Below are 100942 nucleotides of genomic sequence, written 5' to 3'. Positions count from 1 at the left end.
TTTTTGGAGTCTGCTGCTTTTGCTCAGCATACTGATTTTGAGGTTAGTAAACCATGTTGTTGCTGGATCCATTTTCTGCATTTTTCACTGCTCATTCACCCTCAATGCACTGCAACATGGTTTCTGCCTCTCTACTTGACCAAAACTGCCTCACAGGATTACAAATGACCTTGAGGCCACTAAACCCAGTGAATCCTATTCATTTCTTGTCTGTTTTCTAGGAAGCATTTGACATTGACCATTCCCTCCTTTTCCCTTGGCTTTGATGACACCACATTCTTCTGTTTTCTTCTCTCACTCTAGCCATTTGTTTTCAGTTTCCTGTTCTGTGTATCCCTTATATGTTGGTGTTCCTTTAGGGCTCAGACCTAGGTCTTTACCTCACACTCTACCTGCTTTCCCCTGGGTGATCTCCACTCCCAAGGCTTCAGTTATCCTCGATGTGCTTCTAACTCCAGTTCAGGCCCCCCGCCCAAGCTGAAGACCTGTATGTCCAACTGCCTGGCAGATGACACCACTTAGATGACTCAAGCATCCCAAATGGAACCGCACCATCTTCCCCTACAGTTGTCTTCTGGTATTCCCTATCAGTTCAATGACACTTTCACTTAGTCGTTAGAGCCAGAAATCTCAGTTATTCTTGACTGCTTTCTGTCCTTCATATCCTCAGTTAGACGATCACTAAATTAGATTCTACCTCCTAAGAATCTCTGTTGCTACTATCCTAGTCTAAACCTCTTACCTCTTGCATCTCTTCCCTTAACCACTGCCCTCCCTAATTGGTCTCTTTTAATTCCAGTCTTGCTCTCTTCAATCCATTTTCTACTATGCACACATCTGATCTAGTCACAGTCCTACTTACAACCCTTCAAAGTAAAAGAGCCTTCAGGATCTGGTCCTTGCCAAACCCTTTTAGCCTCATCTCTACTCTCTCCTTGTATGTGACAGTTCAGCCATACTGAAATTCAGTTCTTAGTTGTGGTCTTTATTTCAACATCTGGCTGTTCCTTATGCATGGAAAACTTTTCCTTCAATTACACTGCCCTTCCCTAGCTATTTCCTATTCATTCTTCAAGATTTCAGGGTAAATTTTACTGTCTTTTCTTCCTTCAATAAGCATTTATGAATGCCTACTATGTGTTTCACACTGCCTTAGGTAAACTTTTCACTCTTAAAAAAAGTTAAAGTGTTCTCTTTCAAGCAACATAGTTTGTATACGCTTTTTAATTCCCCTGTCTTTAATAGAGCAATTAACTAGCTCTTGAAGTTTAGGTTTGGCTCTTGCCATTTCTCCTCTCCACAAGCTTCAGATATTAATGCATTTCCACTTATTTTCACTAGAACTGAGGATGTTTCTGGCTATAAAATAGTTACTAGTATTTCGCTGTCCCTTGTCTCAGGGTAAGTGTTAGGGATACCAAAAAGAACATGTGATAAGAACAAGATGTTCACATACTAGGATTATGTAGAGGGAAAAGAAATTTATGTTGCTTTGAATGAAAGGCAGGCTGATCCAAGGCATATTCTGTTTATAAGGTAAGTTTTTAATTCATCTGACTAAAAGATACATAATTTTCACAGAATTTGAATTTTTAAATCTACCTTTAAATTAACAGGGACCATGTTTATAAAATTTGATTGTAGGTATACACTTATGCCCCAAGAATAACTGCAATATTAATTTTTATTATATAACCTTTAATTATTTACATTTAGTTTATAAATTGTAATAAATTAAACACTTGTCTGTTCTGGACAGCCAGCAAAACATATGTTACTTGTACCTATTCTAATTTTTAACTACCCAGTTTTTAATTTATGGATCAATCCTACTTTACATAATTTCCTGTTTCCCTCTGAGACCTTGTTCCTGAAGAGGAACAGTTATCATTGTTAAAATGTAGACAGACGTACAGTCTTTTTTTCAGATAAGATTAATTCATAACCACATTTAAAAAATGGAAAAAAATTTATAAACAGAACAAATTTCCAATTTATTAATGTCAGTCTAGGTGTTTGGAGTAAATCTTCCACTGAAGACAACTGAAAACGAGTGGATGAAATATTTTTGAAAATTCTTAAAATCATTAAAGAACTAATAGTAGTGGGGAAATACTGGGCCAAAACTTAGGAGAAGACAGACACCCAAGAAAAGTGTAGCACACAAAGGCACATTTTTGGCTTGAGGGTATTTGTCAATTTGGTAGGTGTATCTTCAGTATTGAAACTGAGCTGCCCTTTGGGTGAGCCTGTAGGGCAGGCAGACAAGCACTAGGCTCATCAAGGTAGGGACTCTAATGAACCACACCCACTTTAAGTTAGGACCCTGAAGTTCACCTTCACGTCTGAATTGGAAGTGGGGGAAAAAGAAAAAAAGAGGTCCTTGCCAGACTTTCAGCCCAGATTTTTATCATTTGGTGGTCAAGAGAAACTCAGTCTCTGACTAGTAATCAATTACTCAACAGAAAAAAAGTAAAAATCCTCTCTGGAGGAAGATAACATTATGTCTTATACTTAGGGCTTGCATTATTCCTATACACATTTTTTCAAAACATGTTCAGCACACAAAGATAACCAGACACCCAAAAAAACAAGAATTCATATACAAGAATCAGCAGAAATGACAGATGACACAAACAGACCATGAAAACCTTCAGGTACTAACTGGCAAACTCAGATTACACAAAATTGTTCCCTAAGGTCAAAGAAACAGCCAACCATAGAAATTTCATCAGGGAACCAGAAACTATAAAGTGATATGGTAGATTTGAAAAAGAACCCAGTAAAAATTCTAGAACTAAAAAATAAAGAATTCAACTGATGGATTTAATAGCACATTAGATGCAACTGAAGGAGGATCGGTGAACTATAAAATTTGTCAGGAAAAAAATATCAAGAAGGCAGCTTTGAAAGACAAGGTAGAAAGTGCAAAATCAAGAGTAAAGAGATAGAGAGGATACAGGGAAAACTATCTAATAGATATTTACCTAAAGGGTCAGAAGGTGTGAGAGACAATATCTGAGGAGATAACAGCTGAGAATATCCTGAATTGATGAAAGATGTTAGTTCATGGATTCTCAGTGAATGAATGAATGCTCATTGCTCAATGAGTTCCTAGCAGAATAAATAAGAATAAACCCACACCCAGATACATCATAGTAAAACTGCAGAAAACCAAAGGCAAAAAGAACACAACTTTAAAGTAGCCAGCTACCTTCAAAGGAGTGACAGACTGAGAACCAACTTCTCAGGAGCAGTGGAAGCTAAAGGACAGATAAAATCTATGTGCTGAAAGAAAATAACTTTCAACCTAGAATTCTATAAAAATATCCATCTAGAATTAAAGAAAAATAAAGTTATTTTCAGATAAACAAAGATGGGAAAGGTCCTCACTAGCAGGCCAAGACAAAAGCAAACTCTGAAGCAGAGCAGGCAAACTTCTATTAATATAAAGAGCCAGATAGTAAATATTTCTGTCCTGCAGGCCTAACAGTATGGTATCTGTCACAACCCCTCAACTCTGCTGTTCTAAAGGCAAAAGCAACCATAGGCAGTATGTAAATGAATGAGCCTAGCAGTGTTCCAGTGAAACTTTTTTTTGAGACTCACTCTGTTGCCCTGGGGGGAGGAGTGCAATGGTGTCATCATAGCTCACTGCAACCTCAAACTCCTGGGCTCAAGTGATCCTTCTGCCTCAGCCTCCCAAGTAGCTGAGACTACAGGTGCTCACCACCACACCCGGCTAAGTTTTTCTAATTTTGGTAGAGACAGGGTCTTACTCTTGCTCAGACTGGTCTTGAACTCCTGACCTCAAGCCATCCTCCTACCTCAGCCTCCCTGAGGGATAGGATTATAGGCATAAGCCACGTGCCCAGCCCTCCTGTGAAACTTTATTCACAAAAACAGGCAGTGGGTAGGATTTGGCCTGTGGACTGTAGTTTGCTGAGTCCTGTGTCCTGAAGGATAAACCTCAGAAAAAGGGAAATGATCCCAGATGGAAAGGGACAGATTTCAGAAAGACTGAAGAGCAAAGTGGTAAATAAGTGAACACTGATTATATAAAACTTGGTTTTAAGAAACATGTAGAACTAAAACATCTGGTAGCAATAGCATACAACTTGGGAAAAGGGGTACATGGAGTTAGTGTTCTAGGTTCCTTGTAAGGTATTGATTAAATTAGACTTTGATATCTTCAGGGATGTACGTTGTAACTTCTAGGGTAACCACTAAAGGAATAAAAGTAAGATAAAACTTCCAAACTACTAGAAGGGGGAAAAAATGGGATAATTAGAAATAAGGCAAGAAAGGAGAGAAAATTTAAACATGAAACAGGTGAGACCAATAGACAAAAATAAGCTTTAAATCCAAACAGTAATTACAAGAATATAAATGATTAAATGTTTCAATTAAAAGAGAGTGAATATCAGACTATTTTTAAAAACCCAATTATATGCTGTTTATTTGAGATACATCTAGAATGCAAGCAACTAGAAAGGCAGAAAGTAAAAGAAAGGTTAAGAACTAAAATCTCTTCACTAAAACATAATCATTCAACATTTTAGTGTATTTCCTTAAAGATACTGTTCTTCAGGATAAGATCATACTGAATATATAATGGACATATAATTTTGTAAATTTTCTATTATTGTAAATCAGTTTTCAAAAGATGATCTAGTATTTGGGGTTGTTTGGAATTTTTTTTTTTTTGAGACAGATTTTCGCTCTGTTGCCCAGGCTAGAGTGCCATGATGTCAGCCTAGCTCACAGCAACCTCAAACCCCTGGACTCAATCAATCCTCCTGCCTCCGCCTCCCAAGTAGCTGGGACTACAGGCGATTGCCACTACACCTGGCTAATTTTTTGTTTCTATTTTTGGTTGGCTGGCTAATTTTTTCTATTTTTAGTACAGACGGTGTGTGTGTGTGTGTGTGTGTGTCTGGTCTCGAAGTCCTGCCCTCAAGCGATCCTCCAGCCTTAGCCTCCCAGAGTGCTAGGATTACAGGCCTGAGCCACCGCACCGGGCCTTGTTTGGAATTGAGTTCTCTGAATAACTTCAGGGAAACTATTTTGTCAATTACTAAAGATAATGTGATTCTAAAATTTTTATTGGCCAATATGCATTTAAAGGAATCTTGGGGCTATGCTTGCTATTTCATGTTAATTTTTTGTTGATCCTGCTAATAAATTAGAAGTTCCAAGGGCATGCACATATAATTTTAGTGAAACAAAAATTTCTACCATTATTCCCTTTCAAAGTATCTTGCAAGTGCCTATGTCTCATCTTAAGGAATTAATATCTTACCAAAAAAGTTTTTAAAAACACCTGGGAAAGACTCTGGACTAGATATTTTCTGATAGCTAATTCTGTCCTCACAACTCTAAGGGATGCATGGTTATCTCCTTTAGTCATGCGCAATTAAGAAATAAATTGCTGAAGGTCCCACAGTTAGTAACTGGCCAACAAAGGTTTTGTTTTTTCTATTTATTTAATATTTTTTGAGACAGGGTCTAGCTCTGTCGCCCAGGCTGGAGTGCAGTGGCCCAATAATAGCTCACAGCAACCTCCTACTCTGGGGCTCACGGATCCTTCTGTCTCAGCCTCCTGAGTAGCTGGGACTACAGGCCGGGGCCACCACGCCCGGCTAATTTTTCTATTTTTAGTAGAGACAGGGTCTATACCATATTGCTCAGGCTGGTCTGGAACCCCGAGCCTCCCAAAGTGCTAGGATTACAGGGTGAGCCACTGTGCCCCGCTCTACCTAGGTTTTGAATCCAGGGCGATGGCAAGCTAAGGAAGCCCTGGGCTTTCCCGTGGTCAGAGCTGCTGATACACATCACTACAATTTCTGCTCAATTTTACAGTTTCAAATTTAGACTAACAGCTTCTCGCTATGGTAGTGATTAATCCGAATGGGTTGGAGCGCCTGTTTCCTAGTGTACTGACTTTAGGTCTTATTTCCTGAACTTGACATATCCCAGTTTGGGGGCCTTAAAGCCCTGGAAGTACAGATGAAGGAGCATGGCCCATACGTCAGCACTCCCGGGCTCCTCCTGCCAAGGGCAAGGCGGCAGCGAGAATAAGGTGGCGTTTCCACGATTCTGGGTGGGCCCCTGAAACCGCGATTATTGGTCGGTGAACATTCGTCAGGAATAGGCCCATATTAGCTACCAAGACTGCTAACCTCAGTCGAACTGACGACGGGCATGGTCTCTACTTACTTTCGGCTCGGGCTAATTCTCCGGCACATTTTGCTAATTGGGGTCTGGCTCGCCAGCACAGCGTGCCGCGCGGCCCTAACCGACCTACAGCCGGGACCCTGAGGTTTGGCGCCGCGGCCAAGTCCTGCTCCAGAGTCGGTTAAGGAACCAGAGTCTCGCGAGATCTGAGAGGAAAGGGGCGGGAGACGCCCGCGTGCACGCGCCCGAGAGCCGTTAGGGTGGAACTCCTCCCGGGTAGGGCGGGCGGAGCGAATACAGTTGGACGCCAGTTGGAGGAGCCCCCGCGGAAAACGACAGAGCGCGAGGAGCGTGCGCGCTCCCGTCGCGGCGACGGTGGCGGCGAGCGGCGTCAGAGCTTGGAGGGGGGGTTGACGGCTTCTGGCGGGTGGCGGTGTTGGAGGCGAGAGCTTGCTTAGCCCGTGTCGCTTCTGTCCCAGGAACTGGACGGAGAGTGAGGGCACGAGGGTAGCTTTCGGGGGCTGCTGCCTTCCACGTACACGTCGTCGTGAGGAGCGCAGCCCGGACTCTCCAGCAACCCCTCCGGCTCCCTTTTCGCACGTCTCGAGGCGGCGGCGGCCACCGAGACAGCATCGCACCTTCCCCCACCCTTTTCCCTCATCCCCCGCCCAGAAGGGCCCGGTCTGCGCCCCACCCCCGCCGTCCGCCCGCTACGCCGCCGCCATGTCGGCGCAGGCCCAGATGCGCGCGATGCTGGACCAGCTGATGGGCACCTCCCGGGACGGTAAGTCTCTGCCAGGGCCCTGGGGGTGGGGGAGGGGACGGCATTGAGAAGGGAAGGGGGTCCGAGGGCGCACCTGGGCGCGCGACTGTGGCTTGAGTAAGGGGCTCCCAGATTGGTAACACGAGGTCCCCGGCCCCCGTCCCATCCAATCAGGGCTTGGCAGGCGGGCTTGGGAGGCGGTGACAGTGCGGATTGGCGGGAACTGCTGCCAATGGGATGAGGCAGGGCCTGGAGGCAGAAAGGAGAGTTTGTGCTTTTAATGTTGACTTGGCTGGGACTGAAGAGTCTCTTGCGTAGTGTGGAGGCCCGTTTTGTTGCTGGTTAGGTACCTGTGGACCGCTAAAGCCTCCGCCCCCTGATCTAATTCCTTAACCCAGAGCTTTGGGATCATCTCTCGCCGCCGTCCTCTAGAGTATCCGGAGAGAAGCTCCCCCTTCCTCTTCTTGGGTCTGGAGGAAACCTTTACTCCTAACCTGGTCCCAGAGATGCACCATCGAGCCCCACAAAAACAGCCATTTTTATGGAAAATCTGACCCAAACCATGGTTTCTTGAAGTGGGTGTGTTTGGCCCCATTTTGTGAAAAGAAAAATGTTAATGGCCTGTTTTTCTGAGAGACCTCCATTTTGTTAATTTAATAGAGGCTTTGTTCAGTAAATATTGACAAATGTTGCATGTGCCCCAAATAGAGCCATTTTGAAAATTTGGTGCCCAGTGAAGTAGAATTGAGGGAAACAAAGATCTTTTTAGGCGCTTAGGTGAGAATCTGTATAGAAAGACACTAAGTGCTAGATTATCTTCTTGTTATGAAGAGAATTTCTAAATGATGAAATACTTTTTGGTTTTTTGGTGATGACAGTTAATGATGTACTCTTTCAAATTCAACTCAAATCCATGCAGATATGGAAGAAAGGTCTAGTTTAGTACTTTCTTAAAAACAATGCAAGAGTCCTTGCTAGTTTTTATATGTTGCTTGTTTAGGCATATAGTTTCTTAGCCACTTAAATGTGTTTTTTTTCCTGACAAGTTATTTAAATTGCTTGATTTAAGAGAAAAGACACATCTTAAATTTAGTTTGTAACAATTGCTCTTACAATTTACTTGAGTGCTTTGCAGCAAAATATGTGAGTAGATTAAAAAAACTATTGCATTCAAATCTTTTTTAGCAATGAATATTTAGAATGGCTTTTCAGTGTTCACAGTTGAATTTTAGTAAAAACCCACATTGGGAACTTTTCTTCATAGAACATATAGACAGATGATTGTAGATGGCAAATCTACTTGTGGTTGTGTAGAGAGGAGGGAAAGATTGGGAAGGAAATGAGTTTTATTTGCGTGTAAACCCTTGAAAGTTAACGTTAGCTTAAAATGCCACTAGAGAAATTTAATGGTTATCGTTTCTCATGTTTAGATAACAATGTTTACTTTATAACTGCAGCACGTCTTAACATTGCTCCTTTTCAAACATAAGAGAGGGCATTGGGAACATACTTTAACAGATTGTAGCTAACAGAATAATCTTTGTACTAAAATTATAGAAATCATTTAAGACTTACTTTACATGATCCTTTTAATCCCTGATGGATACCATTTTTGGTTATCTTCTGTGTGGATTGGATTTCCTCATTTTACTGGGAGGGTAGTTGGATCAATGTAACCATTACCTGATAAGTTTCTGAACTAAGCAGCCCGTCTGGTATTGCAAAGCTAACTTTAAAATATTTATATATATTTCTGTGTGTGTAGTCAGCAGAAATATGGATTTCTTAAAATCCGCTCTGCTTTGTATATTTTTTTAAATATATCTGTTACAGGATTTTTTTGCCTTCATACTTAGAGGATTTACGAATGAACTCATAATTAGGGATCTATGATATTATTTAGTTGAAATGACTGGATTTTCACTGCTGTATTGGGGTCAGAAGTAAGAAAGATACTACTTTCAAGGAAAAGAATTGAATGTTTTTTTAGATATCCAAATTTGTTCTTTTATATATGAAAGATAAGAATCAGAACATTCTTTTCCTTCTTACCAGATATTTAATGAGTTTACATATTTCATTTTATGATTCAGGACCTTTAAATAATTAGGATTGTTCTTTTTTAGCATACAGTCAACTTCAAGTTATCCAGGGATAGGGGAACATGGATACGTCCCCTGAATAACACCATGTAATTTGAAACCATATAATGGGAAGCCTTGTATTGGACACATGAACAGCTTACGGGAACGCTGTTGGGTGTCTTTGGCACTAAGAGGTGGAAATGGGGATCCAGGAGGTGGGAGAGAGGTGGAAAAGGTAGGTGGGAGGGTATTTAAGGCCGCTCTGTTCTTTTTTTAAATCCCAGAGACTAACTATAAAACAACCACTCTCTTTGGGTAGTGGATCTCACTGAAGGTGGCAATGACCCCCTTAATCCTTAGTGTCCTATCTGTAAAGGAATCTGAAGTGGCACAAGAGTCCTGGTGCTCTGGGAAAATACTGCTCTCCCCTTCCTCTTCCCAACAGAGTTTTTAATTAGTTCCTTTTAAAACTCCTTGGAGATTTAAGTCTGTTAGTTAAAGTACCTTATCTTAAATTACTTAAATCAGTTAATTATTTAGATTACCTAAATTTCACTGGAATCCTTAGGAATAGGAATTTTGGTAGTAGGGAAATGGAGAGGTAACTTTGGGTCACTGGGCACTTCAAGAGAGGACAGTCCTGGGTGAGTGGTGGAAGTGGGGGGCTTTGGACAACCAGGGGCAGCATGATGGTGCTGGGAGGCTGGGCAGGGGATGACCAGGAGGTGGGAGAGGAATGCATAAGGGAGGTGGGAGGGCCAAAGACAAACTTTGCCTTCTTTGCAATTTTGCCTAGGGCCCTGGTGGTGGCAACCGCCTGTGTGCCACTGAAAATCGTGCCGATGCCTGGCATACTGCATAAATGGAAGCAGGGTACCGCGTGAGTTGAAACATTGGTCACACTATATAAAGTTTGTATATGTGAATCAGTGTAACTCATACCCATATAACTGGGGGTCTGACTGTATTTGGATTTTTCTGATAAGGCATCATGGGCTAAGGAAAAGAGCACTGGGCTGAGACTCAGGAGACCTGGTTTCTAGCCCCAGCTGTACCTCTAATTGTAACCTTGGGTAAGTCACTTAAACTTTTTTGCCTCAAGTTAAGTCTATAATTTGTTATATGGGAAACCAAATAATTTCCTATGTTATACTAAAAAAATGTTGAAAAATAAATTTTAAGTTTTTCTTAGAAAGGAGGAACTATAAGTAGATATTAATTACTAGTATCTTACTTTATCTCAAGTTTATGCTTCATTAAATCTTATAAATACCTTTTTGTTTTAGTTGTTAGCATTAATAGAGGGGAGAGGGATAATTTGTTTTCCCTGAACATATTCCATTTGAAAGCAAGGAGAAGCTACACAGGAAAATTCAAGAAACAGTTTGAGAATTGTCTTATGTGACAGTTGGAGGAACCCAATGTCCACACACAGACTGTGGTCATTTTTGCTGTGCTGGATTAATTACAAGAGTGTCCCTTAGCTAAAGTCCTTTTGCCAACAAATACAGTTTTGTTATAAGAAGTCTCTGGTCCTGATCCCAGGAAGGCCTGGGAAGGTGTAAGAGATAGGAATTAAATAAAATTGAGGGTGTGGATTTAGATTACATCCTAAGCTTAGAAATTAGGGAAGTTACAGAAGGTAATTCTGAGGGTTCCATATATTTTAATTGCTTATGCCTTTAAATGGGAGCAGAGACCATCTCTGAAAGGTTAAAACAGGCCAGGAATGGCAGCCTGCCCTCAAACAACCAGTAGGCTAACAATGTAACATACAGAATAGAATTTTATAGCATCTTAGTTGTCCATTGTGGTTAAGAAATGTTTTGGGCAAGTTAAATCGTTCAGATAATTTTAGCTATTTTTGATAGTAATCTTTCTAATTGTATGATGTGCTTCCTCAATGAATAAGAGTATGTTAATCATATTTCTGCTGATCAGTTAAATTGTGCAGTAGTTATAGTTTATGGGATGTAAAATTGAAAGGGTATTCATTGTGGGAGATATCCAGGAAAATACAGTTCAGAAAGTCATTTACCTGTTTCTAATATAAGTTTAGTGATAGGACAGTATGACATTCCTGCCTTTCTGCAAAATTATTGAACTAAAGATGGAAGTAGTATTTTCTTTAGTGGATTTCTTCTTTATAAAATCATCTTTACTGTAATCTGTGTTCCTTGACTTGTCATCAACATTGAAAGCATTTTCTCTTAATTTTCTCTCATTAACATGATGAACCGTATTCATTTCTTGGTCAGTTGTGAGCCATTGTTTTATTCCACTTGGAGCATTCATTTTAATTGAAGGAGGCGGAGCCTTTAGTGTACAAGTTCATATTTTTGAAATGATATGGGATATATCTTAGTCTAGAGCTTGGAAATTTTTTAACATTAAGAGAAATTTTAGCAAATGTTAGGTTAAACAGTAGTTTCTCTCAGTTTTAGTAACTATTTGACTTTATCAGTGTTCCAGGCATGTCCAAAACACTGAAAGCTCTGTTAGCATCTACATAGTGAATCAGTTAAAAAAAAAAAAAAAAAAAGTTTTCCTCATTTTGTGGGTTTTTTTTTTTTAGAGAGAGATGGGGTCTAGCTTTGTTGCTCAGGTTGGTCTTGAACTCCTGGGCTCAAGCAGTCCTCCTTGCCTTGTCCTCCCAAAGTGCTGGGATTGCAGGTGTAAACCACCATGTTTGGCCCACGTTTTGCATTTTGAACTCTGAATAATATTTCTATCTACAGAGCAGCCTCGAAAACAATAAAAATATCACCTCATGTGACCCTGCATTATCCCTGGATTCTCTGCAGTTGTTTAGCTCTTGTCAAGTAAGCTGATGCTTTTGAGACATTCTTTTACTTCAGGTGAAAAAAAATAAATCGAAACCATAGAAAAATCATTTTGTCTATCTCTGCATCAGCTCTATAAGGGGAAAGTAGTAGCTTTTACTTTAGGTAGGGTGATGTCATATGAGGATAAATGGTGGTGAGCTTCATGTTCAAGATGGGTAATAGGGATTTAAAGGCAATTAGGTGTCATGGGTCAAGGTCAAGTTTAGTGAGTCAGACAGTGTTCAGTAGCAGATAGTTCATACAAGCATTAAAGCTTGAAGTTGCTGAGAGAGAGTTCAGGGAAGCAGTGGGATTGAGATAGGCAGATGGCTTAAAACTGAAGGTCAGTAAGTGTGGGTAAGACTAGATAAATGAGGCAGATTCCCCTCAAGAGTGGAATTACAGAAAGGTGCTTGAAATGGATTGAATCCTTAAAGCTCAGTGCTGTTAGTATATGTAGTTCTTGAGGAAACAAGCAATTCTACCCAACTTAATCAGTCTACTAAGAAATTGTAGACTAAGAAGATGAAGGAAGTTGGAACATCTTGCTGGAGAAGGAATGAGGGAGTGAAAGAGGGTAAGTTTCTGATGGGAATCTTGTGGCTTTAGTAACCTGAAGGAAAGCGATTTTTTTTTCTTTTCGGTTTAAATTCTCAAGCACTAGCAGCTGCTAGGGTAGATATTGGAAAACAAGGCTAAAATAGAACAATTAATTTTGTAATATTATTGAGGGTATAGAAAAAAGTAGTTTGTAAAAACTCTGAAATTGTCTGCAGCTTCATGTTTTTGTTTGAATTGTGTAACTTTTGACTTTAAGAAGTCAAAGCCATCAGAAAGTAACATGTAGTTCAGTCAACTGAATAAATGTCATGTTTTGCTATTTAACATGGGCCAGAGAAAAGAATCTTTAAAACTTTTCTCCAAAAACCACTCACTCAGTATTGACCCATATGTTCTAACTTAGTTGTGAACCACGTACTACAGATGTTTGACCTACTTGACTCAACATGAAAAGAATTTAACCAGCTGCCCTTGATGAATCTTTTGTCATGTCTCCTGAATATGGTAAATAGTTTTTTTTTCCTCTTCTTGAGACCTCAGATTTCTGCAGACCCCAGTTTTCTCTTTTAGAATTAAACTTTCCAAAGCTTTGCTTTTCAATTGAAGAGGTTGTGGATATTTACTGGATAATAGGTATAGAACACCTGGCTGTTCTGTTCTGTATTGTGCTCTACTATTAGTTTACACAATATATCCTTTTTATTTACTTGAGGGTATGTTTTAGATCAGGGTCTGGCACCATGGCTGCCTGCTTTTTGTAAATAAAGTTTTATTGGAACACAAACATGCCCACTTACTTGCATGCATATTGCCTGTGGCTGCTTTGCCTTAAAACAGCAGAGTTGAATAGTTACAACAGAGTCATATGTCCCACAAGCCAAAGATTTACTATCTGGCAGTTTAGGAAAAAGTGATCACTTCTTTTAGGTAAGTGATTCTCAAAGTGTGGTCCTCAGACCAGCAACCTCAGCATTACTTGGGAACTTGTCAGAAATGCAAATTCAGGGGATCAGGCCCCAACAATCTGTGTTTTAAGAAGCCTTCCAGGTGATTCTGATGAACATTAAAAGTTTGAGAAACCTTGTCCTAGATAAATGTTTCCCAAATGTTCATCGCATATATTGCCTTTATTTTTTTTTTACTGTTTTCTGTTTATTTAATATTTTTCTTTATGTCAACTAACTTTCTAAAAATTTAAGTTTTAAAAGTTTGTATCACCATGAAAATAAATACAAATAAAACAAAATATTGTATTATATAGATATAACTAGACCCTATTGTCACTTAGGGTTCCTTGTGCTAAAAAATATTGCCAAATGGGCACTTTTTTCCTGACTTAATCATGATAAATAATTTTCTTACTAAGTGACCGAGTGTTGTTAAAAATGTCATGTTGACCAGGTGTGGTGGTGTGCGCGTGTAGTCCCAGCTAATGGGAGGCTGGGGCAGGAGGATTGCTTGAGCCCTGGGGTTCAAGACTGCAGTGAGCTATGATCATGCCCCTGTACTTGAGCCTGGGTGACAGAGTGAGACCCTGCTTCTTAAAAAAAAAATTTTTGTGTGTGTGTGTGTGTGTGTGTGTGTGTTACATATATATATATGTAACCGTAAAATTTCATGTTAGTAAAATCGTAAAACACCTAGAATCATCTTTTGTGCAAATCTCATACTTTGGAAAATACTGTTCTAGGTAGTATTCATGTGAGAGGAAAGCTGATTGAACTGTATATACCCAAGCCGGTAAGCAGCAATGGCTGGCCAGAAATACAAGCCTGTGACACAGAGAGATGTAGGAGATCCTGAGAGAGGCCCCTCTAGACCTCCACGGTGAAATTACCTCATTTAGTTTCATTTCTCACCTCTGCTTTAGAGTTTTTGTCCATGGGATCAGCAGTTCTGCAGAATTTCACCAACTGATTTCACAAGAGGAATGCAAAAAGGTGCCTGTCTGTGGGAAAAGCTGGTTATCAAAGAGAAGCCTGGAATAGAAATTCCGGGGGAAGTGGCTATGATTCTGCATCATAGACAGAGGAACAGAGCAGGGCATGCTTGCTAGGAATAGCAGTTGATTCACCTCAGAGTCTAGAAGCTATGTATTAGTATTGAGAAATTCCTGTGTTACACAATTTACGATTTAATTTGCCTCCTGTTAGAGGGAATATTTCCCTACACATGGTATTCTGTTTATTTATTAGTTGATGTGCATTAGGGTATAGTCATTGTTGATAGCAGTTGAATCTTACTTTCCTTAGTATCCCAAGGTTGCTGAGTTGCTTTAGTTATTTCTTCCTTTCCTTTTCTTAGAGATTATAAACATACTTGCTTCTGTCATCTTTTGATTCTGTGCTAAAATAATCCTAGAGGGACCAAAAATCTAATGGGGAGTGAAGATTTACACGTGAATAATTATGTTTATTTTTAAGTGATATATTTTGTGATACTGATTTTAGGTATCTGATTTTGAAAAAGTGTTTTAAACAGTATAAAGGACAATCAAACACCTATGTGAATGAACAAATGTTATTTTGCACATTTCTGTCAGATTTTAAAAAGTGAATAATGCATTACAAATAAAGTCCCCTATATTCTTCATGGTCTCAGTCCTTTCCCCAGAGGACACCTTGCTGTGAATTTGGTGTGTATTCAGTGTGACAAAGTATTTTTGCTGTGTTGTTTCAGTAGTTTTAAGGCTCACGTCTCCTTCATGGTAATCTGTTTTTCATTTTAATTTCCTTCCTTTATCATTGGGTTGGTTGTCTGTCACCTCTGTCCTTTAATATTCTCATTTCTTTTCCTTTCTTTGTTGGTTTAAGATCTGGGGGGTGGCTCTAGTTGGCTCCTATAGCTTTTACCAGTGGATGAGAACTGTCTTTTTTGATAGATAAATCAGCCAATCACTTTTTCTTTGATTCTTTTCAGCTATTTCTTCATAGCCAAAGGTAGCTTTCATTACTTCTAATTTTGTGTATAGAAAGTTGTGGATAATAGAAGGTACCAGATATCCAGAGTGCAAGTGTTACTATATCAGAATTGCAGCTCTGCAAATAAATATCAAAATATATAATTTAGCAGACTGCAACTTTTTATGACATATATCTTTCATTTGTTTGTTTTGGGGGGACTCTCTATGTTGCTCAGGCTGATCTGAAACTCCTGGCCTCAAGCAATCCTCCTACCTTGGCCTCCCAGAGTGCTAGGATTACAGGTGTGAGCCATCATGCCCACCCTTTTATGACATATATCTTAAAACACATTCTATATAACCCACTTTAGAACTTTATTTTTTTTATTTAAAAATTTTTATTTATTTTTTTAGAAATAGGGTCCCACTCTGTTGCCTGGCCAGGGTGGAGGACGGTGGTGTGATTACAGCTCATTGCAACCTCCAAATCCTGGGCTCATAGAACTTAATTTTAAAGTAACTATTTATTCAGGTTTTCTAATGTCTTTCTTAAGTCCAAGAAGAGAAAACTACCTGTGACTCAGATATTCTCGAATGATATGTTAATAGATTTTCTAAAGTAGGTACCCCTAGAAATGTAATGTCATTCATCCGTGCTAGCTGTTAAGACTCTTTGTGTAAGGAGAGAAGATAGGGTTAGGGCAGGGAGTGGAATAGAGCCCTTGGAATGTAGCTACTCTAGTATTTCTGTTGTCACATTTCCATCATCACCATTCTCAGCTCTTAAAAGACCCTATAGGCTTTTTTCCTACTACCAAGGCTGATTCCCAGTCTCATTCTTTATAATTTTGTTACATGGATTTTCACAGACAAGTGGGCTAGATTTTCAGCATTTTAAAAACATTAATCTTTGATCATATCCAACAAGAATGAACTTTTTCTGGAAATTTCTTCTACAATGGGCATTGTGTTTTTTAAATTTTGGGCTTGTCATGGGGAGTATTGGTGGGAGTGATATTGGTACCTATTTGTAGTTATAAACTTACAGGGCCATGTGAACCAAAGGATCACAAGGGATGGCCTTTCTGAACTGTATAGTGCCGTATGTTTGCATTTTCTGGAGGAAGGGAAAACTGCTACCACCACTGAGTATGACTTTATAAGTTCTTTTAGAAAGAAATGACTTGATACATTTGAAAATCAGACTGCTGTAATTTTTCCCCCATTGCCATCTTTGGTGTAGTACTCTTTCTTTTCTTTCCTTATGTAATCAATGTATGCCCGAAAAGTTTAACATATATCAAGTCATATTAAATGTTTTCAAAGCATCTATATTCATATTATGTTAAAACATGGTGGTGAATCTTTTTATAAAATGAACCCTATACTTTGAACTGCTTAAATATATAGTGGGTTAAATGGAGTATATTTATTAACAAGGGAACATAGAGACGAGGAGTAATAAGGTTTTTTTTTTAAAGGTTAATTACTAAGGGGTTTGTATAGATGGATTTTAAGATGACTTCTGAAGGAACAACAAAGGTAGGTGGGAGAAGTTAGTAGAGTTGGTGGGAAAGTTTGAGGAGGGTGTAAAAATTATCAGATTGGTTCCTGAGTATAATAGTTACTGTGCAGCAGTAGTCACCTGCTTTTACCTTGGTTCCACATGAAGACACAGGTTTTACTTGTGCATTTCTTAAGGTCTCTTTCTGCCCTGGACTAGACTAGAGATTGGCCATGGGTCCTTATACAGTTCTGACATTATTATGTGGACTTGGTAGCTTATGTTGGAACAAATGGAGGGAGGAAATTAGAGGGAAAAAGAGGGAGGAACATTTTTCTGCCTTTGAGGATTCAAGGGATCAGGGAAACATGACATTTTAAGCTTTCAGTTCTATACCTCACTAAATCTAGCTTTCCTTTCACTGAAGCGTTATGGATCTTTCAGAGGAAAGGGGCCTGCCCTGTCTCAAGCCACCTGTGACACATGGCCCCTGACAACTGTACCTGTGGGGAGGGTTTTGATTGTCACACTGGAGAATATGGGAGAGCTTCCCCTCCCCTGCCCCCATTTGTAGACATGGGGATGCTTCCATTGCTTTGTGTGCTGTTGAATTTTCTCCTCCCTCTTTGTTTTCCCTAAGCTAAGCTCTAAGCTAATTCTGTACAAAAGAAATACTGATTGTTTTTGTAAATTGCTTGCCATTAATGCCTGAAAATATGCAGTAAAATAGGATTCTGCATACCATTAAATATGTCAAATATTACAAACTTGAAGGTTCTTTTGAAATTACAATACTAAACTCAGTTCACTTTTGCTTAGCCTTCACAGTTGTTGATCACATAGCATGGTCATCCACTCACAGCTTAAAAAAATACAGGGAGCATCGGAGAGAATGGGTAAAGTAAAATTTTGATGTTTTTAAAATAGCAACTAAATCTGTGAAAGTTGATTTGATTTCTTGTTTGTATGGGAGGGAGAGGGTGGGTAGCACTGGTGGGGGAGGGGTGGATATTGGGAAAATAGCATGCACCATATATATTAATAAAATTATGTCAGATACCACCTAGGCTAAGGTTTTAACTGTTACTACTGAAATTTAAGTTTAAATCACTTTCAGAAAAAGGCAGGACCATAAAATGGCAGTGTTGGAAATTGCAGTGGGCTTATTTTTCCTTCCTAACAGATTCAAGGGGTTTTTGAGAATAGCAGTATTTGAGTACAGTTTGGACAGGAGTCCTCTTTTTAAAATGACCTGTGCATATTCCCTGAGTGAAACTGACTACCTCAGTACCACCTTATGCTCTGTGTTACCAGTGGTGAAGGAACTTGAGAGGAATAGTATGCATCCTAGTTTTTGTTTATCTGTGACTCATATGTTCCCAAATAAATGTTATAATTCATGAAACTCATGAAAGTGTTGAACAAGCCAGGCATGGTGGCTCACGCCTGTAATCCTAGCACTCTGGGAGGCCGAGGCGGGTGGATTGCTCAAGGTCAGGAGTTCGAGACCAGCCTGAGCGAGACCCCGTCTCTACTACAAATAGAAAGAAATTATCTGGCCAACTAAAAATATATATAGAAAAAATTAGCCGCACATGGTGGCACATGCCTGTAGTCCCAGCTACTCGGGAGGCTGAGGCAGTAGGATCGCTTAAGCCCAGGAGTTTGAGGTTGCTGTGAGCTAGGCTGATGCCATGGCACTCACTCTGGCCCCGGCAACAGAGTGAGAGACTCTGTCTCAAAAAAAAAAAAAACAATGTTGAACAAAAGAGGGAGGTAAGAGAGTTGTTACCTTGAAGATAGTTGTTTGGTAGGAAATATTAAAGAAAATTTGATGCTTATGTTAAAATGAAAAACACTTCACCTGCCAAAGTTCTAAATCAAGTTTCTAATCCTAAAAACTTGACTATGTAGTTGTATGCAAAGCTTAATTAACTATTGTGGAGGTTATAAGGTAGAGAGACTTCCATGTTTTTACAGGTATGACATTTTTGTTGACTGAAATCACTTGATCTACTCTCTTCTTCATTATTTTAATTTTTTTTTACTTTGTCTATACACTAGAAATTTAGATTAAAAAAATGAAAAAAAAATAAGAAATCAAATTTTACCCAAAATACGTTATTCTGGCCCCAGCTTTGCTATTTCCTTCCATGAAGCCATTTGCCAAAGCCAAATATGGTTTACTTATTGTTCCCCAAACCTTCCTGCCTCTGTAAGCTTTATTCAGTTTGGAATGCTCTTTTTTCTACTTTTCCTTTGGTCTAAGTTCTATCTTTCCTTTAAATTTTGGCTTCTACTTATTATATGAAGCCTTTCCCAACCTCTCCAGTCTTGGTGGTCATTCTAGTCTTAGAATTCCTGAAGTACTACCCAATTGAAACACCCATTTGGCACTTGGATCATGTTATCTTGTATTATTACTTACTCATTTATATGACTTATTTCTTTAGAAAAATTGTGGCCTTTTTGAGGGTAGAGAGCTTGTCTTATATGCCTCTTTGCAACTCCATTGCCTAGTACAGAGGATATAGTCACTAATAGGTTTGATTCTGTGATTTGAATCCAGCGTTGTAACAGGACAAATTTTTTCCCCATAATTTAGGTTATTTTTATATGAGTGCCCACAAAACCCAAAGGTAAAGTACATTGAACTCATAAAATAATTATAAGGAGATTGGTTCATATTCTTTATTTGTGGTCCTTTTTTTTTTTTTTGGTAAATAGGACTGTTTTACCTAGTTTCTTTTGAAAAACATGGTTTGGGCCAGATACCTTAACAGAAACCAAAATTACCAGTATTTTTATTTTAAAATTCTTTGTTGCTTTAGCAAAATTGCACTTTCATGGCATAAGCCCAAATAAATTTATTAAATACTGCATGGTTACGTAGCCAAATTGTTTTAAAATGTCAACCTTAAAACATAAAGTCCCGTAAGTAGAAGTTTAAAAATATCAATAAACAGATACTTAGTTGTTATTCCCTCTCAGGGTATTTCTATATCTCAAATTATTAGGGCTTTTATTGTTTTAAAGATTGCTATAATGGATGATATTTGATAGCTGTATTTGTTGTGTTTGCTACAGTTATCAAATATTTATGGAGCACCCATTCATTTGTAGTGAAGAGTGATTTTTAAATGCTTTTTGGCATTTATAGAAACTGTTTTTTAAAAAACTCACCAGAGAAAATATGTACAACTATTATGTATCCATAAAAATTAAAAAAAGTCACCAGAAATACTTGCTGGCTTTCTATATTTATATTTAGAATTGTTCATATTTTACCTGATAGTCTTCAGGACACATGTGCCTTAATTTTAAATTTAATGTGGTATATTTAGCAACAACAGTCACTAAATTTGATGAAAGATTTGGTTAGTAAAAAAACTGCCATGAATATTGATTTTATTTGAAGGCCTGAGCGGTTAGTTTAACAAAGCACTGAAAATGATATGCTGTTGCATTATCATAAAGCTTAGATACTTGTAGCAGGGAGGCTACTATTAATGGATATGTAAAGGTTTTTCTTTTTTTTTTTTTTTTCAACTTTTAAAATTTTGTCATCTTTTAAATTCCTTACCATAATTAGGGTACAGATTTAAAACAAAAAAATTTTTTTTTTCTCGTATGCTAGGAAGCAAAAAAGCTTCTAATATGGCATTGCTATTATGGTGTGAGCTTATCATAGTACCATTGTAACATGAGCTGAAGGCACTCACCAGTCTTGAAATACACTTTTTTTAAGAGACATTTTTTTTTAAAACCCCAGTTGGCCCAAGGACTACTTTCCAGAGCTCCAGCCTTGGACTTTTACCTATGGTCAGTCATATTCTTATCTGGGGTTACACTTGTTAAGTCAGTGTTTTAAAAAATGAAACACCCTGATTTTGTTCACTTTTGTTTTCATATACAAGAATCTTTACAGTCAACATGTACTTCTAGATGCTGTATTGAAATTGCTGGCAGAGTCTATTCTATACAAACTGAACAATCTGGCCCCTTGTTTTATTTGTAAAGGTTCAATGTATCTATGCCTGCCTACTTCAATCTGCAAGGGAGTGTCAGAAAGGCCCCGCATTCGCCGAGCCGTGAGTTATCACTAACTTTTCAGATGTGTTAATGAATGTGGAACAAAAGCAGTTGTGTTTAAAAGGAAAAAAGGACCATCAAAATAACCTTTATTATAGTAGCAGGCGTGAACACTTAAATGGATTATTCCAAATTGTGTCAAAAATAACCTACTAGAGACTATCCTCTAGAAAACCTATTGTTGAACTGCTCTGAAGCTATCATTGTAGCTGTAAATTACTGTTCTTAAAACTTCATATACCCTGGTTACAAATTAGAATGTTCTTTAAATCTTTTTAACCATGTTAAAACAATTTGAACAAAATCTTACCCCATCTAAAAATGACAGTATTTAGTTGAATTCAAGTTAAGCTCTTCAATGTAAGACCACATGAAGGGGTAAAGTTTTAACCTTTTTTGTTATTCATATGTGGAAACACAGAAATTAATTTAAATGATTGAATCACTTCCTAGATGAAAGTTTTTGGAGTGCTGCAGGCATCATGTGAAGTACAGAGGTATTTACAGTATCTTTTGGTACCAATAGTTCTCGCTTCAGTAATTCACCAGTAGGTTTTCATTCATCATTGATAATATCAATTTAAGGCTAAAATAAAACACCCACATTTCTTAGGGCTTATTCTGTATAGAAAGAGGAAACGTCCTTTGAGTTTTTCTTTTGTTTCTCCAAAGAGATTCTAAGCAAAAAAATTGTAACTAACATCGGTATTTTGTTATTAGTTCTAGTTACTTTTCTTTTTCTTAGACTCTTTAAAGTTTTGAGTAGATAGCCATATTTGATAAGCAAGTTGGATGCTTCAGTTGCTTAGGAGGTGTATTGTGTTATATGAAGACAGAATGAATTTAAATGTACCCAGTTTGGCAGTATACAGCACAGACTACATAAAACTTGGAGATATGGAACCTTTGGAGGCATTAAAGTTAACGTTTCATTTAGGCAATGTGCCTTTGTTTGACTGGTGTGTAAGTCCTTCTTCCAGGTTTGTACGCTCTTAAATGCGTTATTCTACCCTCTCTAACTCCTCCCAGCAGCAAAAAGGGAGACACTTCAGCTGGAACAAAATAGTGGAAGAAATGGCGTCTGGGGTTCAGTGGGGATTCGCAGTGTGTATGCAATGTTTGCAAGATTACTTTTTATGTTTTTCAATTACTGTAAACAATTACAAAATATATCAATGCTTATCAAGAAGGGAACATTGTGTACCAGTAGAAACTCTCCTAGTGGGTCTGCTGCAACTCGCTTAACCTCTTGGGGCCTTAGTTTTCTCATCTGCAGTATGAAGGAGTTGGACTCAATAATCTTTAAGGTCCATTCCTGCTCTAAAACCCTATGCTTTTCTGAAGTACTGTACTTAACAGAATGCATTGCTTTCCCACTTTGACTATTTGAATTACATGTGCAGTATACTTACTGCAACTGCATGTTGTCTAAAATAGTTTTTCTATAGGATGTTATATAAAAAACTAATCCCTCTTGAGCTGATTTATAAATGCGTGTGTATATAGCCACACACAAAAAGCTAGTGGTGGTAGGGCTCTCAGAAAATAAATACTTCTAGTTGTCTAACCTTGAATGTTATTAACTTTTCTATATTACAGGAGATACTACTCGTCAGCGAATCAAATTCAGTGATGACAGAGTATGCAAGAGTCACCTTCTCAATTGTTGCCCCCATGATGTCCTTTCTGGAACTGTAGGTATTTTTTAAATTTATTGTTTGATTTCTGGTATGCTATAGTAATGAACTACTTGATGAAGTCTTAATTCTTTGTCAAATTATTAACTATTTTTTGACACTGTGTTGCCTCCCTTATTGTTTATTCATGCTGATGATTTAAATCTGCAGTAATAGGTTTCCTCAGAATAGTAGTTGATATGTTTTGTTTTATATGTATATTTTTTCCATTCTTCAGAGCAATTTTTAAAAAAGCATTTGGAATACAGAGGTAGTTTTTAATGATGTTATACAGCATTTGCACTTTTAGTTGAGAAATAATATAATTGATTTTTAAAGTAGTTGCCTTTGCTATTAAACAGAGTAGACTTTTGTACAGAACAGTATACATTTTTATTAAGATTTGTGCACATTTATATTGTGGAATCAGTGGGGGAAAACATTAATAAATAAATCCACACAGCTTAATTTGAAAGTAGTCTTATTACTTAAAATTTATCTATATTGCTGATTCCTAATAACATAAAACTCAATTGAGATTCTGTCTCTACAGAGATGGTGGTTGATCTTAGAATATTATCATCTTAATTTGGAAGATAAAACCACACGTGGTAATGGACCTATTTAAACAGAACAAAGGATTTGATTCCCTGAGTTTTGGGTCTGGGTGAAGTGATTACTATAGTTAGCTTCTCTTCACGTTGCATCCGATGGTAGTGGGGAGCTAACGGGCTAAACCTTGAGCTGGTTTTATTTCTCATTTGCCAAAACTGACTGAAATGAAGAAAAGATATGCGGCTTGCCTTTTCAGAAGCTATGAGTTCCTTAGAGATGTCTACATCCATGGTTTCTTCTTTGATAGGAAGAGTTAAATTAAGGACATACCCTAAAGAGAGATGTATCAAGGCATATGCAATAGGAAACATGTCTTTTTCCAGTAGGAAAAATAATTGAAACTGTATTATGTTAAAAGGGAAAAAAGGAGCCTTTTTTAAAAAAAGATAATACTACAAGGCAAGAAATCTAGTTTCTGAGCACTTGAATTAGGACTGTGATAGATAATATAACAGTTAATAAGCTCTCTTATATCTACTCTTTAAAGTTTATATAATTGAAGTATTTTATACTGTGCTATAATGCATTTGAAATCTATAAAATCTGTAATTGTAGTATACTTTGATTCTCCATATTTGCTAGTGTATAAAATGTAACAGTTAAAGTCATTTTATGTAATGGTTATTTCAGATAAATTTTGAGAATAAGATTAACAAAAGGGCAGAATTTATTTTTTATTTATTTTATTTTTTAATACTCTAAAACCAGCCATAGCAAGACTTTGACTTGTTATATTCTTCAGGTATGGCATTGATAATAAAAATATGAGTTCACAGTTGTGCTTCACATCTGATAATGTCTGTAACACATTTATGCTCACTTATTTCTTAAAATGATTGTGAGTTATTTTATCCAACAATTTACAGATTGGAATTTAGCTTTATTAAAGTGACTTATTCGAAATCACTGAGCTCTGTTGAAACTGAGACCAAATTCCAATTTTTAAAAAATATTTGCAATGTTTTTTATTGCAGAAAATTTCCAACATATATAAACAGAGATAGAATAGTAAAATGAACAGTCATAGACCTAATACTTATCACTCAGGTTTAACAAATTATTAACATTTTGCCATTCTTCAGACTCAAATTTTCTGATCTGATTGTCCAGCATGCTTTCTACTTTGCAAGGAATACTTGATCCTTTATGATCTTAAGTAAAAAGGATGAGTGACTCTGGGACTTTTCCTTCTTCTAAAATTCTTATAGATGAAGTTTAAGATACACATTTTTTTTTTTTCAAATTTTGACAACTCTGAAATGTACATCTTAAAATCTATGGTAGAAAAACACTGTCTTAATTGGTAGCATTTTTTTAATGGTACAGAACATAATGATGAAGTTTAAAATTGATGGGATTGTGGATTACATAAAAAACAGTTAAGACAAGCTCTTCCAAAGGCATCTTCAGAAAAGACTCTGGAGGAGAAATCTCTACCTTTTGCCAGCCCAATAGACAACAGATTGTCATATGTAAAGATAAGATTAAGTAGTTGTGAACCTCTTGCAGAATTTAAGCAGTTTTGAAGACTAGCTAAAGGACTTTGTGAGGCTCCAGAGTTGTCACAGAGTGGTATCCTTAAGAACTTGAAAACCATCCATTGTGTGATTTCCTTATGACCCCTATTATTACTAAAAAGTGCTGTTTATAACAGTTCACCCTGTGTACAAATGGTTTGTAATTACAAAGCTTTGACTTCTTTGGCAACCAATTCCTACAGAACAAATGCTTTTCTGGGACAGAGTCTAATAGTTGATAACTCTTTATGTTGAAGATGTCTATTTCTTTGTACATATTAAATGAAGAATGAAAATAACTAAATTATAACTACTGTTTTATAATGCTTTTTCTTTGTTGTACAACTGAAGGTTGCCCTTTAGTTTCCTTGACCTTGTTCGTGTGATGTGTCACTTTCAGCAGAATAGACTTACCAATACTTTATATTATTTAGCAAAAGAGTAACACAGAAGCCTGGTGTGATAGCTTGTGCCTCTAGTCCCAGCTACTCAGGAGACTGAGTTGAGAGATTTGCTTGAGCCCAGGAGTTTGAGTCCAGCTTGGGCGACATACTGAGACCCCATCTCTTAAAAAAATAAATATAAAAGAATATACAGAAATGTATTCCCCGGCTTTTTTCATAATAAAGAGGTTGGACTTTATATCAAACACATGGAGATGTAGAGTGTGAGTTCTAAAACTTGTATTCATAATTGATATTTAGTATGGCCTTTCTTTCATACTGAATGAAATTCAGTTTCACAAAAATGCTCCTGTAACATTTTACCTTTGTTAGTCTGGTGTAACTAATTCTTAAGCTAATAAATTAATCAGAGTAGGTAAGATGAACAGAATCAAAATAATTAGATTTTTGGCTAATTATTTTTATAAGAAATATGAATATTTCTTATTGCTTAGGCGGTTACTGTACATCAAAGACTTGGATTATTTTTCTATTCATATAGAATATTTTCTTACTGTAGTCCCACTCTTTTCCTCCTTTTGACAGACTTGATTTCTCCCTGTTCTATTCACTGTGCAGAAAGTAAGCAGCATCCCCTTTCAGATTTAGCAAAACAAAAAAAATCTAAGCTGACTTGTCATTTTTCCCCCCAATACGTTGTTTCTGGTGCGTATCTTCCCTGAGGAAAGATGAAGATATTGAAGTGCTTTTAAAAATCTTTCCTAGTAGTTGCAATTTGGGAAAACGGAATATGATAGCATTAATATATAGAAGGCATTAAATCTAAAGCCAAAGATGTAATGAGCTTTAAATTAAGATCTACAGACATGGAAATGTATACTGTCATAATATGCCTGTCCAAAGTACAGAAATGACTACCACTAATTTTATTATAGCTGCCATCATAATACAATTTTAGCATTGATAGGCCCTTAACGTCTTCTAATGTAAAGTCATCATTTTATAGATGGGAAAAATTAAGGCTTAGAGAAATTGTGCTCGTCCAATATCTCACAATCAAAAAAAAAATCACAGTGTTCTATACCATGTAGGAATCTTAGATTTGCTTAAATCTAAATACTTAAAAAAATTTTTGTTGTTGTTAGTTGTTTATAACACAGTTACCTGGGGCAGTGACTTTGAGATGTTTCTGAAACATCCTTGGAGGTATCTCATGCACTAAGGACTTGGGAGTAGGCCAGCCTCTCCTATTTCAACTAGAATTATATATATTTTAACACACTAACTGCCATGTGAGTTGTATTGAACTCACTAGTTTTGAGCCCAGGGCCTCGTGAAGCAAAACCCTGCATTTGGTCCATGAAAAATCTTGTTGATGTTATTGTTACAATTAATATTGGCAAGTTAATTCTTTTTTTTTTTTTTTTTTGGCAATATGGATGAACCCTGAGACAAGTCAATTCTAAAAATGATTAAATGAATAGGAGTCAGTAAATTTTGTTTTTCATTAAATTAGAAAGGATTGTTTTGTTTTAGAAATTTTTATTCTGTTTTCATAATGAAACACTGTGGCCCCAAGGAAAAAATTTTTTTCTTCTAGTGTGCAATGTGTTAAATATAGGGATTTTCCATGAAATTTCGTTTAAAAGGACTTTCTGCTGATTAAAAATGAGGGCATTTTCAAAGAACTGATCTTGAAAAATACTTAGGAACAGGATTAGGGACTTTGTCAAAGTCATTATCAAAGTAAAAGTTTATTTGCCTTTTTGAAGTGATTGGATGGGAGTATTGGTTGTCAAAAATTCTGAGTTTTGTGGTGCCCTAGTAGGTTCTGGGTTTTATCCAAAGTGTGATTTTTACTAATTGAAAGTCCTTTATTGCTTCCCTGATTGTTCTTTTAAGGCCTGGTCTAAAATCAGTTACTTAGATACATACAAACCTGAACTTTAAGACTGCTGGAGTCTCTTTGATAGTACATAAGTAAAAGAGCCATGAAAATATGGAGAAGCAGAATAAGTGTTAAGAAGTAGATCTGTACCAAATTTTCTCAACTAGCCACTAGAATGTAAGTTTCATAAAGGCAGGGACGTTGTATTGTTCAGTGCTATATCCCCAGCATCTAGAACAGAGTCCATTCACTGTATTGTATTCAACCTACCCAAAAGTAGAGTGCTAATTAAATTGTTTCAAAAACCAACTTTGAGTTTTAGAAATTAACAATTGTTAATGGCAAAAGTTACTTTTTAACAGATACGGAGAGTATCTTGGTTTTGGTAAATTGCTTGTCAAAATATGATAGTGATTATACGTGTAAATGTGAAAAGTTCAACTGTAGATTCTTTAAATTTAAATAACCTCTTCCCCAGAAATGGTTTATTTTGGGCTACCTTAGTATTATTTAACAGGTGTTTTTGGCATTAGCCCAGATTACTGACTTGATTTTTTTTTCCCCTTTAATTTAACAGCCAATTTCTAGAGCTTCACAGTTAGCAGAATAACCCAGCTTTTACCAGATTTGGCTTTGAAGTATATGGTCCTTTTTTTTTTCAGCAGATATGTTGTGTTTTATTTTTCTCAGTCTGTTATAAAAACGTATGCATTCCTTTAACCAACATTTCTAGAGACTGTAGAAACCAAAAATGCATTTGGTGCCTAGGAAGTTAGAGGCACATTTAAAGCTTCCCAGTGAATAATCAAAATTTTACTATCAAACCTTAAAAACCAAATCTTGAATTGTTAGCAAATAGGCATGTGAATACTCTGAACTATTCAACTTGGGGTGCTTACTCCCTTTGGAAGTAGATAACCCTTTTCTATCATTCTGAATAATATTTTTTTTTTTTTTTATGAATCAGGATCTTGCTATAATGTCTAGGCTAGCCCCGAATTCCTGGGCTCAAGCAATCCTCCCACCCCAGCCTCTCAAGTAGCTGGGACTACAGGTGTGTGCCACCATGCCCGGCTCTATTCTGAATAATATTATCATCTTCATTTTATATACTACTTAAAATAATATCCTTCAGGCTTATGGAGGTGACTTTTTTTTTTTAAGGCGATCCACAGACCATATGTTTTAGAATCTTGTTCTGGTTTTTAGTTCTTGTCTCTAGTTGAGGTTTGTCAGCACTTTTGTCTATTGGATTAATGGTTAAGTACAAATACACATCAGTATAGGTATGATGGACTACAGTGTTGATGTCCAGTTTTATAAAGCAAATGCAAATTAATTATACCTTTTATTGTTGAATCAGTCTGAGGGAGGAATCTTTTTAACTTCTGCAATGAAAAATTTCAAACATAAAAAAAGTAGAGAGTTATAAAGTGAACTTCCATGTACCTATCAACCAGCTTTAGTAAATAGTTTATTTATGCCTACCTTGTTTTGTTTATAGTCACTTATGTTCTCTCCCCCATGTTTTGTTTTTGTCTTGAGACAGAGTCTCATTCTTTTGCGTGGGCTAGAGTGCCGTGGCATCAGCCTAGCTCACAACAACCTCCAACTCCTGGGGCTCAAGCAATGCTTCTACCTCAACCTCCCGAGTAGCTGGGAGTACAGGCATGCACCACAACACACGGCTAATATTTCTATTTTTAGTAGAGACGAGGTCTCACTCTTGCTCAGGCTGGTATTAAACTCCTGACCTCAGGCGATCCTCCCACCTCAGCCTCCCAGATTGCTCGGATTATAGGCATGAACCACTGTGCCTAGCCTCCCCCACGTTTTTGTAAAAGCAAATCTTAAATCTTGGATCTGACTCTTGAGACAGTATAAAGAGAAAGTAGCAAAGAGACCAGTTATTCCTAAACAAAATAGGGAGGTCTGTAAGTCATTGTTGAAGCAGATCGTTTTCCATAGTCCTACTGTGTGTTTAACACATTGACTGCCACACTAGAAAAAAAAATTTTTCCTTGGGGCCACAGTGTTTTATTAAGAAAATAGAATAAAACTTAGAAAACAAAATGATCCTTTCTAATTTAATGAAAAATTTGCTATTTTTTTATTGTTTTCTGTGCGTGACTTATATGCAACTTGAAAAATAGTTCTCACGGCTCCCAAGGTGAAGAGACTTGTGAATGACATATACTTCATGAGGCCCCAGGCTCAAAACTAGCATGAGTTAAATACAACTCACATGGCAGTTAATGTGTTAATATATTTCAGTGTCACATTTGGTTTTTTATATGGTGAGTCTCAAATGCTTATTAGTAAGGTAAGAACCAGGAATCATTCTTTTAGTATTTTTCCTGAGCTCTCCAGATGTTTTTTAGAAATATATATGGTTTCATAAAATGTATTTTAACGAGTCTTAGGAAAGTAGTGTGTTCTCTAAGGCTATTCATTGAAAAAGGTAGTATGGCATTGTAAATACATCATTTGGAGGATGTAGCTCATTAAACAGAACAAACATGTAATAAATGAAAACTTGAAACAAAAGTATTTTTATTATATAAGTGATTACAAACATCAAGCAAAGTTACAGATAATTATAGATAGGATATTTCTATCACTGGAAATATTTTTTAAAATGTGATGAATTCTATTATACCTTGATGTGCCAGTGGCAAAATGAAATGACTTAGTAAAATCATCTCTAGTTTGATGATTCTTACTCGTTAAGGGCACTTTTATAAGCATATAGTGTTTTGAGTGTGACCTATATAGAATTGAACATTTTGAATATATATTATCCCATAAGATTTTTTGGTCTACAGGATCAAAAATATAGCTGTATGTATTGATTTAGGCAGATGATGTAATTTGTAAAATTTCCGAGTTTAGATAGGTTTTTGTTTTTTCTCTATTGTAATAGTGTTTAGAGTAATTAAATTTAAGTAACAGTAGGATTAAGCAGAGGATGAAATAGAAAAGAATGAGCAAAGAAGGATCAGATTAATGAGGACTGAATAGAGAAAGTAAAGAGAATTCACAGTGCTTGTTTTTAGAACTGTTATTTCTGAAATCATACCATCTGCAAATAAAAACCAATGTGACTGTTTAACTTTTTTGAAAAACTAATTTTAAATGTAAAAGTTAACAAAAAGGAGTCACACTTCAAGGAGTAATTTAATTTTTCATCTCTCTGAAAGTGTTGCTGATGGCTGAGATTACTATTGATTCACTCACTTAACAAATACTTGAGTACCTACTATGTGCTGTATGTTATACTAGGTGGTGGGGATACAGAAGTGGACATGGGTTTGTGCTTTAGTGGTGAGAGCTGACATTGTAATGCAGGAAGCACACAACCAAGTATGAAAAGAAATAATATGATTTCAGGTAGTGATAAGTGCTATGACAAAAAAGCATGGTTAGGTATTTCAGTGTGTTTGGGATGGGGTAGGGGAGGGGGCCAAGGCAAAGGGCTACTCTGACAGGGTGGTTAGAGAAAACCTTTTTGAAGAAGTAACATTTGAAGAGATCTGAATGTTGAGAAGAAGCTAGTCATTCCTGAGTGGGAATCAACTTGACATATTGTTCCTACACAGAAACTTATGGTAGTTCCCAATTGTTTATACCTGTAGTAAAAAATGTAAAATCCACAGCCCAGTCTATCTCTCTGTTGATTGAATAAATCAGCATGGTCTTCTCTTGACCAAACTGGTTTATTCATTGTTGTCTCATTACTTTCCTTCCCTAGCATGCTTCTTATGCTTACCCTTTTTTCTCTGCATGCAATATCTTTTTTCCTCTCTACAGGTTTAAATCCTGCCTGGTTTACTATATAGGATTGCTTTAGCCTGTAGCAGTTTAGCCTCTGAAACCTAGTATAGCACCTGCTGTCTATGCTGCTGAAAGGGCACTTGTTATTTATCTTGTGTGTATGTTCTCTGTGGGGCAAGACCTCTTGTTTTAATTTTTTCTAGTTATTTTTGCTTATCTAGGATCAGAAATAGATACAAAAGTATTTCCTGTCATGCCCTTCAAAAAAATATTAAGGTAGAAGAAGAGCATTATTTTTCTTTATCTACTTGGGGAAAAATGGACTTGAAGTTGGAACATACAAGTGGGACGGGGCAGTTAAGAAATTGGGAAGTGGGCTGGGTACGGTGGCTGATGCCTGTACTCCCAGCACTTTGGGAGGCCAGGGCGGGAGATCATTTGAGTCTAGGATTTTGAGTCCACCCCAGGCAACATAGTGAGACCCCATCTCTACAAAAAATTAAAAAAAGAAATTGGGAAGTGGTAGAAAAGCAGGAACTGCTTTCTGTGTGCAGTATGCCCCATTTCTCTACACCCTATACTCTATGTTTGTGGCTTGTTGACATGGAGGTGAGACTCTGTTCTTATATGATTTGTTAAAAAGGGTCTCCTATAAAAAGTCCTTGCAGTAAGTCTAAGGAAGAATATGTAAAACTTTCTGGTTGGAGAACTTAGTTGAATAAAGAATGCCCTTGGTAAATATAGTCTTAGATCTGTACTAGACACTGCTACTTAGATTTCCTACTGTTACGTCAAAATCAGCATATCCCAAACAGGACATTTTCCTTCACAAATGAATTCTCCCATTTGATTTAGTCAGTTCTCTTGGTGGCATTATTGTTTTTTGTTTGTTTGTTTGTTTGTTTGTTTGTTTTTTTGAGACAGAGTCTCGCTCTGTTGCCCGGGCTAGAGTGCCGTGGCGTCAGCCTAGCTCACAGCAACCTCAAACTCCTGGGCTCAGATGATCCTTCTGCCTCAGCCTCCCGAGTAGCTGGGACTACAGGCATGCACCACCATGCCCGGCTAATTTTTTTGTATATACTTTTTAGTTGTTTGGCTAATTTCTTTCTATTGTTAGTAGAGATGGGGTCTTGCTCTTGCTCAGGCTGGTCTCGAACTCCTGAGCTCAAACGATCCGCCCGCCTGGGCCTCCCAGAATGCTAGGATTACAGGCGTGAGCCACCACGTCTGGCCTGTTTTCTTTTGCTTGAAATACTTGAAGGCTTAAAAAGACTCCTGACTTTTTCCTTTCCATACTTCATTTCCATTTAGTTAAAAGCTATTGATTGAGAGGCATTGTGAGCTGTATTAAAGATCTGTTCAGATTTTTACTTTGCTGCTACCAGCTTATGCTCTTAGGCAAATCATTTGGCTTCTCTGAGTCTTGATTTCCTTATCTGTAGGAGGATGTGATGGAATTGATGATTTCAGAGATCGTTCTTATCTTTAAAATGATTTTTTTCTTTTTTGGCATTCTAATTACCTCCATCACTACCTTTCTTCTTTCCTCTTCTAATTTGACCCTAGTGTCTTTATTCCTGGGTTGTTGTAATAGCTTTTCTTGCCCTTGGTGTCTTTCTTGTCAATCCATCTTGTCAATCTGTCCAGTGGTGTTGATGCTTCCAAAACATAGATTTTATCATGTAATTTCTGTTCAAATAGTCAAGCATTTTTCTTTGCCTATAGAGTGAATTCTGCATTTTTGGACTAATTTTCAGACTCTTTCACAATTTAGTAGTTACAGGCTGTAAATTGGTGGCCTCTGGGGCCAAAGTAATCCTGTATCCTTTTTTTTCAACATTATTTTCCCCTATCCTCTAATAGAAACCATCTGGTTCCAGTTAAGCTCTCACACTTTCCGTTTTCCAGATAGGAAATATTTATTTGTCTCTTGAAGCATTTGCTCTCGCTATTTCCCGCTGTTCTTTGTCTTTTCCTATGTAAATCATCTTCACTTTTCCTGGAAACATCCCTATACACACTGAAACTATAGCAACAGCTCTGTTTCATGAATTCCTTTGAAAATGGATGAATTAGAAATATGTCAAGTTATGAGCCAACAAAATATGCCCTTTAATTAACACCTATTGCCCTTCAATTAAACCTACTATAATACTGTATCATACAACAAAATATTGAGCACCTTTTATGTGGTGGACACTGTTATAGATATTGGGGCTGTAATAGTGACCAAGAAAGAAAATGTCCTTCCCTCACTGAGCTTATATCCCAGTGCAGTCTGTATGCAAAAATAAGTAGGTCAGTAGCCTGTCCTCAAAGTGCTTTCATAAACATCTTATTTGATCTATACAGCAATCCTGAAGTACTTCAGAAAAGAGAAGTTCAGAGAGAGTAATTGAATTTCTCAGAGTCAATTAGGTAATAAGAGAAAGGGAGGTCCTATGACTTGGTCCAGTACCTGGTCTGTCTTAATTTGTTTATCACTTAGACAATGTAGTCTTCAAGTACAAAAGCATATAGCATAAAACGTGAATATTTCCCTTTTTTCTTTTATCTTTAAAATTTTTAAATTTTAAGAGAAAAGGGCATTGTTCTGTTGCCTAGGCTCTAGTGCAGTGGCACAATCATAGCTCACTGTAATCTCGAACTCCTGGGCTTAAGCGATCCTCCTGCCTTAGCCTCTCGGGTAGCTAGGATTACAAATGTGTGTTACCACACCTGGCTAATTTTTCTGTTTGTTCTTTTTTTTGGTAGAGATGGGATCTCACCATGTTGCCTAGGCTAGTTTTGAACTCCTGGCCTCAAGCAATCCTCCCGCCTTGGCCTCCCAAAGTACTGGGATTATGGGCATGAGCCACTACGCCCAGCCAAATGTTTCCCATTGTGCATCATCCCCCTTCTCAGACCCAAACCTTGTCAACACCAAAATGTACATCTTTCACTATCCTTTCTTTGCATTTACACAAGCATGTGTGTTAACAAATGGCATTATAGGCCGGGTGCAGTGGCTCACGCCTGTAATCCTAGCACTCTGGGAGGCTGAGGTGGGAGGATCGTTTGACCTCAGGAGTTCGAGACCAGCCTGAGCAAGAGTGAGACCCCGTCTCTACTAAACATAGAAAGAAATTAGCTGGACAACTAAAAATATATAGAAAAAATTAGCTGGGCATGGTGGCGCATGCCTGTAGTCCCATCTAATTTTTTCTATATATTTTTAGTTGTCCAGCTAATTTCTTTCTATGTTTAGTAGAGGCTGAGGCAGAAGGATCGCTTGAGCCCAGGAGTTTGAGGTTGCTGTGAGCTAGGCTGACACCATGGCACTCTAGCCTGGGCAATAGAGTGAGACTCTGTCTCAAAAACAAAAAACAAAAAAAAACCAAATGGCATTATATTTTTTGAATGTTTTTTCACTTGTCTTGAAGAGGTTTCCATTATCAGTCATGTACATTAAAAAAAAAATGTAATATTTTGTAGGATAGCTGTTCTTTGTTTTCCTTATCCAGTGAGTTTTAATATATTAATAGTCTTTGTTTCTATTTTTGGTGTATGATGTGGCACTGAAATCCTTGTATGTACATCTTTGTATACATTTGTAACTTTAATGTCTTGTTTTTTTCATTGTGAATATAAATTCCTTGATAGCAGGAATTATATTCTCACATAGTTTTGTAATTTGGTTCAAGATCTGTCTCATAGGATTGAGCAAATATACTAGCATATACTAAAGCTAGTATATTTAGTTATTTGAAGGTGTTGCTATGCCAATTTCTATTACTAATATATTCATTAACATAATATTGTCATTAATGTACACTTGACAGTACACTCAAATGTATTAATTAACCCTTTGATTTACTCTACTGTGATATCATTTTTTATGGCTGGGCGTGGTGGCTCACACCTCTAATCTCAGCACTTCGAGAGGCTGAGGTAGAAGGATTGCTTGAGGTTAGGAATTCAGACCAGCCTGAGCAAGAGAGACAGCCTGTCTCTACAGAAAATGGAAAAAACTAGCAGGGCATGGTGGTGCACGCCTGTAGTCCCAGCTACTCGGGAGGCTGAGGCAGCAGGATCACTTGGGCCTGGGAGTTTGAGGCTGCATGAGCTATGATGAAGCCACTGCACTCTAACTGTGGTAACAGAGTGAGACCCTGTCTCAAAAATATCCCAAGAAATAAAAAAACTATTTGATGGTTGAATTCTTTCCTCAGTCTCCTAGAAAAATAGTTATTAGAACTGTATTTGAACTACCCAGTTATCTGGGAGCTCACCAACCCCAAGGAAGCTTGTTCCACCTTTTGAAAGCTGTGATTATTAGTAAATATTTTCTTATGTTGAGAGGAGTTAAAATCTGACTCACTGGAGTCCCTTGGGACCATAATAAATCTATTTCTGCTTCTTAATGAAATGTTCCTTAGTTGATTGATGACTAGATTCACATCTTAGTTGATTTTTCTCTTCTCCATCTACTTCTCTTCCCTGATTTTTTTTATATAGCTTGGTTTGGAGACACTTGTCTGATTTATTCATACCCGTTTTTTTGAAATGTCTTAGCACATAGACAGTGTTTTGGAGGGCAGCGGTTTGCTTTGAAACCAGCCTTCAGTAGAGATTTCTCATATTGCTCATACTGTGTCCTCTTTAAGTTAGTTTTATACAATATAGCTTTATCTCAGTCATGCTATACTGTAATCCTTACTCTTGAGTAGTTGTGTTTTTTAATTTGTCTGATTATCTGGTCATACTTTGTTGTTTTTTTTTTTTTGTTTTTGGAGACAGAGTCTCACTCCTGCCCAGGATAGGGTGCAGGGGCATCATCACAGCTCACTGCAACCTCAAACTTCTGGGCTCAGGCGATCCAGCTTCCCAAGTAGTTGGGATTACAGGTGTGTGCCACCATGCCTGACTAATTTTTCTATTTTTTGTAGGGACAGGGTCTTGCTCTTGCTCAGGCTGGTCTTGAATTCCTGGCCTCAAGTGATCCTTCTGCTTCTCCTTCCAATTGATTCTTTTATTTTCCAATCAGCCAACAGTCCCTACTTAGGGTTTTTCTTTTGCAATTGATTCTTTTCTGCTCTCCTTCTAAAATGCTAGGATTATAGGCATGAGCCACTGTGCCTGGCTTGGTCATACTTATTTGTAAATTTGTTTCCTTGAATATATAACTAACTGTAGGACTTCATATTTATTTCTTTAAATTTTATTAATCCTTTTGAATCTTGATCCAATGACTTTGCTATCCTTTTTAATTTGGGATATTGTACATAATTGACCATATTCTTTGTTTTATACATATCCTATTCAGGTTGTTGGCAAGAAAGTTAAATAGGCAGAGTCAGTTTTACTTTTCTTTTTTTTTTTAATTTTAATTTTTTGAGACAGGGCCTTGCTCTGTTGCGCAGGCTAGAGTGACATCATCATAGCTCACTGCGACCTCAGACTCTTGGGCTCAAGTGATCCTCCTGCCTCAGTCTCCTGAGTAGCTGGGACTATGGGTGTGTGCTATCACCATTGGCTAATTTTCTATTTTTTTGTGGAGACAGGGTCTTACTATGTTGCGCAGGCTGGTCTAGAAATCCTTACCTCAAGCAACCTCCCACCTTAGCCTCCCAAAGCGCTAGGATTACAGATCTGAGCCACCGCACCCAGCCTCATTTTTAGATACTGTATACAAAGTTAAGTCCCAGACCTATGTGCTATAGATACTGTAGACCTGTTTCTTTTTACCAGAAACTTGTCTGTGATTAACACTGGCATAGTTTTGTTTTTTTTTTAAAGATCTGCATTCTTAATCTTTTATAAAAACTGAAACACTCTTTTCTTGGCTTTTCCTAAGGTTCGTTTTCTTCTCACTCTCTAGATCCAGTAAATGCATCATTTTCAGAAAGGTCTTCTCTGACTACCTCTTCCCAAGTGGCCTCCATGATTATGAGGAGCATTACTATTTTATTAGGTCACCTAACTTTGTTCATAGATGTTCTGTTTATCATTTGTTACCTCTCTTCTAGAACGTAAGTTCCGTGAAATCAGACTATGTCTGTGTAAAGCATAGTGCTTGATACAAGTGGGTATTTAGTTATTAATTGAAGGAATGATTTCACTGCTGTCCGTGTTTTGTTGTACTTTGTGTATAGTTTTTGTAACAAAACCAAAAGGAGTATTTACTATACTTTTTTGAATTATTACTGTTATTTTTTTAAATTTAGAGACGAGGTCTTATTATTTTGCTCAGGCTGGTCTTGAGTTTCTGGCCTCAAGTGATCCTCCCGCCTCAGCCTTCCAAAGTGCTGGGATTACAGCCATGAGCTGCTGTACCCGGTCACTTTTTTGAATTATTGTACTCCCTTTTCACCAACCCTTCAGAGATTTTGAGACATTCTGGTCACATATCTCCAATTGGAAAACCTCTGCTTTGATCACCCATTAATGACATCTATAGTTACCTTTGTATCTTGCTCAATTTTCCCCCAGAAGAGTTTCATGGAAGATCTTATCAGTTGCCCAGATACATGTAACAATGGGTGGATTTTTAGGGATTTTGTCTCAGATATGAGAAAAGCCTCTAGTTTGGTAAATAATGTCTAATTGGAAATTCCAAGCAGAAAGTTTCTAGTGTTCAGTAAGAGTATTTATTTTATTTTCCTGACATATGCTCATCATAGGTAGGATTAGGTACTTGTTGTTTATGAATTTGTATGGGGTCTTATTAAGTTATCTCTTTACTAGTTTACTTGGAGTGTTGTCTGACATAAGGGTCACCAGGCTGTTTTTTGAGGATTCCACCTTTATTTGAAAAACAATGCTCTTCAAAGAACATTGACCACAGTTCAGCAATTTGATTTATACGGTCTTTTAGTTTGGTTTTAAATTAATGTTATCTGTCCTGTGTTATGAGGCTAAGTGAAGTATGTTGTGATATAGAAGCTAGAAGATTTTTTAGGATTCCCAAAAGCTTGTCATATCCATTTGTTCTTAAGTACAAAAGTGATCACTGTTCCCATCTGTTGTAGACAGAATGGTGCTGTTACTTTTCTGACACCAAGTTTTATACTTGTCCTTGAAATTTTGTGATTTGAAAATCCATAAATAAAGCAGCATCTGTATGACTTAATATGTATTCTGAAGAGAACTATGGTTGTTAATGTATTTTTGAAAATTTTTCTGTTTTAATATTTTTAATTTTAATATTTAATGTTTTCTGTTTTAATATTATGTATCTTTTTCCCCCTCCAGAGAATGGATCTTGGAGAATGTCTAAAAGTCCATGACCTGGCTTTAAGAGCAGATTATGAAATTGCATCCAAAGAACAAGACTTTTTCTTTGAACTTGATGTATGTGATTTTGCTTTAATGGGTTATATTACCTTTTTGCAGTAAAACATTTTCAATATGGATTAATATCTCAATAGGAAAAACTCTTAGCAAATTATCTTTATTGTGGTTATTTAAGTATAATATATACTTAAGTAAGATCATGTACTTTCTTGTTAACACTTTTTAAAATATGAAGTGAGACTGAGTATTTTAAGAAAATGTGTAAAAGTCAAAAAGTCACACAATTTACATATTCCTTTGAAAATTAAGCATATTCTTCCCAATAAAATGTAATGATTAAGGAAATATCACTTTAAACAAATGTAATCAGCTAATTTCTAGTGTTTATAACGGTCTTTCTCTAGTTATTCTGAATTTTTTACATTCATATTTATTTTCACGTCTATATACGTATGTACAGTTGGCCTCCCGTATTCATCATTTCTGCATCTATGGATTCAAAATATTCTTGTATTAAGAACCAAAAACCTTGGATTGAAAATATTCAGGGAAAAAAGATGGATTGTTGTGTCTATACTGAACATGTATGAATGTAGACGTTTTTCCTCGTCTTTATTCCCTAAACATTACAGTATAACATTTACAGAGCATTTACATTGTATTAGGTATTATAGGCAAACTAGAAATAATTTAAAGTATATGGGAGGATGTGTGTAAATTACATGCAAATACTACACCATTTTATAGAAGGGACTTGAGCATACTGGAATCAGTCCCCCATGGATACCGAGGGATGGCTGTATATACATATGGGAGTGGGTATTATTAAGGATGATGTTTTTAATGTAAAACTAATAGAAGAAATAAGATACCATTTAGATATCTAAAAGGACCCAAAATGCGACCATATTGTTGCTTTCACGTGAAAGTTGCTTGTATAAAAGTAGGGAACCTTTTTTCACATTTATAGAAAGGATTTATATAAAGCATCTGTATAAAGAAAGCATTAGCATTACATAAAACATACTAATATGCATAAATCTCATGATACTTTTTATTAATGAGATACTACGTGTTTTTATTTGGTTTGGGATGTCAAGCAATAAATAGGCTTCCCTGTCTTTACTTCTCTGAACTTCCAAGAATTTGTGCTAATGGAATGAAAATTACTGTTGTAAATATGATTTAATATGTGGCTGGAACAATTGAGTGAAACACCTTAAAGTAATTGGATTATGATTTAATATACTCTGGGCTTAAATCACAGCAGGGCTCATCATCAGGCTGTTTTCAGTCTTTTTCTATTATAATATGATGATACATTATTTTCACACACTGAGTATTTATAGGATAAATATGTAGAAATAGAATAAATATTGCTAAGTTGCTGTTTATGAGAATTATTGATTTACACTCCCACCAGTAATTTGTGAAATTATCTGTTTCCCCTCTGGCCACATAGTGTGTTGTCCAGATTTCTTTAGGCAACTTTGATAGATGAAATGTGAAATATAAGTATAGTTTTAATCTGCATTTGTCTTATGAGTGAGTTTGAACATACTGCATGTATTTAAGATCTGTTTATATTTCCTTTTTGGTGAACTGTCATTGTGCAACTATTTGGGAATTATTGGCTAATCTTGGATATTAGCATTTTTCTAATTGATTTGTACTAATGTACTCTTTATATATTATGAAAATTAGTTATTTCCTTAGATATATACATTGCAAATATTTTTTCTTTTTCTTTTTCTTTTGTTTTTTTTGAGACAGAGTCTTACTCTGTCACTTGTGTAGAGGGCACTGGTATCATCATAGCTCACTGCCCAGCCTCAAACTTCTGGTCTCAAGCAATCCTCCTGCCTCAGCTTCCCAAGTAGCTGGGACTTCAGGCCCAACCCCTGATACCTGGCTAATTTTTCTATTTTTAGTAGAGATATGGGGTCTTACTCTTCCTCAGGCTGGTCTTGAACTCCTGAGATCAAGCAATCTTCCCACCTTGACCCCCCAGAATGCTGGGATTATAGGCGTGAGCCACTTCCCCCGGCTGGTTTTTTTTTTTGCCTTGCAGAATTTCATTTTTTCATTTTTTTTTTTTTATTTTGAGGTGATAAGAGTTCTCTCCAGTGTTTTTTTTCTGGCATTTTTTGGCTTAATTTTATATACGTAAATCTTTGATCCATCTTGAATTTATTCTGGTCTAAGGAATTGAGGTATGGATCTTCTCCTTCTCCCAAATAGTTACTGAGTTACCCAACACTGTTGATTAGTGCATCGTTTCTGATACTGCTTTGAGATGCCACCTTTATCTTCACATAAGGAAATTTGATTAGATTTCTGTTGTGATTTAAAAGATAATGTGCAAATTTAAAAAATTAAATAGTTATTTTTATGTCATAACAGTTAAAAGTTTTTAAATGATCCTTACTGCTTTTCACTTTGAGGAAATTCTTGGATTATCCAACCATTTTTGGAATTGAGTATGTGTTGGATAAATTTATTTTTTTATATATATATATGTGTGTGTATATATATATATTTTTTTTTTTTGGGGGGGGGGGACAGAGTGTCACTTTGTTGCCCTGGCTAGAGTGAGTGCCATGGCGTCAGTCTAGCTCACAGCAACCTCAAACTCCTGGGCTTAAGCCATCCTACTGCCTCAACCTCCCGAGTAGCTGGGACTACAGGCATGTGCCACCATGCCTGGCTAATTTTTTCTATATATATTTTAGTTGGCCAGATTATTTCTTTCTATTTTTAGTAGAGACGGGGTCTCACTCTTGCTCAGGCTGGTCTCCAACTTCTGACCTCGAGCGATCCACCCGCCTCAGCCTCCCAGAGTGCTAGGATTACAGGCATGAGCCACCACACCCGGCCAAATTTATATTTTTGATTAAACATTTGTATTTTGAATTAGCTATATTTCTGTACAGTGAGATTTGGAAGTCTAAAATGGCTAAATTTTAGAATAAATTTTTTAAGTTTACTTTTAAATGAACTATTATAGACATTAATATGTGCCTCACAAATCTTTTGAATAAATATTGAACTGGATTTTTATAGTGTAGGCACTGCTAAAATTCTCAATGGTCTATTTGAAAAAAAGCAGGGTTTCCTAATCGTGTAACATTTTTATGTGGAAAATTTTTAAAAACACAGGAAAATAAATTATTAAAAATTATTCAGATATTCAGAAATAATTAATGTTAACATTTTATGTATGGTCTTTCATTTTTTATGCTTCATTTTACAAAATTGGAATCTTATTGCATATAGTATTTGTAACTTGTATTTTATTTATAAATGAATCCTAAACATTTCCCCACGTCCTCAAGTTTTCTGTTAAAAACTTTTTAATGACTAAAGATCAAAATTTGATAGTGTTGGCTGGATATTTAGTGTATTTACAACTTTTCACTATTATAACACTGAAGAACATCTCACTGCGAAGAACATCTTTGAATATTAATCACTCCATATATCTCTGATTACTTAAGATAAATTTCTGGAAGTAAAATTAGTGAGTCAAAGAACATTTTTAAGGCTTTTGATGAGAAAAACCATATTGCCTTTTCATAAAGGTTGCAGTGGTTTGTGTTCCCTTCAGTGGGGTATGAAAATGGCAGTTTCCTTATAGCCTTACCTTTTGGAATTACTTATGTTTACTCTTTGCCAATTTGGTAGCTGACAAATAGTATTTTGGATTCATAATTGAACCTGCTTTTGTTATTGCTTACATTTTGCTTTTCAAAATGCTACCATGAAAATTAATTTTTGTGTAAACATATTTCTCAGTAAGTTGGCTTTCTGGTAGTAATTGTCTTCTAATTAAACTTTGTAGGCCATGGATCATCTGCAGTCATTCATTGCAGATTGTGATAGAAGAACAGAAGTGGCTAAGAAAAGGTTAGCAGAAACTCAAGAAGAGATTAGTGCTGAAGTGGCAGCAAAGGTAAGAATTTCAGTCATTTTTATTACTACAAAGTATCGTTTCAATTTGCTATTTTTGTTCTATTTTAACTTTATTTTGAAATAATTAGATTTTCAGGAGATTGCAAAGACATACACAAGGAATTCTGTGTACTTTCTCTTTCCTATACTAATGTTAACATCTTTCACAACTATCACGACATCAGAGAAATTGACATTAGCCATACCTTTATATTTTATTCAGATTTCGCCGGTTATGCATGCATTTATTTGTGTATGCATGTGTGTATATATAGCTCTATGCAGTTTTAGCACATCTGTAATTACTACCATAGTTAAGATACTTAACTTATAGCATCACCAGAAGATGTCCTCATGTTACCTCCTTTATAGCCACACGCACCCTCTCACCCACCATCCCTAGTCCCTGGCAGCCACTAATCTGTTCTCCATCTTTATGTTATTTCACGGAGTGTTACATAAATGGAATCCTGCAGTATGTATCTTTTTGAGATTGTCTTTTTTCTCTCAGCGCAACTTCCTTGAGATTCTTCTAAGTTGTTTGTATCAGTAGTTCATTCCTTTTTATTTCTGAGTAGTACTCCACTCAGAGTACTGGATAGTTTATTCACACACTAAAGAACATCTGGGTTGTTTCCAGTTATTGGCTAATACCAAAAAAACTGCAGTAAACATTTGTGTGCATATTTTTATGTCGACACATGATTTCATTTCTCTTGGGGAAATGCCCAAGAATGTAGTTGCTGGGTCATAAGGAGAATCTGTTTCTAGTTTTGAAAGCAACTGCCAAACTGTTTCCTAGAGTGACTATACCATTTTACGTTCTTACCAGCTATGTGTAAGTGATCCAGTTTCTCCAGATCTGTGACAGCATTTGGTTGCCTCACTATATTTCATTGTATCCATTCTAATTTATGTGTAGTAATATCTTATTGTGGTTTCGGTTTATATTTCTCTAATGACTAATGATGTTCAACATTATTTTACATGTGTTTGTTATCTGTATATCCTTGTCAGCGAAATATTTTTATATATCTTTTGCCAGTTCTCTAATTGGATTGCTGGTTTTTTAAATGTTGAGTTTTGAGTATTCATGTTTTATTCAAGTCATTACTTTTAAAAAATGTTTTGTTGTGAAGTTACACAGAAAATGTAGAGAGAAAAGTACAATGAATCCCAGTGGATCTGTCACTGAGTTTCAAAGCTAACAGTTTTTTGTTTTTGTTTTACTTGCTTTTAAAAGCAAATTTTAAATGTCATATTTTACCTGTAAAATATAACCATAATATCACAGTAAAGTTAATAATTATTTAATGTTATCTAATATTTAGTATATGTTCATTGTTCTCAGTTAATTTGTTATAATCAGAATTCAGACAAGGTCCTATATATTGCATTTCGTTGATTTGAAGACTTACTACTTTTAACGTTATTCTGTCAATTCAATATACTAGTTCATTTTATGAAAATGCAGAATGGTAGAAAAAGATTTACCCAGGTAGAGTTCAGATGATAGCATTAAAATAATGTTCAGATATATGTGTACAAAGGAAAATTGATTCCCTTGTTTGAGAAAAGGGTTACTTTTAGCCAGTTTTTTCTGAAGATGGAAACTTTAAGATGGGCATCCTAAAGCACAAGAGATGTGGCTAGTATCTCATGGTTGAGAGACCCATAACGAATGCTTGGTGTAGAGGCCAAGCTGTATTGCATATCTGTCACTACAAAAGTGCTGTGTAACAGACCACCTCAATACTCAGTGACTTAAACGGTAAATATTTAGTCCATGACTTTACAGTCGATGATTTAGGCTGAACTTGACTGAGCACCTATTTCTGTCTAAGCTGGGCTCATTCACATATCTACAGTTAGCTGGAGGCTGCTGAGCCATGCCCAGAAGACTAGCCTGGCCATGTTCTCATGGTGGTAGCAGAGGTGCAAAAGCATCGAGCTCAGTTGCACAAGTGCTTTTCAAGCCTTTCTTGGGTTATGTTTGCTACCATCCCAGTAGCCAAAACAAGTTTATGGCCAAATTCAGAGTCAGAGTATGGTGGCACACAGTTTCATGGTTAAGGGCAAGGAAACAGGGAAGGGTGAAGAGTTTTGGGCATCAGTGCAGTCACTGAATGACATATTTAAAGGAGATACCACTTTGGCAGAGAGGGTAGCTAGTGATAATAGAGATGGGAATCTTGTTGAGTGAAGGAATATCTTGGATTGAAGGAAATTTGAAAAGTAAAGATTGTTGACAGACTAGTTTGTTGGGACTGGATGTTCATACCAAATTAAGACCTTTGCTAATGTAAATGGCTACATAGCAAACTAAATACTAATTCTGGGGCCAAAATAAAGACTATGTATATGTATCATATGCAATTAAAACAGTAGGAATGAACTATGTTCCTATGATGCTGCTGCCGAGGAGGAGCATATCAAATCCCAAGAAGAATTAATCCCAGTGGAAAGGCAAGGACGAAGGGAGCGGGGGCACCACGCCAGTATACTGTAGATCAGCACGGTGCTGCGCATCTGTGTGCAAGGCACATTTTCTCATTTCTCACAACTTTGTGGGATAGGTACTATTCCTAATTTATTAGATGAGGAAATGCATTCAGGTTTAAGTAATTTGGCCAAAATTACACAACTAGTAATTGGTTTAGCAATAAGCCAGATCTGTTGCACTTCTGAGCTGTATCTGCCAGTTGCTTTACAACATAGCCACCAATTCATTTCTTAATCTCATATTTGAACCTATGCTATTTGTTGGGCATTGGAGATATAAACATGGGACATACAGATAGCTATCCTTAAATAGTATGATATTTATGAGAGTAATTGTCAAAAAAGATACAAAAATGTGGTACAGAAGAAGGGTATATATGTGTATAAGTGAGGATGAGATGTGGGTTCGCGAGTGCTTCACTGAAAAGACACTTGATGTGGGTCTTGTTGGATGAATGGACATTCACTAGGCAGGCAAGGGGTCTGAGAGGTAAGGAGTGGTGTCCCAGGAAGAGGGAACAGTATATGTAGTCACAGAGGCAGAAAGCAACAAGGTATGTTTGGGAAACTAAAAATAAGTATAGATTATATTGTGAGGTGAGGGAACAGTGAGAGATGATTTAGGAAGATATAGAGGGCTAGATCATGGAATGAAAGGTATTTTACACCTGGAGCACACTGCCCAAGCAGAGGCTGGGAAGTTAGATTGGGATCCGTAATATCCCTGACCTCACCAAGGTAAAGGCAGGCAGGCTCAAAACATCCTGATGTCTCATCAGCTCATTTGGGATATGCTCAGAAATCATTGTTTATACTCATACTTGCTTAGGTGTAACAAGTCTTTTCTGAGCATTTCTGAAGTACTTCGAGGTTTAATATTCATTTTGTTGTTTATGTATGATCTTCTGTTTCTTTTTAGGCAGAACGTGTTCATGAGTTAAATGAAGAAATTGGTAAATTGTTAGCCAAGGTGGAACAACTAGGAGCAGAAGGAAATGTGGAAGAATCCCAGAAAGTAATGGATGAAGTAGAGAAAGCACGGGCAAAGAAGAGAGAGGCAGAGGTACATTCTTCATAGTAGTAGATAAAGCTTTAATATCTGTACTTCTTGAAGAACATATGTTTGACTGGAAATTATTGAAAAGTTATTAAAGGGAATTTAAAGCAATTTAAAAATATTGGAGTGGTTCATATTATAGTAATAGATTTTGTTTCAAAATTAGTGGTTTTTTGGAATTTGAAGCCATTGATCTGTTGGAATTTATAACTGGTAAATAAAATTAAATTAGTAGCCAGTCATACATGCTGAACAGTTACACACATGTAACACATACATGCACACTCTGTGTATACTTGGTCACTGTGATACCCTGTCCCTCGCTCAGCCCCTTGCAACTGTAGCATTCTTGTTTCTCCTCCTACCCCAATACAGTCTGCTGCTAGCCTCTTGAGAGCCTTCTCTCATTCTTCCTTCACTGCACAGGTCAAAACTGATATCCTGCAGACACAGTTCTGTTTTAATTGGCGCACCTGATTTTTTTTAGAAAATTAAGTGTCTTTGTTAGGGATTGTACTTTATCTTTTTGCCATAGTCTCCACTGCTCCTAACTGTATCACACCTGGCCTACTTTATAGTAACCTGCACAGCCTCCGTAGATACCTGAGCTTGGGATCCCTCCTTTGCAGTGTCTCATCTCAATCCTGGGCAATCCTCTTTTTTTTTTTTTTTTTTTCCCTTTTAAACCTCTTGCCAATTTTTTTTTGTTGTTGTTTTCTTTTTTTGTTAAGATAGCGGGGTCTATTATGGCAAGGTCAAAAAAAGGAAGGAAGCTGGGTGCGGTGGTACACACCTGTAGTCCCAGCTACTTGGGAAGCTAAGGCAGGTACTAGGTTCAATAGAGTATTCGCTTCTTTTGAAAGAAGAGGAGGACCTAATACATATTAGATGTTTTTCACAGAAAAGAGAGAGTTGAAAGAAAACTTATTAATCAGAGTATCTTATTCCCCAGCCATTCTTAATAACTTATGCACATAATGACTTTGTTCTTGGTTTGGTATCAGGATAATGCCAACTCATAAGTTACCTTTTCGGAAAGTATTTTTTATAGGATTGGTATTATTTCTTCCTTTAAATGTTTGGTAGAATTCACCAGTGAAACCATCTAGGGCTGGAGTTTTCTCTATGGGAAATTTTTTTACTTAAGAGTTAAATTCTTTAATAGTTATAAGGATATTCAATTTTTTCTTGTTTTTTAATCACTTTTTGAAGTTTGTCTTTCACAAAAATCTCTAAGTTGTTGCATTTATTGGCATAAAGCTGTTCATAGTGTTTCCCCCTCTTTTTTTGTTCTTGGTTTGTGGTTTTTTTTTTGTTTGTTTTTTTGTTTTTTTTTTTTTTTTTGAGATGGGGTCTTGCTCTGTTGCTGAGGCTGGAGTGCAATGTTGCAGTCGTAGCTCACTGCAGCCTCGAACTCCTGGGCTCAAGAGATCCTCCCCAGCTCAGTCTCCCAAAGTACTGGGATTAACAGGTATAAGTCACTGCGCCCAGCCTACATTTCATTTTTAGCAAAAGTTACAGGAAACAGCATTGTAGAATATTGAGAAAACCTCTTAGAAAGTTGTGTTCTGTACCATGGTACAATTGTTACGGTAGTTTCTTGGCAGAAGTTATTTGGAGCTGTGTGACCTTTGACCTCCATTGGAGAGATTCAAGGGCAGAAGATGGGGTAAAGGGACACACATAATTTTCATGACAAAATAGCCATGTTTTTGTGTATTCATTAGAAAACATTTTTGGTATAAGCATAGTATATTTTATTTAATTGTATGCCTTTTAATGAAGTTTATATGATCATTGTTTTTATCACTTTTGTTCAGGAAGTTTATCGGAATTCTATGCCGGCTTCCAGTTTCCAACAGCAGAAGCTTCGAGTCTGTGAAGTCTGCTCTGCCTATTTAGGTCTTCATGATAATGATAGACGACTGGCTGATCATTTTGGGGGTAAACTGCACCTGGGATTTATTGAAATAAGAGAGAAACTTGAAGAATTAAAGGTACATTGGTACATTAGTATCCCTCACCATATAATATTTAGCCACTTGTTTTTTTTATCTATATTAGTTGTCTTTTTATACAATATTGTTGACTATGGTTCAGTTAGGTTTAGTATCAGTTAACAAATCAAACTGAATGGTATAGGATTATAAATGGAGATCTAAGCTAGTTTAGTAGGTGATGTCTGAAAAGTAGACTTTTAAATATTATCCTGTTATTTTGGGAGGTAGCATTTTATGTTGATATGATGATTTAGGAAGTTCTCAAACCAGTTTCAACACTAATTAATTTATACAAATCCCCTGAAATTTACCTTGTTATCTTTCTTTTCAATAAAGTCAATGTAATATTAATATAGTAATATTTATTTATAGGAAGATTGAAAAAATGAGCCCAATATTTATGTGAACTATTTTGTAGTTCTTCACTAAAACAAGCTTGTAGAACCTCTAAGAGTTATTTTATGCTTTTGTCCCCATTTCAGAAAGGGTTTAGGATGAAACCTACTTTATAAAAAGAATAATCAGGCCAGGTATGGTGGCTCACGCCTGTAATCTTAGCACTTTGGTGGGAGAATTGCTTGAGGCCAGGAGTTCAAGACCAGCCTGAGCCAAGAACAAAACCCTGTCTCTACAAAAAATAGAAAAATTGATTGGGTGTGGTGGCACCTGTAGACCCAGCTACTCAGGAGGCTGAGGTGGGTAGATCGCTTGAGCCCAGGAGTTTGAGATTGCAGGGAGCTAGGCTGATGCCACGGCTTTGTAGCCAGGGAGACAGCAAGATCCTGTGTCCCAAACAAAAAAAAAAAAAAATAATGCCAATATGTTGTCTGATAGGGCTAGCTTTGTAAGAATTGTGGCACTGTAGCGTTTTTTCATGAATTGAGAACTGACTCCAGATGGGAAACATTGGGTAGTCACTTTCTATGTAATTATTAGCTCTAGAATTAACACAAGAGCTATAGCTTTACTTTTAAAATAATGTGGAATTAGAAAATGCCCAAGGATGTCTACATATTTGCATTTAACAGTGGGCTCTTAGTATTCTGAGTAGCTGGAATGATCTCAAGAAATTTTTTTAAAAGTCAAAATGAGTTTTACTATAGCAAATGGTTGTTGGGCTCTAAGTTAAAACTCAGAGGTGGTACCCACTTGGAAGTCTTTGCAGATAAAGCCCTAGCAATAGAACTCTAGCATTTTACTTATGTCTTTAAAAAGCAACAACAGGATGGTAGTTAGAAGTGGGCGAAGACATTTCCATATTAGAAATCACAGGGCAGCCGGGCACAGTGGCTCATGCCTGTAATCCTAGCACTCTGGGAGGCTGAGGCGGGAGGATCACTCAAGGTCAGGAGTTAGAGACCAACCTGAGCAGGAGCGAGACCCCGTCTCTACTAAAAATAGAAAGAAATTAGCTGGACAACTAAAAATATATAGAAAATATTAGCCGGGCATGGTGGCGCATGCCTGTAGTCCCAGCTACTCGGGAGACTGAGCCAGTTGGATTGCTTGAGCCCAGGAGTTTGAGGTTGCTGTGAGCTAGGCTGACGCCATGGCACTCTAGCCTGGGCAACAGAGTGAGATTCTGTCTCAATTTAAAAAAAAAAAATAAGACATCAGAGGGCATGGGAATTTATTGTGATTTGTAATAGTTGATGTTCTTTTAAAAGTACAAAATAGTGCTGGAAAACATTCAGAGGAGAAAAATTTTGCAGCAGTGATTTTTGAAATGTCATTACGAAATCATGGAGGCTGGGCGCAGTGGCTCATGCCTGTAATCCTAGCACTCTGGGAGGCCAACGTGGGAGGATCACTTGAGGTCAGGAGTTCGAGGCCAGCCTGAGCAACAGCAAGACCCTGCCTCTACTAAAAATAGAAAAATTAGCTGGCCATGGTGGCATGCACCTGTAGTCCCAACTACTTGGGAGGCTGAGGAAAGAGGATCTCTTGAGCCTAGAGGTTTGAGGTTACTGTGAACTAGGCCGATGCCATGGCACTCTAGCCTGGGTGACAGGGAGACGCTGTCTCAAAAAAAAAAAAAAAAAATCATGGAAAAATATGAAATTTTCCACAAAAGGGGGAAAGATTCTGGAGAGCAGAGGTGTAAGCCTAATATTAATAATTATACCTCACAAAACTTTGAATTGAATTGCTCTTGTACATATTTTTTATTTTGTTTTTTATTTCAAAATAAAGGGAGTATAAATGTTTTTATTACATGGATATCTTGTATAATGCTTAAGTCAGGGCTTTTGGTGTGCCCATTGCCAGAATAGTGTTCATTGTACCCAATAGGTAAGTTTTTATCCCACACCCACACTTAAACAGATTTTGAGGGTATTTATATTGGAAACCAGATATAGTAAAGTTCAGGGTAAAGCTAATTACGATTGGACCCAGTAAATATCCCTCTCATTTACTATTATCATTTTTAAGAGAGTTGTAGCTGAGAAGCAGGAGAAAAGAAACCAAGAACGCCTGAAACGAAGAGAAGAAAGGGAGAGAGAAGAAAGGGAGAAGCTGAGGAGGTATGGAGTAATGGCTTAAGTGTTTGAAATTAAATCTCCTTGTTTCTAAAAGGAGAGATGAATGATGTAAGATATTAGTTGTTGTAAATCTGTTATGAGACACAGGAAATTTCTGCTTACTTTTAAAAAATATTACCATGTGAATTATACAAGTATATAATTATACAAATATATTAATTCATGACCATTTGATTTCTTCAGAGTTCTTTCAAAATGTGTGGAAGAGTGAATAAAGAATGCTTCATATCTTTGTCTTGTACGATTTATAAAAAACCTTTTTCTAGCCCTCTTAATTTGTCATATTGGGCTAGGTTTGTACCACATTGGCATAGAACTATTTTTGTTTTTATGATATATACGTGTTGATATAAGATTTGGGTTTTCTGTTTCATTTTTTTTTTTACATTGAACTTTGGCCCTTTATTTCTTCAATTCCAAGAGCCATAAACCATTAAAAATCCATTAATTTAGTAATAGCTAAATGTACACATTCTGCTTTTATTAGTATTCATTAATAAAATCATAATTCTTCATAGTATGTGAATAGGTTGAGCTTTGAGCATATTATATTCAATATCTCAAGAAGTTTAAACGGACTTTATTTATGTTACGTATGTTGTGATGGGTAAGCTTTTGTCATTGTAAAGACAAAATTAAAGCTACATTTGGATATCTTCCCTTTTTAGGGGAAGTGATATCAGTCTTCTTTTGAGGGAGAGTTTGTGTGTGTGTGTGTGTGTGTGTGTGTGTGTGTATTTTCATTTATTGTAAATTTTACCTCAGAGCTTTATCTTGTTTTCTTGTGTACACTAACACTGTATGGGAATATTGCCCACTATTCTAATATTTAAGACAATATAAATGGAATTTTTTTAAATAATAGAAAACCTGCACTTGAAATAAATGACATTTTAAGTAACATTGGAAATTTCAGTTTAAGATTCAGCTGAGTTGATGGTCAAATGAGAACAAAAATTCTTTGAAGGACTGTGCTTTCATATTGTAGATGATAAGAAATTACATTACATCTTATTCCTTTGCCTGCCAGCTGCTGGCAAGTTTCTTTTGACATTGATTATAAAATGTAACCTTATTTCAAAAATGTTTAGAAAATTTTAAAAATCTGTGAATTTGAAGAAATGAAACTAAGTATGGAAGATGAGGAAATTAGTAGATGGGATTCCCACTATGGTTTTGAAAAGGATAAATAGGGGGAAAAATCACAGTCATTTACTGAGCACTTATTGTATGTCAGCTACTATAAATAAGGAATTTAGCTATATTCTTCTGATCCTTACAAACCCCCACCTGCAGTGTAATTTATGTTACTATCCCTCTTTTGCTAATGACAGACTAAGCTGAGGGAGGATACATAACTTACCCAGGTCACACAGATGGTGAATGGTAGAACCAGAGTTAAAACTCACATCTGGCTGAGCCCAAAGCCATACTTCTAACCATGTTATATGTTATCCACAAAAATCCTTGTGGTGTCCTAATAACCAAAATATTAACTATTACTGTTTATTGAGCATTAACTGTGTGCTAGGAAATGTGAAGAGTGCATTATGTAAAGCGTATCTCGGCTGGGCATGGTGGCTCACACCTGTCTAGCACTTTGGGGGAGGCCAAGGCAGGAAGATCAGTTGAGGCCAGGAGTTTGAGACCAGCCTGCGCAAGATAGTGAGACTCCTGTCTCTACAGAAAATAGAAAAATTAGTGAGGCATTGTGGCAAGTGCCTGTAGTCCCAGCTACTCAGGAGGATGAGGCAGGAGGATCACATGAGCCCAGGAGTTCAAGGCTGCAGTGAGCTATGATCATGCCACTGCACTCTAGCCAGGGCAACAAAGCAAGACTTTGTCTCAAAAAAACCAAAGAAAACCAAAAAAACAACAAAAACAGAGAGTATCTCATTTTATATGAAGAAACAGATGTTGTAAGATTGAGCTGGCTGTTCTAGGGATTATATTACTAGGTCATAGCTCCAAAGTGTATGCATCTCAGATCATAGAAATTTCACTGTTTTCAGAAGGGAAAAAAAAGAAATGACAGATATAAAAAGATTTTTTCCAGGCTGGGAAGAATTGGTTTCTGGATAATTAGGTAGTTGTGATATACAGGTTGAGCATCCCAAATCCAAAATCTACAATGCTCCAAAATCTGAAACTTTCTGAGCACCAACGTGATGCTCAAAGGAAATGCTTGTTGGAGTACTATAATTATAGCAAATATTTCAAAATGGGAAAAAATCTGAAATTCAAAACAATTCTGGTCCCAGGCATTTTTGGATAAGGGATATACTCCACCTCTACTGTGTTTTAGTCTTCCAGAAGCATATTCTTTAAGAGCCAGTGTGCCGAGTTAAGGGAGCTCTGGCAACATGGAGACATCTGTAGAGTTTGTGGTGCATTTTGGAAAACTTAGTGGGTATTAGCCCATGCTTTATATTTATAAAATTAAGATAATTAGAAATCAAGAATAATTAACAGCACATTGCATTTTTTTTATTTGTTATAGCCACTTTTCTAAAAATAGATATTTTTTTTTTTTTTAGGTCCCGATCACATAGCAAGAATCCCAAAAGGTATGTATTACACAAGATAGGTAGGTATAAGTAGTAAAGCTGTGTTTTTCAAAGGTAGTTTTTATAGATTAAATATCTTGTAAAAATTAATGAGACAATAAATTAGTACTCTATTTCTTTTGTAGCTCAATTTTCAGCATTGTTATTTGAGAAGAAACTCAAAAAAGAAGATACTCATGAGCTACAATTTAGTTTGATCAGAGTAAAATTGTATACAGTTCTCTGGAGTTATAGGAGAAAGCTAAAAATATTTCAGAGTATTTCTTTGAAATCATTTTTATGGGCTCAGAGTAAATATATAATAGGATTTATTTTTAAAAAATTAGGTGGTTCATTTAAGAAACACATTGTTAGGTCGGGCGCGGTGGCTCACGCCTGTAATCCTAGCACTCTGGGAGGCCGAGGCGGGCGGATTGTTTGAGCTCAGGAGTTCGAGACCAGCCTGAGCAAGGGCGAGACCCCCGTCTCTACTAAAAATAGAAAAGAAATTATACGGACAGCTAAAAACATATATATATATATATATATATATATATATATATATATATATATATATATATATATATATATATATATATAAAAATTAGCCGGCCATGGTGGCACATGCCTGTAGTCCCAGCTACTCGGGAGGCTGAGGCAGGAGGATTGCTCGAGCCCAGGAGTTTGAGGTTGCTGTGAGCTAGGCTGATGCCATGGCACTCACTCTAGCCCGGGCAACAGAGTGAGACTCTGTCTCAAAAAAAAAAAAAAAAAGAAACACATTGTTGGAGGTTATACTTATTGAAAACGCAGGAAGATAAATTTTTGAGTGAGAGATCCACTGTGGGTTGAGGGAAGCTAAAATGTTTAGTATGTGCTACAGTCTTTATATGACTTTATTACTCAGCCCTTTGTACAGTGATCACAAAAACTTTGATTTTTGAAAGGGGCACTTATAGCTTTAAAGAGGAAGAGAAAAAGATAATACTTTCTTTTGATATTCAGTGTTAATATCTGGGGGCTTTTTGGGGTATTCATAGTTTTTACTGGTTGCTGATAAATTTTTTTCTGTCTGACAAAGGTGGGGAAACATGTTCTACTTCATTATTTATTCTTCACAATTCTTCATTTGCTATTCTCATTCCTGTTATTGAGCCTTTCTTCATGAATCCATTCCCATTCATAATGCCGCCTCATTCTTTTCCAGATCCTACCATTCTTCTTGTTTAGATCACATCTTCTTTTTGAAACCTTCTGAGTACTGTAAACTCTAGAGAGTAACTCTTACCCAAGAACCTTTCCCTAAAAAGTAGAGCATTTGTTGTTACGAAAAAACAAACAAAAAAACTGTTTATATTAGCTATACCCCTTAGTACTTTGTAGAATCTTCCAATGGTATTTTTGCTTAAAACACTAAAAAAACTAAAGGACATTAATAAATGGGACCAGTTTTGACGGCTGATTTATATTATTGCTTCTCAGATCCAGGGTGAGAAGTAGAAACATTAAATTGTGATACTGCTCGTTTAGTGGTAGATTAATACAAGCCGGTCCCTTTGTGGAAGAGATAAAGTATTTGTACAAAGAACATCTTTAGATATTTGCACCAGAAATTTAGTTCTACCATTCTAGTCCTGTTACTTTGATATTACAATAGCCTCTTAACTTGGCTCCTTATTTCTGTGCTTGCCCCTTCCCCTTCCCCTTCTCATTCTGATTTTTACATGTTGGCCAGAATGAGCCCTTTAAAAAAAAAAAAGCACCACCACCACCACCACATCATGTCAGCCCCCTGGCTCAAACCCTTCAGAGGTTTTCCATCTCATTCGTAGCTGACATACCTTTATTTACAGCCTCCATATCTGTAGAGACTCCTTTCTAGAGTATAAGCTCATAAGAGATCAGGGACTTTATTTTATTTGCTGTTCAGTCTCCCTGGTACTAGAGAGTTGCACTGAGTGCAAAAAGTACCCAGTAAATATGTTTTGAATGGATGAATAAGTATCTGGAATTTTTTAAAAGATGAATAAAATCATGCATTGGAAGAAAGATTCATAATAGCTAGTTCAAAATTAGTGGTTAAACAAAATGCCGTTTGATGAAACTCGTATTGAGAGAGTTTTATATTATTTTCTCCCTGCTCCTTTTTGGAAATTTTCAACTGTAGTTGATGCTAAGTCCATGACATGTACCTTTCTTTGACTATGTTGACATAAGCTGAATGCTTTTAAACTTCATTTATAATAAAATAAGCATTTGAAAATAAACTCAGTTTGAAACTATATCACTTGTATAATGTGCTTTTGAACTTACTATTAATATATCAAATTATGAGAAAACATCACATTCTTAAAGTGACTTTAAAAAGTTTAACATCTTTATTGAGGTATAATTTACATACTATACCATCTGACTCATTTTAAATGTACAAGTCAATGATTTTTAGTAAATTGAAAGTTGTGCAACTATCACCACAATTCAGTTGAGAACTGTCTCCATCACTGTTAAAGTGACTCTTTTAACAGAGTTGCTTGTGTTTTTTTCCCCCCTTGTTTTCTGTCAGATATTTATGTCCTCTACATGCCCTTCTTATCCTCACCAAACTCAACCCACACACCCACAAGTTAGTTTGTGACCCGGTCGAGGCTACAAAAGTGTCTTTCCTTCTGCATCTTCAAAATGTTTTTCCTTTTCTACTCTGTATACTCATTAGAAATATATATATATTTGGGGGGGGGCGGCAATTTCAGTTGTCTAAAATGATTTTTGCAAGTTTTTTTCCTCCCAAATAATGTGCTACCTGAACCGAGAACTGTCTTACTACATTTTGATTACACTGCAACTGGGTATATTGTGGGCTTGATTCAAAACTTACTTCTATGGTTACATAACTTTTCTAATTTAGATAGGTAGTAATTTACCCTAAACAGTATTCTTTTTCCTGCTTCTCCATTCTGTCCCTATCAAGTACATACTTAATTTCTAAAGAATGCTAAAAATCTTAAAAGTTTAAATGGGGCTGGGCGCGGTGGCTCACGCCTGTGATCCTAGCACTCTGGGAGGCCCAGGTGGGTGGATTGTTTGAGCTTAGCAGTTCGAGACCAGCCTGAGCAAGAGCGAGACCCCATCTCTACTGAAAAAAAAAAAAATAGAAATTATATGGACAGCTAAAAATATATATAGAAAAAATTAGCTGGGCATGGTGGTGCGTGCCTGTAGTCCCAGCTACTCAGGAGGCTGAGACAGTAGGATTGTTTGAGCCCAGGACTTTGAGGTTGCTGTGAGCTAGGCTGACGCCATGGCACTCTAGCCTGGGCAACAGAGACTCTGCCTCAAAAAAAAAAAAAAGAAAAAAAAAAAGTTTAAATGAAATTAAATTCATAAGGCATCTAGATAATGCAATGCCTGGTATATATAGTAATGGTTTCAGTTTTTTTTTTTTTTATTTCTGATGTAAATTTATAGAATACTGAATGACCTCTGAGAATTAGTGTTTTGATTTTGAAATTTCAGTATGCAGTTATTAACATACCAGCAGTTTATTTTAGGGTAGATTTAGCTGACTTGGAATATAGAATTGGCATTAAGGCTACTGAAAAATAATTTTTTTTAAAGAAAAAGCTTTATAGTAAATGAGAAATGTAGTACTGGTGAAGCTAAAAACGAAATCAAATCTTGTCGTCTTATAGATCCAGGTCCAGAGAGCATCGCAGACATCGGTCTCGCTCCATGTCACGGGAGCGCAAGAGGAGAACTCGATCCAAATCTCGGGAGAAGCGCCATCGCCACAGGTCCCGCTCCAGCAGCCGCAGTCGCAGCCGTAGCCACCAGAGAAGTCGGCACAGTTCTAGAGATAGGAGCAGAGAACGATCCAAGAGGAGGTATTGATGTGTCGATCAGAGGATGTGGAGCTACCTTTATGTTTTAGAGTTGTTTGTTTACTTATGTTACTTAGGTTTAGAGCTTAGATTATTGGTTTAAAACTTGCATCTGGTAATGTGTACACATTTGTGTGTGTGCGCGAAAACACTTTTTTCCATGATTATATGGGTTGTTCTGAAAAAATATACTTGTGAGCCAAAGCAAAAAATTGGAACTGATACGTGCAGAGGTTATTGCTTGTCTTGGAAAAAAGTTCTTTACAGGCAAATAATTTTAGGTACCAATACTCTTACAGTTTTTGCAATATGCAGTAGCAAATTAGGGGCACTGAGAAGTCCTTTCATCAAAAGAGTTGTTTAGGTTTGATTTATTGTTTTCCAGACTTATTTGAACTGGTATACTTTTTCAGAGTAGACACATGCTAGTATATTCCTATTTAATCTGCACTCTAGATATGCATTGTTATATACCTTTAGCTTGGCAGGGCAGATTCAGAATCTTATGGAAGCTACAAGACTTCCTTGGTATAATGAGAAAACTAAAAAGGGGCAGACACAGAGTAAGGTATATTTAAGGACCTGAATATCTATTGAGAATGGAGAAAGGATTAGAATTTGGTAGAGGAGTTTAGCACTCATTGTCTATATAGACCAAGTTCCCAAAATTTCTCAGGTCACATAATGGCCCTTAAACCGGGTAATTTCTATGTAACATAAACCGTGCTTAAAATGGCTTTTTTCTCGACAACTAAAGCAGCTAAAGCATATATGATAAACATTTTTTGAGTATCTAGTAAATAGTAGTCTTACATTTTCTGTAGATTATTATACATAAATAGAATCCACAGAAAGCTGTTAAAAATCTTTATTTATTTTTTTTGACTCTCAACTAGCCATTCCCTGAAGTCATTTACAAGCTGAGTTTGTTAATAGGATCTCGATATTTTATTTCTTACATTCTGGCCTCGTTCTGAGCAATCCTTAAGATGTCTTTAATCAGTTAGAATTGTATACTTTCTACTGATGTACTAACAGTAATAACATAGTTGAACAACTTTATTCAAGTTGCTCTTTGACAATAACTAGACTAGTATAAAACAACATATAAAGTGCTAAACTGTATATTGTAGTATAAATGTTCTAAGAGTTTAGATGAGGGAAATACCAGAGTAATCAAAAATGGCGTCAGGTAGTTGATGAAACTTGAATAAAGTCAGTATAATTTGAACAGGTAGAATCAGGTAGGAAAAAGATACCATGTAGAGTGACTATCATAGGCAAATGCAGAGAATGATCAAGGAATTTGTAAAGGATAGTGAGTTGTAGGCCACTCATCTCATACTCTTGAAATTTCAATTTTGGGGGCTACCCTTAATGCAGTGTTCAGAAATAGGTATTTTTAAAAAGTCTCTGTGAGGCTTGCCTGCACACTAAATTTTGAGAATCATCCTCCTTAGGTGATAGAAAGTCCTAGATAGTTTGTGTTGATCTGCCCAAATGTCATTGTTTCTGGTGTTGGTGAACTCAAGTGTCTTTATTGGTGGTGGGGGTGGGAGGGATGGGCATGAAGTCCCCTTGTCTGAGACTGTGTTATCTTAATCCCTGGTGCTTCCTGCACTCATGAAGTTGTATGGGAAATTTTTCCACCGTACGTGATACCCCTCACATTTAAGATTTCAGCATGTTCATAAAGAGCATTATTTTTGTAAAACTATTAAAAGTTTTGCTTTTCTCAAGATCACTTTTCATCTTTGAATTCAAATTATTCTCTTTTAAAGCATCATTGTTTTTACCAAAAATTAGCAGATAATTGCTATTAAAACTACATGTGATTGCATAAGATGACAAGTTATTGCTACATGTTTAATTTTTCCAGGTAAAAATTCCAAAAATTCCTTTTATGTTTTGCTCCTCTCCTTATCCTACTGTGAAATACTGGTCTCTGATATAAGTAGACTGTCTTTTTGTGACCTTTTCCTGGCAACAATTACTATGGTAAACAAGGACCACTTGCAGCTTTCTGCTCTATTCAGACACGTATAGTGAGGACTTCAGAGTCAGACTACGTGGGTTCAGTGGCCTTGGCCAAGTAACTTAATTTCCTACCTGTCTCCCATCTATTAAGTAGAGATAGTAACAGTACCTGCTTTATTAGGATTATTGGTAATTGAGAAACATAGTATATGGTAACTGCCTGTAAGTGGGAGTTTATAATCTCTTAACAAAACATTAGTTGATTCTCATCTCATAGTTGTATTTCAGTTATAGTTACTGACCTCTGGGACCCTTATTCTTAGGTATCATTTATCCTGCAAAGGCTATAGATAGGGCTGCTGTAGACTTGCAATATAGCTAGACTCACATTGTGAATTTTTTTAACACATTTTTTTAAGTTTATTAAAACCTTCAGTAGAATGCTCAAAGTTGACATTATTTAATGTTATAGCCTTTTTTGTTTTACCCTCAACTATATTTCTAAAACTGAGTATAGTAGTATTTTAATTTTTTTCCTGACTGTATTATTCAGATTCTTGGCAGTACCTCAGATCCTAATTCTGAACATGGGTTAAGTGAGATAATTATGTAAAAGTACTGTGTCACCCGTAAAGAACCAAATAAATGTTACTGATTCATTCTAGATGTTGAAAGTGTAGAAGATTCCATATTTATTCTAATCCCATAATATCCTCTGGTTTTTCCTTCTGATTGAATCTTTGATATGAGCTTGTTTTGTTATTATTTACCATTGAAGTTAGGAATGGAGAAGGTAGTAACCGTAACTGTTAATAGTTAAGGTTAATCAAAATTTAGAACAGTGTGAGCATCTTTATATGTCTTTTATTCTGTTTTCTTCTGTTGGTTGAGTGAGCTAACTCAGGAGGAGTAAAGCAGATTTTTGAAATAATAGTTATTTAAGCGATATTATTGAGTAGTTCTATTGTCTTAGTCGAGTGTTGGCAAACTATTTCCTACAGGCCCAATCTGGCCCGTAGTCTGTTTTTGTACAGCCAAGCAAGCTGTAGCTGGTTTTTATGTTCTTAAAGCGTTGATATAAAAAGGAAAGTATATTACTACAGAGACTGTATGTGACCTCAGGTATTTACTGTCTGGCCAGACAGCAAACAGAAAAGTTTTGCTGACCCCAGTTCTAAGTCACTGATTTCCCTCTAATTGGGAATCTATTCTATTTTTTAAAAATTTGATAATAACTTTCACTTTTTAAAGCTATTATCTGTATATATATTTTATATTATATACCCTTTTTATGAATTGGAGCAGCTTTGTGGTTGTCTCTGACACAATGAGAGTCATCATTTTGCCTTATGCTTTTTGACCTTCAGCTATTTGTTTTCACCCATCTTTGAGTTCCTTATCAACTCGGGTCGTGCTCTATTCTCTCAGAAAACCAACTCTTCTGTCTTGGGTGTATTCTTCTATATATCTTCAGCTGTCAATATCCTAACATTTATCCTATTCTTTCATTTGGGTTTTTGGGTTTCCCAACATATTTTGCTCCTCAAATTAATATTTTTCAGATCCTCAAAAGAAAGATTCAGAGACCAAGACTTAGCATCACGTGACAGAGACAGGAGTTCAAGAGACAGATCACCTCGTGACAGAGATCGAAAAGATAAGAAGCGGTCCTATGAGAGTGCTAATGGCAGATCAGAAGACAGGCGGAGCTCTGAAGAGCGCGAAGCAGGGGAGATCTAACTAGCGGTGTACATATCTTCAATCCTTAAGCTTCCCATGGAGTTACATACATTGTTTAGTTTACAGCTGTTCAGGTTGACAGTGAGCAGATCCAGACACCGATCCAGCTAGGCTAGATGGACAGTATCTAACTTGATCTGAACTGAACCTGTTTTCCTTGATATGAAGCCTAAAAATACATCCATAGTTTCTGGTGAACCTGTAATACAATTCTGAAAGTACCGTTTTATATAATAAGACACTGATCTCTTTATTCTTTCAAGTAGGAGTGATAGTGAACAAATTGTGTTATTTGCCTTGGGATTTTTTTGAACATTTGTAAAATGCTGTCTTCCTTTCTAGTCTAAACAGCAGCAGCTTTGGGAATTGTTCTTTTTAATTTTTCTTCCTCTGACTTTTGTATCCCGTATTACCTGCACCCTCCAATCGTTAAGAGAAAAGGGGACAGGGAAGCAATATAGCTTCTGTTCTAAGTAAGGCTCTATTCCCATTATTAACTTGCTGATTACAGTTCAGAGCATTTATACTGGAATGTGTGCTGGAGAAATTGATAATACTGGGGTTTTGTGTTTGTGTAACGGTGCCTATTTAGAGTTGGAAATTGAACAGCTGTTGTATTACATACTTTTTGCTTTTTTATTGAAATTTTTGAAATCAAACTTGTCTTGATTTTTCTGTTCTATTGAATTGCTATGTTCAGGATGTTCTGTGGGGGTGGGGGCAGGGACTTTTTCGTAATAAGCACTCGTTTTATTTTGTGTGTGTGGAGTATAAAGGCTACACCCTTATTGTAAAAAATAATAATAAAATGAAAGAAACAATCACCACCATTATTAAACTAACTCGTCTAGTACATTGTCACTAGAACTATTTGCTGTGGGCATTTCCTCTATTCTGTTACATCATTAACCGTGCCTTACTGTGCAAGGCACTAAAGGAAATAAATATGTACTTGCAAAGATTCCGGATGAGCTGTTGCTCCACCTGGTCTCCTTGCTGACTGTATTCCAGCCACTTCAGGGTTGTCTGTAACAACCACTGCAGAGAGGGACTGGACCTGCAGAAGAAATTGGGGCAGTTTTGTTTTTCTTCTCATTCAACAAACCTAAATAAAAACAGTGTACATGTAACCAACATAATGAGACTAAGTTTCTGCATTGAAGAGCTGTATGCCCACTAGTGACTTAAACTATAGTTGGCAGGTATCACATGTGATTCTAGAAAATGAGGAACAAAAATTCAGTGTCATGAAATTAGTATCTATGGGTACAGTTAACTAAGATCACCTTTGAAGAACTTTTCATGTCTTTGGGCCCCAAGTTTGACAGATTCCATGTGACAGACAGGTGGCCTCTGTGTATGTGTGAGAAAGAACACAGACTAGGACCAAGGCTGTTCTAGTGAGAATCAGATTTACGTTGAAAAAAGACATGCATCAGGTCCCCAGTTTACCAAGCTCTGTGGCATTAACTGAAGGTCTGCTGCGATATTTGGTTCCATGCCTTTAATTTATATGGAGTTTAATTTTAGAGACCCATCTGCATAAATGGCCTGTTTCCCTTTTATTTTGGGGTGCTTAGGAATTATTTTGTATCTGCTTCATTCCTGGTAGTCTGTGCTGTTAATCCTTACAAACACTTGGGATTTAGTACCTGGGGGTGTGGAGTAAGATTAAAAGGGTTAGCTTGCAGGTGCAATGAAGGATATCTGGGACCTTCCCCAGTATAGTTAGTGGCATAGCTGGAGTTAGAGATCAAACTCTAAAACACACTTTAAAAAATATGTTTCACTACATTTGTATAATTAGAATTGAATATATAGGTATTCATGTCTTTATTATCAGCTGGTACTACAGTTGTGATTTCTAGGTGTTCTTTCTAGACTATATAGATAGAAGAGGGCAGCAATAGCCCTCTTAGGGCAGTGACAGCCAATGATTGCCAGTGAACCACACCATCATCGGGGATGTGCACGGTGGTGGGTCACTTCAAGTGCATGGTGCTTCACATGAGTGATTCCATTTTTAAAAATCCTGTTTGTTAGAACAAATTGGTTGCTTGGATACTTCTTTATATGGACTTTCCGATAAGCAGTCTACATTTTAAATAATCATCCTGAGACAGGCCAGACACTCTGAATTAGAATCACCCTAAAATCTCAGTCTAACTTTCTCATACACAATTTTTTTTTTCTTCCCCAAGACAGAGTCTCACTCTGTCGCTCTGGGTAGAATGCCGTGGCATCAGCCTAACTCACAGCAACCTCAAACTCCTGAGCCCAAGCGATCCTCCTGCCTTAGCCTCCCGAGTAGCTGGGACTACAGGCATGCGCCACCATGTATGCCTAATTTTTTTTCTATTTTTGGTAGAGATGGGGTCTCACTCTCTCTCAGGCTGGTCTTGAACTCCTGACCTCAAGCGATCCTTCGTCCTCGTCCTCCCAGAGTGCTAGGACTACAGGTGTGAGCCACCTTACCTGAGCCGAACATAATTTTTGGTACTTTTCTTTGTTAGCTGGTGACTGAGGTAGAAAGGATAACTAAGTATAGTCATATTTGCAAAAACATTTGGCCCTCTGGGGATGTCTCACTGAGTGTTCTTACCTTCAGTAAGGCCTCTTTCGTTTTGCCGTCATTGATCAGTTCCCCAAAGCTCCTTTTGCTGAGCTATGTCAGCAGCATAACTGAAATTGAGGGAAAAATCCTCCATTTCTTACCTCTGATTATGAAACCTAAAATCAAGGTTAATTTATCTTTTCCAAGTTCCATTTTAAGATTCTATTTTAGTATGTTAATAATAGCTATCAACATTGGCGTTTTGAGCCACAGACAAGCATCCATTCATTACAGTTTCCACAAACATTTTTACCATTTGATGTGGCAATAAATTCTCAGCTGGGAATGATGGCTCACATCTATAATCTCAGCACTTTGTGAGGTCGAGGTGGGAGGATCATTTGAGGCCTGGAGTTTGAGACAAGCCTGGAAAACATAGTAAGACCCCCATCTCTGCAAACAAATTTTAAAAATTATTAATAGCTGGACATGGGGGTGCGAGCCTGTAGTCCCAGCTACCCAGGAGGCTGAGGCAGGAGGATGATTTGAGCCCAGGAGTTCGAGGCTGCAGTGATCTGTGATTGCACCACTGCACTCCACCCTGGGTGACACAGCAAGACAGAGTCTCTAAAAAAATTTTCTAAAAAATTACCTTTTAAAATGGTTTTCAGGTAATGGTCATCTACATGTTATATGTTTTTTCAAATAAATGCTGGTGATAATTATTAAAACGTGTAGGTTTTTTAACTTTTAAAATCCAAGTAAATACTAGTTAAAAATGTATATATATCTCTAAGGTATATATATATTAGCTGTTATGACTATACGAAGTCAAACCTTTGAAACATGTCCCTTCGCCTGGTAACTAGCTGCTGCCCTGAGCTTCTTAAGGGCCTTCCCCCAACCCAAGGCCATCCTCCCATCTCTCAAGTTTGATGTCTGGCACAGCCGAGAACCTCCAGAACTTAGTTTGCCACAACATGCTATACTGACTTAAGCATTTTGAAAAGCATCTTTGGTTTTTTTGTTGTTGTTTTTAGCATGAAAAAGCAAAGCAATTTACATTGTGATTTTATTATACTTGACTGTTAATAATTAAAATTTCCTGGGATATAAATAGGCAATTTAAAGTTGCCCTTTCTCAATATTTTTCTTTTCACTGCCTGTTCTTATTTGAAAAAATAGTCCCTGCCTCAGCGGAGTTAGGAAAGGCTGAAGAGGGCTGAGAAGGTGGTTTCACTGGCCCAGGCTGACCAAAGGGACAGCTAGGGGTCTACCAGCAAAGAGTGCTGGGGCCACAGGTGAGCAGGGCCTTGGAGGCTCTGGGGCCAGCAGATGTTTCTCAACTGTAAGGTGCACCTGCACATTCTCCAAGTACCAGCAGAAACATCAGGGTGTTAGAGGTTTGGGGTCTACAGGTGTGTCTGGGGATCAGACTAGGCTAATGGTCAGCACAGCAGGCTTTGGGCCAACAGCAAGGCACTGATACAGAGCTGGGCACTCAGTCAAGCGAGGATCCAGGAGATGGGCCTGGACAGGAGAGGCCAAAGCTGATGCCAGCACCAAAATCTCCTCTTGGCGCTCCTTTGGGAGACTGGCTCTCCAGATCCCAAACGCAGTTCACGCCTGTCTCTTTACTGTTGGCTACCAGTAACAGAAAACCCAATTCAAATGGGGCTTAAAGAATGAAGGGACTTTATTGCTCATGTGATCAAGTTGCATGTGCCAGCTGCATCTTTGGGTTAGCACCTGAGCCTTCCATCCATATGAGGAGAAACCATTCCATGTTGTGTTTCTATCTTAAGAGCAAAGCATCTTTTCCCAGAAGCCTTAGGCAGCCTTTTTCTCACATCCCTGTGCTTGGCATGGAGACCTGCACACAGTAGATGCTCAATGAATGTGGAATGAATGAATGAAATGCCTCCTTTCAAACACACATTAACTCACATAATCTCATTTGGTTCGTACAACAATCCTGTGGTCACTGGTAGGGACCATATGCTATCAGCATCACGCCATTTGCCAGAGGTGGCGGCTGAGCCACGTGTAGTGACTAATCAGGAAATGAGACAGTCAGCTGACATCTTTTTCATTCTAATCCCAAGGCTCTTCCTGGCATAACATTGGGACAGATATGTCTGGGCTGGGAATGGCAAGAAGAGAGCAACAGAAATGTCCAGAGAGGGAACAAAAACAGCCAGAATGAGTGAAGCAGAGTTTAACTGTATGTATCATTCCACTTCCAAAACCCTTCGTTACCATCTCACGTTAACATCATCTAGCTCTCGAGCGGAGAGAAACACATGAAGAGCCCATAGTTACCCAAATTGGGATATATGGGTTACATTTTTTGGTTTCCTGAAATTTTTTTTCCAGAAAGTTTGATACAAATTTCTTGAAATCAATGTTCCAGTCTATTATGTGATGAAATACAAAGGAGACCAAAGAGATAACCAGTGACAGTGCTTGAATCCTGATTGGATCTTTGTTCAAAAGACAGTGGACTGGCCGGGCGCAGTGGCTCACGCCTGTAATCCTAGCACTCTGAGAGGCCGAGGCGGGAGGATCGCTCAAGGTCAGGAGTTCGAGATCAGCCTGAGCAAGAGCAAGACCCCATCTCTACTAAACATAGAAAGAAATGATCTGGACAACTAAAAATATGTACAGAAAAAATTAGCCAGGCATGGTGGCACATGCCTGTAGTCCCAGCTACTCGGGAGGCTGAGACAGAAGGATTGCTTGAGCCCAGGAATTTGAGGTTGCTGTGAGGTAGGCTGATGTCATGGCACTCCAGCCCAGGCAACAGAGCAAGACTGTGTCTCAAAAAAGAAAAAAAAAAAAAAGACAATGGACTAACTGGGGAAATTGGGATATGGATTAAATGTGAACTTACTGTTCATCTTATTCAGTGTCATGGTGCAATTGGAATTGCATGGAAGAATATTCTTAGGAGATGTGAGCTAAAGTATTTACAGGTGAAGTATCGATGTCTGCAACTTATTTCCAAGTGGTTCAACAATTTGATATGGCTCAATGCACGTATGTATAAATAAAGACCAAATGTGGCAAGAAGTTAACAATTGTTAGATCTAAGTAGAGGTCATATGAGTGTTCGTTGTCATTTTTTTCAACTTTTCTGTATTTTGAAATTTTTCACAAATTTCAGAGGGAAACTCTTAGATTTTCCATGTAAATCATCACTTTTAAATTCGCTGTCCTGGCTGAGATGTAAGTTGGTGTTTTTAGGCAGATAAATGAATTGTATATATCCCTACTACAAAAGAAGGAGTTACAGCATCATGACTGTCTTTAAGACACGCTAAGCTAAAGGAGCCAGACACAAAAGAGTACATAGTGTACAAGTCTCTTTCTATAAAACAGGTGTTTGAGAAAAAATGTGGTCTGTGAACATTCTGTGTCAGAATCACAAAAGAAAATATACGAATGGCCAATGAGCACATAAAAGGATGCTCAATGTCAACAGTCATCATGAAAATATAACTTAAAACAACGAAATCGTACCACACATCCAGTAGAATGACCAAAAGTTAAAAGGACTGACAGTACCCAGTGCTGATGAAGATGTAGAGCAGCTGGATCTCTCGTGTCTGCTAGTGGGATTGTAAAATGTTACAGCTACTTTGGAAAACAGTTTGACAGTTTCTTATAAATTAAGCATATCCTTACCATACTGCCCAATAACCATCCTCTAGGTACCCAAAGGAAATGAAAACCTATGTCTAGTGAAAGACTTGTCTTTGAATGTTTATAGCAAGTATTTTCATTATAGCCCAGAATGGAGACAACTGAAATATCCATCAATCAGAGTAGATAAACAAATTGTATACATCCCTACAAAGGAAGGAATTACGGAATCATCCAGCAACATGACTATCTTAAAAACATGCTGAGAGCTAAAGGAGCCAGACACAAAAAACATACTGTGAAATTCTCTTTATATGAAATCCTAGAACAAGCAAAACTAATCTATAGGGACAGAAAACAGATTTTCCTGGGGCTGGAGGTCAGGGAGAACCAAGGATTAACTGTAAAGGGACACAGAGGAACTTTTTCTTCCCTCGGACAAATGTTGGAAATCTGCATCTTGATTGGCAGTGGTTACAGGGGTGCCTACAGTTGTCAAAAGGCACTCTCGAAATGGGTGTACTTTCTTTTGTGTGAATTACACTTTAATAAAGTTTATGTAAAATATATATTTTTTTCCTGTTGGCAATATGGGCTCTTTTACACAGGGTTTCTCAAAATGTGGTTCCTGGACCATCGGCATCAGACTCTCCAGGAAAGCTGGGAAAGACCTGATTTGGGGGCCCCTGTGCCACCCCTGACCTACTGAATCAGAATCTCAGGCACTGGGGGAGGGTGAGTTGCGAGGGCTTAACACAGGTGACCCTTACGCAAACCAGAGGTCCAGAGCTGCTCCCCTGGTGGTGTGAGCCACTGGACCAGCCAGAGTCCAGGCCAAACTCAGAAGCTCCATGACATCAGCCAGTGCTGGTGGCAGTGCGGGATGAGAATTTCAAATTCTAGCACTTGGCAGTGCCTGGAGGGAAAGGAAACCAGAAAATTCCAGGAATTCCATGCAGACCAACCTGCTGTGTAACTTTCCTCATTCAATTTCTGCTTTGTAGAAAGGGAAAGATACGCTCTGAAGGAGAGGCCGAGACTTGTGAGAGTTTAGCTCAGTGAGAGAAAGACGTACATAGAGGCTAGTAACACAGAACAGGCAGTCCAAAGAACCATTTCTGAAGTGAGAAGTTCTCAAGTCAGGCTGCACACCAGAATATCATGGGCCTTCTCTAAACTTCTAATTTCTACTTTTATCAAAGTAGTACATGAATATTATGGGTTTGTTTTCTTTTTTTTAAGGTGAACATGGTTTTAAGCTTGTAAATATACATTTTAAAAAGTCAGTCCCCTGCAACCTCATTCCTGTTCTTTGGAGGCCAACATGTTAAAAAAGTTTAGGTTATATACAGTCAAGTACACAAGCTTAAGAGTACAGCTTGGTAAGTTTCCATCATCCCTTGGTATCTGCAGGGGATGGGTTCCAGTACCCCCCCACGCAAAATCCCTGATATGAAATGGGATAGTATCCGCATGTCACCTACACACATCCTCCCATGTACTTTAGATCACCTCTGGATTACTTATGATACCTGATACGATGTAAATGCTATGTAAATACTGGTTAAACTATATTGTTTATTCTTTATTGTTGTACTGTTATTTTAAATTTTTTGAATATTTTCAATCTGCATTTGGTTGCATTTGCCGATGTAGGAGCTACAGATGTGGAGGGCCAACTGTACGCTCACCTCCCACGCATATCAAGATACAGACACTTTCCAGCACCCTGGAACATTCTCTGATACCCCCTCCCAGCTAATAGTCCTGGCCCCCCCAAATAACCACTGTTCTGACTTCTGTCACCATCGATTAGTTTTAGGCAACCACTTAGATTCTTTTTGCTGTTCCTTCTAGTATTTGCCTTCACATTTCTAAATAATATATGCTTGTAGTGCTATTTCTTGGCTTCAACTTTGCAGTGTAGCTTCCTTGGTGGCAGACTGGAAGTTCACTCGCTCCTCACCAAGTGAAGCTAAAAAGTTCCAGATTTCCAGGCCCCAGGACCATGTCCACCACTTGGCCACCCTTCTCCTCACTAAGATTCCACGTCTGCATCTGGGGCTGAGTGAGTCTGGGTGCCTGTGTTCTTTTACCTCCACAGGTGATTCCAAGGGGCACCCTGCCCGGGGAACCCAAGCCTGTGGTCCTTGGCCCTGAAGCTGAGGGGGGCTGAAGGGCTCCTGATGTTAAAAACCAGCCTGAGGCCCAGAAGAGAGTTAAAAATCGACCATGTTCTTAGACTCCCAGGTTAATTTTTAGTTGGAATAAGAAGAAAGCCATGTGAAACACCAAAGTGTTCCTAAGATCTCACGGCTTGTCAAGTGTGCTCTTTAGGACCCCGTATCTAAATACTTAGGGCTCCAGCTTTGCCCTTGTCAGAGTTCGGGTGTGGCCACAGGTTGCTCTCTCTTTGCCGGCTCAGATACAGACCAATTCGTGACCACACCTCGCTCTCATTCTCTCCCCGCCCCCCACCCGCCACCACTGGTCCCCGTGGGTCTGCCTGCCGGCCACCTTTCCTTCCTTGCTGGGAGTATGAAGAGCCAGACCCCGTCTGCGGGGCAGGTCTCTTGGTGACCCGCTGGTGCTGGGGCCCACGCCTGTCCCCCAACCCCAAGCCCCCCGGCATTCCTTGCCTGCTTCTGGGCCCCTCTCCTTGCTGCTCACCCAGAGTTTGCAAAAATCAAAACCGACCTGCAGCCTGTCCCTGTTTTCAAAAAGCATTTACAAAAGTAAAATGTCAGCTTTCTGCTTAGAGTACTAAACAGGACCAGATCCACTTGTCGGTTGATCTCTGTGTTCTACCAGGGAAGCCGAACGGCCAGACGCGCGCCGCTGGGGGGCGCTCGCGAGGCAGTGCGGTGTGGCGGCGGGAGCTAGGGTTTGGGGACTGACTTCAGTTTGAGCCCTGAATCTGCCACTTACAAGTTGTGTGGCCTTAGGCAGTAGTAATAATAGCTCGTATTACCGAGGCCGGGCTAAATGACCACCGCTGCGCTGAGGAGTTACCTGCCTCCCTCCATCATTCACGACAGCAAACCCGTGAGCCAGGCACTGTTGTCATCCCCAGTTTTACAGATGAGGTTGCTGGGGTTTAGAGAAGTCAGAAAGGTACCCAAGGGGCCAGACAGGGCCTCAGGGATTTGGATGCACTTTGGACTAACTCCAGGGCCTGCATCTCTAGGTTACTGAGTTTATTCAAAGGCAAAACCTATCACAGAGATGCCTAAAACGATAATGGCTTCCTCCTTTTTTAAAAATCTGCTTTATTGGATGTAATTTGTACACAATAAAATTCACCAATTTTAAGTGTAAGTTTTGACAAATGTATCCCATTGTGTGACCACCACTGCAGTCGTGATACAGAATAGTTCCCTGTCCCCAGAAGTTCTCTCCTGCCCTGTCCCAACTCTCTCCCCAGAGCTCTGGCACCTGGCGATGCCCGATCTCCTTTCTAGCACTAGTTTTATCTTCGAGATTTTTGTATAAACGGAATTATCAATATGCAGACTTTCGCAGCTGGCTGCTTTCCCTTAACATACTTAGGAGATTCATCCGTGTTGGGGAGCGTACACTCAGGGCAACTCCCCTGTTAAAGATATGTACAATTTTAAGGAAGAAAAGAGATTCCTCCATGTTGTGAGCATCCGTGCATCATCGCTTTTTATGTCTGCGTGGCATCCGTTGTAAGAATGTACCACAGTTTACCCTTCATCATTTTCTCATGTGCTTATTTGCTTTTTGTATATCTTCTTTGCTCAAGTGTCTATTCAAATCTTTTCTGCCCTCTTAACATGACTCGACCTGCAAATTTCTCGAGTCTCATCTGTCACGTGGAGATAAAAATACAAGCATGGAAGACTCCTACTGTTTTGTCCCCGCTTCACCCACGGTCCTTTCTAGGGAGCGCTGCCTTTGCCTGGCTGCTGTCATATTTCAGTCAACTGGAAGTTTCCATACTAATAACACGACCTCACTCCTGGCCACAGTTAAATCATCCAGAGGTGGGTGCCTGAGCCTACTTAAAACAGAGTCCTTCCTTGTGACTAGAAATTTCCGGCTCAGACTGGCTGTCCTCTTAAATTGAGGACATGTAAGTTGAGAGCTGTTTGTGGCCACGTGACACTGTGTTCCCACGGAGCAGATAAAGTTGGCCCCCACAGGAGAGAATGACCCGGGCATGTGAAGAGCCCAGAGGCTCAGCTGTCTTCCCACTGTTGGCCTCTCTGAGGCCCTGTAGAGCCTTCTAGTAATTTCCATTTCTTGCTTAGGCTACTTGGAATTGGGTTTTTGTTTCTAATAACCCGAATAATCCAAACTAACCTGCTAACTTGTTGGGTCACTGTGGAGATCGATCGCGTTAATATATATGAACTGCGTAAACGCGCTCCCTGGGACACAGCAGAGTTGCCAGAAGTGGTAGCTGTGACGTTACTACGTAGAAGGTCTTCCCAGCGAGACGAGCTGCTCATTGCGACTCGCTGCCGTCACCTCCACTGGGTGTCCTGGGATCCTCACAGACACACACACCTGAGCCCACAGCCCACCTGCACCGCATAGGGAAGGACCTTCGGGGTTCTGGGCCTGACCTTGAATTGACAGGGGCCAAGAAACACCTTCAAGTCCCAGGGAATTGAGAAATGCCCTCTGAGAAAGAGGCCACTGTGTACAATTGACGGATCCATCCATCCTCAAGGCTTCCTACAAATATTCACTCAAGAAATTAACTAATCAGTTACTCATTTTTCTACGCTGTTACGAGACATAAATTGTAAGCAGTTCACAGAAGGGATCACATTGTCATTGGTCCAGTTCTTCTCCTGTCCCGGTATCTATGCCCTTTGCCCTCTGGCCTTGCAGTTCTGTCTACTGAAGGAGCAGGTCCATGCCCCACCCCTTGGCGTTGGGTTTGGCCGTCCCCCCGGCTCTGGCCGACGGCCTGTTGGTGAAGGATGGGGGGCCAGTTCTGACCTAGGCCTCCGAAGGCCTCGCACATTTCTGCTCGTCCCCTGGCGCCTCTGCCATTGCCATGAGGAGAACGTGCCCCACGGCCCTGGTGGTCCAAGGATGCCCTCACCATGGCAGCTTAGAAAAGGCCACCCCAAGCCAACTTGCAGATGTCAGGGAGCCCAGCTGAGATTGGCAGAACCATCCCAGCTCAGCTACAGGCACAGCAGCTAAATAAAGTATATTGTGCACAAGTGCAATTTTGAATGAGATACCACTACACACCCATCAGTATGGCTGAAATTAAAAAGACACCACCAAATGTTGGTGAGGATTTGGAGCACCTGGACTCTCAGTGTTGTTGGGAATGTAAAATGATACACCTACTTTGGAAAACATTTGGGCGATTTCTTATGAGGTTAACTATATACTTGTCACATGACCCCAGCAATCTCACTCCTAGGAATCCAAGGGAAATGAAACATATGTCCATGCAATGACTTGTGCTGAACTATGTTCACAGCAGTTAATTCATACAGAACAAGCCCAAACTGGAGAGAAACTTCATGTCTATCGACTGGTGAATGGATAAACAAATTGTAGTACTGTGTATTCCTACAATGGATATGAATCTCCAACAGCATTATGCTGAATAAAATGCACCTGCTGTATGACTGTGTGTATAGGAGCTCTATACATGTGGTGGGAGAACATCAGGACAGTGTTTGTCTCTGGGGTGGGTGAGGGGTTGACGGGAAGGGGCTTGAGGGAGCTTCCTGGGTGATGCCAAGGTGAACAGTTCAGCACGGATGGAGCAGTTAGAGACGAGGCTTGGGAGGCGGGCAAGGACACACAGTGAGGGCCTGGGGGGGTGTCAGGATCCTGTTGTTATTTTGAGTGCAGTCGGGGACACTGATGGGGACTCCAGGCTGTGCCAGAGGCTCCTTCTTTATGCTTAGTTGTTCCCTGCTGTCCCCAGACACTGTGCTGCTCTGGCAGGGTGATCCTGGGGGGTAACATGTGAACTGTCACCCTCGGGACCCTGGCCTCAGTGCAAGGAAGGGATGCTGACATTGAGCAGGCACAGAGATGGGTGGACTGGCTCCTGGGGCGGTCGTAACCAAGTACTGCAGACTGGGTGGCTTAAAAACAGAAATTTATTCTCTCGCAGCTCTGGAGCCCAGAAGTCCCAAATCAAGGTGCCCGTGGGGCTGTTCTGCCTCTGAACGTGCTGGGGAACGATTTGTTCCAGGCCTTTCTCCAGCTTCTGATAGCCTCAGGGGTTCCTTGGCATCTTCTCCCTGTGTCTCCTCACATGGGGCTCTCCCTATGTGTGTATCTGTCTCTGTGTCCAAATTTCTTTTTATAAGGACACCAGTCATATTGGATCAGGACCTATTGACCTAATGACCCCATCTTAACCTGATCGCCTGCAAAGACCCTGTTTCCCAATAATCACATTCACAGGTACCGGGGGTTAGGACTTCAACATTTGGGGAGACACAATTCAACCCCTAACTGCAGGCTCTATTGTAATCTGCAATCTTTATATATATGGCTCTCACCCAGCAGTCTGTACACTTCTCTACTGAAAAGCACTAACAGTGCAGATTTGAGTGTCTACATCCCTAGATTTAGCTGTTGAATGTGCTCTCCTCTGCTGCTGCTGCCCTTTAAATAGACACTGGCTGGTTAGACAGGTGACGGAACCCGGTAGAAGACTTCCAGTTTAAAAATGCCAGGATAATGCAGCCTTCTCAGCCACTTCTCTCCAAATCTACCCAAAAGCAGCAAGAACAGGAAGCAGAAATTCAAATGTTAGCACTAATGACACTAGGAGACATCTGAAACCCTGAACCACAGAAGTATGAGGAAGGGCTGCCAACCGACGTGACCATTACACAGGGGTGTGCAAAGACTGTCACGGATCCCAGAGAGAGCCAGTGGAGCATACTTCTCCAAAGTCATGACACACCCCAGGGAACAAAGCATGACAGGACGCTCAGGTGGGGGCTTGCCCAGACCCGGGTGCACAGCTGGGGAGGGCAAGGGCCGAATGACGAGTGGCGCAGACAAGCTTGTCGGCAGGAAGAATCTGTCGGTGAGGTTGGGCGGGGGCAGCAGCGGTCCATCGTGAGCCTGCATCCGATGAACTCAGTTGACAGGTGGAAGTGAAGCTTAAAGGGCTTCACTCACATGAATCTCTGTGTCCCAAGAACACCTGCTGTCCTAGAACATGGCCCAGGACCCGTCTAACCATCAACTCCTGACATCGAGGTGGTCTAGACGTGCCTCACTCAAACATGACGGATAATCAGAAGGAGGCAGCACAGGATGTATGCAGACGCTGCAGTCAAAAAGGAGAAAAGGTGGCTGGGCGCAGTGGCTCCTGTCTTAGTCCCAGCTACTTGGGAGGCTGAGGCTGGGGATGGCTTAAGCCCAGGAGTTCAGGTCCTACCTGGGCAACATACCGAGACCCCATCTCTTAAAAAAAAAAAAAAAAGGAACAAGAAAAGCAAATACGAATAAAGTACACACCATTAGTCAAAGCTGCCTAGAAGGAGATGGAAATTTTTATCAAACATGACCATGATGAAGTTGTAGCACTTACTGAAACAGTCAACTTTGATTAAAAAGGAGGGGGGCGGTACAAAGTAACCTCATGAGTCATCAAGAAAATGCAAATGACAATGCAATCATACCGCACACCCACCATGATGCCTAGATGAAAAAGGCAACACCAAGTGCCGGTCAGGACGTGGAGTGGCTGCAACACTCACGTACTGCTCATGGGAGTGCACACTGGTGCAACCTCACTGGAAAACAGGTTAGCACTTTCACAAAATCCAGGCTAACCTACATACATCCTCTGACCCACTCCTATATGTACCTAACAAAAATGCATAGATGTGTTGACCAAAAGACGCATTCCCTATAGCACTATTCATAATAACCAAACTGCAAACAACCCAAATCTCTACCAACAGTAAAATGGATGAGTAAACTGCAGTATATTCATCCAATAAAATACAATCAGCAGCAAAAAGAACAAACCAGATACATGCAAAAGCAGGAAAGAATCCCAAAAACATTATGTTGAATAAAAGAAGCCAGGCCCAAAAGAATATATATGATTCCATTATGCCCAGTGACAGGCACACTTATCTATGGTGCCAGAACTCAGAACAGTTGTCCTTGGGGCAATCCGTGAGTGACAGTCAGCACAAGGGGAAGTTTCCAGGGTGCTGGTTAGTTCTATTTCTTGGCTTCGTGGCTGGTTACATGGATGAAAATTTATTGACCTGTACATTTATGATTTGTAACTTTTCTGCAGGTATGTCATACATGTCAATAAGTTTGCTTTAAAATAAGTTCAGGGCAGATGTACAAGATCTCAAAAAAGAGATGGTGAGGCGAGATGAGGAGATGAACATGAAGTGGCAGAGGTAAGGAAAGAAGAGGCAGATGGAAATAAAACCATCGCAGACGCCCCGTCCACGGAGGATGCAGCACAACTGAAAATAAGTGATCCTGAAACCATAAAAAGGAAGAGAAGGAAAAACAATACACCAGGATTGAGCAAACAGTGGAAATGGACAAAGAAAAGTTTAAAATAAATAGAAAATGACAGACACGAAGATCCAAGAAGTACTACATACACTTAGTATTTCCAGAGGGGAAAGCAAAAATAATGGAACAGAAAAATACTTAAAATAAGCCAAGAGAGTGTTCTAAAAATACAATGGCTCAAATCAACATACTGAAAAGGTGTATATTAAGTCCCAGTGAAAAAAAATGAGATAGTATGACCAACACTGACATATATCCCAATAAATTTAGTGTACTTTATAGAAAAGGAAAAGACAAGACTCTATCGGATATACAGATATAAAGTCATCTTTAAGGGGGAAAATAATTGGACTGGCTTAGACTTTTACACAGTAACCTTCAATGCTAGAAGACAGTCAAGCAATGGCTTCCAACCCCTCAACACAATAAAGGTGTAACCCAAGAATTTTATACCAAGCCAATTATTGCTCAAGCATTTTTCACACATAAAATACATGTGTTATATACATATATAACAAATTATGTGCAAACTCAGATTATAATCTTCACAAGTCCTTCCTGAATAATCTACCCAAGAATGAACTTCAGCTAACCAAAAATAAATGGAGAAACTAGAAGGACTATATGTAAGCACTGCATCTATTTAGCTGAAGAACTTAAACCAAAACAAATGTGAGGATTATAGTTACAGAAAGATATTAAAATTTATAATCTCTAGGAATATAGCAATGGTATAACTAACTGAGGGGAAAGGGAAAAGGTAACAGGGACTGTAAGTACATCAATTTCCTCGTCTTTTATAGCTAGTGGTCAAAAGTGATCATTTAAAGCACTAGTGGTATAGGTAATAAAGATTAATCCCAATAAGAATCATACAAGAGGAGGAAGAACTGTAATTTATTCCTAATAGTAAGAAGTTAAAACATTGCTTAAAGAAATAGAGGACCTAGAGTTTTGTAAACATATATGCTATAGGCTGAACTGTGTCCCCCCAAAATCCATATGCTGAAGCGCTAAGCCCCAATGTGATGGGGTCTGGATGTGGGGCTGTTGGGAGGTAATTAGGTTTAGATGAGGTCATGAGGATGGGGCCCTCATGATGGGATTAGTGCCCTTATAAGTAGAGACAAGAGCTTGCTTTCTCTCTGTGCCATGTGAGGCTAGTTAAGAAGGTAGCCCTCACCAGAACCCAATCATGCTGGCACCCTGACCTCTTCCAGCCTCCAGAACTGTGAGAAAATACATTTCTGTGATTTAAGTTTTCCTCGCACCCTGTCCACGGTATTTTGTCATGGCACCCCGAGCAGCGTAATGTGACATAAAAGCAATCACTAGTACAAAGACACAAAATTTCCAAACTATAAGACATTTACCCTACAAAGCAAACACAGACCAAATAGTGAAATATTTTCAACATAAATATGCAGACGGAGCTAAACCCAAACATATTTTCTCTTATCCATAAATATACATGGACTAAGCTCCCCTGTTACAATAAGTCTTAGACTGAATAACAAAGCAAAGGCAATGTAAACTGCACGCAAGAGATCCACCGAACACAAAGGGATTCAGGAAGGTTCCTCCTCCCACCTTCCTTCCACTAATGGGAATTAAACACTTCCTATGGGTCAGCACTATTCTAAGCACTAAGAATGGATTCACGCATAGACAAATCCTATTCTCACGGAGTTTACACATAAACAAGCATACATATATGGGTTATGAGTTTTGGATTTTTTTTGTGAGACAGGGTCTCACTATGTTGCCTCGGTGGGAATGCAGTGGCCATTCACAGGCGTGATCATGGCGCACTACAGCCTCGAACTCCTGGACTCAAGCCACCTTCTGCCTCAGCCTTCCCTGTAGCTGGGACCGAGGCAGAGGCCCTGCAACAGGCTTCACCTGTGGTTTCCCAGCAGGTGACCGCAGCCTTGCAGGGGAATGAAGCAGGGAGGGAGGGAGGCAATGAGGGGCTTGGGAAGCAGCTGGAGCTGCTGAAGAGAGGAGCGAGCCCACGCCAGAGGGGACACAAGGCCTGGCAGGTGGCAGGGACCAGATCTTACATTCAGAAGAGAGGCCTAGCCTGAAGGTACACATTTCTGGAGTCACTGGCTTGTAGGTGGTATTCAAAGCCATGACACCAGATGAAATCGAAAGGGAGCAAATGGAGGTCAAGAATTCTTAACCCTCTTTGGTTCCACACACTCCTCTGGCAGCCTGCTGAAGCCTACAGATTCCCTCTTAAAATACTGTTTTTAAATGCATAAAATACATAGGATTACAAAGGAAATCAATTATACTGATATACAGTTATAAAAGATATTTTTTAAGCTGTGATACAGTTGTTTAGCGTCCTGTTATTGCTGTTACAAATTGCTACAAATTCCATGGCTTAAAACACGAATTTGTAACTTACCGTTGAGCGGTCAGAAGTATGGTCGTGTCCCTCCGGGGGCTCTGGGGACAACCTGCTCTTTGCCTTCTCTGGCTTCTAGAAGACACTTGCGTTCTTTAGCTTAGGGCCCTTCCACCTTCAAACCTCTCTCCTCTCCGAGCCTGTGTCTGGTGTCCAACTGCCTCCTCCTGGCTCTGACCCCGCCCCCGCGCTTTAAGGATGCCTGTGATGACATTGGGCCCACCTGGACAACCCGGCCCCTCTCTCACCTGAGGATGCTCAACATAATCACAATAATCCTAGGAAAGGAGAGGACAAGAAGTTTTTAAAAGCAAAAATTAATTAATTTAAAAAGAAAACAATCTTTGAACAAAGAAGTAGACCCCAGTGGACTCTGAGCACATCCCTGCTTTGCCTGCCAAGCACACGGGTGGCGTTGACACTACTCCAGAGGTGAGAAAACAAAAAGCCCTTGATTCTTTTAATGACGTGAGCATATCATTAATATTAAAACCCAATAACAGCATTCAAAGGAGAACACTTCAGAACAAATACATTTTAAATACAGTCGTGTCACTTAGCAATGGGATACATCCTGAGAAACACATCCCTTAGGTGATTGTTGATTGTGTAAACACCGCGGGGTGCACTTCCACACCCTGGATGGGACAGCCCGCTGCACACCTAGGCTGTATGGCACTGCCTGCGGCTCCTGGGCTACACGCCTGGACACATGTGACCGCACTGAATTCTGTAGGCGACTGGAACACAATGGTGGGTGTGTATTGAAACATAGCAAATGCACAATAAAAATACAGTATAGGCCGGGCGAGGTGGCTCACGCCTGTAATCCTAGCCCTCTGGGAGGCTGAGGCGGGTGGATCGCTTGAGGTCAGGAGTTCGAGACCAGCCTCAGCAAGAGCGAGACCCCGTCTCTACTAAAAATAGAAATAAAAATTATCTGGACAACTAAAAATATATATAGAAAAAATTAGCCAGGCATGGTGGCGCATGCCTGTAGTCCCAGCTACTGGGGAGGCTGAGGCAGGAGGATTGCTTCAGCCCAGGAGTTTGAGGTTGCTGTGAGCTAGGCTGACGCCACGGCACTCACTCTAGCACCCGGGCAACAAAGTGAGACTCTGTCTCAAAAAAAAAAAAAAAAAAAAACAGTATAAAAGATTAAAAAAAAAAAAAAGGAACATCGGTATAGGGCACTTACCATGCATGGAGCTTGCAGGGCTGGAAGTCACTCTTGGTGACTCAGTGGGTGGTGAGTGAATGTGAGGCCAGGACATCACTGTGCACTACTACAGGCTTTATGAGCACTGTACACTTAGGCCTCACTAACGTTATTAAAAACTTTCTTCAGTAATAAATTAACCTTAGCTTGCGGTAACATTTTTACTTTATAAATTTTTTTAAACTTTTTGCCTTTTTTGTAATAACACTTAAAAATACTTAAACACATCGTACAATGGGACAAAAAAATTTCTTTCTTTACAATCTTATTCTATAAACTTTTTTTTTTACTTTTGAAACTTTTTTGTTAGAAACTAAGACACAAATTAGCCTAGGCCTACACAGGGTCAGGAACAGCAATACGACTGTCTTCTGCCTCCACGTCTTGTCCCACTGCGAGGTTTTCAAGGGCAATGACACACACAGAGCTGTCATTGCCTACAATAGCAATGCCTTCCTCTGGAATACTTCCTGGAGGACCTGTCTGTGGCTGTTTTTTATATGTATATAAATAGGACTATTCTCTAAAATAATGATAAAAGTATAGCATAGTCCATACATAAACCAGTAATAGTTATCAAGTATTATGTACTGTCCATAATTGTTTGTGTTATACTTTTTTTTTGAGACAAAGTCTTGCTCTGTCATTAAGGCTGGATTACAGTGACACCATCATAGCTCACTGTAGCCTCGAACTCCTGGGCTCAAGTGAAGTGGCCCTCCTATATGTGCTATACTTTCATACGACTTGCAGCGCAGGTTGGTTTACGCCAGTATCACCACACACACGTGAGAGACGCATTGCACTATGATGTTACAACAGCTAGGATATCACTAAGGGGATAGAAATTTTTGAGCTCCTTTGTAATCTTATGGGACCACTGTCATATGTGCAGGTCAGCACTGATTGAAATGTCATTATGCAGTAGTCCCAGCTACTTGGGAGGCTGAGGTGGGAGGATCGCTTGAGCCAAGGAATTAGAGGCTGCAGTGAGCTATGATCATGGCACTGCATTCCAGCCTGGATGACAGAACAAGATCCTGGCTCTAAAAAAAAAAAAAAAAAAAAAAAAGGCAATGTTGTTATGTTATTATGCAGCACATGGCTGTATTGCTGTAAAACTTTAACATGAAATTTTGGCAAATAGATTCCAGCAACGTATTTGAAGACTTAAACACCATAACTGAGGAAGTAAATTTCTGAAATGCATTCAATTTCAGGAAGTCTTTTATTATAATTCACTGTTAAAAAGATCAAAAATGAAAAATTATATGATCACTTCCAGAGATGCTGAAACGGTATTTCATAAAACTGATCTTAACATGATAGGAATAGATGTACATACAGACCCCTCAACCCCGAAGTGAATTTCATGCTCTCTGGGAAAACAGAATTCTTCCCATTAAAGTCTGGAAACGTAAGGACATTGACTGTGATCACTATCACTTAATGTTGTCCTAAGGATACTAGCCAATGCAGTTAGACAATAGGAAGAGCTGGGCACAGTGGCTCACACCTGTAATCCCAGCACTTTGGAAGGCCAAGGTAGGAGGATCTCTTGAGGCCAGTAGTTCAAGACCAGCCTGGTCAACATAGTGAGATCCCATCTCTACAAAAAATAAAAAAAATTAGACAGACGTGGTGGCGCATGCCTATAGTCCCAGCTACTTGGGAGGCTGAGGTGGGAGGATTGCTTGAGCCCAGGAATTCGAGGCTGCAGTAAACTATGATCACACCACTGCACTCCAGCCTGTTTGACCCTGTCTCAAACAAAAAGAAAAGAAGAAAGAAAAAAAATAGGAAGAAATTTGTGTATCGTTTGGAAAGCAAGACGTAAAATTACCCTTATTTGCAGATGAGGTGAAATGACTATCTGGAAAACTCAAGACTATCAGAAATGAATACAAATAATAAGGGAATTCAGTCAGCCAGTTAGGTCCAAAACTTATGTACAGAAATTATGGTATTAGCTGCTGTGTGGCATCTTATTATATGAAAAGTGCATGAATATATCCCTAATATATTGTGACAAGGCAAATCAGTTTCTTGGGCAGGGGTGGGGATTGGGGGATTAACAGGAACCTTCGTTAATGTGGTGGCAGGGGCAGTGCAGTTACCAAAACTCATTAAACTGCCCCCTCAAAATGCATGCATTTCATCATATGTAATGTGTACTTCAACTGGGCTGATTTTAAAGCATATTGGTAATGGTATTTCAACATAATTGGATTTTTTCCATAATCTTATGTTTATTTTATACCTTTAAATACGTGATTCTGAGAAGGGATCTATGGCACAAAAAAGTTAAAAATTTTCGTTATGGATGTCATCTTGGATCTTTTGCATGTGTTCTATTGTCTATGTCTCCTACCTTCTCATTTTTTTGTTCCATCTCTTCATCTCTGTAATGCATTGAGTACTTTCCTCGGATTTATCTTCTAGTTCACTTAATTCTCAAGTGTTTTTCTTCTATTTAACTTGTCATCTCAGCTTTTAATACCAACATTTTTCATTCTAGAAATTCTACTTGGTTCTTTCAAAACTCTGTCTAGTCTTTTTTCATAGTTTCAAAGCTTTTCTATGTCTTTAATTGTATAGTTGGCGCATCCTTAGAATGTTCCCTCCACCTCATAATCCATTAGGATTTCTAACAGTGGTTATGGGAACACCCCTTCAGAGCAGTTTTGCGTTGGTTTCTGCTAAAGTGTCCATGTGTGTCACCAAGCCTAGAACAATATTGATGGTAATTTCTCAGGTTGGAAGCTTCTGGGCCATGCAGATAGTCTCAATTCAAATCCTATGCTAATGGAGACCCAGCCCTAGGGTTTCACATTATTGGTGGAAACTGTTTTCATCCAGGGAGAGACGATGAGCTTCCTTGCCATCCCACTGTTACTCTGGCCCAGCCTTCCACTGAGGGCAAACCCTGCAACTCCTGGATTTAAATAGATCAACCTCCCCACCTTGTGTTGGTCTAAGGCTACAGCTCTTGTTCCATGTAAGCTCAAAAATAGCCCATAATTCACAAGACTAACACTTCACCTCATGAGTGAGTCAGAAAACCAGCCCATGCCCTTCCTGGTCTGGTTCTCAGTTCTCTTCTTTTTTTCAGGCCTTTCTCTTTTCTGTGAGCACAGCTGTACATTAACAATTACCTTGCTGAATTCAAAGCCCCACAAGATTTAAAAAATGACTTTTATTGCAAAATATTTCAGACATAATTAATCATTTTAAAAGTTAACTGTGTTGGATATTGTTTTTAGCTCAAGAAATATTTCAGCCAGTGCTGCCTTGAGCCTGGTCAACATAATGAGACCCCATCTCTACAAAAACTAAAAAAAATTAGCCAGGCGTGGTGGCACATGCCTGTAGTCCCAGCTACTCGGGAGGCTGAGACAGGAGGATTGCTTGAGCACGGGAGTTTGAGGATGCAGGGAGCTATGATGGAGCCACCACACTCCAGCCTGGGAGGGCAAGTAGCAAGAGCTAGAGCCAGACACAACACAGTGATATATTTCTCTTCCCCTTGAAATTGGCTGGCCCTATAACTTGTTGTAGAGCAATGAAATGTGGCATATGTGACACTGGGTGACTTCTGAGGCTAGCCCTCAAGAGATCTAGCATCTGCTGTCCCCTCTTTGGGAATGCTCCTTATTGGAGCCCAGCTGCCATGCTATGAGGAAGCCCAAGCAGCCATGTGGAGAGGTGCATGAGTGGGAACAAAAGCCCCAGCTGGGAGTCAGCACCTTCTTGCTGGCCAAGCAAGTGAAGCCATTTTGGACCTTCCAGCCATCCCAGGGCTCCAGCCAATACCACCTGAGGCAAAAGAACTGCCTGGCCAATTCAGAGTCATGAGGGGAAAAAATAGTTCTTTTTGGAGTAGTTGTTGCTAAGTCTGGGGACAATTTGTTATAGTGCAATAGATAACAGAAGCAGTGGGTGATCTCACGTGTAAAATAACTTGGTAGCTCCTTTCCCCCTCGCTCCACCTGATGGCTTCCCACTCAGCAGCCACTGTATCTTCCGAGGGGTGGAGAACCTGTGGCCTCAAGGCCACACGTGGCCCTCCAGATCCCCAAGTGCAGCCCCTTGGCCAAATCCAAACTTCACAGATCTAAAAAATTCGGATTCAGTCAGAAGGCCACATGTGTCAGACAGAACTGGCTTTTATTGTAGACCTCCCCCTTCTAGCTGGGTGACTTGGAGCAAACCACTTTCCTTCTCTGGATGGTACTAAGAAGGCTAAATAAGTTAATATATTTCTGTATACCCATTACCCCCGCCCCCCACACACACACGTCTCTCTAGGCACAGACACTAGGAACACATGCAGGGGTGGGGTGGTAACAGGCACAGCTTCCTGCCCATGTGTGAAGTATCATGACTGGCACCTGCCCTACCTCTGCCACCCATTCACATCTGGCCAGGAAATTTGCATCTCTTTGTTGTTCCAGCCCGAGAGTGTGGGAAATTTCTCTCACCTAAGACTCCCCATCCCTTTCTCCCAGACAAGCTCTTGGTTCAAAGGCACCAACAAAGTTTTCTCCGCTGCAGAGGGATTTGGAATGTGAGGTCTGGCTTTGAAGGCCTCCAGGCCGCCCTCTGGCCCGAAGGCTTTCACTGAGCCCCAGCAGGGAGGCATCTCCAGGCCTCTCGTCCCGCTGCTGCGAGTGGAAGAGCCAACTCGAACCTGCCCACATTTCTCCCATTGCCTTCCTCCTGCAGGCCCCGTGCTTGGCGGCAACTTCCACCTGCCAGGCTGGGTCGTGGCTTGGCTTCTCCTGGCCAGGTAGGCATGTCCTCTTGCCGGGGTCCCGCCAGCCCCACATGCTGGATCTCTGCCTGGAACCTTACTGTCTGGCGACACTTTGCCAGCTCTCAGGGCAGGGAGGGAAAGGGATGACGGCGTCTTTCCCTGTGCTGCGCCCCGCAGCCTGTTGGAAGCCGTGCCAGCTGCCGCGAATGGAATTTACAGCAGTGATGTTACCCCTGCCAAGCCCCGCTGCGCAGCAGCGGAAGACCGTGAGAACCCAGCTTGGAACCGGCGGGTGGTCAGCCCTGTCTTGCCCTGCGGGAGTGGAAGGGCAGGGGTGGGATGGGGTGGGTAGGGGGAAGGTGGGAAATGGCCATTTTAATGAGGGAGAAATCAAGGCTCAGAAAAGCTAAAAAAAAAAAAAAAAAAAAAAAATCCCAAAGCCATTGAACCAATCAGCCTTAGAGGCTGGAGACTAAAACTCGTGCTCAGACCCGAGGCCACAGAAAACCTCCTTCCCCTCAGACATGATCTTCCTGTGTTGGGGACCAGCTCCCTGGGGTGGCTCAGGCGGGCGCCCCTTGAGCAGAGCAGAGGACCTGGAAGCCGGTCCGGGAAGAGGCTGCCCAGCTCTCATCGGCCCGCGCTGGGGGGTGCTGCATGCTCCCCAACAGGTGTAGGATGGACAGAGCCCAAGTCACTCGGTCCCCTTGGCACAGACCCAGGGTCTTGGAGAGCTGCAGTCCATGGCCACGAGCTTGCCGTCCTCCAGGCCTGCACAGCTGAGATCCGGGTTGTCCTCGTCATCCTCCGGGAGTCTGGGGAAGGGGCAAAGAGGGGAGGCGATCAGGGTGCCGGGGCCTCCTTCCCTGCACAGGCCCTTGCAGCCTGTTTGCCTGTTACCCTACTGGCCCCAGGCAATGCGGGAGTCACTGCTTGGAAGGGGACTGTCTGGAATGACCCTGAAGCAGGTGCGATGAGGATGTCCCCTGGCTGATCAACCACGTGGCACTGGGTGACCACCATGCCCTGCGCTGTAAAGCTACAGTGACAGTCCTGCTTGGGTGAATGCACCGGGAACCCAGACACAAGGCAGAATAACGGGGACTGAACTAATGCCAGCCCCTGAGCTCGGGTGTGGGGTTGGTTTCCCAAGCGGCCCCCCAGGCTGGGGTGGAGCAAGGAGGCTAAATCTGGGGACAAACGGAGGATCCAGAAGAGCAGATGGGGATGGGGCATCCGCAGAGGACAAGAAAGCTCACAGTCACTCACAGCTGTGGTGGCAGGGGGGACCCGTCGATCCAGTGCCAGCCCTGGGGGCCTCGCTGGGCCCCTACCCAGGAGTACTTGGTGACCGGGTATCTGCTCAGGAAGTCCTAGGGAGAAAAGCAGGCTGGTCACTTTTCTCTGGACACCAGCTTGGCCCACCTGGGGCATCCGTTTCCCCCAAGGTTTCTGCAGGGTCCCAGCGGCCCGCCCAGAGGAGAGGATCAGCTCTGTGAAAGTTGTCCTGGGTGCTTGCTGGCTGCTGGGTGCTGTGCTCAGGGACTGGGGAGCAGGAATAAGGGCAACCCCATCTCACCCAAGGGGATGTGAACACCATTCCCCACCAAGAGATACATGACACACATCGAGTGGGCAGAGAGACAAGGAAGGGGGCGTGAGGGGAGTTGAGACAAACACCCCCAGGGAACAGCAGATGGCCCGACTGGGCGAGGCTCATGCTGGGCGTCGACTAAGCTGCAGAGGCGCCTGAGTGGAGGCTGACAATACAGTTGCCAACAAGAGCATAATGACCTTGCTTGGTTCAGCGCAATAGTATCAAGGCCATTAACAAAAGGCAAGTGTGGAGCCCACGGAGTCATGTGGGGACAGAGTTATAGTCCGTTCTGTGAAAAGATGACTCAAAACTGTGATGTGACTGTAATAACAGACGTATTCACGTTGAAGGGGGTCACGCAAGGAGCAGCAAAGACCAAAGCAAGTGTGTTAGAGCTATCAGAGATGACTTTTTCTTTTAAATATTTGTCCTCAATGTCACATTATTTTTAACGAAAGCAAAAATGACTTGATGTTTTTAAAAATGTATTAAAATTTTCTAAGTTGGAAAAAAATTGTTTAAATATCATAAGTCCCACAGTGGGGACTTGGAGCTGGGGTGGCTCGGTCTTGCTGGAAGGCAGCTTGGTGCTGTGTGGGACACAGGCGCAGCAGCAGCACTCCTACTGTGCGCACGGGTGACCTCACTCTGGGGAACAGATCTGAGAACATAACAGGGAGAAAATGAACTTATCCCAAGATAACACAGTGCTATTTATAAAGAAAAAATTGCAACTACCCAAATGCTCAGTAATCAAGAAATAACGAGGCAAATTACAGGATGTCAACATGATGGAAAATTACAGTGCTATTAAAAATGACAAGTACATAGAAAATGTAGTTATGCAGGAAAATGTAAATATAAAATCATGCCAAATTAAAAAAAAAAAGCAGGCCGTGCCAACAAGTACACATTGCTCACAGCGTCAAGCAGCGCATATTCACACCGACTCGGATGAGTGGTGTCGATGAATTTAGCATATGCTCAGTTCTTCCTGCCTGTAAATTGTTTGAATTAACAAAGGTAAACCTCTAGAAATAAACCCTGGGAATTAGAAAGCAAGCACTGGAGTGATGGTTGTCCCCTGGATGCCACTTTACCCATCCTTCAGGTCTCAGCTTAAAGGTCACTTGCTGTAGGGACGCCAGGCTGACCCTCTCCAAGGTGAGCTGGGGGCGCCTCCCTGCCCTGGGCGCCCTTCACCTGCCTAGAACGGAGCTGCTGCGCCACCTTTCAACCGCCTGTCGGGCCCCCGTGGTGGACAGTGAACTCGGTGCTGGCGGGAAGCTTGTCCCGCTCACTGTGGCACCATGAGCACCCAGCACCCAGCACGGGAAACCACCTCCCTCCTTCCCCTCTGGGCCTCTTGGCGGCAGGAGCTGAAGGCCTGTCCCTGCCGCCCCACCCCTGCATGCATTCCCTTCTCCTCCCAGCAGCCAGACTCCCGTTCTCATTGTTAGCAGGAATGACGGTGTGGAACAGGCATTGTCTAGAGTTGTAAGTTCAGGGACTTCTGAGTAATATGTGGCTTAGAGGCCTGTTCTCTCACGGTGGCAGAAGAGATCCCGGGGCCTCCCCTGCCTTAAGCTGTGGCTTCTCTCAGGTGGTGCCAGCGTGGGGAGGAGGAATGTGACCCCGAGCAGAAGGAACTGGAACTTCACATCTTAGAATGAAGGAAAATTACTTTCCATACCTTCATATGTTTCTTTTTTAAAAAAATTGTGGTAAAAGATTTGTAACATAAAATCAACCATTTTAGCCGTCATACGTGCACAGTTCGAGGGCATTCAGCATGCCTTTGTTGTTGCGAGACCATCGCCACCATCCGTCTCCAGAACTTTCTCATCTGTCCAAATGGAAACTCTATCCCACGAAACAACTCCCCATTCCCCCAGCAGCCACCATTCTGCTTTCTGTCTCCATACATTTCTGTTTTAACACTAAAATGTTTCAAATTATTTAATTTTTAAAATCCTAGGATGTGTATTTATTCCTATTTTAACCTTTTGTTAATCAGGATGTGGCCACGTTCACCATGTACTGTGGCGGGAGCTCCTTCCCTCCTCTACCCTGCAAAGCACAGTTGCTATTAAACCAATGCTGAGCACCTGGACTTTCTCTTTTTTCCAAAATCCTGAGCAAAATGGGCTCTTGGGGAAGATGAGCTGTGTTCATCCTGCAGCTGTGGGCACCTCAGCCCCCCGAGTGTCCCTGGGGCTTGTGTGTGTCCTCGGCCATCCCTCCCCATCCTGCCCTTGTCCTGAACTCAGAAGGGCTCCAGAGCTCCACACTCATCACACTGCAGAGTTTAGCTGCCTGGATCTCGAATCTTAGCTTCGGTCTTTTTACAGGGAAAGGAGCTTACCCAGACTGCGATATGTTTTCTGCAAATTTACTTATGCTGCAAATGATTGATCTTGTATGTGCTTTGTTTTAAAAAATTCTTTATCTCAGGCTGTTTGCAATTTGAATAGTTAGACCCATCTGCCCCCTTGAGAACTGGCCAGCAACAGGGAGGTGATTTGTTCAGCAAGGTCCAGGGTCATTCTGGGTTGAAACCAGAATGGGAGGCTGGAGGGCAGGTGCCTCTGTTTCACTGGCTTCCTGGTGGCACTTGCTGCGCTCAATTGGTCTGGCTCAGGAGATGGAAAATTATGCTGGGCTGCAAAATCCCTGCCCAGTTCGGCCTCTGACCCCAACTCCAGGCGCTTTCTAAGATCCACCTTGGGACCCACCTACATTCCCACTGGCCTTCATGTTGCAGCTGCAACCAGCCCGGGTCACTTTGTGTAGAAGCCCACGACACTTTCTCTGGACAGCCCATTCTCATCTCAATTATAACAACTCAAGGCCTGGCCCAGACCCTGGGCAGAGCCTGATCTATATGGAATACCTCTTGCCTTCGTGGGCTACCATTCCCCTGCAGTCACAGCACGTTACTTGTATGACATTTAGAAAATAAATGTCATTCCTGGTTATGAAATAATCCACGTTTGCTGTAAAACTTCACTGCCAGCAGATTTTTACATGGGAAAAATGGGAAGATGCTAGAGATCCTTTCCTGAATCTGCCACAGGAGTAGGGAGAACACATGGCCCCGATGCTGGCTGTGGCCTGAAAATCATTGTCGTAGTCCATTTTCTATTGCTATGACAGAATACCACAGGCTGGGTAATTTATAAAGAAAAGAAATTTCTTTCTTACAGTTCTGGAGGCTGGGAAGTTCAAGGTCAGGGGCTACATCTGGTGAGGGCCTTCTTACTGCGTCATGACATGGCAGAGGGCATCACGTGGCGGCAGCACAAGAGCTTATGTCAGCTCAGGTCTCTCTTCCTCTTCTGATAAAGCCACCAGCCCCAACACGGGGCCCCACCCTGATGACCTTGTCTAGTCCTAATTCCCTCCCAAAGGCCCCACCTCCAAATGGCATCAACATATGAATTTGGGGATTAAGTTTCCAATACATGAAATTTGGGGGGCACATTCCAACTGTAGTAGCAGTGTTGGGGGTGGGGGGTTCCGAGTCGGGCCACTCGGTGCAAATCTCTCCTCTGTGATCTGGGGCAAGTTACTCAGCTTCTCTCTGCCTTGAGAGTCCTCATCAACGAAACAGGAAAAAGAATCGTCATCTCCACAGCACAGGGCTGTGAGGGCTTGATGACAAAAGGATTCTTTTTTGAGCTTATAAAACAATTTGATACAAATCAAAATGCCACGTTTCTCAGTCTTGACTATTGGGATTCCGTAAGTGTCATGGGATGAATTGTGTCCCCCTAAAGTTCCCACGTGGGAGCCCTAACCCCCAGGACATCAGAATGTGACGGTACCTGGAGTCGTGCCTTTGAAGTAGGGATTAAGCAAACACTCAATATAGGGCCGTCCAGGTGGGCCTAATCCCAGGTGACTGATGTCCTCGTGAGATGAGCAAATTCAGACACACAGAGGTACACGAGGGACGGGAGAACACAGAACCCCCACGTAAGAACACAGTGAGAAGGTGGCCACCTGTAAAGCCACAGACAGAGGACTCTGGAGGGACCAAAAGTGCCAGCGCCTGGATCTTAGACTTCCAGCCTGAGAACAGAAGTACATTTCTGTTATTTAAGCCGCCCGTCTGCAGTATTTTGCAGGGGCAGCCCTAGTAAATTAATGCAATAGGTTTGGAAAAAAGGTTTCATTGCTGTAATAATTGGAAGGTCGATGGACGAGGAAGATCTGAGACCTCCTGCCGGACTGTGCCCTGGCCATGCCTCACTCTGCACGCCCGGTCCCCAGTACCAGGGCCGGGATGACGCAGCGCTCATGAAGTGGAGATTCCTTACAGCACAGCTGTGCCTAAGGGCATACGTCCCTGTGTAATAGCCTGACAGACAAAGGAGCTCCTATAAATTCACAAGAAAAAGACTGAACAATCCTGAGAGAAATCAATCCTCCTGCTTCAGCTTTCCAAATAGCTAGAACTATACGCATGCCACCGTGCCCGGCTAATTTTAAAAGTTTTCTGTTGAGGTGGGGTCTTGCTCTGTAGCCCAGGCTGGTCTTGAACTCCTGGTCTCAAGTCAACCTCCTGCCTTGGCCTCCCAAAGTACTGGGAGCCACCACACCTGGCCCCAATCTGTTTTTATTTACCGCTATATTTTAGGATCTAACACAGGGCTTTTCACATAATAGGTTCTCAAAAATTATAACTTAAAAGATTACAAATGTAAATACACTTTGATCTACAGTTTCTACTTTGAAGCATTTATCCCAAAAAACAGTGAAAAAAAGGTGCACAAAAATGTTAAGTATCAATGTTTTAACACAGTGTTATTTGTGGTGGCAAAAGAAAAGTAGAAGCAAACTAAATATAGTATCTAGCAATGGTACAGCTAGTAACATCAACAATACCAATAGCTGTTACTGTTACTCTGTGCCAACATGCTCAGTTCATGTACATTACTTATTTTATTTAATCCTCAGAACAATCCTGTCAAGTGGGTTTTGTTACCCTCATTTTACAGATGAGGAAACAGTTAATTAGAGAAATAAATACAATAACCACTCCACTTACTGAGTGCTTACTACATGCTAGGCACCAGGAAAAGTGCTTTACATGAATTACCTCATTTAAATCTTATGGAAACCAATGAGACTGTCCTGTCATTAGTCCTATTTTCACAGATCTGTGAACTCGTGTCTGAGGCCACGTGGCTTCCAGGAGCAAAGCTGAGACTGCAGTGCTGTGGACTGACGGCCCCACCCAGCACAAGGCCAGGAAGGCCAAGTTTAAGCGAGCTACTTCATGAGCTAGGGAAAAGCTCATCTCACTTTGTTAGGTGAAAAAACAGATTACAAAATGGCACATCTCACTTAAAAAAAAGCAAAACAAAAACAAAAAGTTAAATATGTATCCTACAAAAAAGTCCAGAAGCAAATATTCCAAAATTTTATGTTAGTGCTTATTTTCTAATGTTTGTTTTCAAAACTATTAAGTAACGAACATATTACTCAACGAGGAAAAATACAGTAATAATAAATACTGGGCTGGGCATGGTAGTTCATGCCTGTAATCTCAGCATTTTGGGAGGCCGAGGCGGGAGGATGACTTAAGCCCAGGAGTGCTAGACCAGCCTGGGCAGCATAGCGAGATCCCATCCCTAAAAAAAAAAATAGAAAAATTAGCCAGGTGTGATAGTGTGTACCTGTAGTCCCAGCCACTCAGGAGGCTGGGGCAGGAGGATCACTTGAGTCCAGGAGTTTGAGGTTGCTGTGAGCTATGATGACACCACTGCACTCTACTTGACAGAGTGAGACCATGTCTCAAGAAATAAAAAGAAATACTGGTGTGAGTTCTGAAGAATTCATTTCCTGCCCTGTCTCTCCCAAGGGTTCTCAGGAGGGCTCCTCTCACCTCCTCCAGGACAGGAGACATTGGGTACTGCAGGCAGCTGGCAGGGATGGGCCCAATGGCTAGTTCTTCAGGGCTCTGTTCCTCTACTCTCACTCTCCCTGTTTGTCCCCAGCTGAGGTGGCATGAACAGAGGTGACCAGGAGTTGTAGAGAGGCCAGAGAGGGTGGGATACAGGGCTGGGAAGGTGAATCCAGAGGGTTGGGCTACCAGGCCACAGATGGTTTTGTAACTGTCACCTCAGATGTGGCAGCTCCTGACCCCTGACCCCAAGGCAGAGCCTGGATCCCTAATCCTTCCGTAATACAGGCAGGCACTTCCAGAGAATTCTACTAGAGAAGAGAAAAGGATAGACAGTGTCCTACCCACTGTGTGGGGCAGGATAACACTGATTTCAGGACTGGGTAGGAACAGTCCAAGAAAACAAAACTTCGTGCATGCAAAAATCTTAAGTGAAATATTAACAAGTCAAATCCAGAAATATTTTAAGAAAAAAATCTATGACTAAGTCAAGTTTATCACAAGAAGCCAAGAATAATAAGAATAAAAACCACCACCACAAAGAGAGATTAAAGGGGAAACAAAAGATTCTATCATCTCACTAGACGCAAAAAAGTGTTTGATGAAATTAAACTCATTCATGTTTTAAAGTTGTAGCAAAATATTAATAACAATAGATGGGAACTTCCCTAAATGATAAAAACAGAAGGAAAAGACAGACAAAAAAATGGGAGGAGATAGTAGCAGATGAGAAATGTCAACATGGTTTTGGAAGCTGCACAACTGGAATCCTTCACAGAGCCAGGGAAGCGTGGTGGTTTCCAAGGAGAGGCCAGCAGGGGAGAAGGCCAAGAAACACTAGGTTACTATTCAGCAAACCTTCACTCCTCATCCCCTCTCCCCTGGGCATGGAACATACTCACTGACACTCTGGTGTTGGGCTAGGCCATGCTATTGCTTTGGCCACTGGAATATTAGCTGATATGACATGAGCAGCGACCTTGAATGATGCTTGCGCCGTTTGGCTGGCTTCGTGCCCTTGGGCCATGTTTCTGATGGACACTCACTCAGGCAGAAGGCGGAGAGACTCGTAGCAAACACAAACCCAACCTGCAGCCTCGGGCCAGGCCTGGCCAGGCTGCACCCTGAAGCTGTCCAGTCCAACCCAGCCAAGACCAGCCTATCGACAGTCGACCTACAGCCCGACTATCAAGAAATAAATGCTTATTGTCTTAAATCACAGAGGAGGTTTGGGACGATTTGTTACGCAACATTATTACAGCAATAGCTGACCGGTATACCCACCCCATGTACTTTATTTTCCATATGACCTCCCAGAGAGGACACATGTGTCTCCCCCAGCAGGCCTGGACCAGCACACACTGGCTCCTGAGCTCGCTGCGAACTGTGTGACCGCCAGGCTGAATGGGAGCATCCCAGCTCCGCCTCTACCTCTTAGAATGAAGAGCAAATTGAAGACCTTGGAGACGTGACATCTGGTCCCCTGCATGTCACTTCATTCCTCTGGGCCAGGTGACTTCTATGATGGAGACTTGGACTAGATCTTTGGGATGCCTTCCAGTGCTAGGGTTCTGAGATCTGGAAGGACATGTACCCTCCTACCCCTGCCACCCTCCATTGACTGGCCACCCTCTTCTCACCTGGGTGTGGCTGAGCAGGGGGAGGGTTGCACTGTGGGCTGAGCAGAAAGCCCGGCTGGTCTCCCAGGCCTGTGTTTCCACAGACAGGTAGTAACAGCGCTCCTCGGACCACATCCAGCCCTGGGGGCACGGCTGGCACCTGACCCCTGCAAGCAGAGTAAGGGTAAACACTATGCACATTAACAAACAAACTTGATTGTCACCTTGACTGAGGGGGCAAGGATCTGGAGGCACAGATCCTCCCAGGGAGGTTGTACAGTCTGTGTGGTGCACAACGTCCCCCTGGATGGCAGCTGGCATCCAATTACCTGTCAGGGCGCAAGCTGTGTCTAGTGGAAGGAAGGAGCAAGTTTGTTTTAACTTTGCTCAGCAAGCCCCATGTCTTTGTGTTGCATCTCCCAGTGGGGTTGTCACTTTCTAATCCTCGAGGTGGAGTAAGAGCCGGACACAGCCCTGGTGGTGGAGCAGCAGGAAGAGGGGATGGTGGTGGCAGAAGAGGAGGGAACCCTACCTGCTCTAGAGGCCAGGGCCACAATGGCGACTGTGGAGACTGCCAGGAGCACAGCCATGACCACCAGGGCCCAGCGCAGGGACTTCAGGTACGTGGACAGCCCTGGGGCGGGGCAAACAGGAGAGGCAGGTTAGAGGAGACCACCCCAACCGACCCACCTCAGAACCGGCTCATCTCACCAGCATGGCACCCACCTCAACCCAGCACCCACACGCTTGGCCTGAGACGCTGGCATAAACCACTCGATTTAGGTTCCAACTTTATACCATTTATGGAGCACTCAATGCACATTAGACACAGGGCACAAAGACCACAGAGACGGGAGAGACCCCTGCACTCAAGCAGCAAAGGCAGCAGGAGAAACTACCACATGGAAAGGGATCAAGGGCCGTATTGCAGCTCGACAGGCCTGGGTCCAAGCCCTGACTCCGTGAGCCACTACCGTGTTCTTGATGTTTTTCCATTTTAACATCAAAATCACGCCTGCCTCTTCAATCTCTCTGGTCTTAGAGGCCACACAAAGAACATCATGAGAAAGTGCTCTGCAGACTTAGAGCGGGACACAGCCCTGAGTGCCAGCAGTGGAGGTCCTGCCGCTCAGCACCACGTGGACCAGAGCCGGGGCTGCGGGAGGGAAGTGGGCGCGGAGGAGGCAGGAGGCGGCGAGCGTTGCAGGTGGGAGCAGCGGGCAGGCAGAGGCTCGGAGACCAGCACGCTTAAATGCCACATTTAGCCCTGCCCTGGTAACAGGGAAGCCAGAGGCGGAAACTTAGAGAATAAAAGAGGGCAGGAATGACTTCGTATGATTAATCACAGCCATAAACAGTTGTAAATAGCATTCAACCTAGAAATCCATACCCACTGAAGTAACTGAGCATTCCTGAACTTGAACACAGAAGCATGAAATCTGCTAGAGCAAGGAGAGAATTCCCCTCTCCCAGAAACCCTGCAGCAAGGGGCCCTGGGGTAGTCGGCAATAACTACATAATCGGTGTGAGGGTTGTAAGAACACAATCATACAGGCCAAAGCCTGAAAAAAAAGCACTGGTAATTCTGCAGCAATATTTTCTATTTTGAAAAGACTAACTGCATTTTTTAAAAAAACACATGCATATTAGTATATTATGTACCCATATATAAATACATACACACATATGGTATATACAAAGAAAGGCGGACACATTTCCAAGTTTTTAATAAAACATATTTTCAATCATTAATTCAACTTTTAAAGCATAGACACTTTTGAAATCCCAAATTTTTTTCATTTGCATTGGAGAAAAACACCTGCTTCAAAGATCAGAAAGGGGCCGGGCGCTGTGGCTCACGCCTGTAATCCTAGCACTCTGGGAGGCCGAGGCAGGTGGATCGCTCAAGGTCAGGAGTTCGAGACCAGCCTGAGCAAGAGCGAGACCCCCGTCTCTACTAAAAATAGAAACAAATTAGCTGGCCAACTAAAATATATATAGAAAAAATTAGCCGGGCATGGTGGCTCATGCCTGTAGTCCCAGCTACTCGGGAGGCTGAGGCAGGAGGATCGCTTAAGCCCAGGAGTCTGAGGTTGCTGTGAGCTAGGCTGACGCCACGGCACTCACTCTAGCCAGGGCAACAAAGTGACACTCTGTCTCAAAAGAAAAAAAAAAAAAAAAAGAAAGGGATGTGTGTTACACTGATGTATGGAAAGTCAACATTCCATCTGGGACCTTTCTGAAGTGTTTTTTTTTCAAATACGTAATCTGCTTCTTGACCAACATTTCCATCAACTGAAGAAGGGAGAAACAAAATGTGGTATAGCCACACATGGGAATATTACTTAGCCATAAAAAAGAATGAAATGCTGGTACATGCTACAACATGGATAACTTTCACTCATGCTAAGTGAAAGAAGTCAGATACAAAAGGATATATATTATATGAGTCCCTTGATATGAAACATCTGGAACAGGCAAATTTCTAGAGACAAAAAGTAGATTAGTGGTTGCCTTGGGCTTGGGGAGGGGTGTTGGGGGCTTGCTAAAGGGCACTAGTTTCTTTCTGGGGTGATGAAATTAATCTAAAATTGATTGTGGTGATGGTTGCACAACTTTGTGAATACACACAAAAAAACCACTGAATTGTACACTTTAAATGGGTGACTATATAGTGTATGAATTATGTCTCAATAAAGCTATTACCCAAAAAAGGAGAGGTTTGAAATTGCTTGGAATAAAAGATACATATAAATTGTAAGTCTTAAAATAATAAAACAGAACTAAAAAGCATAGAGAAGAAACATAAAATAAATCTACCAATCACCTAGGGAAATATAATTATGGTCGCTGAACACTAAATTGAGCTCTGACCTTTTATTTTTATATTTTTTGAGTTCCCTGACCACCCACACCTCTCTAGCTCTGACCTTTTAGGAAGCAAAGCAGTAAAGAAATGCAATCTTGTTACAAACTTCTCCCACACCATTTAGGAGGACCCACCTAATTCCAAGGGGCTGAGTTGGGAGTGGCCCCCTGCAGAGCTACCTGTTCTCCCAAACTACCAGCCAAAGGGAGGTCTCCGCCTCGCCTCCCTTTAAAAAGCAATTCTTTCTTTCTTTTTTTTTTTGTTGAGACAGAGTCTCGCTGTGTTGCCTGGGCTAGAGTGAGTGCCGTGGCGTCAGCCTAGCTCACAGCAACCTCAAACTCCTGGGCTCAAGCGATCCTCCTGCCTCAGCCTCCCGAGTAGCTGGGACTACAGGCATGTGCCACCATGCCCAGCTAATTTTTTCTATATAGATTTTTAGCTGTCCAAATAATTTCTTTCTATTTTTGGTAGAGACGAGGGTCTCACTCTTGCTCAAGCTGGTCTCGAACTCCTGACCTCGAGCGATCCACCCGCCTAGGCCTCCCAGAGTGCTAGGATTACAGGCGTGAGCCACCGTGCCTGGCCTAAAAAGCAATTCTTAATCACCCACGTAACACAAATACGTGCTCACTGTAAAGATCGGAAAACACAGATGAAGCTGATGTCCCCTTGGCTTTGTCTTCTCCTTTCCCTCAGTCCTGGACCTTCTCTCTGAATCTAATTCTCTCGGTGCCTCCTGACCCACCCCTTTCCAGTTCCTAGGGATCCCCCCGCCCCAGGAGAGCAGACACTCATACGGCCATGGGAACATAGTCCTTTCCCCCCAGCACCTTCCCTCGTGCCCTCTTCTCTGGCTTCTGCCCATTTCCCTTTCAATTCATGGATGGACATCTCTGAAGTCACACTCTCCACTTACTTTCTCACTGCTTGTCCCATCTTAATTTTCTACATTTGACTACTTTTCCTATCCTGCAAGTGAAACACCATCTGTTTCCTCCTAGTCAAATACAATGGCCCTGGGGCGGATCCAGGTTTTGTGGGACTTTGAGTTTGTCCAATTGGGGGCCCATCTTTAAAAAACTATGCAAACTTCCAGATACAAAGGGGTTCACAGGGGCTCATGCCAGAGAGAGGCCTGCTGCTGTGTCATCAACTTCAGGCAAATCCACTCTTGCCCACGGCCTCTGCTCCTCCCTGCTGGGCCTGACCACACTGGACATGCATCTCTCCCCGTGCCTGTTTCCTCCAGGCACTAAACACTGAGAGCATTCTTAATTGCTGAATGCTTTCCTCCTGCCTGGAGGACTCCTGGGGGGCAGGGGCCGGTTGGACACTTCACACCTCCCTCCACACCTGCTGTGCCGCACGCACAGGCGGTGCTAACAGGCACCCTTTCCCCTTTCCCCAGAGACGGCCAGGGAATACAAATTTCTGGCATGTACTTACACTCTGAGAAGACACTGATGTGCCAGGTGTCAGAGATTCAGCGACAGTCTGTGCTGTCACCTTCCCTGCCCTCAGGGGATTCTTACAAAGAGGCAACTATAACGGTAAAGGATGCTGCTGGCGGGAAGCACAGGGCCAGTGAGGGCATGGCACAGGGACACCTAATCCAGCCTCGGGAATCAGGGAAGGTGACTCCAAACCAAGGCCTGAGGGAGAAATATTCTCCATCCCAGGACCTCGCTCTTGCCCCAGTCTTAGGCTTTGCAAAGCGATTTCTCTTCTGCCAGCTGCCTGGAGGTGGGCAGTCACTCAGAACACCCTCAAGGCTTGGATCTCTCAGCTTATGGCTGGACAATTCCCAAATAACTGATGGAAGTGACAAAGCAGCGACATCTCTGACCCTCTACATAGGACTTGTTCCCTCTCAAGTTTATGAGGGAACCAAGAAACAGCTGGGTTATGGCATTACTACGAGGGCTTGGGCACATCATGGAGCCTTTGCTTTAGTTTGCCCCTCTTGTTGAGATACCATCTTGATCGCCCAGGCAGAAGCCACCCGGCAGAGCTCCTCATCCAAGCAGCATCCTTCAGGCCAAGCCTCACCCCCCTGTGCTGGCAAACCCAAGGTTTTGTTTGTTTGTTTGTTTGTTTGTTTGTCTTTTAGAGATGGGGTCTGGCTATGTTGTCCAGTCTGGAGTACAGTGGCTACTCACAGGGTGATCCCACTACTGATCAGCACGGGAGTTTTGACCTGCTCTGTTTCTGACCTGGGCTGGTTCACCCCTCCTGAGGCAACCTGGTGGTTCCTGGTTCCCAGAAGGTCACCATATTGATGCGGAACTTAGTGCAGACACCCAGTCAGCATAGAACACTACAGCCCAGAACTCCTGGGCTCAAGTGATCCTCCCACCTCAGCTTCCTGTGTAGCTGGGACTATAGGTATGCCTGCCATGCTTAGCACCCAAGATTCTTTAACCCCACATTTCCCAGAAAGCAAAACCAGAGCACCAACCATCAGCGCCCACCTGGGATCTCATCCTCCTGCCTGTGCTCCCCGATGGCCCTGGTTACCTGATCATCTCTAGAGCTGTTTTGATGTGGCAACTCTCCCTAATCATCCAGTCCCAGAGTCTGACAGACACTCGACACAGCTGACCACACTCTTGCAGAAGCGCTCTCCTTTTCCTGCTTCTGCACCTCATGATTCTCCTCCTACCACCTATGTTTTTCTTTCCCAAGCTCTGTGTTTGGTTCCTCTTCCTCTTCTTTTAAGTGACATCTCTACCTGGAACTCCCAAAGGCACCATCTCATTTATTTCTCCCACACCTCTTCTCACATTCGTCACTGTGGAAGGATATCACAACCCATCCTGCAGCGACTCACGTCAGAAACGCAGGAGTCATCCCCCTCTTCCATCAGCTTGTCTTCGTCTGTCAGCGGGCTGGCCGAGCATCCTCCCTCTTGAACCTCCTACCTCTGCCATAGATCAAGCCCTCAGCTCCCCCTGATGAACTACTGCTATCACCTCCTGCTGGTATCCCTTCCTTCAGTCTCCTGCCTGCCCTGGCCTTTCTCCACAATGCTGTCAGAACTCTCTTTCTAGAACAAAACTCCAACCATGGCATCAGCCCACCCTTGTTAGTTACAGTGTCTTTTAAGATAAAAAGCTACAGACTCATTGTGAAGGACAGAATGACATCTTCCCAAAGCTGTCAGTGTCCTGGAGCCTGTGACTGTTAGGTTGTATGGCAGAGTGGAAATAAGGTTGCCAATCCACTGACCTAGAGATGGGGCGACGATCCTAGATTATCTAGGTGGGCCCAATGTAGTCACAGGGGTCCTTATAAATGAAAGGAGGAAGCAGAACATGGCGGGCAGAGAAGTGGTGGCAGGAGGAGGACTCAGCCCAACATTGCTGGATTTGAACACATAGTGGCCCCAAGAAGCTGGCAAAGGCAAGGAAAGGGAATCTCCCCTAGACACCCCCCCAAAAGGGAATCTCCCCTAGACACCCCCCCCCGAAAGGAACGCAGCCCAGCTGACCACTCGACTTTACATCAGTGAGCTGCCATCAGACTTCTGACCTACAGAACTGTGAGATAATAAATTTGTGTCATTTAAAGCCACTAAATTTGTGGTAATTTGAAATAGAAAATACTCCATCATACAGAAAATGTGCTCACACCAAGCTCTGCAAAAGTTCTTAGTGATCCAGGCCCCTGAACCCTACCCATGGCTAAGAACCCCTGAGTAGAGGCCCTTGGGTTTGGTGCCTGTCCAGCCGGCTTGTCTTACGTCTCAATCAGTCAAGCCTCTACCAGCTTGCCTGTTGGGCAGGGCTCCAGCCCTCCTGGCCTCTGCTCCTGTCAGTCTCCCGACCTAGGAGCCTCTACCACTCCCAACTCCCACTCACCTTTGAAGATGCAGCTCCAGCAAGCTTTCTCATGCCCAAGTTCACCCGCCACACCCTCCAGGTTCCTTGACCAGGATTGTTTAAGTCTTTCTCAGGCTCTTTCTTCTGTGCCAAGCTCTGTCCCGCCCCCTCCCCCCACTCCCAAACTCACATACACACACACACAGGCAAACACAGGAGCTAGCCAGTCTGGCCTGTGGTCCCACTCAATATTTGCTGAATGGCTGAGTGAGTGGGGCCAAAGGCTCCTCAATATGGTGGAGAGAGAGAACGAGCCTGAACCTTGGAGAAGTCGACCCGGCTGGGCCAGCCTGGAACCTGTGCTCCTGCATCTGATCCTGATTACCCTCATCTGGACTTCCTCGTACCTCTGCGTCTCACAGGTGCCTCGCACACTAAGAGGGATAGTGGTTTTATTCTTTTACCTAATTTGAACCACAGTTACGTAGACCAGATGTTACGGATCGTAAGCCTGAGAGGCCAGGTGGGATCGGGGCATCGGGATGGTCGTCTGGGTCCCATGGCCCCTCCACTGCCCAGTGGCCCGGTGCTGGGCGCGAGTGGATGTGTGTTCAGGTCGCGTTGACCCCTACCTGGCAGCGCGTGCTGCCGGCACCGGTGAGCACTTACCTATGAGTCCTATAGGCCGGGGCAGTTTCTTGTTGCCGCGGTGCAGCAGCACTGCGTCCTCCCTCTCCAGCCCCAGCTCCTTGCAGCGGCAGCGGCACGTGGGGGAGCCCGCGCTTCCCTCGGCGGGGCTGGCCCGGCCCTCGGCGTCGCGGCCGCTGTCTGTCCCGGCTGCGGCCAGCGGCGAGCTGCGGCCCCACGTGCCGCCCAGGGACGGTGCCCGCTGCAGGAGAGGGTGCGCCGGGGAGGCGTGGCGGGAGAAGGCGGGGGACTCGGGCACCGGCACGGTGAGAAAGCGCGTGGAGGGCGCGGGCGAGGGTGCGCGGCTGCCGCCGGCCGCGCCCACGGGCTTCACGCGCACGTCCACCTGCAGTTCCATGGGCGCCCAGGCGCCGGGTGCCGGCTCGCCGGGAGCGGCCCAGGGCAGCAGCTCGGCCCCGGGCGCCTCGCCGTCCCGGAGCTGCTCGGCCGAGGAGGGGCCCGGCGACGGCGGCTCCGGGCCGGCGGACCCCAGGCGGCGGAAGGCGCCGTAGCCCAGGCTGGGAGGCGGCACCCGCAGGAGCCCAGGGCGAGGCGCGGACTGCTTCTTCTCGCCCGAGAGGTCCAGGCCCGCGCCCGCCGCATCCTTCGCGGTCCGGGCCTGACTCGGGCTGCTGTCGGGACTCTCGGGCTGTTGCGCCTCCGCGGGGACCCGCGGTTGCTCCAGTTCCGGGACTTGACTGTCCGCGAGCTCCGTGGGGAACTCGGCCCCAGCTAGGCCTCCCGCCGGTGCCTCCCCGGCCAGCTCCATCCCGCGCGCGAAGTACCTGGGACTCGCAGAACTGAACGCACCTGGGACCAGGTAGCGCCCAGCTCCGCCCTCCTGGGTCTGGATTGGTCCAGCGCGTCGCTGAAGCGTCAAGCCACGCCCCCAGACCACGCCGTGATTAGCTGTGGACGGGGCTCTGTTGGACACGCCCCTTCGGGCACAAGCCCCGCCCACACAAACAGGGAACCGGGTGGGGCTGCGGGTTCCGCTGCGGGGTCACAGGCTGGGCGGGAGCTCTCGGGAGAAAAGCGAACTGGGAGCCCGGCCTGACCCCTCCCTCTTCTTTGTCC

General features: G+C 40.9%; 2 protein-coding genes across 9 annotated transcripts; one reads left to right on the top strand and one right to left on the bottom strand.

The window, feature by feature from the left end:
- Positions 1 to 6580: 6580 nt before the first annotated feature.
- Positions 6581 to 61385, top strand: LOC123647663 (putative RNA-binding protein Luc7-like 2). Of its 8 annotated transcripts, none has more exons than XM_045565305.1 (12): positions 6732 to 6961; positions 9821 to 9904; positions 20837 to 20907; positions 22508 to 22602; positions 38016 to 38114; positions 41899 to 42009; positions 45430 to 45573; positions 47388 to 47564; positions 50001 to 50092; positions 52648 to 52677; positions 56346 to 56537; positions 60074 to 61385. In XM_045565305.1, the coding sequence occupies exons 2-12, from the start codon at positions 9867 to 9869 to the stop codon at positions 60249 to 60251; spliced, it is 1227 nt and encodes a 408-aa protein (XP_045421261.1). In that variant the 5' UTR covers positions 6732 to 6961; positions 9821 to 9866; the 3' UTR covers positions 60252 to 61385. The 8 variants fall into 8 exon arrangements, with proteins under 8 accessions (XP_045421254.1, XP_045421261.1, XP_045421260.1 ...); XM_045565299.1 differs by lacking the exons at positions 6732 to 6961; positions 9821 to 9904 and adding exons at positions 9916 to 10097; positions 12814 to 12914; XM_045565301.1 differs by lacking the exons at positions 6732 to 6961; positions 9821 to 9904; positions 20837 to 20907 and adding exons at positions 9917 to 10097; positions 12814 to 12914.
- Positions 61386 to 83975: 22590 nt separating this feature from the next.
- KLRG2 (killer cell lectin like receptor G2) lies at positions 83976 to 100643 on the bottom strand. The gene is made up of 5 exons (XM_045565297.1): positions 99848 to 100643; positions 93021 to 93122; positions 92510 to 92655; positions 84631 to 84734; positions 83976 to 84176 (listed from the first exon to the last, which is right to left on the bottom strand). Exons 1-5 carry the CDS (start codon positions 100632 to 100634, stop codon positions 84056 to 84058), a joined length of 1260 nt encoding a protein of 419 aa, XP_045421253.1. The 5' UTR covers positions 100635 to 100643; the 3' UTR covers positions 83976 to 84055.
- Between the last annotated feature and the right edge of the window lie 299 nt (positions 100644 to 100942).

Source organism: Lemur catta, chromosome 11, assembly GCF_020740605.2.
Source record: "Lemur catta isolate mLemCat1 chromosome 11, mLemCat1.pri, whole genome shotgun sequence".
Lineage (NCBI taxonomy): Eukaryota > Metazoa > Chordata > Mammalia > Primates > Lemuridae > Lemur > Lemur catta.
The sequence above is the reverse complement of the archived record's forward strand: the minus strand, read 5'-3'. Positions and strand labels throughout refer to the sequence as shown.

What these genes read in the sequence shown, in the direction of transcription:
- KLRG2 (XM_045565297.1), bottom strand. Translation starts at nt 100,634, where the DNA reads ATGGAGCTGGCCGGGGAGGCACCGGCGGGAGGCCTAGCTGGGGCCGAG. An exon ending in GGCCCTGGCCTCTAGAGCAG is followed by an intron (nt 92,656 to 93,020) that starts GTAGGGTTCCCT and finishes CTCTGCTTGCAG; the next exon opens with GGGTCAGGTGCCAGCCGTGC. An exon ending in CCCTGCTCAGCCACACCCAG is followed by an intron (nt 84,735 to 92,509) that starts GTGAGAAGAGGG and finishes TTTTCTCCCTAG; the next exon opens with GACTTCCTGAGCAGATACCC.
- LOC123647663 (XM_045565305.1), top strand. Translation starts at nt 9,867, where the DNA reads ATGCCTGGCATACTGCATAAATGGAAGCAGGGTACCGC. An exon ending in ACTTTTTCTTTGAACTTGAT is followed by an intron (nt 38,115 to 41,898) that starts GTATGTGATTTT and finishes TAAACTTTGTAG; the next exon opens with GCCATGGATCATCTGCAGTC. An exon ending in CAAAGAAGAGAGAGGCAGAG is followed by an intron (nt 45,574 to 47,387) that starts GTACATTCTTCA and finishes ACTTTTGTTCAG; the next exon opens with GAAGTTTATCGGAATTCTAT.